This window comes from Apteryx mantelli, chromosome 3 (assembly GCF_036417845.1).
Source record: "Apteryx mantelli isolate bAptMan1 chromosome 3, bAptMan1.hap1, whole genome shotgun sequence".
Taxonomy (NCBI): domain Eukaryota; kingdom Metazoa; phylum Chordata; class Aves; order Apterygiformes; family Apterygidae; genus Apteryx; species Apteryx mantelli.
In genome coordinates, this window is record NC_089980.1 from 33,335,503 (window position 1) to 33,479,681 (window position 144,179).

The following is a 144,179-nucleotide window of genomic DNA, read 5'->3' on the forward strand; positions in this document are numbered from 1 at the left end:
TCCTTTAAAACCCACAGAGATACAAATGTTATACAAGCGGATCTGATAAAATCAGGCTACTTTCGTGGTCTATTTCTAATGCACAACACAGCATACTATTGGTGCACCAAGCACAAACTCAATAATATTAAATTGTTCTTGAAAGATATAGCTTATCGCTTATGCTCTGTCTATCAGCAATTTCATTAAGAGAGGCCAGGTACTGATGAAATGTCTTTGCTTTGCATTGCTTTCTGAAGGCTCTTTCTCACAGACTCCAGCCTGTAAAGCCAGAGGAGTAAGTGGCAGTAGAATGCCCTGCAAAGTGCTGTGATTTCTAGTACAAGCAGGATATATGTATATAAGGAATTCATATTGAGATAACATTTGGGGTGCCAAATACTCTCCTGTCTTGTTGATGACACAAAATAAATCAATATGAGGCAAATTTGTTGTGAATTTTTCAACACAGACAATATACAGAAAACATGAGACTTAACATGTGAGACTTTGGAAAGAATAGGGCTTTCCAAAGGATAAGACTTCATCCTCCAGGCTGGTTCTCCTCCTATTTAGATTTGTTTTTTTACTGGCAGAATTATGCTTGCTCCAATGGAGTCACCCTTTATTTACTCAACTGTGAGAACAAAGCAATCTAATTCCTCCATCTCTTCAAAATCAGCATTGTTGGGATTCAACACTTTTATGATTTTCAAAAAAACACGCTAGTCTTCCAAAAATTAGTCTTTCTTAAGTTGTTTTATCTTGGTCGAGTTCCGAGCTTCATGTAATTTGTGTTGCTAATATTATCTCATTTTAAAACAAGGCTTAGTACATTTTTTCAACTCATGACCTTCCTTAATATAATCACTGTAGCTGTACTTCAGCAAGAGCACTTGAATGCTTGAGAAAAATATCTTATTAAATCCATGATAAAGTAGGGACTGAGCAATTAATATTGGAAGGGGAAAAAATCACCAGCGACTGCACATTACAAAGGTTGCAAAGTGCCTAGATGAGCTGACTGTGGCTCTCTGGTTGATGAACAACAGTAGATATCTTTAGTGCGAATGCCTCCAGCATGTCTCTGCCTTCAGTGAAGACAGAGAAAAGGGAAACCAAAGTGCTTTACAGGAACCCGCTCTCTTGTCTGCCCTGACAGGCTTGCAAAATAAATAATATACATTAAACATAAGCAACTGGAATGCAGAAAATATATGTCATCATAAACTATGTTTCGGCATATTCATCCAAATTCATCTTATATGCAATTTCTGTGGACCTATTTACAGGGGACAAATGTGACTCTTTAATAAATTATATTCTACTCTGAACAAAATCAGCCACAATAGATCTGTGAAAACCTGGAACTGAAATCCAGTCCCTTAATCACACATGTAAAAGCAGTAAAGCTTCATTTGAAAGGTATCCAAGCCACCCTGTCAGAAGTGAGCAGGGGGGAGTACTACAAGTAGTAGAAAAGATGTAGTTCCAGTGACAGAAGACACCAAGACTGATATGCACTCTCTCTGCAACTATACTATGTTTGCAGAGGCAAGTACTCCACCTGTTTCCCAGAGTCCACTGGACAACTAGAAGTCTATCCCACACAATGTCTTTCCTTCCTCAGTCATCAGAGGTTTGGAAAAACATTAATTATAAGAATTCCACAGGGAAGGAGAGCAGTGAGAAGTTGCAGAACAGAAGAATCATCCTAAAGTATTTCTTTCTCTTTGTAGTATTTGTACACACTAGTGTCCACACTGCAAAACACTTCTGAAGAGCATTCCCCTAGAACATGGCATTAGCATCAGCACAGTTTCTAGCAGAGCACCCCAGTATTTGCAATTGGTCTTTTCTAAGGGCTACATGGCAAATACGAATACAATCTTTGCCCAGTATAAAAAGGAGATGCCAGAAATGACAGGATTTCCAGCACAGAAGAATGAATTTTGAAGGCTTAAGTAAATAAGATATTATATTTAGAATTCTGGAGGGTAATGGGTTTTTGTTTGTTTGAGAATGCATAAAATGAGATGATGGAGAATTTATATTTGAACTCTTTCATCTAAACTTCCTTTCAATGTACCCACTGATTTCTTACCTACATTCTGCTATGTTTCATACAAATCCCACATCAGCATTATTCAGCTATAACAAGAATATATTGTGGGCTAAATTTTACCCACTACTATAGCAACCAGACCCCAAACTCCCCCCCCCCCAATAACTCCTGCAAGAAGGAATTGTAATTTTTAGCAGTTGTTCCCTAGAGTTTGTCCAGTTGTTCCCTAGAGTTACAACTTATGGGTCATGACTCATTATATGCTGCAACAATGGCAAAACTCCACTGACTGGAAATAAAAAAGTAGTAATATTGGAGAAAATCCACATTTCTGTTGGTAAAGACATAAACAAGTCCACTGTCTGCACACTAGGCAATATTACTTCTTGCTCCAATATCTCAAAGAAATTCCTATTAAATTATTCCTGTAGCTCAAAAGTTAAACTCTCTGGTGACTCAAGAATATGGAGGATAAAATTATCACACCTGTTACATGTCAGCAATGGAAGACCCCTTCCTGCTAGCTGTAAGCATCTTTGTGCTACTGTCTTCTCTTCAAATGATGAATAATTCCTGTGAAAAATCACATTGTATACTGGGTCCTTTATGATTTTATTGTTTGCAAAGCTTTATACCAGATTCATTTCTTTTTAGTTCAAGTTGTTTCAGTATTTATTTGTGATCTGACCCAGCTCTCCCAAAACCTAAGAATAACTGCTTTTATCAATGCATGGCCATTAAGAAGTATCACACCAAAATAAACAGTTACCATGCTTTTAATTGTGTGCTGCTGTAAAACCCAAGAACCCAAACAACTTCTAGACCCTGACAACTCAGTGGACAACTATTATTCCCTGTCATTCTCCACTCCTTTTTTCCCTTCATATGATTTAAGTCAAACTTGCAAGGTCTACTTACCTTGCAGATGTTCTCACAGACAGTTTTCCTAAAACAAGCCAATTATCATCTGGGATTTTATAGCTGGAACATGACCCTTTTGTGCATGGATATGGTTCAAGGAGGAGATCAGCAATCTATAGTGTAGCCCAGTAATCTAAGTTGTTCTTCCCTTTGCTATGAGATCAAAGGTATCTTGGCTTTGGCATTTAGAAATCTAGATACTGTTTAAAAATCTGGAATACTCTGACAGCAGCTGTTTTAAACAGAAGTTACCAGATGGTAATATTTGTGTGGGTATCACTTAGTCTGGCAAGGAACAAACTAATGATGCACAAAATGCTTTGACGCACAGTCTTCAAGCAGTAAACTTAGAGTGATATGAGACTTCACTGAAGTACTCATCCATCCTGCTTTGCAATTATGTGTGCTACAAATAATTGTTAACAATGTAAGTGTACAGATAAAGAGACAAAGTTATTTGGCAAGTAAATGTTGTTGGGATTAAAATGAGTACCATCCCTTAAGATGATGAATATTTGTGAACTTGTGTGTAAATTCTGTTGAAAGTTATAGACCACATTTTAGATGCATTGCACTAAGATTTCCTGGTGGGCGTTTGGAATATAAAAATCCAGTAGTCATATGGAGATTAGAATACCAGCCTCTTTCAATCATACTTTGGAAATGGAAAAAAACGACAGTCTAAAACCAAAATTTAACTTAGCCTGTCAAGTTTAACACCACAGGAAAGCTCAGGAAATACTGTTCATATGGGTATATCTCCAACAAAACCAGACTAGAATAGTTCCTTGCAAAGATTTTAAAGCAATTGGTATGAACGATGTGACTGATACCAGAAAAAAACAGACACAATAAAAGGATGTCTTGCAAGGATATGTGAAGACTCAGAAGGTTCTAGGCACCACCTATATCCTGTTTTTTTTTTAAATTTATTTACTGAAGAAATCCACAGAGCTTGGTACATGCAGAAATAAGAGAAGCAGCAGTATCTATTAAACTGTGTGCTGTTTGCAGAAATATGTGTTTGTGGTCTACCTTTCCACTCTTCCTCTAGAGTTGATGCACTACATTTATGACCAAACTGGCCAAGCAAAATGCAAAGCTAAAAACAGGCACTCAGATGCACCTTGATTTCACTTTTTCACTCCACTCTTGAGGACCTGCACCATAAAAATAGAAACCTATTTTAAGTATATCTTTTTACAGGTCAAGGCTCAGTTGGAAACTCCCTGAAAATAGCATTGTACAGGTACCCTCCTGATTTGAATTGCAATGTTGAAACCTTTATCAAAGAACACAAAATAACGTTGAGTGATTAGTTCAACATTTTTGTGTGCTGGAAAGCTCACTGAAATAGCACTGTGTAGAATCTGTTTTTTACTGAAAAGTAAGTATAGCAGGCTTGTTTTCCCTTAAAAACTCTGCTTCTCATAGAATAATTTTTTCATAAATAAGCACAAGTCTGTTGACAAATAACAGACAATCAAAGTCTAACCACGATCAGATATATTATGTTCATGAATATATACATCTGTAAAGCACAAATATATTACTCATTAGTATTATTTGTGCTCTTAGGATAGAGTCCCTTAAGTATGCATATGCTAAACACCAGACTGTTTAAGATAAAGTGGAATGGAATTCACCATAGATGGTATAAGTTAAAGTAACTGGTCTGTGACTCCAGTGATGACCCTTTGTTCCTCTATCTTGCTATATAGGACTTCTGAGAAAGAAATTATGGTGATAATTGTCCCTAGAAATTCAAGACAGAATAATCACATCAAATCATATCAACTTATTTACGTATTTTTTTATTTGTTCTGTTGGATCATTTCTCCAGGACAACTATTATATTCAATATCCTCAGTATATTAGCATCCTGCAGTAATGTATTTAAGTTGGGCATGTTTATTATATTTATTAACCAAAGGACACAAATAATACAATGAGATGTAATAGAACACATACATCTTTTGTGTAGTTAGCAAGCAATATATTTAATTGTTTCTCCTACATGTTTATTGATTTAAATGTGAGTCAACAACAGGTTCCAAATTCAATGCAATTTACCTAGCACAGACCAAATTCTGTGCCAGGGGTCTGAGCAACCCTGAACTTTAAATGCTGCTGAGGTCCTAGAAGTTTCTGCAGCAACAGTCATAAGTGCTCACTTAAGAGCATCTGTATGTCTGCACTGGGGAAGGGAGACATCTCCTACACTGCCCTGTGTCCATCAGCAAGAATATAGTCACATAATGGCCTGTTTACTTGTTGTATGCGGCAGTGACATATGAAAAAACCTGGCCAATGTACTCCCTTCGCTTTCCCAGCACCTGAAATGTGAAAACTTCTCTTGTTCAAGAGTGAAAAGTTCTTGTTCAAGAGTGCTCTTATGTCATCTAGAATGAGTTGGGGGGCTTAAAGTAAGTAAAAGCTACAAACAACCCATAGTGCCTGTGGTAGAAGGCCAAACCTCATCCTCTACCAGGGGCTTCACAAGGTTAACAGCAGCTGACGCAACAAGTGTCTGAGACCACTATCACTGGCCACTGCTCCTGATGTGAAGCCATTAGGTCAAGGACATGAAATAGTGGGATACAGTGTGGCCTATACACAGAGGGGAAAGGAAGCAGCTCCTGAGCACCTCCACATCAGTCCAGACTAAAGGACCAATTAGCTCAGTATCTACCTTTGATGTCAGACAGAAGTATGCACATAGAACAGAGTACAAGATCAGGGCAGGCACAAAATTATCTCTCTTGACAGATCCTTCAGTTTCTCTACAATACAGTTACCTTGTTTTAAATGGACGAGTCATTACTGTTTTACCTTGACCTATTCCCATCAACACTTCTGCTTTCCCCAGAGACAGATTTGAGCCACAAATTTCACATGCACCTCTAAACTCCCCTGAATTTTCAAATAAAGAGATACACCAGGAGTTTTAAATTTATTTCCCTGTAGCTGGGAAATTGTTCTTACAAAGCAATAGTTCTCTCCTGTCCAAAACCAGTAAGTGAGTACAAGTTTTATTCTCCTAAATTGTGCACAATTGTACAAAACTAAGCTGGTCCTATGCTGTTTATTTATCATGACTTCACTCTGATCACATATGCATACTGAACTATCGAGCTGGCAGGACAACTGGCTTTCTTTTTAAATAGCAGATGAAGAGCAAACAAAGGAGAAGAAAATCCAACATAATGCTCAAATTTAGATACAGGATAAAACACTTAAAATGCTGAAGGATCTTAGAGTCTAAGGGGCTCTTTTGTTTCTTGAATTATCATAGGATTTTTTTCAAAGTTACATGGAGCTGGGGTTTGAGACAACACAAAAAGTCATTTAGACCAGGCCTTTCAGTCTTCAAATAAAATTGTAAAAACTCTGGGGCTTGTCCTACCCTCATTAAAACAAATTGCAAAATTGTTGCAAGTCATAGGGAGCAGAAGCCAGCTATCTGATAAGCTAATAAATACTGAGCGCTACTTAAAACTTTGCAATTTCTTCTATACTCAATCTTCAAAGTAATTTGTTTTACACTATCTAGTTAATCTTTGGAACATAAGCACTGCTTCTACATTTTGAAAATAGGGTAACTACAGGTAATTTAGTAATCCTTTAGCAAAAATGGGGTAACTAAGTCTTGGAGCCATCTCATTCTTTCTGGCTCTGTGTAAATGTCAGTATCAGGATTTAAAAACAGTATTTGGCTCCTCTTCCCAAGACAATATCCAAAATACTATCTTACTTTCTAAGCAGCATGAAAACAGAACTAAAATAATACCAGTATCTTCCATCTTGTACTATGTATATCCCTTTATTTTAAAAATATTCCATGCAATTATATCCAAGCTAAAACAAAAGCATGTACAATCTGAATCAGAAAGTGCCAAGTATAGCAATCCCCAAGGTCACACCCTCATTAGCTTTATTATGTATGCACTACACCACTTGCTAAAATAGTTACCCTGTAAGTTAACTTTTGGAGAAGTTTCTGCTTTTGCAGATCTATTGTTATTAGCATGCAACAATATCAAAGTCATGTAAGGCTTGCCAACCTTTTGATCATCACTTTACACCTTGCAGCCAGACAAGTACAACCAATACAATTCAATCCCTTAAGTCAAAACTGCTGAGATCCAAGAATTTCATATTTTTCTAATAGTGAATCCATCCTTAACTCACAGTACTGGAACATGAATTGAATATAGAGTGGGCATAATGCCTTAGCAAATACTCTAGATTAACATTTCAATTACTTTTACTACCTTAATAACAAAGAAATATTAATAAAATAACTGCAGGATTAAGTAGTTATTGTCTAATGTTTCTAGTCCTATTATAATTTCATCAAATCCATTACAGGTACTTACATACCCCAGTTCTTACAGAAAGAAAATGTAATGCACTTTTGTTCAAACATAACATTATAACAGGAAGCATTTCTAGTAATACATAGGTCCTAACAAAACCAGCATTTGGACAGGAACACAGGCAGTATGTTTCTTAAAAACATTTAGCAAATGGGATTTTCATGTCAAGCTGAACCTGTCATTTTTAAGTGACCCTTCCTGTCCCTCCGCAAGAATTGGCAAGTGTGGTTAGCTATTTTCCTAGGTTTATTGACACCAAAGTCTACAGATAAAACAAACATGCTTAGGATTGTTACATTTAACAGACCAATGTAAAAATATGATCCTCATTTATTTTCTAAAGATGCTCATAGGGGTTTCCATTTTGCACATCTCTGTTACCAAGATCGAGTTCAATATCAAAAGGAAGCCACCACAACCATTAAGACAATTACACTAGCCTCCTCTAAATTACTTGTTTCCCTCTCCGTTTACAGTAGTAAACTGCATTAAAATGTGTTTTTCTGAGTTGGAGTAATCCATGTTTTGTTAAACAGTTTGGACTCTAATATTTATTTTCACTTCAGGATCACTTTATACTTTCCTGTATAGGTAAACAAGGTTTAGCACAAATGAAAGCCCAGCTCCAAATATAGACAGCTGTGTTTAACATTGTGTTTGTTACCACACTAATTTCCTGCATTCCTGTTCCAACATGAATGCCATTTCCCAGTGCACAGGAGCCTTGGTTGTAAACAGTTCGTGGGGATGAGCACCAGGCCACTAGTACTCTGGAAAAAAAAAAATGGAACTCTTTCCTTGGAAACCATAACATCTCTGGATGAAGGATGATTTGTTATCAGGTAGGCAAGGATGCTAAGCGTACTTCTTGCAGCAGGCATTCCTGAAATTTTCCCAGAGATGGGAAAGATTACTCTTTCTGTGGTATGAGTACTGGTATTATGTATCTTCATAAGCAAAGAAATGACTCTGGGGAATATCAATTCCTTTCCTTTACTTCCCACTACCACCAATGGTTCCAGACCCTTTCCACTGTTCTTGGCAGGTTGATCCCTGTTTCTATTTCCCTGTTTAAAATTGTGAAGGAGGAAAGAGTGTTTTATGGCTGCCAGCCATAGGAGGAGACATTGCACAAGGGCTGGGGAAAGAGACAAGAAGGAAGGAAAAAGGTCTGTGGCAGGTTCATTTTTGGTTCCCTACTCTATGCAATAGTCTGTAAAGATCCATGGCACAGCAGCATCTCACAGCACATATTGCCTCATGTACAGTTAAATCATTTTTTAATTTGGAAACTTAACAATCAACAAGAATGCTAGCTGGCAGTACACAGCACCTCCTTCATCCAAAGAAGGATTCACATCTCCAAGATGGGCATATTCTTTCTGCTGTCAGTGGGCCATTTTGTATACTGTGTCAAGGAGTCTGCAAAAGGTCTGCCAGTCAAAATATGTAGATTCAAAAATATGGTGTACGCTTGGCCACGCCATCCCCCCAGACAGCTGCAAAACTGAGGGAAAAACACATAGCAGCTGTGGAGGATGTGTGAGAGAAAAGGTGATCTCCAGTTCACTCGTGTGTGTGAACATGGAGGAAAAATATGCTGCTTATCCTACCCTGAATGCATCTCACCCTCACATCCATGTTCACACATGCCTATACCAGCCAGTGCTGAAACCCACAACGCAAAATGCTGCACTGCACTGCAGCATTGCATGCAGCCCAATCTGATCCTGGCTCCATCCTTCCCATGTTCATTCGGGAAGTGCCTAGAATGGACCCTATCCTTCCTCCCTGTTTGGCATCACACATGGGACTGTCCCCCTCTCACACTGTCATCACTACAGTTCTGGGATTTCCTAAAGTCTCCAGTTTTTCTCAGGTCCTCCATGGAGGAGAGGTCACCATTGTACCGTTGCAACTGTGCTGTGGCAGACATTCTTACCTTCGTATCTTGGATCAGGGGCTTCCCCAGCAGCAGGTGACATTGGGGCTCATGTGACTCATGAGCATAAATCACATGTATCATATGTAGCTCTGGTTTGGTTAAGGAGAAGCTTTACTTGGAAACAGAAGAGTAAAAAGACAAAGACGCTCATCCCTCAGATATGTCTGGAGGTAATTGTTGATGCAACGGATTTACAAGTAAACCAAGATTTTTTTTTCAAATTATTTTCAGTGTTCAGGGTTATTTTTGGCCAAGAATGTTATTCTTTCAGTGTCTGAGCTCCTCTGGAGGCTTCTTCTTCCTGTGAACCATGGACTGGTTCACTGAGCAGCCTCCAAGTCCTGTGTGGTAAGCTATCAGTTCCAAGAAGAATGAGTCAAGTGTTTGCCCACATGAAGTTCACTCCCTGTTATTTTAGGAAGAAGCACAGAGGCTCATAACTCATTCTCATCATTGCTGGGAAGCAATCACCAGGTCTCTTGCACAGTGCGATGAAGAGGGCTTTCATAGTAATTTAGGCAGCATAAAGTTACAGCAAAGGTAACACATAACACAGCAATGCCATGGAATGTGCTCTCATAATAAGAGCCAAATACTTTAATGGATATACCTGCACATCACTTTGACAGGGATCGCCCATCTGAATGCAGGTAGTGATTTGTTGAAAACATTATAAGCCAGTTATTGCTTTTAATTTTGCTAATTATTTTTAAACTAGTTAACAAAATAGTTAATTGCATTACTACACACAATGACAGGAATAATGTGAATTGCTGTCAGTGAATTAAATCCCACAGATATCTATCAGCATTTATGCTGGTCATTTTTCCTTTGAATGAGAAACACTTAGAACTCAACCAGCCCTGGGTTTCATTTTGGAAAGGTGAAACTCAACCTGCAAAACCAGATTTGATCTTGTCTTTCTCTACAAAAGACCTAATCTATGTCAAACCTTTGTTTAGCTGCACAGATGTGTATTCTGCAATGAACACAGAAAAGTGATACTCAGCAGGCAACAGAGTCCCAGGCTAAAGATGTTAAATCCTCCACTCCAGGCCCTCACAGCCCAACTCGACATGGGGCCTAGAGCTAATCTCTATCAGATTGCAAATGGGGATCTTGAGTGTCACTGCAGAGCCTAAATTACTGCAGTGCTCCACCTGGCAGGTGGATGGGCTGATCCAGCCTGAGGTATTTAATAACTGTAATGCCTGATTAGTTTCAACACTTCAGGACCTATGGAATCCACCAGGCCTGCTTCCAAACTCTACAATATGAGTAAAGCTACAGAGTCCCTAAACGAGGCTTAGAGTACAAACTTCTTTCACCAACTCCCAAATCCTGCCTTCCCTTACAGGGTAGGATTCAGTCCTATGTAGTTTCCTATGAAGAATGCAGGGATAGGGCCTGTTCTACAGGCTGCTGCTCTGCTGACATAGCAAACAACAAGGAGTACAATGCCATAGAGAAAGAGAGTGGCAAGGGGTCGCTGTAGCTGAGACTGAGGTTAAACTTATTTCTAAAGCTTCTCTGTCAACATGCTATTTAAGGCTTGTCTTTGTATTTTTATCTTTCCTGCCAGTTTGAGTTTCTGGATCATTACTGCAAATTAATGATAAAGATACTAGTAAGATAGACTTCCTTCCAGTGGTTGGAAGCATGTATTTTAGAAACTTGTTCCTCTACCAGTTTATTGCAGCCAGAAATTAAAGGTTTCCAAGAATCACACCAGGCTATTTATATATTAGATGAGAAACACAAAGGACAGATTTCTTTTTAAAATTTCAGCAAGAGTAACTTGTAATTTTGCCATTAAGACTTACTCTTGAGACAAATGAGCAGATGTAAGTACATTTATAATTATCAGTCAGTTTAGATTGGTTATGAGTGAGAATGCAGATTTTGTACATTATGTAGTTTGTACAAAATAAAAAAGATGATGAAAAAAAATCTCACCAGCAGCTTAATTCTGCAGTCTTTATGATGCGCTTGAACTTGCAAGGTTCACAATCTCCACTAATGTTCGCAGTAAGTATTGGCAGTTGGCTTGTTCTCTCAAGAAGTAATGCTTTTTCATTAGAGAGCACCCTAAGAGAATGGTCTCCTTTCTAAGGCATAGATTTGTACGTGGCAACAACAGACAATAGCATTTTTAAATTCCTGCACTACAAGTAACCTTCACCTAATAGCTTGGATGTCACACTGGTTCAAATTGGATCCTTCACTAATATGGCTACTTCACAATGTAAGAGGTATGCTGGTTAAACTCATGCCATTGCGGTTTCCTGGAAGGAAAATTTAGAATAGTAAAGCTACAGAAAACTGCGCAGAAAACTTCAAACACATGTCAGTATGACTAACTTATGATAATATCCACAGAAAGATACACCAAGGGAAAGAAAGCCTAACACTGAAGAACAACATGAATTCTTATGAAAATCCCACAGGTACATTAAGATTTCCAAAGGTTTGGAATCTCTACTTATTTTTGATAGTTATATTTCTGAAAATTAAGCCCGAAACCCAACTACATTTAAAGTCTTAGTCCTAATGTTTGTTTTACTCCAGTATTACCTGCCATGGTTAGAGTAGCCCCATACACCAAGAAGGTGACCTAAGAGCATAGTCAAACAGCTAAAGAAGCTCTTTAGATGTCTTTCTCTCCAGTGACTGAGCAGGAGGGAAACTTTCATAGATCGGTTTAGGTTTTAAGAAGGAATGGCATTTACTTTTGCCTCCCTAACCAATTTTGAATGTGACATATGCAAGTAGAGGAAAATAAACATAATGAAACTAAATGTATATGAAGTGTTCAAAGCTGCCTGTTCTGCTTGAAGACATTCCTTGGTGTTGATCTGCTTGCGCTTTTAAGATATTAAGAGAGAGAGAGAAAAAAAAGGGCAAGCTGCTTAATGTTTTTCTTTTGGCTTGTTTTTATGAGTCACTCCAATAAGTATTTGCATTAGCAGGTCTCCTGCTGTTGCTAGATCATTCAACTGTTTGTTTAGTTGCTGTGCCTCTTGAAAAGTCCAACAACACAGACTTATACATCTTCTTTATATTTTACTAAATGTTTAAGCTCTTTAGAACCAAATAAGTTCCCATCATTGTGATCCCTATAGGAGTATCAGTCCCCCCAAACTCAGTGGTATTACTCACTTGAGTAAAGGCTACAGAACCAGACTGATATTTATTGTTGCTTCTTCATACGTTGTCTACTGATCAAGTTGTATTAGAAAAAAGGCAAATAACAACATAGCTGAAATGTCGCAATAATCAAGTTTAAAGTTCAAAGTTTTTTATTCCCACTTGTGAACCAAAATAAAAAGTTGCTTAATGTTGAGCTACATCTGCAAAACCAAACACTGACTGTAACTTTGATCAAATCATTTTGAAAGGGTTGTATTTCTCTCTTCAGATAAGAGACTAATATTGCTCAGAAACATACCAAATTAGAAACGACATATGCACTAAGACTGACATTGCCTTATTTTTGCCAAATAGGGTCATCAAAATACCTTGTTACTGAATAAAGTAAGAACAGGGCTATAAGCAAAGCTCTATCATGGCTAGCATCAAAAGAAGCAGCTAAATCCAAGGAAAGCAAGCAAGAAAGAGCGACACCCAGCTTTTTCTTTCTTTCTGAGGATAACCAGCAAATCTCTGTTTGACCTCCTTAATCTCTTTTGCTTATTCCTCAACATTCTGAATTTATGAGTTTGCTTTCAAAAGCCTTTTGTTCCTTTTCAAGATTGCCAGCACGAGAGGAAAATATGTTAATTAAATACAAGCTAGAAACCTGTCCATTAGATTAAAAGGAAATAAAAGCATCAGAACTTACCTGTTCACAGAGAAGGATGGCTCAGACCAGAGATCTGCTCTAAGTGAGAGACTGGGTCTCAAGAGAAGCATTTGTAAAAGAAGCTCTTCAAAATAGCTCTATATCTTCTCATGAGGTGTGAGTTTTGTCTTCCTTCCCTTCAATCAAAAGAATGACCGATAAGAGAAAAGTGAGTGTTTAAAAGCTCAGCCCCGGCTCTAAATAATCAGCACATTTAAGAACAATTTTTCTTGATTGCAGATTTATGAGCTACGCAACTTTCTCTTAAGCATAGTTCAACCCCAAATAGCGAGTGCGTACAAACGGTATCTTCTTACTTACCACATCTGTCCCGTGTGAATTCAGAGATGCATGTGCTGACTTCAGAAACAAAAATACTTTTTTTTAAGGTTACTTGTTATTCTTGCTACGCCAGCATAACTAAGGGAATACGAACTACAGCTCTTGTCCATCATCAACACAACTATGGGATAATTAAAGGACTAATCAGTTATATAGATGCAAATTAACTGGCTAGGTCAAATTTAAAACATAGCTTGTCCTTCAGAACATTTCTCACCTGTAGTGATCTGTCAGAAGACAAGAAACTAGAAGATAAAAAATGTTTAGTTCTCTGATTTAGTTTGAAGACTTTTAGGAAGAATAATTATCTTTTCCACTTGCCACCTGGGCATATTTTATTTTAAAGTTGCTGGAAAAATTAAAGAAAATTTTCTAAAGCTGCAAGTTTAAGCTTCTTCCTGTATAACTGTTGCTTTCTTTTATATACATTCTTGTCCTATATGACACTTAGGCTCAAGACAGACTTTAGAGAGGGGGTGTCACTCAGATGACTGGAACAGCAGTGTTACCCTTTATTTAAAACTTATAGCAAGATACTGCTTTAAATTGTGTTCTGCAATTTATGCTGTTTTTCCGGGGCATGCTAGAGGTATTTAAGTGCCTTTAAGTGTACACAAGTAACATCAATGATCAGTATGTTCTACTCAGAGTGCCTTCCTCATCTCTTATTTAACAGCAAGTCTAACATACTAGCTAAAACTGAGATGTTCCTGTACAGTGGCTAGAACACAGTGGATAAGAGTGTATAACCAGCAGCAAATTAAAATATTCCTTTAGGTTAAGTGGTTAGAAACTATCTGGTCTCTCAAAAAGATAGATTTAATCTCTGCTAATAATCTAAGGAAGGATTTGTTTCAAAATTACATGAACCTATGCATTTGCTTGGCCTGTGGTACCTGAACCTTTCTCCTTAATACTGCTGACTGTAATTCTTCCACTGCAGCTTCTTTGGTTTTAGTTCAGTTCTATGAAATAGCTTATTAACAGCTTCTTTTGGAGCTACATAATCTGAAAGGCAGGAGACACAGCAATATGGATGAACACATTTTTAAAAGAACTGCAGAAAACACTGCAGAGTTTGAGTGCACAAGAAACCTAATTTACCCTTTGGTCACTTTTTCTGAGATGCACATAATGGGCCCCAGTGATGGAACGTGCCTGCCCTGGGCTCTATGCTGGTTCATTACGCGCAGGCAGCTCCCTTTATGTTTAATGTGAATTTAAGGGACCAGAGAAGGGGAGGGCATATCCTTCGGAGCGCATACACATCCTCAAAAAAAGCTAATGAACTTCTACAATAATGTCCACTTCTAAAATAACATTAAAGATTGGATATTGACCACTACACATTTTTGTGACTGACATACCCTCTTCCACTGTTCATACCCTAATCAATAACATACTATTCTAATGGCACAGAAATATGCTTTTCTACTATTTCCTTACCCATCCAATCTCATCCTTGACACATGTGGAGTGCATGACTGTTTTCCGAATCTTGTAACACCTTTAAAGAGAAGCACAGTTAGGAAACATTAAAACACACATTTCTAGGTACGTTGCGCTGACCTGACCATTAATACTGCTGTCGCTGGTTGTTTTATCTCTCTTCTATACTAAACCTTTCAATGAGGTTTCTGCCTGCAGCTTGCTGAAGCCCGAGCCGCAGACGGCAGGAACACGACGTTTGCTGGCAGCCCCACAGCCACTCTGACGCTCTAAATTTTTAATCTGATGAACTGACACATTTTATGGCCCATTCCTTACTAATCGTATGTGTAAGAGCACTCGGAGCCCTCTCCGCGAAGGGGCGCGCTCGGGAGCGGCAGGCGGGCGGCTCCCGGCCGGCCACTCCTCCACGCTCCGCCGGCCCTTGTTGCCGAAACCCCGGCTCCGCGCTAAAAATAAAGAGGGCGATCTATAAATAGGAGTCGCTCAAAAGGCTTTCGAAATGCCCTAATAAACGCCACCCGTTTTGAAAAGCGGCAGCGTATTGACGAGGCGCCGGGCGGAGACGCGCAGCCCGCGGCAGGGCGCCGGGCCGCGACAGGCCCGGACATGCCCGCGGGGCCGGGCGGCGGGAGGCGGGCGGTTGCCAGGCGGAGCCCCGCGGGCCCCGGGCTCACACCGCGGGCCCCGGCGCGCTCCCTGCCTCTGCCTGCAAGGTAACCGCCGCCCCGGGGGAGCGGGAGGCCCCCGCGGCCTCCTCTGTCACCTGGGCATCAAAACAAGGCCCGGGGGGCAGGGGGGAGGGAGGTGAGACGCGATATGTGCGGTGAGTTATGGTTTAATGAGGCCTGAAGGGGACTGGGAGAGCCCGGTGGGGAATTTGGCTGTGGCAGAGCCGCACAGAGGCTCGCCCGGGGGTACCGGGCTGGGGTTGTGGGGATCCTCCCCTACAAGGGCTTCCAGGGTCGCGCCTAAATGCAGCGAGCGCTTTATGGTTCGCTGCTGCTGCTGCTTATCGTCCTGTGCCGGCAAAGGTCTCTGAGGGCAAACTTTGATTGCAACTAGCAGACCTCCAGTGGAGAGCTGCCTGTGCCTGAAGAGAGCGAGCGGCAGGGAACCGCATTTAATACGTCCTTCTTTCAGCTCCTGCCTTCTTTCAGCAAGTATCAGCAGGGCTCCCCTCCTTTGCTGCGCGATCTCGCTCCGCTAGCTAATTTCTCCTCCTAACAGAAATGTGTTTGCTCTTGCAATGAAACAAAATTGAGTGCTTGCAAAGCCTGTCAGTTTAACAGTGCTGTAGTTTCAAACAATGTTGTTTTGTCCCGCTGTGTGCTCTGCTTGGGTTTTGATCTAACCTGTGTCTTGTGTCATCTAAAAAAGAAGAAAAAGCGAGGAAACAAGACATATCAGGGAACTTTCCTACTTCACCATAAGTCTTTTCTTTGCTAGGAAGAGTAGCTGAGTATCCATGATGAAGACAGCATTCTTCACCCAGCAATAGTTTCCTGGCAAAGAAGTTTGAGAACAGGCTTCCTAAATAAATAAATAAATAACCCCAAAACCTAGAGCTGAAAAGTAGTAGCATAGCCAATAGTACACTCTAAATGCTCATGCATGTGAAGTTTCTCAGTCCCTCTTCAGAGAGATTCATTAGAATTAGGTACATTTTTTTTTGTTGAACTGCTAGCAAAAATTACTTTTTTCAGAAGATGGAAATTTTATTTGAAATAGTCTAGTTTTGCTATACACTTTGGAGGCTTTATTTTGTAACGTCTTTATTTATCAGTAAAGTCTTTTGCAACTAAGCCCTGATAGAATTTGAAGAAACTGTGTGTACACAGTATGTGGAGTACATAGTTTCTCAGTGCAAGAGGGAGGCATGGCCTCTGTCATGCAAACACATACATACCTGCCCTCATTTCTGCATGCCTCTTGCTTGAAAAACACCTATAGGCTTCTAGAGGCAATGTGTACAAAGAGGATCAAATTGTGGCCTTATTGAAGTCAATGTCAAAATCATTGACTTCACTGGGGGCTGGAACTGCGAGCAAACCACAACAGTGATTGAAAACCAAGATTAAAATATTGTTCCTTATTACAGTAGTCATTAATGTGTTAATTATTTTACTGGGCCAATATTTCTTCCTAGAAATTTTGTAAAGGATAGAAATGATAACAGATTTTAATCTTTTTCCTACCTTTCTTCTTCTAATGAATTGCCAAGAATGAAAATATATAGAAAGGTGCCCTGATGATTTCTTGACTAGTGTAATATGAGAAATATGAAGAAATCATAATAAAATTAAAATGTTCCTGGCCAAATAAAAGAAGTGTTTGCTTATGTTGGGTTATGGAAACATGTTCATTCATGTAAGAATAGCTATCAGTTGCCCCAATATGTCTCAGGAGGCCTGAGACCTTTTCAGAGAAGCGCCAAGGAAGGTGATCCTCCCCCTCTACTCAGCCCTGGTGAGGCCACATCTGGAGTACTGCGTCCAGTTCTGGGCTCCCCAGTACAAGAGGGATGTGGCACTACTGGAGCAAGTCCAGCGAAGGGCTACTAAGATGATTAGGGGATTGGAGCATCTCTCTTATGAGGAAAGGCTGAGAGAGCTGGGCCTGTTTAGCTTGGAGAAGAGAAGGCTGAGAGGAGATCTTATCAACGTGTGCAAGTATCTTAAGGGAGGGTGTCAAGAGGATGGAGCCAGACTCTTTTCAGTGGTGCCCAGCGACAGGACGTGAGGCAACGGGCACAAACTGAAACACAGGAAGTTCCATCTGAACATGAGGAAGAACTTCTTCACTGTGAGGGTGACGGAGCACTGGAACAGGTTGCCCAGAGAGGTTGTAGAGTCTCTTTCTCTGGAGATATTCAAAACCCACCTGGACACGATCCTGTGCAACGTGCTCTAGGTGACCCTGCTTGAGCAGGGGGGTTGGACTAGATGATCTCCAGAGGTCCCTTCCAACTTCAACCATTCTGTGATTCTGTAATTTAAAGATGCAGGTATGTGAATAAACACTTACAAAATCTGGCCTGAGCTGGCAATCTGATCCTTCAATATACTGAGAACTCTTAACTCTCTTTTAGTTATTTACAGTTTTTATGTACAGTTTTACAGTACTTATGTTTAGCCCCATTCTGCATGTGAAATAAATCCCACTGAAAGTTTTTATGCCTGTCACTCAAGAAAGAAGCATTATAGTATCATTTTTTTCATCCTGCAGTGTCTGATTAGTCAAGCCAAAAATATACAAACATGTCATACTAACTTAACAACTAATAATTTTCATTGATCTCAGTCTTGGCTGAGGGCATCATTAATATCTGAGAGCATATTTTTCCCTGTCTCTCAATACCACAATAAGTTTGTTGACAGTATAACTTTAGATAAATTGACTATAAATCATGGATTTCATTTTATCTCAATAGATTTAGATATCAATAGCTGTCTTTAATTATTTAATTTAAAATTTGGAAGTTATTAATTTGGCTTCATTAGTTGGAGTATCACAGTATGCAGCTAGTAGAAGGATTATTTGGAATATTTGCAAATGTTAAGTTACTATTACTTGGTGATTTAAGGCAATTGAAATGCTTTCAAGGCAACTGCTGAAGTGATTGCTAATACTACAGAGTATTGATAAATACCAGGATCTTGTTACTCATCCTTTTAATTGTATGTAGACAAGACACAAACAGTCATGCTCTGTAATGAATTATAATAGATTTATTGGGAAGAATAATCAATGTCTTCCTTCACTCCAAAGGCAACTTCTGCATTTGAGACAGAAGACCCAATGTGAGGACAAGGTTAGATTATTTTATATATATCCAATGAAGGGCTCTTTCAGCTTCCTGTGAAGCAGTGGCGGCCATAAATGGAGGCTGCATGCTGAACTAGATGGACTGCAGTTCTGATACAAAAGAGCAATCATTTTAGTGCCATATGTCACCAAAAAGCTACAGAAAGCTCAGTCTGTTGAACTAGTGATGTTCATACCATCAATGATCTGTGTTGTCTCTGTAGTTATTCACTGTGTTGGGCTCAGTACTTCATCCTTGGATTGTTTCTCATTTAGGAACAGACAAGTCACTGTTCCTGCTGTCCTTATGCTAGAACCTTTATGAATGGCTAGAGCAGAGCTGTTTTACAGACTTCTGCCCACTCGGAGCTTTTCGCCTGCTCTGGAGGAATTTCCAGTTTGCTAGCACCCAGTGCTTCATGGTCCCTTTTCACTTGTTATAGTGTAGGATTAGGCACAGTTAGGGCAGATTGTGGGTTTGCTTTGGGACATTACATTGATTATTCCTCCCCAGTAGAGAATGTACTGTAGTAAGCTTCCTGGCAGCCCAGCTAAGTGCACAGCATGCCACTGAAGAAACATAAAAAAAGAAAAGTTCTCATAATTTTCTCCTCCCCTTCAACCATCTATCTGTTATTTCTATCTGTGCTGCAGCTGCCACAAGAAGAGACTGTATTACCTTTGTGAACTGTTGAAACTTATAACTAACTGCTGTGAACCAGCAGGTTTCAAATGTGAACTGCAGTTTCTTGTGAAGATCTTATGCTCAAGATGGTCCCCTTTGACCTACCACATGGCACATCAGTGGTGATTCACAGTCCTGTGGGTTTAAAAATGGAAAATAGAAATAATAGAATAATAAGAAATAGTATAATAATTTAATGGAATGAAATTATTATCTTACTGAAGTCTTAAAAAAAAATAGAAATGATAGACTTATTCATGTAGCTCATTCATGTAACATTGTAGTTCAACAACTGTACTGAACATTCATTCACTGGGCAACACATTATACCTGACAAAAAGGGTGAAAAACTCAGTAATTCCTGACTGTGTAGAACAGAAATTGGCTTTAAAATTTCTTGCTTTGTTAAGCAATAACACATTGTTGTTGTGTTGTATTACAAGAAGTAGAAGCATACTTGTTACCTACCAGTGTAAAACTGTGAAGCATAAGCAGAGGAAACCCAGTCAAGTAGAGGAAAAACTGTCTCAAATTCAGGAGAGAAGAGACAGAGAGCTATTAGCAGATCCTTAGGTTAAATATTCTTTTCTGTACTCTGTCTTATCCTTTTGATTTCATTTCTTTTTTAATGTACATTGTTATTTTTAAATGAATATAGTTAAGTTCAAAGTGAACATGTACTGCCATTCCTTGGCAGCTAGATCCTAGGAGAAAATTAACAGTAAATATTACTATATAAAGTAGTTAGCTATTGGTGCGTTTGCTTTGGCCTTTTTTCTTTTCTTTTTTTTTTTTCACTAGGCATTAGTTTCAATTTCAAGCCTTATAGACAGGAGGAGCCCAAGTGGTAAATAAAACGTGGAACACCAGTAGAGTTTGTGGTGCTTCTGGGTGGAGGTAGGGAGCCCTGATGCAGTCTGCAGCTTTGTCTGGCTTAGAGCAAGGGAGATGAGTTACCAGACCAGCTATACTGATAGAATAAACTGAGGCCGAATAGCTTTTTCTGATTTATAACTTCTGAAAGTTATTACTGAAAGTAATGAAGCCTGTAAAGTGGCAGAATATTTTACCAGTGTTGCCCAGCATCTGGCTAGAAGTCCATCTGGTCAAGTATCTTGTCTCCAATAACAGCCATTAGCAGCTGCCTTGGAAAGTGTGAGAACAGGGCAGGAGTACGATACTTTCCCCTAAGACTCTCCCTTCTCTCTTTTTCCTTTCTCAGCCCTTTGGGGAAAAAGTGTCTTCAATCTTTGCCTAACCAGTGAGGTGGATACATAAACCTCGGAGTTTTCTAACCATCCATCTTGTGTTTCAATACCAGTTAGTACTTAGATTATTTCTCATGATTTGCTGTTTGACAGTGTTATGTTAGTGTTTAAATCTTCAGCTCAGATCAAGTCTCACTGTGTAAGGCACATATCTACATAGAGTAACAGACAACCACTGCCCTGAGAACCTTTAAACCTCTAGTTTAATTAAACAAGACAGATGGAGGTGAAAGAGAAGGTATGCATCCTGGTCTTCATTGCTCAAAGATATACACTAATTGTAAACATATTTCTGAAGTCATTTCCAGTCTGGTAGAAGAACATTGCTGCAGAGTCAGGGCAGCTGAACCCTTCATTCCGGTTTGAAGTCAAGGAAATGTTCACTGTCACAACGCTAGACCCTCCTCACGGGGAACAGACTTCTGAGAAGACCTCTGCTTGCTCTGGGGGAGAGCTGAGCATGCTGGTTGAATAGGCTGCACATCCTTGGCTGGATGATGCTACAAACCTCCCAGCCGGTAGAGAAAGGAGATGTTTCCAATCTGTAGACTGTGCCTAAGGTTCCTCTTGAGCACTGGGAGAAGGGAGAGACTGTATTGCAACTCCTGCCAAAGTCAGCCATCTCCTCACTGTAGAGAGGAGGAAAAGGATTTTTGAAGGGGATGGGGGAGAAGTGATTTTAGGGCTTGAATTTTCAAAGGAGTCTAAAATAAGTAATGTGCCAGCAGCAGGATCCTGTCCATCAGAGGAGACAGCATAAACTTATTTATATCTTGCTTTTACTTGCCCAGGATGGGGCCCTATTTTGTGTTGATAAATGCAATGTGAAGTGCTTCACTTACAATGTGCTTGTTTTAAAAAGTCAGAAAAGAGTCCCTGCTTTTATTGAAATAGGTTCTTGACTATGTTGCCCACAGAAATCCTTTGAGCTTCCACAGCATGGCTGCATACTTGAGAGGTAGTTCGGTTACTCTCTCAGGCAATCAAGTCATTTGTTCTTCACCAATTAGGGTTTATATATTAATGAATAGGCTCCCTACTGGTAAGAAGGTCTCTCATCTGGATACTGTGTAAAGGATCACAATTTTCAGATGAGCTTTGGTCCATGTTCCACAGAAAGCCTGACAAGAGTGTTTCTCTATCCTGCAGGGCATGAGTAAAGGCTAATCAGTACTTGAGCAACCCTCAGCTATTTAATTGGGATAAAAAGACTGATATAATTATGGAGTTCTTTCTATTTATTTAAGATGCTTGAAAGTGGTATTAGGAAGTTAGGAATCTGTCCTGGACAGAGAAGAAATAATTGATATAAATGCAGCTACGCAGAGCTGACATGCAGAAGTGAGTGAAAAATGGTTAAGCTCTTGTAAAGAGAAAGATAACCTTCTAAAATATATTGCCAGTTAAATGGTGTTCTTTTAATGAAAAGAGATAAAGAATAAAGATCAGTCAGCCTCTACAGTTAATTTTCCCCCATACTTTCATGGTTTCCTTGTTATTTGTCTTCTGTTCTTATTTTTCTGCCTATACAGATATCCAAACTATAACATCTCCCTTTTACATCAAAGGAATTGGATAAAGGACTGCCCTGATCTTTCTTCCTTTCATCTGTGTCTCCTTGCTTCTCCATGTTTTCTCTGTAGCTACAAGTGGATACCACCCAGTGATAGCAAACGCATTTGAAAAGAAATACCTTTGCTCCACTGAGGGGCCTTACAACTGACAAGCACACTGCTAAAATTGGATCCTGCTGATCAGTGGGAGTATGGCCTGGGTATGGGTTCATACATATCTTCATATGGGCTCTCCAGGGTATCACTTATGTAACTGGAACAGTTGCTTATTTTGCCTCAAGTTCTTAATAGTTAATTGTACAGTCAAAGATACCAGATAATTAAATACCACAAAGTACAAGCATCTGACTGTTCGTGTAATACAAGTATGGCAGGTTTTAGTAGAGTTAGTCCAATAACAGAATTTCTGTTCCATAGTAAGGTCCAAAATTAAGGAAAAGAAATAATGCCACATTAGAATGCGTGTTAGAACCCTTCATGTATAGGGAAAGAAATGGTAAAAGGTTTTTAAATCATCAAAATGGTGCTTTTTTCCCCCTTTTCTAATAAGTTGAATCTGGAGGATCTGTGTCTTAGGTTCTTAAATCCCAGAGCTTTCACATTTTTTAGCCATTCTTATCGGAGTAAATCCCAGGAAACCCCAAGCTGAGCAGGGTCCCCCAGGGTTTCTAGGCTTTGAGTTTCAGGGCACCTAGGGCTAAGCCAACTTCAGAGGTTTTATGTTATCTGCTGCTCAACTGGGAGGCAAAATGTGACTTTTAGCTTCCAGGTTCTCAACAGAGAGAGGATGGCCCTGCTATTTTCATGAAGCAGGCTGGCCTGGAAGCGACAGGCCCTGGCGTTGCTGCAGTCCCATGCGGAAGGGCGGGCTACACTATGGGACTGCTTTGGAGCCGGGTGTCCTGGGAGCCTATGCTCTCCAGCAGCCTGCCAGGTGAACTGGCAGGATTGTTTGCCTGTGCTTTGTCTGCATTTTGATGAAACACATCTGTTTGAGAAATGTTCCTATTTTGACAAACTGACAAAACATGCCCCAAAAGTCCTCTTGTGCTGGGAAATTTCCAACCAGTTTGAAAGTGCTGCACAAGCAACAGTAGAGTTTGGTTAGCTTTAATGTTTTGGATTATGTCTGTGTATGCTGCCTCTGTATCTGGTACTTGACTAGGGACTTAGGCTCTTGCAGTTATTCACATATCGACCCAGAGTGATTCCAGTCCACCAGGAAATTAATGTGGATTTTAGTATGCTGACAAATACTGTATATCTAATAATCAGTCCTGAGTGCCAAATACTGCATGTACATCTCAGGTGCTATAGTTCTGTATTCCTGTAAATGAAGATCCACTCTTTTCTACCCAAGCTTATTCTATCAATAGAAAAAATATAAATTCCATTGCTAAATATGTATTATTGGATCTGTTTCTGTTTCAGAGCTATATTAAACTTTGCACATTTCCAGCAATAGGAACAGCCTAGTATGAGGCTAATTTGTAACCACAGTGTAGTATGCACTGATAAATCTTTTAAGTGTGAATATGTGAAACAGGATACTCTGTCACTAGTGAATAGTACAAGAGACTAGGCTGATGGTGAAACCAGATTAAAAATTACATTTGTCACTATCTTTTGCATTGAAAGCTAAATACTGCAACACACATGGTACTGTAAGTTCCTGCTGATGCTAATATATATCCTGCTGATGTTTGAGAGCTGATGCTGCTCTGCAGCTTAAGGGAGGCAAGGACCAAGCTACAGAATCAAACCCCTTATCCTTGGAGAATGATCTTCTCACAGCAGCAGCTGCTTAGACGTATGTTTTTTTCTATTTCATTGTACATCATTCAAAATATTCAGAAAGAGTCTGTCTCATCTCTTCTGTGAATGCCATTAGCAATGTCATGTTGTACCTGTGCATTATTATTATATAGAATGTTAAAAGAGTGCATCTTCTTTCTGTAACTTCTGTTCGGCACTTTTTCTGTCACCTTTTTAGGTTTGCTGTGTTTTATATTTAACAGAAACAATTCCCTGTGTAGCATTTCAGTATCTACCTGTCAGCTATAAAAAAGACCCTATTTTTCTTCCATGTAATTTATAGGCTGAATTTCCAGTTAAAAGAACTGTGCATTGATGTGAAATAGCAAAGTATCACAATTATTGATTGAATTGTTTTGTTATAATCCAGTAAAATTGAGGAAGTTTGGCATAGATGTGAGCAATTGCTACGGAATTTGTGTAGGGAGAGAGGTTCAGGTATTATAGAAATGCAGAAAACACAAAGAAACCAGAGTATGTTGACAACAAACCACATCATCAAATAAAAATGAGCCTCTGCTAGATCTGGGACACGTTATCCCCTTATCTAACGACTGCAAAGATCAAGGCTTCGTAGTTTGGTTTCCAGATGGGTAGGTTAGTTATTGAGTATGCGATATAGATTCTCTAGTGTGCCTTATGCAGGTACACTAATTAAGAGAGGTAGTCATTAACTGTAGCAGATTCAGGGAAGTCCTCCTTTCTGAAATTATCACAAAACACAGCAACTTCTGTTACCACACTTGAGTTTAAGTCAAGACAAGGCAGAAGCTCTGCTCTTTCACAGTTTGTTACAGTTCAAATGAAAAGCTTCAGAAAAATTAACAGCATTCCTTCAAAAGCTATATATTATTTGTTTTCATTCTAACAAAAGACAAGAACAGTAGCATCTGAATAGCTGCTGAATTATTTAGCAATGGTATGAAAATATGGTTTTACAATGTGTGTGTAAAGTCAACAGGATATAAGCTTATGCTAAGGAGCATTGTCAAATTATTGCTTTTAAGAGACTACCATTCTGATTTAGAGACTGTACATCAGACACTGTTGTTTCACTGTCAGAAACTGTTATGGAAAAGGATGTTCTAATATCATTCGAGGCCTGATCTTGAAGTTAATTGGAGTATTGCTAGTGGCATCACCTTGGATAGGCTCTGACTCTGTTTGGTGTTGTATCCCCACAATGAATCATTGAAACTAGAATACAAAAGGTTTTATTAATATCTATCTCACTGGTTTTCAAGAGTGCCTCTTGCCAAAATCATTTCCTTTTTGTATGGCTTTCTAAGGGAAACATACCATTCCTAAAAGCTCTTAGGACTTGTTAAGTCACAAATGATTGCAACTACTGAAACTAGACAGTGTTTCTTCTCATGAGAAAGAAAATATTGCATATTAGATTTTTAAAATAAAGATATATGAAGGAAAAATGTCCTGTGGTTTTAAGCATTGGTCTGGTACTCAGGAAATCTAGTATTCATTTCTCTGCCACTAACTTTCTTGATCTTGTTACAATGAACAATTTGCTTAATTCTTTTTCAACCTCTAAAATGAAGATAATGCTTTTTCCCCGCCTACTGTTTATCTGGGTTGCCTACTTAAACTGTAAACTCTTTGACTGACTGTTTATTTATACAGAGCCTGGGACAGTGAGCTGATTGAGACCTCAGGAAGTCACCAGAGTTCAAACAGCAACAGCAACATGATTGCATGAGTAAGTATATTAAATGCACACACAGATGACTAGTTACTTAAAGGTCTGCTGTTATTGTGACTGTATTTAATCATAACAATTGTTTATTGCCTAAGTCATGTATTACACATTGCATGCAGATACTAAATTAAATATATTAGGGTCAAACAATTACAATTTTTGATATATGTTTGTTCCATTTTCATCTAGTCCTCACTCAGAGCAGTTTCCCATGATGTGTTTCCACTTGAAATCATGGTGTAGTAATTGTTGAGCAAAGACGGTAGGATTGGACACAAGAAGATTCAGAATTTCCCTCCGTTCCAAAATTGCACATTATTAAGAGTTTTCTTCGGTATGATATCCTTATATGTCATGTCTTTCACAGATAGTTGACATAAAAAATACAAGGCAAAAGAAGTGAAGATTTAGCCAGAGATATTGTATTTCAAAAGAAATTAAAAAGTCCAAATGATTATTAGTAATATACAGTGACATGCAACTAAAATTTTAGGTTTTTAAGCCTTAAGCCAGTATATGAAGGTATGGTCTGGTTGTTCTACTAATTTCCAAAAAAAGGAATAAAAATATATAAGGAATATATCTAAATTAAAAAATCAAATGTTTTGGTGTGTTACCTTGGAGCTGAGAGAGGTAACTTCCTGTGTCTATATCCTGTTGTGACTACAAAGGGATGTTTTCGTAAGATAAAAAAAAAAAAGCTGACCTTTTGATGATTCTATTAACTTAGGGACACATGACAATTAGAAATATGAGCACAGAGGAAAAGCAATAAAATTTGCTCATTTATTTCAAAGTGTGTTTGTTTTAAGCCTGTGGTTTAAGGTGGCAGAATTTGATCTAAAAAAGTACTTCTCATAGCCTTTCTAGCTTTTGTTTTCTGAGAACACTATTATGATATTCTCTGCATCTTTTATCCTTAAGAAGGCTGTCCAAGACAGGTGATTTTGCCTAAAACTAAGTTACCAATGGTGGGGCCTGAACTTCAGAAAAGATTGAGAATGCACCCACTGAAAAAACGGTTCTTTTTCAGTTGTCACCAAATCGAGATCTGAAACCCATAGTCACTTTCTAAAGTTTTGCCCTGTAAGTTTTGGTTATAGCTGTATAACACAAGGTTAGTGAAGTTGCGGCAATGCCTCTGAAAGCCAAGAGTTGCCTTCAAATGTGTGTGTGAGAACAAAAGTAAGGATTACAAGAGTCAAGACTCTTCTGTACTCTCCACAGAGCCAGCAGATAGATTAATCATACTTCCTAATACTTCCTTAATATGTAACCAAGACATTTTCTTTCCCTACCAAGGGTAGCCATGATAGCCATGGTGCCTACATATTCCATGATGGGGCCTTTCAGAGGACACTTGAGTCTCAAAAGTAGCCGTAAGTATTCAGATTATTACTTGAGAGGTGCCTGCATGCTCCAGTGTTGGAATCACAGCTTAAATTTTACGCATTTATTACAGATACAAATTTTATCATTGAAACAATATAAAGCAGATAAGTGCTTATAATACCTGTTACTGCAAAAAATCTCATCTGCTTAATTCAGGCAACCAGCTTTCCTGTTCAGGATCTTTGCCAAGCAGCTGTAGAAGAACCACTAAGAAGTTGTTCTGCTGCCTGAAACTTCCCTTCTCAGAAATGCTGTTCCACCATGCCTTCTCCAGTTCCATATAGTTTCAGTCCTTGCTTAGAAGCAGGCAGAAAAACTCCCTCATTTTTGTCCTTTTTGTACAAAGTCCAGGCACAGTCAGAGGCATTTCACTCTCTGAGTGTAAAGTGCTGCATTTCAAGACCCACAGGGTGTTATCCTACCTTCCTCCTCTCCTCACCATGTCAGAGGATCTCAGAAGGACAGAGACAAGGACAGCTACTGTGTTCCCACCACAGCAGTCTTTTGTGCTGGTTACCTGTATAAAGTGATATATATGTATTCTCTGAAGGCAACAGGAACAGAGACACACCTCTGTTAGATGCTCAAAGCAGAAGCCAAAGCTCAATGCCTGCCAGTGCTTCCTCTAGCTGAAAATATGGAGAAATACTTACCCGTAGGAGAGCAGCTTGGGATAATTATGCAGCTGAACGAACCAAAAAAGAGGATCTACAACACATTTGTCAGGCATTGACTAGGCCACTCCACTAAGAGATTGTCTCATTGGTTCTGTTTATTATCTGTACTGAAGCGAGCACCTGGGACCATAGCCATGGGCAAATGTTGTACCTTACTAAGCATGAAACACACAGAGTGAAGAGGTGGTCCCTCTCCCCTCCAAATTTAGACTCTAAACACAAGATGGATACAAACAAACAGATGCAGGACCATAACTGTGAACTACTGCTTACAATACTAGATAGCTGTTTCCTTGCTTTGCTAGAGGATATTTCCCTTCTATCAATTTACAAAAGGCAAAGCCAAGCACATTGCAGAGCTGGTTTCCATTTACTAGTAATGTGACAGGTGGATAAGAATTTCATATTTTCAAGCTTCTGAGGCTCACAGTAGATGAGGTGTTGATTATCACTAAACATAATTTTTATATGTTGATTATATAAACATGTAATTTTGTCCACCATGTTGTGAAATTTCCACTTCTAGGAATAAGCAGTTGGTAATGGTATGAAGATAAGCTATTTGCAGTATAGCAACACTGCAGTTACAGTTGTCTTTTAAAAAGTAAACTAGTTGACATGTTCTTGACTTGTATAAGAAGCCAGAAGTAGTGGCTTTCAAGTAACAGTCTGGTGAGGAGCAAAGTCACCTCTTGTGTTTTTCAAAGCATATTCTTGTTTTTCAGCTACATGGAAAAGACATGTTTTATCACTGTTGTTGTGTATCAGTCAAACTTTAATACTGCTACTACTGGATTTATGATATGAGATTATATCTCTGGACATGATATATCCTCCAGACATGATTTTCAGAAATAATCTGTTGCAATTCAATCAGTGGAAACTAGGTAAATTAGTTGTCACACAACTATACATTCAAGACTATAATAAATTACTGGGAAGTCATTACAAAATAGGAAATAAAAAGAGTCAGTGTTGAGAGAGTTGTCATTGTTCTTTATAGCTCATTCGTGGATCTGTGTTTCCTGGAGATATCTCCTGGTGTGTAAAAGCAAGATGTAGAAGCAAGATGTAAACAACATCTTGAAGATACAATAGTACTCAAAGTTATAGAAAGATTTAGCAGAGCAGGAAGCTTTCTATTAGAATTCCTGTAGGTAAATCTGCACTCACACAGAAAATGTTGAAATTCTTAAATGTTGAAAGCCTTGAGTAAAGCAACTAGCTGAATGTTACATATAAGTCAGTCCTATATTGGACACCAGAAAATTTAGAAGTTTGATTCTGTTCAAACGTGAGCTTGAGAAATCTGCTTATCTGTATAGCACACAAAAGGGCTGTTTCAATTTGAACTGACATATCTTTGACCCATATGGTTTCAGCAAAGCCTCATACAGGGCTAGTAAAATTCCTAGGGTATTTCTACGAGTTTCCCTCATTTTAACATGTTATGCAAAGATGTAAAATAAAATGAACATCTGTTAAAAAGTGGGAACTTGTCAGTGAGCTCAAATAAGACCACTCTCTCTACAGTCTTTTTTGTGGTATTTAGATGACCCCCTTATTTTAATGTTTTTTATCCTCACAACATCTCCTTTGAGATACAGATGTGTTCTTATGTCCTGTTTTCAGAGGAGAGATTGAGACTCAGAAAGAGGCTAAATAACTTGCCAAGGATCAACAGAAAGTCTCTGGCAAAGAAAAGAGCTTGTTTTTTCTTTCTTACATAGGAATAACTACAATGTAGTCTATTGCACAATGTTAGTAATTTTCTGGACCCAAGATAGAGTTATATTTTATGAAAGACAAAAAATTAAATTAAACTACTACTGCCTTGTATATCTTCAGCATTTCAAATTCAGGGCTGTAATTCATTTTGAGAAGAATGTTCTTTTTATAAATGGATTTTCCATCCAGTTTTAATCCTCTGACGTTGTTTGGATTATCACATTGTTCTGTCATGCTCTCTTTTTCACTGCATATATTGAAATCAGCCTGTCATTGCAGATCAGGGAAGGATTTGGGGCATTTCCCAAAATATTATTTTCTTCTTCTGAGAGACAAGACTCTCTAATTGTTGTGATTTAGGGCATTGCTGTTATTTGAACTCAGCAGAGCTGCCACACTTTGCACCAACTAGGGATGTTGCTGGATATTTACTAAAGAGCTTGGTCCGGTTACTTCTGCCAGCTGGAGTTTACAGAAGAATTGGCAAAACTCATGAAAAAAAAGTTTTTGAAGTTTTGGGAGATAAATAACTACCCCTGGTCTCAAGCACATAAAATCTTTTAAACAGAATAGAACTATTTTAACTATTTGATTTCTTTTGTATGGTACTGACATTTGTGAGTGGTTTTACTGATTGAAATTGGACTCATCATAAATGCTCATAATTATAAAGTTTATGAGCTTTATATTTGTCTGCTTCAAATATCAGATCCCATTATCGTACCTGTACTACTCATGCTAAATTTCATAGTGACAAAAGAGAAATGCAGTTTGGTCAGAATTTTGCACTTTCTCCATTGTTTTATAACAAACAGTCATTATTTCTGTTGATGACTCTGCACGTGTTTGCATGGTGGTGTAAGCGCTCTGGCTGTGCTTACATGTTCCATGAACAGTCAGAACTGATGGTCCAGGAGGTGAGTTAACACCATCTTTCTGCAGCTGATCATGCAGGGATGTGATGTTGCACCTGGACAGCCTGTTGAAAGCCGGTCTTCATGCTGATGCCCTTCCAGGAGACCTTTAGCTACTTGCAGGAACACGTTGCTACCTAATACTAAACAAAGCAAAGCAATGTGGCATTAGGTCTTTTGTGCCACTCCTTCTTACTGTGCTTGTCCAAAGGATGACACAATAAATTGAATGCAGTCACACTCTCTGGCAGTGAAAAATAGTTTGTAGCACTTTCCCACTTGGTAGGCAAGAGATTTAGACAAGAAAAAACAACACAGCAAGAAAGCAGCCGAACCAAGGTTAGAAGTAATAATTCCCAGCCTCTCAGTCCAATGCCTCCTCTTCTTTCAAAATTCAATATAGAGTTTGAAACTAAGGCATTAACTAAAATTGTATGTTGGGGACATGAAGGATGAAACAATCAGTCATTTACTTCATTCTGTCACAAAGCCAAATCTTAATAAGATGGACTGACTTTCTCAGTGTAAGGACTGTCCTACCTGTGAGGATGAAAGGCCAAAAGCAAGTTAGATTCTAGTCTCCATTATTCTGTTTATTTTTTAATATTATTTGCTAACTTTCCATCTACAAATCCTGTCTGATGATTCAAGAAGGAATCCAGAAATGATATTTTTGTTCAGAAACAGGTTGAAATAGAATGATGTATCTCAGCCTCACTACCAGTTTAAATTTTAAAAGAAATAAATGCCTATGTTTTTCTTGATTTATTTGCTGGATTAATGAGCTCTCTGAACTCATATAAAGACAATTCAGTCAGATATAGAGACAAATTTCTCGCAATTTTCAAAGACTTGTAGGTCACAGATTTAGAGGAGTGTTATATTCAGCTTGTGCGTAATACATTTCTGTTCTACATTCTAGCTTCTTTTCTGGACCCAGTTCCGTCTTTGTTTATATTCAGTCCATTTTTTTTCATGATAGAGTGGTAGAAATAGGTCTGGTGTTACTAAGCTGTAAGATATTCATATACAGTTTTTACCTAGTTCTATCATACTTTTTGAAAGAAATGAAAGAACACTGACTTCATTTTACTGCAAGCAGGAGAGGATAAATATTAGATGTTTTTAGAGCCATTATTGCCTGTGACATTTCTTGTCCATTGAATGAAATAAGTTTTTTCCCCTCTTGCAGCTTTTTCTCCTGGATCTTCCTGCAAACTCTCAAATCAATACATCATTCAAGATCACATGGCTGCTCATTACAAGCAACTGATGTCTGCCAAAGGTATGTAAAATCTTTAATGATGACAATATCCATGTAGCTGGTAGATGAAATCATAGTCCAAGGTACATTGGTTGCCCTCACTTTTGGCTGGCTGCTGAATTTCTTCTCCTTTCTTTCCCCGCTCTCCTGCTCATTAACTCAACAGGTGTAGCAGAATTTAAAATTGAAGCATAATATAGTATGTTCTAAAAGAGGAAGTATGTAGAACACTTGATTGGAACTGTAACCTTGTCTTGGGAAAAGCAATCCTAGCTGTTGAGAGACATAAAGCCTACAGGGTCAAACTGTTCCACAGAATGATATATTCCTGTCAGGAAGGGAAATACTAATTAATTCCTTGCCTTATTTTATTAATGGTTTCCTGGTGTTTAGATGTGTATGACATTTGACTAATAAGAAAGGTAAAATTAGAGCTAGCCCAGGCGTGTGTTTAATAGGGAGAACCCTGTGGAAGAATAGAAGTGAGGGTACTGCTTTAGAAATCTGGAATGTTAAAGGAATGGTACTAAATAACCTAGAGGAAAATTCCCTTAGCATGCAAACTCAAAGTGATTTTTGAAAGACATCTTCAAACACTGTCTCTTCTGTAAATAGCTGCAAACTGCTAGGAAGAGAACTTGTGATTAAGAAATTTCCTCTACCCATTCTCCAGTCTTGTCTGGAGCTATGTAAAGTTCCTGATGCTTCGGGTGCAGATGGAAAAAACTGGAGTGAATGGCCATAGCCATAGTTACGTTACAGCAAGTCCTTGGGCTCCCAGGCTTCCTAAACAAACAATTCACTGATAACATGCAGTGAGCCTTATAATAGCACATACCTGTTGAACAATAGATCAAGTTGCTGCTGCTACCATCTTTTCCCAGGAGCCCAATCCTTTCAGCACTTTCTAGTGCCAAGTGCTCTATCTTAAACTACCTGGCTCAAATCCAGTGCATCATTTTATCATGGTATCAGAATCACCATTTAAAAGTTGCATGCTGCTTGCTGTAGTTCATTACCATCCCACTCATTTTGGGGCTTGTGGCTGGATTGCTGGTGTATACAGTTGTACTTAAGTGACTTCTGCTCTTGCATGACTAATGTCCCAGAAACAGTGAACACTTAGGACTGTAGAACTCAAATCCTAGTGCTTTGCTCTTAAATATACAGATACAATATATAAATATAGTCGATATAAATATAATTGAAGCTTGTTTTATTATCAACTGGTGAAGCCAGGCATCTTGGTTTAGCGATGTCTGAGAGTGACTTCCAAAAGTAAAAGGAAGAAAAAAACTCAAAGATGTTTTTTAATCTTTTTATCTATTATATTTTAAAGATCAAAAGAAAATATACAGAAGAAATTCTTGGCATAAAAGGAGCCAAGTGCTTTGTTTCTGAGAAGGTTTCAATTTTCTTTTTTCAAATGTCAGTCTTTCTTGTCTGTAGCAGAATTCAGTCAAGCTGGAAAGATTTTCTCAGAGTGGTTGTTAATGAAAATTTCCAATAGCTAAAATTTCTAATTCTCAGGTGTTTCACTGTCTGAAGTAATAGTTCTCAAAAATTAGATTTGGAGTATATTAGAGCAGGAACTTGTAATATTAGAACACATACTCTACTTATTATAATGCTTCATCATTCCTTACAGGTTTTCCTTGCGGGGCTAAACTTTCAGTGAAATGTTAAAAGCTGTAATACTGCAAGGATATCCTCTTGTAAAGTGAAAGTTTAACACAGATGTTCTACTCATCATATAAAATACTCACACAGATATTTTTGTGATACCAGTTCTCAAGGGCCCACTTCCAAGGGATGATAAAATGTCCAGGTTCTCTTCTGTATGTCTTGATGCTCAGAAGAGTGGAGTTGCCACATGCTCCAAAAATCCTTGGAGGAGATAATAGGATTTTGTGCCTCTGAAAAATCTAATCAGGCTTGTCTAAAGGCCTTCTCCAGTAGCCTTCTAAACATTCTCAAATCTTTTTGAAATACAATCTATTCGGCCTCACTCCAGTCAGCAGCTAGAAGGCAAATACCCCTGCAAGTCTGAAACATCATTTGGAGCACTTGCACAAGCTCAGATTTGCTGTGACATCTAGCAGTAGTCACCCAATGTCTTGGATGAATATGTAGCCAGGGCCCTTCAAATGGAACTGGAATATTGAACTTCCCCTAAGTGATTACTTTTTCCTCAACAGTCAAAAATAGTATTTCCCCACATACTGCAGCTATACTCAGGTATACTGAATCACGCATACAGCTCCATCAAGGTCCATACCATCTTCTGTATGGACTTACTGAAGGGTGTGCAGCAGTAGAGTGATGGGGCTTGGTTCCTTGAAGCTCATCTGATTTAACCTTTTAAAATGAAAAATGAATTACCAAATAGCAGAAAATGCAGTGTGCAAAACTGCCTATGTAATCATATAATCAAAAAACTTGTATTGCTAGAAAGGTGATAAAGAACTGATGACCTTGAGCTTAGGGACAACCTGAATCTCCCAGTTACAGCACATCTTTACTGTTTCCCCTGACTGATAGCTGCTGTACCATTCAGCCCTGAAATACAAACTTTCTGGGTAGCAATAGATGTGGATACAAAATATATACAGCTCTCCTTAACTTGAAAATTAAAGTTAGTAAAGCTAGCTTTATTGGCTCTTATTTCCATACCTAAGTAAAGAAGGGCTAAAGTCACAAAATTAATGTCCAGATTTGCGACTGAAACAGCAACAGCACAGCAGAGGCACTTATCCTAAGCTTTTACCTGGCTGAAGACAGGCTGTCAAATCCTCAGTTGGTGTAATACAGTGTAACTCAACTGACTTCATCACACTTCGCTACAATTAAGCTAAGGTAGCTTATGAGAGCTGATTGTTTGCCAAGATAATGGCATGGAGAAAATAGTATAGATCAGTAGGGAAAAAATAGGAGTTGGTTGTTTGCATTATGAATAACACCGACATTATGCAGAATGGTACCACATTTTCACAGTGAATCCAACACTGAGATGGCCAGTTTTCATCCTTATCCATTTTAGTAAAATTATTTGTGATGTCACTGTTTCACTGGACTGAACCTTTTTTTTTTGTTGTTAATACAGCTGCTGTTGATTCATCTGCACCAAAGAGTTTGCATACCAGTGTTAAATGTGAGTATAGTTTTATTTTGTTTTCAAAACATGTCTGGCTTCATTTGTTTGGTTTGGAAATATTTGTCTTCTTTTTTGATTAAAGGTGTTTTGAAGTGACATATGTGTGTCAAAAATATGCATCATTCTAAGTGTGGTTAAGATAATAGTATACGTGTAACTAACAGTTGATTCATGTCAGCACAAATACATGCTAGCTACCAGACCTTGGGACTCTTTGATATATATATATAACCTTATATCTTTAATATATATAACCTTAAGCAGCATGGTGGATTGAAAAATAAATTGCTTGTTTAGTTTTCCGGTCTAAACTCAGAATTATTGTCTATGTGTATACTCCAGAACCCCCTGGACCTTTGAATTCCTTGATAATCTGCATTGTATTTTTCATTTCCTTCAGTGCTTCTTGTATCCCTGGGCACCAGGCATACCACAGCTGAAATAGTTTTTGATAAATTAATAATTTTTTTGTAAGAGAACATTGCACTGCACCTTAACGCCACCTGTTGGCTGAAGCCCGCAATATCCAACATGTAGGCAGATTCTTTCCTTCCTCTCCTTTCTTGAAAGGAAGAAATGTTGATGAAAAGTAATAAATTCATCCTTTTCCTTGGAAACAGAGTATTTGCTATGGAATGAACGTAGATTTCTTCATTCACCAGGTTGAGGGGCATATTCAACTTCTCTGTTTTATAGTTACCTACATGGGAGCAAACACACTTTCTATACAGAAGACTTATATTTTAAATCAAATTTTACAGGCTGGAAAAAGAAAGCTTCTATTTTTCCACAGTGAATGCATAGAAGTATATTATATATTAGACTTCTGCAGTAGGATATCACTCTAAGTGCAGTATAAAGTGGTTGGAAGCCAGGATAGTCAGAACTGATAACCATGGTGAGACACAAGTGTCTGAGCAAGACACACCCAAGAAGGAAAACATAACTCATGTCTGTAGAGTTCAGAATACTGAATCATAAGAGATTTTCACTACAGAACAGCAAGAGAAAAGTTCAGGATCATAACATGTTGAAGTACAAATTCAATTTTTTTTGTTTTTTAACTCCTCATTTTGAATAGGATGTTATATTTTTTTCAGTGCTGCCTTTTATATTATCATTTTAAGCTTAGTATTTTTGATTAATCATTTTATGAAAATAGTGCTACAGTAACAGAATGAAATACTGCAGAAAGCTTTCTTAGAATTTTAATGTTTGCCAGAGATGATACCAACACAGAAGTGCACGAAGAGTAGAATCTCATTTATTTGAGAAGATCAAGAGGACATAGAATTTGTTCAACTACCTGTGATAGCTATAATAGCAAGTTTTCCTAGAAGATGATGTTTCAGAAGGAAAAATCTATGTTTCTTATAATGGTTTCTTATGAAAGTATTATACTGCTTTTATACTGCTAGTAGTGACCGTATTGTTGTGTTTGGATTTTGCTACATTTAGAAGCCTACATGAGTACAAGGCTTCTGGTACAAACAGAAGCCATAATGTAGGATTCTCAGTTGGAGGAAGCGAGGACTGAAAATGGGACCTGTTATCATTTTTGTCCTTTAACTTTTACTATGTCACTAGGGAAATGCCAATCACCTTTGTAATTTAATATTTATCTTTGCTGAAAGATACTGTGTATCAGCTAAGCCCTTTTTCTGACAGGTTAGCTTCTGTTTAGCATTTGCATATTCAAAGATACAAAATAAATTAAGGATGTTTTGCCAGCCTAGTAGAATAATACAAGGACAAAACTAATTTTCTGCTTAGTAGAAGATTACAGTGTTTTCTCCTTTTCATGTAAAATTTTCTCCCATGACCATCTCCCACTATTGGTACTACTAGTTAGTAAGTATGGTGTGCTTTTAAAAACTTGATATTTATCAGAATACACAAGAACTTTGACAAATGCACATTCTGATACAATTTCTTGTCAGTTCTCATGCATGTACTCTTGTAAGTATATTCTTGCTTTCCAAATGTATGATCTATGTTGGATACCACCTGTTTCACCAGTGGGCTGCAAGAAGAAAATTTAGGTCATTCGATAATGATGCAGGCATGTGCAAATTTATTAAAGATAAAAATTCAAACAGCTGCTCAGATTAATTCTGAAAAGACAGAAATAATACAGTATACAGTGCTATGTTTCATTTTCAGAATAAGTGCACTGCAGATAAAGCACTGTGTAAGTAATTAGACAATCTGAAAATTTATAAGATATCTGTATTGTTGCACTTTAGATTAAGAACTGTATAGACGGTGGAAAACCTGCAATGTATAAGACTTCCTCCTGAATGTCGTCAAGTATATCTTGCTGCAAAATTGCATGATCTTGTAACAAAAGTTAAACAACTGACACAAGGCCTCCTGAGCAATCCTCTCTCTCCATCATATAAGTGGCTTTGCTGTAACAGTAAGACTGCGTCTCTGGTGCTCTCACACTAATACTAGCTCCCCATTTTTCAGTTCTTATCAAAGGATGGAAACATGTTATATCTGTCCTGTGCCTTAAGACTGGAAGTATTAGCTGGAGATACATCAGAGATCAGGAATATGGGAGATACAGATCATCATCATAAGCATTCTTGTGAAGTTAAGCAGAGCTGTTTAAAAGTCATGAAAGTGGCATGACTTAAAAACTGCTGTGAAAACAGTGATTCAGTGACCAGCCCAGTACTGAAAATGTCTGACGAGGAGGACATTTACTCTACTTGCTCTCAGCAGAAGCTACATTTGCTACAAAAAGCATCCGATGTATGGAAAGAACATAAACTGTGCCACTGAACCCACCAGTGATCAGGTTTCATAAGAGTGTCTGAGCAATGAAAAATAAGAATTTTTGTTGCAAAGGAAATGCAAAAGTCCTGAAAAAAATTTAATTCCATTATGAGGCATTTGTTTTATTCCAATGAAAGAGAAAATCTAAAATCGTTTTGTTTGAAATCAAATATTTTATTTCAAAACAAAATTGAATTTGAGAGTTAAACTTATCTGTGACTCCTAGGAAGTCCTACCGATTCCTCAGTTATAAGGAATTAAGAGCTACAGCTGAATTACATTCTTGGAGCTTGGAAGCATGAGACAGAGTTCCCATGGCTTATAAACTCCAGAAGTCTCTTCCAAACAATATTTCTATGATATTATACTTCTGTGTCCCAGAACCTAAAATCCACAGATCTCAAGGTTGAGTCAGATCTCCTGAGGCTGATCAGCTCAGTAAGAAGGGCAGAAACCTTAGCTGACCTACACGTGAAGCTGTCCCACATGAGCTGGCAGGAAACTAGCAAAAACTTAACACTTTGTGAAAGATTGATCAAAACCATTCCTAAACTGGGGAATCCATAAAGGTAAACCCACTGTTCATACAAGACAATGAGCCACCCAAATCATTAGCTGATTAGTCCTGCAGTTCCAAAAATCCCTTACCGAAGCTCAGCTCTTTGGTTCTATCACAGACTCAGTTCACCTGTCGCAGGAAGTGTGGCTGTCCGGGGCACCCTGCCCTAATTCTCTTCCTACTCTTTCATTCCAGGACAGGAATGAGAGCGGCTCCACCAAGGCCTGCTCTGATGTATGGTTTCTGTCCGTTTTGCAGTATCTGCTGTGCTTCCATCAGCCATATTGGATGGCAGTCCAGCAAAATAAGATCACCAGCACTGTCAGTGGTGGGAAGCCTTGGTGTGAAGTGGTCAGATGCTTCAGGCTCACTCTGCACAACTTAAAGAACCTCCTGATGGAAAACCTAGAGTAAATCTGGCTCTCTGGGCACACTCTCGGGTCACCAAGTCCTTGGTATTAGGATAAAGCCATTCCCTCTCCTCTCTGTTGAGCTAGGATTTCATTGCCAAGCCAAGGTCCACTACTTATAATGTGAAGATGAGCTACTCACACCATTGTGTGTTCTGCACTGTTCACTTGGCCTTCTAGGAGTACAGTGTATACATTTCACCCAAAATTAATTATGAACAATATTATATGTAAGTAAATGAAGCTAGATATGACACACTTTCTCCTTCACACATTTAATGGGTGTTGATTATATAATCACACTATATGCTGTGACTCATTTTTATAAATATGAAACCCAAACATACATATAAGTGTGTGCAGATATACATACATGCTTTAGTAACTGGAAAAAGAAATGTTAGATTTCTTGAAGATGTCTTATTTTTCTGTCTCCCAATAGAGTACTTTAGTTTTTAGATATGGCACACAGTGTTCTTTTTATAAACTGTGTTTTTCCATTTCTAATTTTCTGCATGAGACAGACATTAGTCAAAATAATAATTTCCATTGGGGTTTTTAAATAGTTTAAAACTAAGTTTCTGTGTGACTTCTGAGACAATAACACGTGTAAAAAAGAACAAGTTGTTTCTCCAGACAGTTCAAAAAAATATGAAATTGCGGCATTTTATCTCAGGAAAGTTACAGTTTGTGTGAATAATCTATACAGTCAATTATATAAACATAATTTTGTCCTTATAGGATGTGCAAACTTTAGTTGTCACTAATCTTGGGCAATTGAACGGATCATTTAGCAATCAGTGAAAATTAATGTGTTTATATATGCAAACATCACTTTTCTATCATCACAAGTTTAAGGAGCATTAGTGAGATGGTTTTTAATAATAAATTTTGCAGACTGTAAAAAAAGAAATGTGTATCAGTGTTAAAAGGGAGCTGCAATGAAGAGAATGAGATTTGGTCAAATGTATGACTCCACTGCATCATTCAGCTATCAATGATTAACCAACTTGTCTGGTTCATAAATTATTCTTCTCCCATTTCAAATTCTATGCTAGTGCTAGAGGCTCCATTTGGGATCTGAGTTCCTTTGTGGTAGCCACTGCACAGTCTAAAGACTGTCTTTGGGGGATTTCTGCCTAAAGTTATGCACCAGATAGAACAGAAGTAAACATGTGTTATTATACTCTTTTACAGAGAGGAAATTGAGGCACAAGAGATTAATTACCGTACCTGTGATCACACTGGAGCCTGTTATAGAGCGGGGAGTTAAACCATGGTTTTCTGAGTCCTACTTCAGTGCTTTAAACACAAAACCATCCTTCCCATCTGTAACCGCAAGGCAGGAAAGGGAGGGTCGGATGCTGGTGTAGAGAAACACTCAAGGTTCATGAGAGGTTAAACAGGATAGATTTAATAAAGGACTTACTTACACTCCAAGCTGCACGGGGAGCCCCGGGAACCATGCAGAGGGGTCGCTGATGGGAGGCTGCTGGACGCCCAGGTCAGACGTCCAGGCGGGACTCAACTTGCTGTATCCTAGGGGCCCCTTAAATCTACTATAACTATTTCCTTATCTCAGCTGTGCTAACCTTGGGTAGTTACTGGCTGCAAAGCAGCCAGACATTGTTGAGAAAACAGAATATGTATGTCCAGCCTTCACGGGTTTCGGTCAGCATGTAGAGAGCCCACTCTGGGGCTGCTATCACATACTCTGCCAGGCACCTGAATCCTCACCAGATCTTCCACACATCTTCTCACTACACCATCAATTTCAGAGTCAGTGATGTTGAAAGAAGTATTTGTAACTGGGGAGGAAAAAGGTATTGGGAACTACTGGAGTATGCAAAGAGCAGGAGCCTTGTCATAACCATTGTGCATCGATGCTATTTTAACTGCATTCTTACTTTGCTGCCAAAGGGGAAAGCAGCATACTTCAGCAAACAGTCGGTAGTTTAAACAGGGATGAAGGAATCCTGGTATTTCTCTGGTACTCCAGCTTTTAGAATTCCATTCCTCCTTGCACACCCTAGCTACAATGTTGGTATAAAGTCACTGCCAACCTATAAAGAACTGCCCTTATCTCTCTAGTAGCTGTAAGGTTCCTGTCAGCAATCTGCAGATAAAAATAAGACTTCTACTTCCAGTCTTACCAGCTATGAGGAATGTTTTTTAATCCCAAGATATATAGAATTAGTTCAATTAACAAGTGACTTAGCTATATGAAATTTTGTTTGCCAAAATAATAAAAATTCTAGAATAAATTCTTCATTGTTCCTTGGCATACAGCAGAATTGACAACTGAGTACCCTTTCACCCACTCTCTTTTGGCCTCAAGTAAGTGATGAAAATCTGTATCTTAGTTAAAAGATATTTTACCAATTTTTAGTTACTTAGGAGATCAGAATCTTGAAAAATCAAAAGCAGTGATGCTCAATTTATTATTCTGTTGGACGAGCTTTTCACAGGTGTACATTACCATTGTAAATGTGTGCTCATACATGAGGAAGGGAGATTTGGCTTCTCATATCAGAAATACACTGAGGTATGCTTCAGATGAGAAATAGGCTGAAAAAATGGGAGGTGCTCCGTGTGTCAGAGTTTGCTCTTATTTGCTTACATGGGAAGTTGTAAATACTTACAGGTTAAGAGGAGGTGGTAGTAACAGAGTAGTAAACCTCATATTTTGAATATGTCTAATTTATATTGGTTGAAAGGTTAAGAAAAATGAACTACTTTCCCTGCAAAAGTAAAACAAATGCCAAATCAAGTCATCATGTGCTAGAATGAGAGAAGAGAGTGTGTTCTTCCTTTATTTTGGTACAGTCTGTGAAGGAATTGTGTCAAGTGCTGTCAGCTCCATTGATGTCCATGAATTTGCTAGTAAGGCAGAACCAGTTGCAGCAGACATGGGTTATGGCCAAAGATTGCAAGGAGTTCAGAATTCATGGATTGAATGGTTTGTTACTGAGAGCTGCTTCCTTCTTCCCTTCCCCCCAGGGAAATTCCTGCTAATGTCCCTGTGAACACTTATATTAGTAAAATGAGCAGAATTTGGCATGGGATTAGAAAACAACATGGTGAACAACAACATTCAGTGTCTCTTCAGAGCATTTACTGAGTATATCTGGCATTTTAGAGGCTTTTCTTCCCCTATAAAATCATTGTTTCTACTCACTTTATAGTATTGCAGCATTTAAATATTGATGAAAACAAGTAATGCTGAACCAGAGCTTTGGGCTTAAAAAACACCTACGCACTGTAGATTAATGTGCCAACACAGGCTTTTCACAATGATAGCTACCATGGCAAAGAGCATCTGAAATCAAATCTAAGCATTACAGCCTAACTTGCCACTGCTTCCTGCTGAAGGAAATGGTCTTGTTTGCCCTGAAATGTGAAATTATGCAATCTCTACACCAGACAAACTACTACTAGTGCAGAACTGCAGCATTTGGCCCATAGTTATGAACATGAGTAACCGTCCTTGTATGCCTTTGTATTGCACTACCCTAAAATCAGAGATGATATCAGTTAACAATAGCAGTAAAAACTGAGAAAAACAAAATTTCAGGTAAGTTGATAGGTATTCCATAACAACTTATGTATACTTCAGAGTTTCGTAGATACAGTAAGAATGTACTGTTGCAGTTATCTAGCCTGATTTTTACCCTAAGTCTTCCCTGGATTCATTCCTGTTTTACAGAGTTTTGGAGGTTTTTAGAAATGTATCCGAGCCTCATTTATTTTCATCCCACTTCTCATTAAACTGTTCCAAAGGCTAATTCACCTCACTATGAGGAATGTACGCCTTACTTTTAATATGAATTTGTCCAGCCTCATTAAATCTTTGCTTGACAGACTGTATAGTTAAATTTCTGTTCTGTCTATAGGTGCTGATAAGGAATCAAGTTACTTCTTAACCATCTTTTTGGGGAACTGAAAATATTAAGCTCCTTAAATCTTTCCCCATGAAGCATGTTTTCCAGACTTTGTCATGCTTATGGATCTTCTCTGCATCTTTCCCAATTTATAAATGCTTCTTAAATAGTAGAGTTTTAGGGGAGGACATACAATTCTAGCAGTAATCATCCACCTGTCAAATGAAACAGCAGTATAGGCTCACTGTACTTACACTTGAGATTTTCACTGTTTATAGGCAATGATACTGTAATAGGTTTGACTATAGCAGCACTGTGGGAGATCACAGGCAGCCATTCATCTACTAGAACATACAGGTGTTTTTCAGCAACATGACACTGATTCCCAGGTTAGACTCACCTCCTATAAATAATAGTCTGGATTCTCTGAACTGAGGTGTTCAGTTATCTATGCTGAAACACATCCTGCTTCCCTGTATCTACCTCGTTTAGTGATACAAATCACTTTGTTACAGTAAATCATTCCTTTGTTATTCACAAATTCCCCAGTTGTAATTGTTCAAACTTTATCAGAAATGATCTTATGTTTTCTTTCTGATAACTGAAGGAAATAATTTAATGAAGTAATATCAAAAATGATCCTTGCATTAGCAACACTTGCCTTGCAAGGAGTCCTCATTTCTAATTACATTGTCATATCTGCCAATCAGGCATTTTTTAAACATGTCTAATTTTCTAGTGTTCTGATTTTTTAGTCCAAATGTCATGCAGAATAAAGCCAAATGGCTTACAGAAGGCTTTTAAGTCAATACTTTATCTCACTCAACCTCAACTAAAATCTGATTTTTTTATCAAGTTAGCATGATGATTATTCATTGTTTATATTATTTACCTTAGCTGAGTCTTACAACAGTCATTCAGTTGTTATGCTCAGGACAGATGTTGGTCTGACACACCTAGAATGCATTTGCCACTTTTGCTATTATTTTTCCCTGCAGTTGTTCGAAACTTCCCTTTTGTTTCAGAACTCATTAAAAGTTAAACATCAGCCAGCTCTTTTATAACACTTGGTAGGAAGTTAACCAGAAGGCCTACCGCAAGCCAAAAATGAAGACATGAGCCAAGGTGTGGATACTGTTTCTAACTATAATCACTGAGTTTTGTAACATCTGGTAAACAACTTAGGGAAAGCCTGTTCTGGCATTATTATCCCAGATTCATACTTGGGCCGTAATGTTCTGACTTAGACCTGAATATGACTTCGACCTTTTTTTGGAAGGCGGCTGTGGAATCACTCTAAGGTGTTTGCTTGCTCTTCTTACAATTTAAAATGAAGATAAGTAGAACTGAAAAAGGCTAGATTAAAAAGAAGTGGTTTAGTTCATTTTGCTCTGATAGAACTTTATTGTCTGCTAAACTGTTTCTGCTACTAGAGTAAATTAGTGTTGGCTTATTTTGTACATGGGCCTGTCACACAGAAGTAAAGGAGAGACAAGACTTTTTGTTAAATGTAAAGCAACAAGAGTTGCCAGGAAAACAGAGTGGGAGCTACAGCACCTGAATCTTACTGTGCTTTTAAAAGAACCAGATTTCAACTAAATCCCTTATATTTTCTTTATTTCTTGTTGCATTGACAAGTACCAGATACCAGCACAAGTATCAGTGAAATTGTACAATAACACTGATAAATTAATGGCTGCCACAGTAGGAAGGATGAATTAGCAAATAAATGAGTTCACCAGGAAGGCTCTTGAATGCATTTGCCTAAATAACTGCTGCACTGGCCATACCACGCGATTGTATTCACTGAGAGGCAGCAAATAGGTAGCCAAGAGATCCTTGCTATTGCTGGGTTAAAAACAGTCACATCCTGGGATTTCGGAAAAACGCTGAATCATGATACTCTTCTGCAAGTGAACTTCTTCCCCTCCCCTCAAATTAACGTTTCCAGGTTTGATCTTAGCCATATACTGCAGCCAGTCCTTAAACACTTCAGCTAGGACATCGGATCAGAAAGCAAGGGATGTCTAATTTTTGCTCTTCCCAAAGAAGAAAAAAGACAGCTATATTTTGAGGTACAGATTTTGCATGTTAGTCTCTTTTTCGTTCTTGGGCATTGCTAGTTGTAAGAAAGTATTTGGTGAAAGGAAAAATGGGGAGGTGATCCTTTTGTCCTTAGGTAATTTGTGTTTATGAGCAATACATAAAACTGGCCCAAGCTGCTCAGTGTGACATGGTAACAACCAACTTTCACGCAGAACTTTAAGGAGTATATGTGAAAAGAAAAAAACGTGTCCTGGAAAAATAATCAGCTAAAAGCAAACCTGGATATGCTGTAGGACACCTCAGTCTGCTTCATGTGGCTGAGGCACATATAAAACCTGACAGTCTGGGAGACAAAACTTGTTGTCTATTAGGGAAGGGGAGTGAGAGTTGCTAAGAGACAGTCTGACCCAGGAGTTTTCGCTAATTTCCAAAAAAATAAAACTATAATGCAGTGGAACGGTAGTTGTTTGAATAGGCTTAATGCCAGGTGGCATATTTATAACATGTATTTATAGTAAAAATATCAGTGAAATACTAAATGAAGTCTGTTTAAAAGTTGTGGCTCTTTGACCTGGAACATTTGATTTTTCTTGTCCTTGGTAAGGCTTGGTGAAGGCTCAGCCATGCCTAGGATAGACAGTTGTTGTCCTGCCTCACCTGCACGCAAACCAGACACCCCATGCAGAAGAATGGAGAGGCATTGAAGTGAGTTTTTCCCAGGGCCTCACAACAAATCATCGGCACAGCCATGAAGTAAGCCAGGTCTCCTTGTTGTCAGTACTGTTGCTTAGACACAGAAGCAAGCTGCTTTGTCTGTTATTTTTTTATGGCAACAGAATGCAAAGTCTTTAATCAGAATTGGGGTCCACTTTGATTGGGCACTGTACAAACATAGATAAAAGGTGAAGGTATTAATCTCTGCATGAAAGCTACTGAGTAAGTACATTTTGTTATTTGTTCCAGTGAGTTGTGTAATCCTGCTTCCCAGTCATCCAAATAGGATTTAGCATTGTCAACATGTTTTTCTTAATAGGATGATGCTATGAACTCATGTCCATGCAAGCCTGGAAAGCCAGATTATATGCCTAGGAGACTGTCTTTCCCCTGTTTTAGCTATTACTGAAATGTCTGTTTTCTCAATGACCAGGCCACAGCTTTGAGGCCACCTTACAGGGAAATTGTCAAGAGATGGTGTGCCCCATCCAAAAGCTATCACAGACTTCTGAGGCAAACTCTCTAGTGCAGTATCTAGGTGCCTTTATTTTATTATTATTTTTTTTTTAAAGGTATATTTCCTTGCCACGGGGCAAGGAAATACTGAAGGAACTGCATTTTCAACACAAAAGAGCCATATGCAGCTTGCAGGACCTCAGGTGTCAACAGAGGTCAACACCCCTCTATGTATACTTTGTGCGTGGATTGTTAGTTTTAGCTAGAACTGCTGTGGCAATTATAATTTAAACAACACTTACAAAAAGACAGGTTTTATTACACATCACAAAGAATTCATATCCGTTTTCTCTAGATCTATGCATGGAAGGAACATGGAGGGTGAAAAGGGTTGAAAGTTTTGGTCACGCACCATTCTTGTTTGCATTGCTAAAAGTAAGGTCCTAACACAGGATGGAGAGTCGTGAGGCCTGTCATTATCCGTGAGAATGCCTCCCTGAACCTCTGTGGTCTTGGGTAGCTCATATCCTCTTCTTATTCCTATGTTTCTTCTTGGCATGCATATTTTTCGTTTAGATTATAGGATCCAAAGAACTGGGTCTGTTTCTTTCCTTTTTGTGTGTGAAGTGCTAGCAAAAGTGTTGTCCTTTTCTTTTCAGCCTGCGTTTGACTAATACAGAAAACACATTTTCTTGGCGTTACCGTCTGCACAGACCACAGTGGCAGCCTGACTTTGGTCACTCAACTCTTAATACTTAGACTTGAATCCTTATTGGATTACCTCTGCTTTTCTTTTGTTTTGACCTGCGTCAGCTCCTGTCCTCCTGTCTATGTCCTATGATCTTTTTGGATAGGGGAAAGAGAGTGGAGAGGAGGCAGGAGCAAAATGTCATATTCTGTTATCCTCCAGTGACTCATTACTTACTGTTTGAATGACTTAGGGGAGTCCTGGATTGAATTTCATTTCAAATAAGGATGTGTACTTCTGAGAAGCAGGAAGGACTTGCTCATGCCAACCATAAAAAGCAGAATAATTGTCATCTTTGTATGCTACTTGGTATTAAGAGGAGACAGCAGAGTCTTTAGAGAGCAAAAGAAGAATGAAAAGTAATACTCTACGACTTGACCATTGTTTTAATCTTGTAAGGGTTGTGTTTACATTTTTACATGCACAGACAATGATCAGCAGAAAAGAGACAGACCAATTCAAGCCTTTGAAAACTATAAGAAGGATCATGTACGTAGTCTTTCTGCTTCACCATTCAAGTCTAGAAGTGTTTTTCCAGGTCAGCAGAAGGTAAGTGATATTCTGAAAGTGAGGAACCCGTGACATAGGTAGCACGGAGTCACATGAAAGACACCCATTTCCCCTTAGCTGTAGTCTGAAGCACTGGGGAATGCTTCTAACACAGCAGTAAGCTCAGGTTTATTCAGCGTGGCTTTTTATGTTCTAGTCAAATGGAGATAGTATTTGACTCACAGTTTTGCCACCAATATAGGGTGGAAAGACACCAAAAAAACACTTTGTTCCTCTCACTGTCTTAAAACTAATCAATGTATGTATCCTGAATGACCCACTGAGCTTGAAGGTTTTACCTAAACTGCCATGACTTAATCATGCTTGTTGCTAGATATGGTAGCTATCCTCTCATCTAACTGTTGTTATCCCTACATGGCTTCTCCACTGACAGCATGCATGTACACATACACTCACAAAACCACACGCATCCTCTTTGTTCCTTTGACAAATGGAGATTGAACTTTAAGTTGAACTAATATTACTAATATGTTAATACTTAATTAGTATTACATTACATGGAGTATTACCTCATTACATGGATCCCTAGAAAACAAAAATTGAGTGATTTCATATTAAATAATTTATTGAAACAATTTCATTATGTATATGATGTGTATTTTATGACATTTTTATTAGGGATATTTCTTGAAACAGCATGTGCAAAAGAACCAAATCCCAAAGATTTTCTTAGTATTCCCACTCAAATAACACAATGCAATAACTTTACATTGTTTTACAGTATCCTCTAAATTTCATAATTGTATTTATTGAAAAAACAAAACAGTAAAATAATTAATCCTAATTCTGTATATTCTGCCAGATATGCTCCATAACCTCATGCTCATGTGAGTAGGCCTGTTCTTCACCAAATTCTGCCAGTGGACTTCAGTTTGCAAAGGCCTGCAAAATATTTCTGTTCTGTCATAGTCCAGATTCTCTTTGGGGCAAAATTTCTTCACCATTTTAGGTTTAGATCATTTGGGGGTTTTTTTGTTTTTGTTTTGGGGGTTGTTTTTTACATTTAGATCTCTGGGGGAGGGGTTTAACGGCATTTTATTTTGTTTTGTTTACTAGGAACTGAATGAGGCTAGGTAACTTTACAGAAGCTATGCATTAGTATCAGTTACTGGACTGGATACAGAAGGGCTCAATTAGATTTCTTTATTCTCTGGGACACAAAAGGTCAGACAAGATGACCATGAGTCTTTTCCAAAATTAAATCTATGATCACACAGATTTTTCAGAAAGAGGAGGAAGATTAGTATAAGCTACTGTACCAACATTCCCACAGCCCTCCTTTAATTTAAAAGAGTATTTATTGACTGTAAAACTTTGTATTTTTTGAGAATTATACTGGGTTTACTGCTAGATTACCATTGACATGGTTTATAAAGTAGATCATCCAATTCAAACATCTGCATTATTTTGATTTATAAAATCTTGTTCCTGGTGAGATAAACAGCAAAATGATAAGCAAGGATTTTACCTACCTTATTTATAACTGTAAGGATAACAGTGTTTCCCTGTTTGAAGTCAAATGCTTGAGATGTAGTTATGCTCTTACCTGCATGGGTATACAAGGAAGAGAATTGAAGATGCCATCCCAGTGCTTTTGAAGAGGGCTGTAAGGTTGCCGTTGAGAGATAAGTTCCATAAATGAGAATGCGTAAAGTCCAAGGAAGGAGAAATCTTCTGTTCTCCCTCCTTGAGCCCTCCAAAACATAATGGAATTTCTATAATTCCCCAAGACTACTTGTCATTAGCAAACTCAACCTTGTAAAGAGAGTGAAGGAAAAAGAAACTAGACAAGGGACAGGGTAGCTTTACTCCTGTTGCAGTTCCTAAAGCTCTGGGAGTCATTTAGACTGCTTGAGACAATGACACTTGCAGGGTTCCTGCTAAGGCAGTGAGTTTGATGGCAGGTTCTTAAACTTCTTCCTGAGTGAATCAATTTTTAGAAGACGCTCTCCTCACCGAATTGCTTTTGTGATTTTGCTGTAAGTTATTTTTTTCTTTATCTTACAGGGAAGTAGGTCATTGTTGGAAAAGAGTCATCTGTATTTGCAATCTGGTCAGAACAACTGCTCCCTGACAAAGACAGAGCTGCCTCCTTTTGTGCCTTTTCAGAAGCTCCCTTCAAGAACTCTGTCACCAGCTTTTACTGCAAGAAAGACTATCCAAAATCCTGCTCAGGATACTTTGTCTCAAACTCACGTTCATGAAGCTAATACAGGGAGATTATCTGCTTCACCACTCCTGCAGTCTCATATGCATATGAGCAGTTGCAGCAGGAAGAAGACATTTCAAAACTCTTTTAATAAAACCTACTCTAGAGACCTCCTTGACAAACATTCAGTTTGCTTCACAGAAAAAAAGCAACGTTTTACCCCTCGAATCTTAAAGACATCACACCAATCTGCTCTTGTAAAACATAGATACTATAATCCTCCTCACAAAAAAAAGAACTTGTCACCTGGCAGACCACCACTGAAATCAGTGGATGTCGACAATGAAAAGAAAGGAGATTTACGCAGGTACTTACTCAGTTTGTTTATACATCAATGCTGAAAGTTAGGTAATACAACTTTAGTGATTTCACTTTCAAAAACATCATTTTAAACTGAAATAATTGGTTTTCATTTTGATTTTAATCTTTCAGTTTTTTAGAAGATGCACTTGTGAGACCACATTCAGATCACTTTTGTGAGAAGCCAGTTGAGGTTGGTGTACCCAGTTTGCTATAAAGAAAAAGAATGGGCACAATTATTCATGTACAAAAGTTGTCCTGGTTCTGTGGATAAGAGAAGGATAATCTAATAGGCTTTGGGGAATATAGGTAAAGAGCAAAAACAAAAACTTAAATCATGTTGTGAGAAGTCACTAAAATTGCAATAGCGAAATCTAGTATGTGTGTCTAGTTAGGGTCAACAGCCTTCAATGAATAAAATAGGAAGTAAAGTAACTGGTCTCCCTGAAAAACACAAATAGGCATTATGATATATGAAAAAAAGTATATTCCAACACAAATCTATTCCTCTGAAAGCAGAGTTTTTTCCTACATGACTAACATCTTGCTGCACTTCAAGCAATCATATAAGCTTGTGGCTGATTTACTGACTTTCCACTCCATCCAAATAATAACTTAGAGCCCAGAAACTTCCAGGCAAAGTGGTAAGCAATCAGCGTACAGTCAATACAGTAGTATGCCATACATGACTTGCCTGAAAGTTGCACTCCATTAGTTATGTGGATATTTAAAATGGAGGGGAGATTCATTTAGTGAATTTTAGTGCTCTTGAAAATAAGATGGGTAGCAGTAGCCGAAGCCATGCATGACGAAGGTTCTGTGTGATTTTTTTGGCCTGCAAAACCCCTTACAGGGCCTATGTTGGGTCTCTACACAGCTCGACCAAGGCACGGTAGGCCTGATTTGTGCTAGCCCTATGCTACCTGGCTCTATTCCATGCATTAATCCAACCACCAAAATCTTCATTTTACAACATTAATAACAGAAGCTCCTAAATTCAGTCCTATTCCCATCTGCTAATCCTCATGTACCTTGCATTGAAGTGCTACTTCAATATCAATGTTTTGTATCTTTGTATCTGCCTTTACAAAGATAAAAATATATTTTGCATATCCTTTGAAAGAAAAAATTCTTATTAATGAGCTCTGCAAATATTTCTCTCAGAATTTCTCGTTTCCTTTATAAAGTTTGCGGGATTTTTCTGAGATTATATATCTTGCTTCTGTTCCTGCTAATGTGAATCCACCTAATAATAATGCTTTTTCTTTGTTCATACAAGTGATTGACACTCGAGACATTCATTTCAAATGAGCTGGCCTGTCACTTCAGTATGATGTTGTTATGATTTTCATATGTTATGGAATCAGATCATTTGCCCCTAGAGCTATGAGTGGAAATATAAAATACTAATACAAATATAATCAAGGATCTACTTTTCCTCTTTACTTATTTGTAGCAGAACCATGAATTATGGTTTACTGATTCTGACATGCCACTTTCTCCGAGATCACAGCTTCAAGAAAAGTAAGTTAAATATTTGTTTTTCCCTTTTAACTATTTCTAAGTTTTATATCAAAATATTAAAGTAGGAACCTGACAGAAAATTGGAAACATGGCGCAAGAGCCGATTAATTACAAACAGACTGTATAAGGTGGGCAAAAGTGACACTGTTAAGGATATAGGTTCAGCTACTTGCTTGAGAAGTGTGGGATCAGAAAACTAGAAGAGATTTCTGAGTCATGCCATCCAGGCCCCTATTACTGTAGGCAAACTAATAAGGTGTCGTTTCTTTCATAAACCAAAAAGTTTGTAACGATTTGTCTCATGATACCTATGCTTTCTGTCCATTGCAACTATTTTTCTTGAACTGATTATTCATAAAAGACACAGATATTCTTAATTAATAAAATTAATTGATTAGTAAGTAATTATTAAGCTGACCAATAGGGCTGGGAAAATCAGTTGTTTAAAAGAGTATAATCCTGGATAGTAAAAAATGCAGACTAGTAAAGAGATTCATCACTGTTGAATATATTGACAAAATTCTTTATTTGAAGTAGTTTAATTACTATAAAACTGCATTCCAGTGAAAATCCTCCTGGGATGGTTTTAGATATTTAAACCTTATTTGTATTCTGTGAATATTAAAGAAAGATGCTGACAGCTGTTGTGTATTTCTATAGAGCAGACTATCTTTGTTTTCTTGAAGATCTTACAAATGATATTTTGATTAGAAGTTGTTATCACAAAGCGTAAGTACTTGGCATTTCTTATCCATTTAAGTAGAGAATTTTTGGCCAGTCATTCCATTAGTGTAAAGAACTGGTGGTTTTAATAAGATTAAAATGAAACTTGAAATCAGTCTCATTTGATGCATACTTTTGTGATTGCACTTCATAGTAGTCATGATTTAAGCTGTGTAGCTGAACAGAAAATATTTTCAGTGAACCTTATATTTCCCAATAACTTCTAGGAGAAGCATAGAAACATTGTGTTCTCTTACTCTCTTCTTAAGCTCATTCCCTTATGGTGATATATATGATTGTTGCAGTAGTCTGATTCCAATTCTTATCTGAATCAGTCCTGAGCTCACATACCATGGAGCAGCAATGAGTCTTCCTTAGCAAAGTGCATCACAGCAAAAGATTTTGTCTTGAGAGTTCTTTTTCCCTCATGTAAGAGCAAAATAAAAAATATAATAATTCTTTTTTGTAAGATATAGGCATAAAGACTAGAGTCAAATATACCCAATAGTGCTGGTGTCTAACTGCAGCATCCTTTAATGTTTTCGTGTTCTATATGTGAAATCTTATCTCACACACACCCACATACCACCATGCACTCTCAATATGTCTGTCACATTTCTAATAGGTAATATTTAGAGGGCTGTGATAAACCACAGGTCTGTTTGTAGGCCCACTAAAAGTTACAATATTGCATCTTCTCTTTCTATAGCATTTCCTGGCCTGCATCTTAAGTGGGAGATGCTTTTCCTTTAAGAGATAATACCCCAGTGTATAAGACTTAGTCTTCATCAAGTGCTATGCTTTGAGGCTGCAGAGTGCTAAACCCTGAAATCAATCATCAGACTCATTCTGACATCAGATTGAGATATTTCCCTTTCAATCTAGAGAACTTCAGTTAAAATCCTTAAGGCTCTCTTAAATTTTTTGTTAAGAGTTGCAAACATGAGTGGGTTTTTTTTTCTGATCAGTGAAAGATACTGATTTTATTTCTTCCTTCTAGGTATAGCAAATTTCAGACTAATTTAAAGTTTCATATTAGAAGTAGATATATCAGGTTTCATTTTAATTTTCTGGTTACACTGGGAGGAACATTACTGGCTTTTAAAAATACTGACTTACTACACATTTAAGAGGTTGCTAAGTATCATGCATGCCCATACATACAATTATAAATAAGATAACATTAAAATAAAATCTCAAAAAGCTTCAGAAAATAATTTTTTTTCTCTATACCTAGTGAAAACGAAATGAGAGGAAAAGAACACAAACTTTTACCTTTATGATGTGATGGCAGCAGGGATAGTGTGTGTGCTCCCATATTACGCCCAACTCAGAACACTGCTGGGAATTAGGGTGTCCAGGCTGCAGGCTTGTCAGATGAGAGGACCTCTCAGCTGATTTTAGGTGGAGGTTGTTTAGATACTCTAAACTCTTAACCCAAAAAATAAAGATTACTAAAAATACATAAATAACAATCCATTGTTTTCTTGGGCAGGCTCTAATAAAAGAACTTAGTTTCTCTGCAGAAAAAAAAAAAGAAGAAATAGTGGTCTTTTATTTTAAAGCCAGAGTTGAATTTCTAAATAGATTTTAGTGACACCTGTCACTATAAAAGGCACAACTGGTAGCTTTAGCTTATGTGCTGCAGGATTAAGACCTCCATTTATTTAGACCAGCTTCTCTACAGATAAAGCCTGAAATAGCCTCCCAATTCAAATATGCTGTATACAGCTGAAACAGTCCTGCTGAGACCTCCAGTTCATTGCAGACTGTCTGAAAACACAATCACTGGGTTAGATATGACTAAATTATGGTTGTTGAACATGGAGAACTAATTTCCGTAGTCAGTTAGGTCTTTATTTTTTTACAGATGCTCATCACAGCGCATCTTTTGCTTGCAGCTTATGCAACCATCATGAAAAATATTCTGAGAGCACTTTTTGAAGGCATCTGTCTTTCTCTAGTACACCTAGTTAACAAAAATATGACCATGAAAGTTCAACCTTCAGTGTTTCCCTCAAAAGTTACTGAAAAGTAGGCCTGAGTACAAAGAGACCGTGCAAATGACCTTTAGAGATCTAAAGGTGTTGGCTAGAGGCAATTTCAAAAGTTCTTTTTGAGTAATGAATTATAATGGACAAAGGAACTACAGCTGTAAATGAGTCTTGGAAGCTACGTACAGTACTGCCCAGTACCCTCAGCAGTTTCACCCAGTTAACAGATGGTGGAACAGTACTCACAGACACATGTGGCAACGGAGGGACTTGGCCCCACCAAAATACAGAGGGGGACTACTGCACTGTGATGGAGAGCACCAACATGCTTATATTTGGAGGAAAGCACACTGTACTAAATGTGAAAGAGTAGTTTGGAATACCATACATGAGAGACTGTCCCCATCACAGTTCCTGCTCAACAGCATGCACTTGGAATGAGGCTATTCAACAACTTTACAAATATTTAAGACTTTATTTTTTAAATCCATTTATAGCTAGGGTAGGGAAGTGGGGAGATGGAGCAAAAGTAAAGAATTGGGGTGTATTTTAAGTGATCTGAAAGACAGACTGAGTGGTATTTTTCATTTGGAAGTAAATGGGCTTTGAATAGTCTCTTTTTGCACTGATGTTCCTTTTTATTCTTTTTAAGGGCATTAGAAGATGTATTTCAAATGCACATTAAAAGTAAGAGGCATAACCTTGATGAGGTGAGCAAAAAAATGTCTATTATTAAATTCTCTGTCACCTACAGGAGAAATGTTGTATATCAATGCTGAGCAACAATTTATGGCAGATGATTAACTGCTACACAATTTAAATACAAGGTGAGAAGAAACTGCTTCTATAAAAGCAGCAGGTAGAGTGTTTTCTATGGAGAATTGCTAAAGAGAGATTTTTCTATATGTTTATATATATTTTTCTAATAGGGCTTCCAAAAGATGAATAGTGTACTTAGTGTGCAGAATGGCTTAATTATATAAAACCTATTTATGAAGAATATTTGTTGCTGAACTTTTTTGCTGTGACTGCTCTTTTCTGGAGTAGAACAACAAGAGAGATTTGTAGTCTGTGGCTAGATCTTGCTTTGTAATAACTTGCTTTTAGGAATTTGGTCCCCAGAGCAGAATATAAAACTCCAGAGTTCAACATTAAAGCTCCCCATGTGGTGCCTGCCAAGAGTTATACACCTTGCAACACTTATCTAAAATTTCATGTGCTGAGAAGGGAGCAGTCTTGGGAAAGACAGTAGGAAATGCCAGGCACGAATGTGTCCACATTCCTGTCTCTCCTCTGCAGATTTGGCATCATATTTAGGATGAACAAAAGCACCTCTGCCTGTTTTAATCCAGATCTTAGAGCCTTCTCCTGGGAGTAGGGCTTATAACTGCTCTTTGAAAGATCTCTGTAGGACACAATGTTTTCCTTTTAAAAGTCATTCACAGAGAAAATGGTGTTAGCAGTGTGTCTTTGCTCTCATCTTTTCTTTTAGCCCAGTGTGGTTGAAGCATTTGCCCATGAAATGTGGGAGTCAGATTCAAATGCCTCCCCCAGACTGGGGAGGCCCAAATCCAATCCCACACCTTATGAGCAAATACCCCAAATGGGCATTTTGCTTTCCAGCTTTTGAAATTGTTCCACTGGTTAAGATAATATGATAAAAAAGGGAGACACTAGCTTTGTAAGCTGGGGTTGCAGAACTCATTTTAAAGGTACTGGTTTTTCCTCCTCCCCCATGACTATCAAATATAAATTTATTTTTCTTTGCAGTCTCTTTATTAAAAAAAAAAGAAAGAAAGACAAGAGAATCCCAAGAGCCTGGAGCAGAACTGTGAGCTCCGCAGAGGGCACAGGCCTTTAGTCACGTTCTTCCATTTTGCTCTGCCTGCCAGCTGCTGGTAGCGGGGTTTCTCCTTAGCGCGCAGGGTTTGGGGTTTGGTGCCGTTTCATCCCACAGTTCTGCTGTGTCCTGTAGGGAGTGAGATCGCTAATTCTAGCCTTTAGAGGGATTTGGCACTTGAGTCCTTCTTCTGGTTGTGTCTCTTAGTGCCTCCATACAAGGCAGTTTCATTAGGTTTAATGAACAAGAGGAATTAATGGCCAGAGGTTTGGATTGCTTTCTAAAGCTCATACTGCTGCAGCACAGTCAGAGGGGAACATTTCTGAGGAACTGAGAGTGTGGCATTTGAACAGGCTACCTTTGCTTATTTGTTTCTGAAAGGTAACGCTGTTATTTGGTATTGTACTTTCTTCAACAGTAGGCACGTGGGAGTTATGCATATGCTTTGCACAATGAATAAATAACAATCAAAGGAATTATAAATTAACTAGAATGCAGAAGGTTGTCTTTCAAAGTGCCTCAATTAGGATAGAAATGGTGTTTTGGTATCTGTTTAGATGCTAGTCTGACTGACAGTCAGTAGGTAGCAAAAGTTTCTGAGGAACAATTCGAGCTGAAATTAGTGAATTTTAAGTCAGTTTCATGGAAGAAAAGTATTCAGAAGCAGTACCTCAACTTGAGAGGATTTATAATTTACATCTGTCTAGAGAATGTTGAGCATATATCTAAGGCCGACTCCTGCCGGATGCTGAGTGCCTTACAGATGCAGCTGAGAATCCTTTAATAGGAGATTGAAGGTACCTGATTCTTCCCAGAAGGATCCCAGCACTTCTAAAAGATGAGTCCTTAAGCAGCAGTGGATTTTGAGTATATCCTGTTGCAATATATTTGATATCTAGCTATGTGTTGTTCTGCAATTGTGTAGATTTAAACCTGGAATCTCCGTCTTCAAAAATACCAAATAAAGACATTGGAGAAATTTAGAAAAGAGGAGTAAGATAATTAGTGGAGAATGAATTGATTTGTAGGATTTTTAGTCACATATTTAGTTGTACAGCAATGAAAGGGAAAAGACCAAAGCTGCCTTTATATGTTAGAAGGATGCAGCATGCAAAGGAGAACAAGGGATTCTTATATGTATTATAAGTAAAGATTAAATGAGAAGGGTAAGCATAATGTACATCAGGAGAAGCTTGCTGGTAGTGAGATTTACAGATGGAAGCTGAACTGCTGGGTTCCATAGTGGGTGGACTCAAATGTCCTGCAAAATATTTTTCTTTTTTAGTTTCTGTTTCTCTTCAAACCAAAGCCTTTTTGTTCATTATCACTGTTTTTTGGACCAGGTAGACAAAATAGTAAGATGGAAACATTTTCCAATGTCGTTGCAGTGCTTTTTTTTACCCACGCTAGATGTCTGCCAACTTGTTATTTGTCTAGTTGGGCACTTGCTTCCCTGGGCTGTGCTCTTCTGTGTACTCGCTCTCCAAAGCCAGTGCGCTCTCCAAGTCCCTGTTGGCACTTTTTTATGCAGAATAGTGTCTGAGATCTGTTCACAAAAACAACCTCCGCTCTGGCCTACTGCTAATTTGTGCTCCGTTGGGGTGCTTAAACCCAACTGGCTGCACTGCCTGACCCAGTGTCTCTTCCTTGTGCTGGTGCTTGGCCATGTGCCAGCCAGCAGCCCCCAGCAATCCCCAGTGCTTGCCAGGAAACATGCCTCGGTTGTACTTGTAGCCTCTTCTCCAGCTCTCAGGAAAAGAGAATAGCACCTTCTCTCTTTCAGGGAGAATACACACTGAAAGGGATTTTACATTGGGGCCTGAGGGGGAGAAGGAAGAGATTGATTGTGTAATTAGGTTAGAAAAGAAAGATGGTAACTGCATGGCTAGGAAGGAGGTGTGAAGAAAGAGTATAGGAAAATACATGCGAGGAGGAAAGGAAGACAGTGTCTCAAAAACAAGAAGCTATACTTTTAAAACAAAAAATATTTAACACCCCCCCCGTTATATTATTCTCGAGGTACCTAGATTGTGTAGTTATTGGTGGAAAGTGAGGGCATAGATGGCAGTTCTTTCACTAGACTCCAGCCCAAGGCAACTTTCAATCTAGTTCATCAAGATATATCTGAGGAGCAATTTTCTTTGCTTTAGAACATGTAATTTCAAACTTTGCCCAGGAGAAGGCATGCACCGCTCCTCCCTGACAAGATTTATTTTTGCCTTTCATGCTGTTTTACTGCCTCTGAAGATTGCATTTTGTGGTCTGCTAGGAAATCTTCAGCTGAGGATGCTTTTTACCTACCCAGCTCTGGAGGTTCATACATATTTCTTTATGTTTTAAAACTATATTTTTTCTCGAACATTTATTAAGAAACTGGAGAATTGTTCTAACAAATTTTTACAGAGAGAAAAAATTTCCCCATTTTTATACTAATGAAATGGTCTCTAATCAGGAACATTTGTAAGAGCTTTTTATCAGGCCATTTGCTCAAAAACAGCATTAAGCAGTTTTTCACCTCTGGAAATACAGGGATGATATTTCATCTGCAGAGTATTGGTCTCAAAAATCTCTTCTATACTCAGATTCAATTCAAGAAGCCATAAATTCTATGAAAAATATTTTAACAGCAAAAAAAATTACTGGTTCTTGCTAGCAGGTACAGGTAAAAGAGTAGTTCTTAGAATCCAGGAGAGTGGAAAATGTCACTCTTGGGCTTGAAATAGCCCCTGAAATGGGTCTGTAAGTGTAGCCTTTCAGGGAATCGGTGAGCAACTAACATGGCACCTGCAGGGGTTGGGGGCAACACTGCTGGTCTGTCTTCCACAAAACTGTGCAAAGTAACTTATTTCCTGGAATTTTACCATATAAAGCCTAAAGCTGCTGTAGACATGAAGTAGTACCTGACACTTGTTTTATGCCTTTACTTTTAGGGGGATCGTAAAGTATTCTCTCTCAAAAAAATGTATTGTAAAGGCACCACAGGAGTTACTTCAGAGGAGGGGGAGGTGGAAGACAGCTGTTAAACAGCATCTAGCAGTGTTACCAAACATTTTAGGGCAAGATATGTAGAACAGCATAGGCAGCTGCCTGCCACGTTGGTGTGAAAGTTGAGGAGCCGCCTCACTAGACCAGATAGAATGATTTACTTTGATTACTGCAAGAATACAACATGGATAGTAAGAGCTGGCAGGAAGTGGCATAGGCTCTTTGATAGCCACTAGTGGAAAGGATCTATTTTTACATTTCTTATGCAAAAAATCCTTTAGATGTACCAGAGCCCAGCACTATCCTGGGTCACACCCAGAAGCTGAAGAAAGCAACCTCCGTTTAATCCCTGACACCATCTCCTACATGTTCTTTGCGCTTCCCTTCTTCAAGTGCTGTACTCTTTCTATATAGCCCATCACATCTCTTGGGATTGCCTTAAAAGGAGATGTATCGGCTGATGAGTGTGGTTTGGGATGCTAATGCAATAATTACAGGCTTAATCATCAGAGTGGATAAGCAGTTTACCAACACAGTCACTTTCAGCATTGTTGCACTGTTACCATTTAAATCCAGATTTTTGTAATATACCATAATTAGATACTGCACATGGGAAAGTTTTAAATGTGAACCAGTAAAATCACTGCTCTGAGATTAGCCCAGGACCTGAGTTTATCATTCTCACAACAGCAAATGTCAGTCATCCGGTAAGTGGAAACTTCCCTCCAAACCAATGCTGACCTGGTGGCCCAATCACAACCAGAAGGGAAATGTTCTGTGAGACTTGTTATCTTCTGCATAGGACTTAAAGTAGGAATCTTGTACTTTGGCAAAGTGGCATGGCTAATATTTTTAGAAATTCTAACATGAATAGTTTCATTTCAATTTCTTAAATTTCTTCTGAAGTTTCAATTGGACGTAGTTATTTCACTGCCTGCTGTGGCACTATATACTGCATAGCTGGGTATGATAAAATGTTGCTCCGGTTCTTCAGCTTTCGTATGCGCATGCAACTGTGACTCTGCAGTGGCAAATACTGATTTCTTCAAGTACACAGATACCTGTCTGTATAAATCAGGGTTTCTGTATGTTGAGACAATTGAAAAATATGTGAAAATATAAACAGTTAAGAATATCACTGAACTTTGTCTATCTCACAGCCACAGGATACATATGTACAATAAGATCTTCACACCTGAGTGGCTAACAGCTTTGATTACTTTAGCCTCTAAAACTAAACATAACATGTTCTCTGGATCATACTTTATTTATATGTCATCAAGCTTCAAAATTAGATTTAGAGGGGAAAAGAGAGGACAAAGTCACATTCACATAGTTAAAACACAGGATCAAATCTGTCTGAAACAGAACTGATGAGATCTGCACCATGCAGGATCTGGGCCCGAGCTCTCACAGTCCTCAGGCTTCCATAGCTTTCGCCACCTGACTGGATTTTTTCCTTTTGTTGAAATTTCCCATTAGCAATCAGCTCAGCAAAATAAAATATGTAAGATATAAAATTACCTTTTAATATCTACAAAGAGCAGTTTGCAGGATAGTTTTTAATAACTTCTAGATTAATTCAAAAATTATGATAAAAGTAGCTTCAGAGCCAAGGAGGAGGTTTTAAAGTTACTCTTTTCACTGTTCTTAATGCCTATCAAAGCCATAAACCTCTCAAAAGGAAAACAAATCTCTTGACATTAAAGACTGCAAATGAAAAAGCATGGGCATAGAGAGATCCATTGGATTTCTTTCACTGGAGTTTGGATCGCTCCATACTTTCTTAAGCCAACATGCTAAGCTAGAAGTGTGAGTTACTTTTGAAGCCCTGGATATTTTCCAGTGTTTCCATCTCAGGGAGAGTGGATTATCCATCATCCTTAATATGTTTCAACATGAAGAATTAGTTTTCTGTTAAAGTGCTTATGATTCAATGCCCACCACAATGACCTTCGATTTGAACTCTAATCTTACAATGTTCCCAGTAAATTCCTTGGGATCTGCTGAACAGCTTCTAATTCCCCCCATCTTTTTTCCCTTTCTACGTGACATTTTCTAGACTCCATTTTTTGTCACAAATACCCAGAGATCTATTTCCACAGACCAAAAAGAGACGATGTGACAGGGCAATCATAGATATTATCTCTTATTAAAGGAAAATTCTTGGGGGATGCTCTAGTAGTCCTAATTGATTAACCCATAATCCATTTTCCACTTGACTCATTCTTACTGTAATATTAATAATTTTTTCAGTCTTCAGCAAGTCAGACCTCATTGGACAGGGCCTCTCAGACCATTCTGCAATTATGTGCCATTCACAATTTAGTCTTGTATTTTTCAAGACAGTTAGCAGTCAAAAAGTTCACCTAGCTGGCTGGATTCCAAACTGTGGATCACATATTTCATCACTTAATCTGTTTTCCCTTCTTCTCCTATTACCATTATACCAGATCACAGATGTATTTAGCTCAACCCTCTTGCTTCTTTGTAAAGCTGAACTAGATAAGCACATGGGTCACAGAAAAAAATGTGGAAAAAAACCTGTTTTTCCCCAGTGAATTTTAGAATTTCAAGGCTGTATCTTACCTCTGAGGAACCTGTGCGCTTGCCAGAAATAACCTTGGACTATGTGGAGTCCTAAGCTGTGATTTAGTAGCAATGTGCCACATTATTCTTAAAAAGGGTAAAATTTGCCTGTCCCTCTGCTCAGCCCATCCCATGAGCTCCTTTTAACTTCCATCTCTGACCCTCTGTTCACCTCCCTGAAACAGGAGAGCACCCATTTCCCCAGCTTTACTGTGACTAGCACAGATTGCTGAATATGAGCTGCAAGCTGCTACTTCATGCGATATGTTTCCTGGAGCTGCTGCTCCTCAACAGCTTACTGTATGCAAGCTCTTATCTTCCCATGGGCACTTACCACAGATAAGCTCACATAGAGGGCGGGGGGAGGGGGGAGAGAAAGGTGTGAGTCAATAGGTTTCAAGCAGTTACTTGCATTATAGGTGCCTAAAGACATTTCTGTACATATGCAGAAGTACCCCAATGTTGCTCAAGCATTGCTGTAAGTGTCACATTTGCAAGCCTGTAGGGCAGTGCTTGTTTCTAATGTTGTCTCATGTGTGGCGTAGATTCAAACTGCACTTGCAATGGTAAAACCAGCCTCTTTGCTGCAGTTACAAGAATATTCCTGTAATATGTTGTGACTCCTGACTAACTGAAGTCTCGTGCTGAGTTACTGCAGCTTCTGTATTTCAGGGACGTGGCTTTTTGCCATGGTCCATTGAACAGTCTTCTCACATGACCAGCTGCGTTTTGCTTACTTACTTACACTCACTGGTTTTGGTTTGATACTGGGTCGCTTTTCACCACCTCTTCAGCAGTCTTGCCTTTCTGCTTCACCAGAGCACTGGATGCAATTTGTTGGGGGCTTAGTTATAAAGAGAGAATCTGGACTGCAAAATTTCTTGCAAATGAAAGATAAAATCTCTGAGACTCCTTTAGTGAGCTAAAGGAAATAAATGAATGAGATAGATAGTGGGGACAAAAGTGAAACACCCACTTAACTGAAACCTCATTTCAGTCTATTTTTCTGCAGTTAATTAAGTATTGAGGAAAATGGATGTAGAAAGCACATTTTAAAGCAATCAAGTACTGCCAGAAATCAGACCAACAATTTGAAAAGAGAACAACACTGCTCTCTGGCATCTGATAAAATAAGATATTTGACAGGGAACAATATGTGCAGCACTGGCTAATTGAGAGGCAAGGGGAAGAACAATCATAGCTGTATTACTGACTTTATAGAAACATCTCCTGTGTCCCGCAGGGACAGGAAGAATTTTTGGACTCCTTCTGCCTTGCTACAGCAAGCCAGCAGTTGCTTACTTTCCCATCGACATTTTTAGAACGTACCCTAGGCAGCAATACAGAAATAGCAGCTGTAGTGACTGAAATTGGGAGAATTTGCCTTTAAACTGAGTTTAATCACATCCTTTCCTCTGCTGGTGAAGAGATGTGGGATAAGAAACAAACAGGGAAGAAATCTTCATTAAAGTTTGCTCTGTTCCCAGCATCCTTTGTTATAGCTCAATCAATGCATCTTACAACCCTTTACCAATTTACATGGAATGGAATAGGTCTATTCCAGTGTCAGTGTTGCTACAGATTAGGCTGACTGTGTGTTTTTTCAAAGTGTCAGTATTAAAGCAAGGGCAAGACTTCAGTTTTACTGCCTCCTAGTTTTGAGCTGTAGCCAAATACAGTGTCAACTCCACCCATGAACATGTTTACATTTTAGAAGCTCTGGCAGAAGTTTTATGGCTATAGTCTATTCAGGGTAGGTGATTCACTATCATTTTTTCATGTAATTTTAGCAAATTAAAATGATTCTTACAACACAGGCAGCATGCTGCTTTGTCAGGTACCCAGACAATTCCAACACAGAAAAAATGTTCCTCCACCCTAACGTGCAACATTTCTATTGTCTGTTTTATAAATATTCTATAGGCAAAATCAGGCATTTGTATCGAAGTGAAGGAGACAATTCCCTTTTTTTCCATGATGAATCTGTGATTCCAAAGGTTAGAAGAATTGAGAAAGAAGTTTTGTATTTGTGTGGATAATAAGAATATCCAGTCATAACAAGCCAAAGTAGTAAAAACTAAATATTTTAAAACTCCAGTGTTTCCCATTTTTGCCAACATTCATTAGGACAGGAAGACAACTTCCTTGTGAATAGTCTACAACTGCTTAAGTTTCTTGCACTTTTCTTTGAAGAATCTGGTACTGTGCACTCTTGAAAGCAAGGAACGAAGCTATGGCGGGGTGGGCTGCCTCAGCATGCCAATTCCTGCCTTCCTGGCTGTGGCATGGCTTCTTGCTTGCTGGTACTCCCGACATTTGCACTGTTCACATTTTCCAGTGAAGACTGAGACACCTGAACAAACTTCCCATTCCTACAAAAAAGGCTATGTAGGGGATGTGCAGTTAATTGGAGATGGTTACTTAAATGCTTTGATACTAGCCAGTCCTTCCAGTTGTAACAGCCTAACTCAGTAGATTTGTTGATCTGAAGATAATACCAGTACCAGACAGCCAACACTTAAAAATCATTAAAAGAGCAGGTAACAAAGTTAAACAAGGAGTTAAGCAAGCAGGAGATATGAAGAGCTGGGAGTCACAAAACCAATTCTTTCCTGCTGTAATTGCTCACAAGAAATTGGCAAGAAAAAAATCCAAAAGGATGGAGCATCAGTCTTCCTCATTACTGCCTTAAGCCTCCATGATTTGAATCTCAGTTAATTAAAAGGATGCAAACTACGCTTCTTAGGAGTTCTAATATCTTCAAATCGCTCAATGCCAGGCAATGACTAAAGCCACATATATCTTTAAAAATCAACAATAAAAGTGAAAACTGAGTATTCTTCCACGGGGAGTCAAAAGAATATAGAACATTTATCTTTTTGTATGTGAAAAATCAAAGCATTCCCCAGCCACAGTTAAGTTTCCCACTCCCCCATTTTGCCCCTAAAAGAAAGCAGTAATCTGATGGGGATCTTTCCTCACAATTCATGTGGTACTCGGCAGGGTTTCTAATAAAGGAACTCCAAAACACTACCCAGTACCGGGAACACATTCTCACTAAGCTTTCATCTACTTAATTTATGAAGCATGATAGCAGAAAAGGAAAATATTGAAAGGTGATTTTTCTGTGCACCCATCAATCATCAGTCCATTCACCTAAGTGTTTGAATAGCTGAATTGTGAATACAGATCATGATTTTTCTGTTGTTAAAAAAGCTTCCAGGAAGACAAACAAAGCAATGCAAAAACCTGAACAGATGTAGCTATTTTACAGCCACATCCTGTTTTTCTAAGTTCTATAATAGTTTCTGAACTATATACATTGAAATAAGCACTTGGGTGTGCATATATGCATATGAGAATATGCACATGCATACATACAGAGACGATACACATATCTCCTATCACTTGGAATTACAGATTTAACAGTCCATATTTTATGCAAATCCACAACATTGCTTAGATTTTACGAAGATTTTAAAATATTAAAATATTGCTATTGGAATCCACTTTCATAGTAGTCTACTAAGTATTCATTTGTCAACATCTTTAGAAAGTTTAGACAGCTGTTTTGAAACTACTGTTTTTTGCAGAAAATTATTGGTAGTCATAATGTAATTTGTGGCTATTTAGGACAAGGTGTTAAAAGCAGAGGGAAGTGGAGCCATTTTAAAGATTAGACAGCTGAAGTCCCAAACAGCAGGAGCAAAGATCAGGCAGCTGAAACCACTTCTGGGACAAATGTGGAGTGTTCCCACCAAAAAGAGGTGGCATCTGCACTATGGAGTGATACTACTTTCTCTGTTGTACGGAGTGTTTCTGTTGTTCAGCTTTGTTTCCATGCGTAAAAGGAACTCATTTGCAATGTATAGTACAAAAAAAACCCTGTTAGATGTACGTAGCACTTCTCTCTGGCATTACCATCTAGGTTTTAGGGTAGTATAAGATTACATGCATGTCTGAGACTAGACAGATTTGGATTTGCAACAGCTGCACCTGGTATTTTTATTCTTCTATTTAAAGTATATTAATTAACATCAATTGTAGGGCACATCAGTATATTAAGCAGGATAGTGAGAACGTGTTTCTTCTTTCAGCTCCATCCTTCCCTGTCGCCAGTCATTCCTGGACTGGCAAGCTCCTCAGAGCGAGCTTGCCGGGAGCCAACAAGCATTAGTGACAGCAGTGCTGGACCCAACAGTGCAAGTACAGTGCAATGTAGGGCCCCCTCTGAGCGCTCACTCCTCAGAAAGCAGCACAGACTGAGGTCCAGTAAATGGCATTTAGTCCTACTGAGGGACTTTTTTTTTTTTGAAAAAAATTTGTATACACTCTGCCCAAATAGTAGTTGATTAGACTGTAGCTACGCCATGGGAAGTGCAGGGCTGACTCAGGCCTGCCACTGCCATATTGCTCCTGCGCAGCCCATTTGAGGCCTGGGGAATCCTATTCATTGCAGCGGTTGAGTGAGCTGCAGAAGTCAGGGCAGGATCTGACCTGGGAACATTTTAAATTCTGAAGTATAAGAGATCAATTTAAACCTTTGTTCTTAATAATAATCCCAGAAGAGCAGCAGCCAAAAAAATTTCATTTTATGTTTTTCTTTCATTACTAGGTAAAAATGAGAAGGATAGTTCAAAGCCTGAAGAAAGAGCTGAACATCACAAATCAACTAGACCTTCCCATCAGCTGTAACAGCATGTGACAAAATGATACCAGCATTGCTGCAACATGCTTTTAGCCTACCATTTTTCGCATTTCAGAGAGCATTCAAAATTAGTTAGGACAGCAAACTAGATTATATAAACACCAATTACAATGTAAAACTTGGGCAAACGGGCAAATGAGGAAGAAATGCATCTTCCTGTGCCATAACATAGTATCACTATGGCAACAAGCAGGTTAACATGCTAAGGACAATACCAGAGCACCAAAAATGGCATTTTTACAGGGATTTTCACACATTAAAATAAAAAGCCAGATGCAAGTATCCTCTCATTTGCTACTGATAGCTGACACTGACGAAACGCTTTCTTTGCAATCTTCCTACTGTGAATTCTGATTAGACATTTTTATGTTATCCTGCCACACACTTGATTTACTGATAGGTTGGAAATTAAGTTTTAGATACAGTTTTCAGAAACCTAAATGAATTGTAACCCCAAGTCTCACTGGTTTGCAAAGTCCCATTTTCAAGTCATTTAGGTATTAACCTATGTAATTTAAGATTTCTTGAATATCTTATCTTTATTAACTGGTATACCAGAAACTAAGATTAGATAGTACTACAGTACATACGAGTAACTGAAAATAATAAATAGGTATTTTGATCTTTCAAAATTTATGTTTCACTTACCAAAATCTAAATCCTTATGAAATACAAACATGGCAAAGTAGGAAAATATATAATTACTGTAGTCTCAATCATTTCTTGTAGTGGTGATATTTATTTACTTTATTACAATACAGTTGTTTCAGTTTTTTCTGGTTAAGATCAGATGGATTTCTAAAGATACTTTTTCAGACTTTTCTCCAAGTGGGACACTTTTCAAGGCATCATATTAAAAAAGAAAAACAAAGTTTGGGGATAAATAAAACACTTCTGTATTATTTCTATCATCTATTACCAATATGCTTTCACATTCATACTTCCATCAAAAGAGTTGCTTTAAAATTATTTTTTTTAAATTGCTACAATTTCACACAGGATCCCCAAATAATTTGAAGACACAAAACCCTATCTGAAATATTTAACTTCTGTGAGCAGATTTGTTGGTATACTGGCAGAAGACAGGGCAATCAAGATGCAATATTTAAGATGGGTCTCCTTCAGTTTTCCTGGAAGATGTCTCCAGGCATAGTGCCACAAGGATTGTTTTAATTACCTAATACTTTAGTGAGCAAACAACTAGAGAAGCATTAGAAAAAGTCACAAGATCTATTGACCTGACCCCAACCATAGACACATGTAGTCCTGAAACACAGCTTGTGTACAAGGTTTTTGTTCATTTTAACTATATGAAATACTTTAGTTTGTGTTATTCTGTTAGACTCATTTGGGACAAAAGCTGAATGTCTTTAAAGATCTGACCAATGAGCAGATTAATTTGCTGTTCTCATAAACTGTGTTCAAATGGAATGGGCAAGGTGTGCATATATGTAACAGAGAAAACCACTCTACTGAGTGTAAAACTGACTGAATTTTGACTATAATATTATCTTTGTGTCATTAGGGAGATACTTGTTGGACTTTAAAAGCTTAACTTAGAATAAAATCATTTTCTTTCACTTAAACTAAGAAATCTCTTTCGAGGAGTAAAAAATGTTATCCACTTCTGTTGAAAGGGGAAACTAGATCTTCTGACACAAAAGTAACATGAAAATGCCTCTCTCTGCAGTGCAACTTGAAGTCTTAGGGCACTGCTGCTCATGTACAGGAGCTTGATTTTTCTAATACCTGGCTGGGGTAGGAGAGCATGAGCCATATGAGTTATTGGAAAAGTAGTTTCTGTTTAGTTGGATAACAGCTAATTTAGTTGACGTAACCCTTTTCTCTCACGTAGAATATCTCTGGGCCACTGAGCAAGCCCAGTTAGACCTTTTAAATGAACACGCACAAGCTTGTCATGGTGAGCTTATTTGTAATGAATCATCCTAAATTCAAGTGCACAACCACGAACAAGACAGAGTTATTTATTTATACTGATGATACCATAATTTTAGATGCCATTTCCAGGTGAGTCACTCTTACCTCTACTTTCTTTTGGGATCTCAAATAGGATTTTTTTTGGATGAAAAGGGGCTAACTCAAGACTTCATACCCAGAATTTTCTTGACACCTGACCATTTCTCTAACATATTTACTCTTGTTATAGCAGTTGTAAATCAGTTATCTGCAATGAATTTCATATAAAGTGACAAGTTTGAGGCCAAGAATTGTCAGGGTGAAGGAGAAGACTTCCTGTAGACACTCAGCAAAGAGCCATTACTGGTATAGCTAGCACTGTTTGTTATGGTGTAGTTTCCAGCCAGGTATCCTGGTTGCCAGCCCCAGTTTGCTGGAGATTACTAGTTCACCAAGGGCCATTTTGAAGAGGTAAAGATTAAAGCTGTAAGACCTTAAGCTATGCCCAAAGGGAGTGCATACCAAGAAGTACCAAGAGATGGATTGATAGATGCTTAGTTTCAGGGAAAAACAATGGTCCTCTCTGGATTAGTGTGGACCAGGTCTCCTCCCTCTTTGCACAATGTTATTCCATCTGGAAAGAAAGGACACCAAGACAGAGTGCACTATACCTGTACACTGGATGCAATTTATATCTGGTTATATATTTGTTTTTACAGTTACAGATAAAGTTGGTGCCTAGTTTTTCTATCATCCAATAGTGTTTGCCTAATATTTTTACAGATACACAGGTAAATTTCATTTTCCATCTGTAGATCATCTTTTGTGCAGCAAATTGAGAATCATTTATTTTGGAAATGTAATGCAATATCTGTACACAGAAGGGATGGCAACAATGCAATGTGTAGTTTACTTTTTCTCCTGGTTCAATTTTTCAACACATTTTTGAAGAATTATTTAGAGACAATTCTACAGAAAATTAATTATATTACCTATCTGTTCCTTAATTATCATTCCACAAGTTTTAGTGATTAGTAAATATTCAAGAAGATTTGCAGAACCAATATACTGTTAATCATTTGATAAGAGAAAATGGTGCCCACTATATTGTTTTGATATTTATTTGAGAAGCCAGTTTTTGACCGTCAGTTATTTTGAGTTGAGATTAAGTCCGCATGTATTTACTGCACCTTACAGTTTTCTTGTTCATGTTGCTCAGGTAGTGTTTCTGCATTTAGGGAATTTTTGGCTTTGTGCACCATTTGACTCTCACTAGTATTATCAGAAACAGTTTTTGTGCATTGCTTATATGTGCAAAGTGGTGATCTTGAAGTAGACTTCTTTACTGGAAGAGCTGTTCCTCCTTGGGACTGCTGCTCATCATTTACCTGTAACACAAACACAAACATCTTGTTGGTTAGCTGGTAATGGAAAACCTTGTTAGCTTTCTGCAGTAGGTCAAAAGACTTGCTGCAAAAGACCTAGTGTTGTGAATTTGCAAAAACCTATACATAAAAATTAAAAACAAAGTATTTTGAAGACATTTATCACTTTGATTATACAATACAGTGAGACTTTAAATCAGTGTTTTGGGCACAGAATAAGATTGAATATATGCTACACATTTGGCAAGCTATTTGCTAGGAGCAGGAAAAAGCTAAACCAGGAACAGACAGTACTCTTAGTCTTCTTACTAACATATTAGGTATTGCATATTGAGATTTTCATTTAATTTTGCTACTTCATTATGAAATGCCCTGTACATATTTTGCAAACATAAAACATAGTTGTCACTTTTTTGCTGACAACTGGGCAGAAACCACTGCTTTCCCATTTTAACTGATGTGCAGTCAAAGCACTCAATTTTAATTCTACAGATCACATACAAAAGAGAATAAATTTGCATAAGAAAATGATGGAGGGCACATTTTAAACATCTTGAAAATTTTTCAACAATTTGAAACTGGCTGTCTTAAATGAAGTACATATAAGTAGCTGTCAGGGAAGAGAAGGAAACAAGGCTTATTTTACTTTTAAAATAAGACACACAATATACTGTTTTAATATAAAGCATGAAACAACATGTTTTGATGGTTTCAACAAACGATGAAACAATACTATAAACAGTTCCTCTGAAGATTCTCAGATGTACGTCTTCTTGAAATAAAACAAACAGCCATATTCAGTAATGTCCAAAAGAGAAGAAGGGCCCAAATTCCTGGAACTGAAGACTTCTGCATATTTACAGTTGGGGGAAAAAACAGCCCTGAAACCTTTATTTCTACTATATTCTCCTTTAGTGAATATAGTTTATAGTTGAAGGTAAGGAGCAGCCTGTTCTTAGGCCTAGACAATACCAGCTTAGGCAAAGAGAAAAACTATTTGGGAAATCCCTCCCCCAGTTGTATTAAAAACAATTTATTACCGACTACTTGTTATTTGCTGTAACCTTGATTATGGTCATTGAGAGCCTACAATAAGCCTGTAGCATGCTGACAGATGATTACTTAGTAACTTTTTGTGGCTAAGGCTTCCTTTTTCCACTGCTGAGTTTCTTTACAAGTAACATGCTCCATTTGTTTCTAAAGTTACAGCAAAACATATATAAATGAGTGTAAATAAAATTTATAGGCACCACTTAATGAAACAGTAATAAAACACAGATCTCCAATCACTGTCTGTAAGAAGCAGCAAATTTTGACAAGTTGGGATAATTAACCCTTGAAACAACATGCATGGATGTAGTGGATTCAGTATCACTTTAAAATATGGATTTCCTAGTGCTATATCTCAAAAATTATGGGCTGTGATCCAACTGGTCATTAAATTGTGCTCTCTGGCCTCCAAATCTATAAATCCATGAAACTATGTGGATCTTGTTGACAATCAAGAGCATACTTCGTGTGCTGACCCCAAATATTTCATTAAAAACAACCAAAATGACAAAAGTAGTACTCTGTTACTTTATGGCTTCTCTTTTGGCTCTGTGGTAGACTCCACTGATCACCAAAGGAATGCTTTTGTGGAACCTGGCAAACGGGCAACCCCTGGCAACCCTCCTGTAAAGAAGTATCAGTATATAATAAGCACTCTCAAAATCTTATTGCTCAACTTTAAACAATGTGGATAACAACTTTGGAAAAGATATCAGACAACAAAAGGTTTATTTCTATCCTGAAGTTGGAGAAGCTTTGTATAGTCTGGGAAGTATTTGCATTAGCTTAGAAAGAGTGTCTTGTTCTGAAGTACTGTGAAATATTCAGCAGTGTGTCCTGTGACTGAAGACACTTGCAAAGTTAACACAAGCTTCATTAACCAACCTTTTTTAATAAAAATCAGCCTTCAAAACCTTCAAAATTCAGCAGTATTTATTTTATTTATTTATAATTATATTATTTATTTGTTTGATATATTATTTTATTTTAGCCTCAAAATCTGGTAAACACCAACATTAAAGTCTAGTCCTTCACCATCTAAATGTTCCCAATTTAGATGTTCAATGGCCTCTCAAATATCTGTAAATGTAAACATTTAGAATCTGGAATTCCATGAAAAGTTGTTAGTAGAAAAATTTTGGCCTCAACTTTGATTTCCAGAGGTTTCTTTCTTGCTTTTTACAGTTTCTAAAACCTAAGAAACTGCAGTATAAAGAATATTTGCTCTTTAATATCAATTACATCAATTTTAAAATCTACCTGTATTTCATTTACATTTCCAAATGGGTTACACTGTGAAGTCACAGATTACATCACAGGAACAATTTTTAGGTTCCTAGTGTAGTCCAGACCTCTGCTATTTTTAGTTATTCAGTATTTATGATCTCACCTTCACTGTATTTCTGAGAAATTTAAAGAACGATGATATATCCTCAAACCTACTTGGCAAGATGAATCATATAGTACATTTCCTTATGGTTTTCATACACAGATAATTTTTTTAAAAGTCACCTTTTGTGATTTGCTGCCACCAGCTGTTGGATGAGAGAGCTCACCAAGATAATCTGATCTGCTTTCTTTTACATCTTGTGTAGGCAAAAACAATTTCTCGCTTTGGGAAGCCAGACGAGGATCTGTCCTTAGATTTAGGGTTGTTCTACGTAAAATATAAGGGCTAACCTTTTCAGCAGGAATATCAGCAAACCCTGAAAAATAAACAGCTTCTATTAAAAAGAGCTCACTAAATTACACTGTTTCTCAAATAAGCATATCTCTTCTTTTGTTTTCAAGACAGGGATTAAAAATAGCTCATTAAAATAAATAATTTACTCTATTGAAGAAAATGGATCAAAAAGATTATTGTGCAGATCTTGTGTATTTCAAAATTCATATGCATACTCAAAGACAATAGAGACAGAGTACAACAGTAATTCTATACCAAAGTTTTTCAAGTAAAAGTTTTTGTTTGTTTTTTTTTTCTTTAAAGGTACACAATTATCTGGAGAATAATTTCCATTTTAAAATATATCTACTTTTTTACTACAATTCAATCAGAGCACAATTCCGTGACATGATATTTTTGATTTTCATATTTTTCTCTGTGTAGAAGTATACTAACTGGTTTAGAATCTACTATCTCTATATTCAGCCTAGATCTCAAACATTAACTAGCAAGTAAGTCCTCAGAATAGATAAATTTCCAGAAAAGAATTAACGGTGATAAGAAAAGGAAATGCAAACAGTGTGTAAGCTAAAAAATCCTGACTTCTGGGAATGATCATTAAAGTTGAGGAGATTCAGCACCTCCACGGCTGGTCCCTGAATAACTGCAGTTTTATTTATTACAAAGGGTCACTTAATGGGCATTTGAACATACAGTATACTGTTCAAGCCCTGATCTGTGCAACCTTCTCGATGACTTTTTGCTTCAGTGAATCCTTCTATGGAATACCAGGCTACCTAATTTCACTGCATTAATAGCAGAATAAAACTGAACTTTCATGAAGATGTGGATATACTATTAACTTCCTCTTTGAACTAGTAAGGAATAATATTGAAGAAACTGCAGGACTAGGAAAGGAACAAATGTGACTCCATCACAGCACAGTACACAGCACAGTATTTTAGTATTCCTATCTTTTGACTTTTTAAGAGTAAATCTGCTCCATAGCTGTTCTCCTTTAAGTTTCGATTACTAGTTCAAAGAATATTTTTAAATGACTAGAGCAAGTCTTGATCTAGCAACCAACTTTGTTGCTGTTACATATCGTGTGCTTTAGTGTCTAATGCATACATCACAAGAAACCACAAAGTTGTGACTGCCAATACCATTTGTATCTTTGCAAAATGATACTGACTAAACCAATGTAAATGTATCACAAAAAACTACCAGCACAGTTCCACAAACACTAAATTGGCCTAAACTGACACTACCGTGGGAAGAGGGGAACGCGCTCACTCCCAGTGCCTGCTCCCATCTTTGTCACCACAAATGTTTGCAGAGTCAAAAATTGACTTAGAGTAAAACTAATCCAGCAAAACAAAGAAATAAAAAAACTCTATGCTCAGAAAACATTCTCCTTTATAAAAAAAATTATAAATACCTTTTTTCACCACTTCTGGAAGTCCAGCTACCTCATAGTCCATGTTCTCCTGTGCAAGCAAATTTTGATAGAGATCATCCTTCCTTTTCTTTTTTGATAAAGCCTCTGGCATAGGGGATCTTGGTTCTCCATTGGCTTTCCTGGTGTCTTCATATCTCTGCCTTTTACTTGAAAGCTTAGTAGTATCTTCATCTGACTTCATCCCCTTGACTGACTGATCATTAACAGGTACCAAGTTATCTGAATTCAGCAAAGGACCGCTCACCGCATCACTTGTTGGCTGTTTCAGCTGACCACTCAACAGAGTGACTTGTGTTTTTAACATCTCATTTGCTTCTTCTAGCTTATAATATTTAACAATTAGAGAGCAGTATTTCTCCAAGTTCTCATCTGCCTCTCTGGTTTTCACTTCTACAGATTCCTGTAATTCTTCCAGTTTTAACCTAGTTTCTTCTGTGATAGCATTCTCATCAGCACCTTTAAAGCAAAGTTATCATTACTGATATAAGTTATTTAAAAGAAGATGTATATACAGGAATTTATAATGCAAGGATCAAACAAGTGTTAATTAATTATATATGTTCTACAACTGTGCAACCATAATAAATAAATAAAAAAGAGGTAATGTCAAAATCAGTAGTATGTTACCTATCACAGAATCACAGAATCGCTGAGGTTGGAAGGGACCTCTGGAGATCAGCTAGTCCAACCCCCCTGCTCAAGCAGGGTCACCTAGAGCACATTGCACAGGATTGCGTCCAGGCGGGTTTTGAATATCTCCAGAGAAGGAGACTCCACAACCTCTCTGGGCAGCCTGTTCCAGTGCTCTGTCACCCTCACAGTGAAAAAGTATTTCCTCATGTTCTATAATAATATATTTATTGAATAGGAAACAATCATACAAAATTTGGAAAGAGCTATTGACCAGTGCACAGGCAAACATTTTCTCTGTCATTTTTTAACTTCTGAATGCTCAGCTTTGTATCCTTAACTTTATTTTACAATATATTAACAGACCTCCTGGACAGTGCATTTTGTCTCATGAGATGACCCACAAAAGAAACAGCAAAGCATGAGAATCACACAGATCTTGAGGGAACATGATAAAAAAAAGTACACAAACCTTTGTTGTTATAAAAAATTCCACTTCTTCCTAAAGTCACTTTTAGCCACAAAAATGTAACATTAAAATATATATATTCATAACCTAGAGCAGCCTCTGATATTTAAGAAGAAGTTGCATTAGATTCTCAAAAGGTCTGACTGACACATATTTGTAGTTGCACTTTTTCATACCAGTTAAGAATCTTTCTCCTCTGTTTTAGAGCTGCATGCTCAAATGTACATTTTAGGAAAAAAATTTTTACAAAATAATGTATTCTTAAGAAAGCATTAAGATTCAGTTACAGTGACAACCACTGTAACTGAATCAAGATTCAATTACATTTTTTCTTATACTTTGACATACTTAGATTTTTCTTCTTTAATAGCTCATCACGTTCCACTATTTGTTTCTGCAACATTTCCTTTTCCTGTTCCATCTGTTTACAGGATTTCATCCACAGCTGCACTTTACTACGAGCAAATTCATTTTCTTTCTTTAGTTCAACTATACTGTTAATATTGTCAGCCTACAAAATAAAAGATGTAGTTATAACACTGGAAACATAATTCTTCCATCTAAGCATTACACTGTCAGATGGAACTGTAACTGTTATGCAATATTAATTGTAGACCACAATTGTAATGTATACTTATTTGCTTGTTTCTGTTCGACTTAATTTTAGCAGCCTCTTACCTGGAGAAACATTAAAGTCATCTTTCTAGAAAGGTATATACATGTAGATTAACTTAGCAGAGAAAAACAAGAATTCAAATACCAATAGAGAGACTTTTATTCTCTACAGCAAATTATGAATATTCAGATTACTGATGTCAAAACTAGCATCCTACCCTTGAGAGAGCTCTGTGAGGTCTGACACAGCAGTCCCTTTTCTACCTGTTACCACTTCGTGGACATGGCACAGGAAAGCACTGCTTTCCAGGTAACAAATTTCAAAGCAATACTCTAAATTTTAAAGTATTCTCTCCTAGTCTGAGACTCACTAGTCCTTATGTCCCTAATGCATCTTAGTACTGCAGAGGCAAGATAACCCAGGCCTGCTCTGAACTCTAAATAGCAGCATAAAAATACTCTTCTGAGCAGCAGCAGATCATTCCTTTCTATCCACTACCACTATTGGGGGCTGCTCCCTGCTTGCCAGGTCTGGTGCCAACCTGTGTGCAAATACCACAGGGCGAGCACAGCTGGAAGCCCTGCCTTCTGTGTCTGCAGTACTGTGGGTACTGTGTTCTGTCCCTGGCACACATCATTGGACTGTTGATATTACAGAGAATAATATAACACCACAATGTAGAGCACGATGGAATAAAGAACTTCGGATGTGCCAGGTGAATGTATTGCAATTCAAAGTTTACTTGACAGTATATTGAAACTATTATGTTTCTTCAAGAGTGCTTTTAGAGAGGCACTTATTCCCAAAGTGAGAGCACAGAATTGGAGCTAGCAATCAATCACAGACAGAAGCAGGACAAAAAACATAGATGAGAAAAATGTACAGAAAATTAATAAACAGAAATCCAGTTATATGAACAGTTAAGCTTCACCTCTGCTACTAGAGCACACGTCAGTTGTTCTGAGCTATCAGTTGTTCACAGTATGCAAAGCTCATATTCTATCATCAATGAGAAAACTTTTGACAAATAGAGAATTGCACTAGTTAATAATTTTGATGAGAATTCTATATAAGATGGAATTGATAAACTCTCGAGACTCAGAAGTCAAGTATCAAGACTAATGCTAGAGACAGAACATGGTATCTTTCATCTTCAAAGTAATTTACAAAAAGAAAACACAGGCACTGCAAAGTCATTTTGAGTGCATTCTAACGACATTATAATGAAGTTGCAATATTCAGTGTAGACACTAGACTACTGTGTTTAGTATCACATAAACCAATTATAGGTGATCTTGGTCATGGTATGCATAACAGAATTTTTCTAATGTAGATCAATAGTAACGGTGTTTTCTGCATGCTCTACATTTTCACTAGTGAAACAAAGGCCAATGCAAAGTCAAACAAAAGCTTTGGAGCACTGGTTCCCAATCCTGCATTTATTTTGCTGCACTGTACCTTGTATCTGATATAATTAGCAATAATTGTATGAATTTTTCTTACCTTAATTTTTTGGAGTTCTCCTAAGGTCTGATTAGCTTCTTTAAGAAAATTATTTAATTCCTCTTTATTTGACTTCAAATGCTCAATTTCCACTTTTTGTGAACTGATAAAGTGCTCCAATGAATTCATTTTATCTTGACAAGCCTGAATTTCTACTTCATTCTAGAGAAAGAAAACGTGCCTAATTACTGTGATACTAAAAAAGGACAAAGAATTAAATTTTGAAGATATACTTAAGATCATATTACAGCCTACAGGAATTCCATAGCAAATTTGCTTCATATGCTTTGAGGAGTAACTGCCTTAAGTAACTGCCTTACAACTGCCTGGTACATTTAGTGTACCAGAATCTTGCCTCTAAGAATTCTACCATTAGAAAGGCCTTATGTTTTACTGTAACTTGCTTTTAAATCACAGAATCACAAAATGGTTGAGGTTGGAAGACACCTCTGGAGATTGTCTAAGTCCAACCCCCCTGCTCAAGCAGGGTCACCTAGAGCACATTGCACAGGATTGCATCCAGGCGTGTTTTGAATATCTCCAGAGAAGGAGACTCCACAACCTCTCTGGGCAACCTGTTCCAGTGCTCTGTCACCCTCACAGTAAAGAAGTTTTTCCTCATATTCAGATGGAACTTCCTGTGTTTCAGTTTGTGCCCGTTGCCTCACGTCCTGTCGCTGGGCACCACTGAAAAGTCTGGCCCCATCCTCTTGACACCCTCCCTTCAGATATTTGTAGACATTGATAAGATCCCCCCTCAGCCTTCTCTTCTCCAGGCTAAACAGGCCCAGCTCTCTCAGCCCTTCCTCATAGGGGAGATGCTCCAGTCCCTAATCATCTTCATAGTCCTCTGCTGGACTTGCTCCAGCAGTGCCATGTCTCTCTTGTACTGGGGAGCCCAGAACTGGACGCAGTACTCCAGATGTGGCCTCACCAGGGCTGAGTAGAGGGGGAGAATCACCTCCCTCGACCTGCTGGCAACACTGTTCCTAATGCACCCCAGGATACCATCAGCCTTCTTGGCCACAAGGGCACATTGCCTATATACTTTAATATATACTTATATATTATAATATATATTATATATTATTATATATTATTTTATACTTTAATATATACTTTAAATTCATAGGAATGAAAATTATTAAGATATAATTATAGCAAATTGCTTATCTATGTCCTCCTGGTCCCAGTACATATTCATAGAGACATACAACTTTTCTGTAGAAGATTATGGCTGAAGTAAATGCATTTCAAACATATTTGACCTTATATTCTTTAGTGGTTAATCTTTCCTCACCATTCCCACTTAACTAGCCTTTTCCTTGACTAGGAACTGCTTATTGAAATATACTGTTGCTCTTTCTTCTTCATGTGTATAGTCCTAGTAAAACTATATGTACTTAACACTGACTGAGTTCTGAAGTAAATTCACCTTTTCCATATAGCTAATAGTAAAAGATGAATTTATTTCAGAACTCAGTCAGTCTTTATATTTTAGAAATATTGATACCAAAGATAGTTTCCCTTGCAATTTTATCTGCAAAAGTTTTATAAAATACATAAACATTAAAAATTGAGATAGAGATGCACAGCACCATCTGTCCCATTGTCTGATTTACCTTTCGGTTTACCTCCGTCAGAGCAGCCTGGTGATCTTTCTCTGCTTGATGAAGTTTGTCTTGATATTCTGATATTTCTCTTACTATTTCACTCTCTTTTTCTTGTAACTCTTTCTGAATCATGCCCAAACTCTTACTCAGTTCATTTTTTTCTGACATAGTCAGATGCAGCTGAATCTATAAACAGAAATAGCACATTCTTTGGTATTTAGAATTTTATAAATGGAGAATTAGTTTACCTATTAAACTGTTTGACTCTACATCTGAAACATCTTTGAATGCAAAAAACCAGCTCGGTAAGAAAAATGCATTTAACAGTGGATAAATAGACCATAATCACAGCTGAACACAAAAAAGCAGGGCAGGATACAAAGATGGGTCTCCTAAAAATAAACATTTTAATGTGAGGGATATGCTGAGTGTAAGCTTGCCAACACTGTTAAACCATACCACACTGCTAAACCCAAAATTTATCTTTCTGAATGTATGTTTGTTTCCTCTGAAAGTGATTTCAGAGATTAAGAGCCACTTCTCTTACAAACTTAAAGATGATGAAACCTTCTAAGCATTTTTGTTTCTATCCACTTTTATGACTGTACATTTTGAACAGCTGGGCAAAAAAAATATATATATTTCTGTATAGAATTTCTGAACGTTGCAGAAATCTTGTTTCTTTTCCCACTCAAAATCCTCAATGCTGCAACAGAAACAAGGACATGGTTAGAAATTTTTGTAAGTAACATTAGCAGGTAAGAAGCTCACTTAAACTTATTTAAACACGTAGTATTTTACACAAATAAACAAGACATCTAGATGGTAAGACAACAGAGAGAGAACTAAATATAAACAACTTAAAAAGTCATAATTTTTTCTTGACTTTTTCATGAAAGTTTACTTTTTAAAAAGAACTTGAGAAATATTACATTTTTATCCAGTATCCTCAGCATGAGGATGGAATGCCTGCAGTAGAGAAGAATTCTTGTCACTAAAAGCTTTCTAGAGGACCTGCGGCCTCTACTCCTCAAGAAATCAGCATTTCAGTAGAAGCTAAGAGGAAAAAAGGATTTACTAATCATCATTCTATCTCAGACAGAATATTAAATTTTCTGAAACTCGGAAGTGAGAACCTCAGATATTGTACATTAGTACAGCTCTGTTGATCTCCACACATTTACAATAGTTGAGAATCTGGCCTTGAACACAGAAATATCAATTACTCATGCAGTAACTAACTTTGTTGTTTTCTGACTGTTCTTGAAGAAGTTGTATTTGTTCAGCCAGCTTGTTCCTTTCCATGGTAAATTCTTCCTGTAATTCAGAAATCTTCTGTTCAGTGTTACTTAGTTTGACTTCCAACTCGGTACAACTTTCAGTCAGTTCATTTACCTGAAATTAAATTTTCCATAATTATTTTTTTTAAAAAGAAGGTGTGACCTCTAAATATTTTTATATGCAACATGCAGATTTTAAGAAGGGTTATCTTATTCTGATAACTGGTCCAAGCCCAAGCAAGGGCCACAACAGATTAATGCTATTTTCTCATGGCAAGTGTTCAATTGATATTTCACTTCCTGATGAGCTCCCTAACTGCTTCTTCTTAGTATAAAAACTCATTCACTTGTTACTAATTTGTCTTTCCTCTTTTTCTTCTACAGGAAAGAGGAAGGTATCCTGCACTATACTCTGTTACTTAAAGTTCTGTCCCCACTTTCAAGCAACCTTTCCATTCATCCTACACAAAACATCCTTGTGAGTGCTTTCCAGCTCTGTAACTTTGAAACAAACTCCTAATTGCATTGAAAATAGCATTTTAAAAATAGGATACTTACTGTAAAGATCTCAGATTAAAGTTATTTTAAGATATAATTTATTAAGGAAGTGGTAAGCCCAGAGGACATTTTATCCTCACTCCTAAAAAGGGAACATTACAACAACGGAAATGGTATTACCTTTTTATACAAAGTGGATTTTTCAGAAAGTGTAGATTCCAGTTCCTTCTCAAGGTCCTTATAAGATATTTTTAGAGAATTCAGGATATCCTGAAAAGTTTCATTATTAGAAAAATGTTGCACCTTCAGCTTCAATTCAGTGATCAAATTCTGCAGCCCTTGTTTTTCCTGGTGCCAACATTCATGCTCACATTCCATATGTGTCAACTGCAAAGAGAGCTGCTCTGTATCTTTCACTTGCTTTTGAAGAGCACCGTTTTCTTGAATCTTTTCATCCAGTTTTTGCTTACAATCCATAAACTGTGCAACAAGTATTTCTTTTGCATGATCCAATTTGATATTTTCACTTTTTATTTCCTGGCATTGTTGTAATAATATTGTTCTATCTTGTTCGAGATGAGCTACCTGATTAATTAAGTCTTTTTCTTTTGCTCTAGCAATGGCTTGCTCCTTGCAGGAAAATTCTAATTTTTCATTTATATCTTTGAGTTCAGACTTCAGCAATATTACAGCATTTTCAAACTCACCCTTGATTTGCACCTTTTCTTCTAATATTTTTACTGTAGCCAAATTTGAAGACTCTAGTTCAAGGATTCTTTCTTGCTTTTCCTTTAAATCTTTAGCCAAACACTCTTTTTGTGAGCTGAGGACATCAATTTCTAATTCTAAACATTTCAACTTGTCAGCCATCTCTTCCATCTCAATTTTTAATGTTTCTGCTTCTGCTTTAGCAGTCTCTGATTGAACAAATGCATCTTCTAGATTTTCTTCTGACATCTGCAATTCTCTTTCAAGCTTCTCAATTTTGTCCAGAAGAGAATCAGCTTTCCTTTCACTTTCTTTCAGCTTTTCAGCAATGTGATGTTTTTTCTTCTCATCAGATTCAATTTTTACTTTCAGCTTCTCAATTCCGTATCTCATTTGATGTACTTCTTGTTGTGCTGAGTTTAATTTGGCAGCAAGTTCGCCTTTTTCAATTAACAAGCCTTCCAAAGATTCGGAGAGCTTGGAATTTTCCATTTCTAAAGCACTTAATTTACTCTGCATCATTTCAGATTCTCTTACAACCAGCTCTTTTTCCTTGTTCAAATCTGCTGCTTGGTTTTGGAACTTTTCTCTTTCTAAGGTGAAAGACTCTACATCCTTTTCCAAATTTTGCAACTTTTGCAGAAGAAGATCTTTTTCTTTTGATAACTGATTTACATCAGATTTTACAATCTCAAACAGATTTGTTTTCGTCATCACTTCATCCTCTAACCTTTTAATGAATTCAGTAGAATTCATTTTATTTGACTCTAGGTCTTTTAATTCCTCTTGTAGTTTCTGATACATTTTATCCAATTCTTTTTTATTTTCAGACAAAATATTTAGTTCTTGACCAATATGATTTCTCTCAGTTGTGACTGCAACAAGATGTTCTTGAAGGCTACAAATAGTTTTCAGTTTAACTTCTCTGTCCCTTTCTAACTGCTGATATTTTGTCTGAAGCATTTCAAAATCATTCTCTATGGACAAGGCATGGTTCTCAATATTTACTTTCTCAGATTTTGTCCTCCTCAGTTCATTTTCAGCTTCAATAAATCGTTCATGCCAGTCTTTGTTGGTCATTTCTACATCATCCAGTGTCTCTGTTTCTGTTACATTAGACAATCTAACTTTATATATTTCCAGCTCAGACTTTACACTGTCAAGTTCTTTTTCTAAAGACATTACTCTAAGAGATAATTGCTGCTTATTGACAGAAGCTGGTTCCAGTTTTTCTTTTATGTCACAGTTTATTTTTTTAAGCACTACAGCAGTTTCTTCTAGTTCTGCAAAAGCTGAACTCTTAGGAGTTAACTGTGTATGCTGAAAGTCCAACTGCAAGTTTAATTCCTTGACTTTCATTGATAAATCAACATTTTTACTGCTTTCCTCTGTCTCATAGATTAAATTCAGATTTTCAGCAGTTTGCTGTTTTGTTTCTTCCTGAAGACTTTCAGTGCTTATTTGATTTTCAAAAAAATCCCCTGCACTCAAAAAACTACTACTGTTGGAAAACGACAATACACTGACACAGTCCGAACAGTCAGCAATTTCTTCCAACACATTTCTACATTCTTGTTCTCCACACAACTTCTCAGTACAGTCTTCCAGAAATCTTCCTTCAATGGTCTCAGTTACATTTTCACTCACAGATTTCACTCCTATAGCCATTTTCTCAAAGGGGCTTAGTTCAGGTTTGTCATTTTTCTGTGCTGTGTTTTCATTAGGCACTCTCAACTCATAAAAGCTGTTGTTTTCTTGTTGAGTGTTCTGCAACAGTTAAGAATCAGTAAATAACAAAACACACAAACAAAAAAACTTAGAATGAATTTTAAAAGATATTTTCAAAGTAGTAAAGCTCCTCTTTTTATGCAAAATAAATGGACAGTATCCTTCTCAACTTTGTAATCTGCTTTCCCATGGAAATAATTTACAGTTATTTATGCATGTATGCATCCTTGCCCCAAAAGTTTTAAAGATACTGGGGAGAAATTTCAGCCAAATTTACTGAAAGACTAAGTGCAAAGATATCACATGCCTCCAAATTTGGGAAAAATAGCTGTCCCTGTGACAAAGTGACAAACTGTTATTACCACTAATGAGGGAAATGTTTATTGCTCACCTCTTATTAGACAGCAGAGAATCTTCAAGGGAGACAAGCCCAAATCCTCAAAGAATCCCTTTTTCAATTACCACTGTTTGTAAGAGCTGGACTTACACTGAGTGCTGCCTCATGCTGTCATTTGAGACAATAAAAATGAATGACTCAGAAATCTAAGTCTCCAAAAAAGAACTGGGACTGAAGGCAGGAACTGAATGATCTGTATTGGATACTTAATCTTAAAAGAGCTACAGCTATGTAGTATAAGAAGCTATTTCCTTTTCTTCTTTTTTTTTTTTTTTTAAGTGTCCTATGTATCAGTGTGGATATTGTAAGTGAATTCTGAGCAACACATATGCATGAAAGATTTTCTTCTCTGCAAGGAGCAGTTTCTCAGTGTTGCACAGTCAGCCAAAATGGACAGCTTCGGTTGCTATGACTCAGAGCCAGGTTAAATTATCATTTCTGAGTCTCTGTTAACATTGCACTGGAAGCCACTTGCAGAAGATCTAATGGCCAAAACTAGAATTCATACAAGCAGAAAAGAGCATTACATGACTCCGGTAGGCCACGCCTGTTATTTTTTTCATCATTTGCTATTTCCAGTGCTCCCTATGATGCATAGGACAGATATCAAGGATGGGATTTTTTTCTTTCTCTAAAGAACTGCACTGCTTATCTGTGACAAAGTTTAAAAAAAAATTCATTTCAAATGGGTAATATCCATGTTTGGCTTTACTACAGAGCAAAGAATTAACGTAAAACTGATTTGCATGAGAGCAATTACTTACAGTTTCAATATCAGCACACAGCAGTGAACGAGAACTCAAATCAAGGACTTGTAGTTGGAATCTTGCTGCTTCTAGCTCCAAAGACAGATTTTCAGTTTGTTTCCTCTCTGCTGCCAGTTTGCACTCCATTTCCATACTCAGGTTACTCAGTTTCTGCTGCCATTCTTCCTTGTCAGATATATTTTGCTGCTTGAGATGATCTATTTCTTTTCTTTCAGAAAGTATAATTTGTTTCAGCTCTTGTATTTCTTCCTTTTTCCTGTCTTCCTGAAGGTGAAATTGGTCTTCAAGCACCTTGATGGACTTCTCATATGTCTGACACAGCATTTGAAGTTCTTCAACTCTGCTCTCGAGGTTAGATTTTCTAGGGGTAATGGTCTTTTGCTCTTTAGCAGAGTCCAGGGTGGGATCATTATGAGAATTTTCCACTAAAACTTTTCCTGTACCTTCTGGAATTACTTCTTCTGAACTACTCAGCCGAATAATTTCCTCTGGCCATTTGTATGTACCATTGTTAAAAGAATTATCAGCTTGACTTAATTCTATAAAAGAGGGGCTTTCACAAAGATCTGAAAAAGAAATAGTAGACTTAGTTTCGACTAATTCCAACTGTCCATCCTTTTGTCTAGAAGAGAGTGGCACTCTCACTGAATCTATATTAACATTGCTCAGACTTGTTGACAATGAAGAATTTTCTGCCTTCAGTGTTTCAATACAGGACTGTAGCTCAGATATTTTTGAGCTCATAGTGCAGTGTTGTTCATATAATACTTTATGCTCATTCTGTAAAGAGAAAAACTTCTCTTTTATTTCAGCAAAGTGCATTTTAACTTCTTTGCTGGACAATTTTAGGTCTTCATAATCAGAACTGTGTCCAGTACTGCATTCTTTAAATATGAAGGGTACTTGCTTATTATTGAAATATATTCCCCTATCACTATTATCACTCTGATCCATAAGTTCATCAGGAAAAATAGCTTTTTCATCTTTTAAATTTTTATCTGCATTCATTATTTTCTCTTCCTCTTCAGCCATTTTATTAATAACTGTGATGCCATCAGTTTTTGAGTCATTAAATGCAGAGGTTAATACTAGGTTTTCAGTCTGCAATCTTTCACACATTTTCTCCAGCTCATTCAGTTTGCTTATTGTCACCTGCAAAGATGATGCCAGTTGGTCATGATAATTTTCTCCTGAGGTCAGCTCAGGGAAGACCAATGAATAACTTTCATTCATCCCTCTTCTATCACAATTCTGGGTAACAGTACCATAATTATACTCCAATGAGTGGCCATCTTCATCTAACCCTGTAAGCTGAGAATCTGAAGTTTTCAAATCTTTAACAGACAAGAGTTCTCGCTGCATTCTCTCTTTTTCCCTCTTACTTTTCTCAAGTTCTACTTCCATTATTTTTAAAGCAGTCTCCAATTGCAGCACTTGTAACCTGTAGTTTTCTACAGAGAGTTCTCTGTCCTCAAAATCCATTTGAAGAAGCTCGAGTTTAAGTTGGCATTTATTTAGCTGAGTGTCCTTTTCTTCCATGGGCTTCCTCAATTGTTCAGAATTGAGTCTCCTTTCATAACTGAAGTCACACATTACAGGTTCACTTTTCCCTTCTAGTCTCGTGACCAATTGCTCCTTCTCTTGAAATAAGGTATCATATTGCTTTTGCATTTCATTCTGTGTTGCCCTGACATTTAACATTTCCTGTCTTAAACAGTCAAGTTCAACAGAAGGTACATTTTGGATATGGGAAAATTCTGACTGTAGTTGCTGAAGTTCTTGAATCAAATTCTTTTTTTTTTCTTCCGAGGCTATTAGTTTACATAAGATATCTTTATTCTCACTAAATACCTGTTTCCCTTGTTCTAATTCTGCTTTCTTCTCCTCAAATTCATTTGTCTGCTCTCTTATAATGCACATCATGTTCACATTTTTTTCTTCCATCAATTTGTACTTTGCTTGCAGAACAGTAAGCTCCTTTTCAGTTTCTTCAGATCTTGCTTCAATATGTTCTCTTTCCTCTCTCTGTTTTCTAGACATTTCAGAAATGATTTCTTCTCTTTCCTTTAAACTATTAGAAATATTTTTATTTGCTTCAAGTAAAGTTATTTGTTCTTGCTCTAAAGCTCTGCTTAAATCCCTGAGGGCTGCATTTTCTTCAGTAAGTTCCTCAATTTCTTTGTTATATGTGCAAATCATTGAAGACATGTCTTTTTTCTCTGAACTCCATGTTTCAGACATGAGCTTTAGCTGTCTTACTGAATCCTCAAGCAATTTATTATTGATCTTTAAATCCTGAATCTCTGCTTGCCCATTTTCTAATTTTTCATTCAATGTTTGCAGTTGCATGTCCTTTTCCTCAAGAATAGCTAATGTTTTTTCGACAAAATCCTGACGTGCTGAAACATCCACCTGCAAATTACTAATATGCTGTTTAGTTTCTGTCACAAAGCTTTCATGCATCTTTTCTACGTTAACTAACCTTTTTTCTGTTTCATCCTTGATTTGCAGTAAGTCTTCATACTGCTTCTTTTGTTCTGAATTCAGCTGCTTTTGAGCCACCAATGAAATCTCAAGAGAAGAGACCTGATCTTGTAAGATGGTCAGATCCTTGTTTTTTTCTGTTCCTAGAACAGCTTTTGCACATCTGTGATCCTCAGTGATGGAGTTATTCACTGTGAGTTGTTTATCACCTAAAACAGTTTTATCCCGATTGTTTTGTAAAACTTCTCCATCTTCTGTCATTTCTGAAGTACCCTTTGCTTTTACATGACAACAGATTTTCTCATGTTCACCAAGCAGACCATGGTAACATTGATCCCTTTGCAGTCCTTCACTTGCTGCTAATTGTAACTTTTCTTCTAGTTCACCTAATTGGTTGGTGAGCTGCAGTATTTTACAGGACATAATTTCTATTTCTTTCAAGTAATTTTTATCAGAAAATTCTGCTTTCTTTTGAAGTTCATCATAAGCGTTTTCCTGTGCTTCTAATTGTGCACTTTTACGTTCTAGCATGTCTCTAAGTTCTTTAATCTCTACACTATTACTTTCTTTTTCAGTATCCATTATTCTGAGTTTCTGACTATGTTCATTATTTTTGATCTGTTCACTTTGGAGGGAACTCTCCAAGTCATTAATATGAGTCAGCATGCCTTCTTTTTCAGATTTAAGTTTATTTATAAGATGATCACTTTCATTTTTCCATTGAGAAAAAGCAGTAGCCTCTTTTTTTAATTCTTCACATTCTCTCTCCTTGAATCCAAGGATCCTCTGAAAAGCTCTTGATTCTTCCTCCATTTTACTTATTTTAAACTTTTGTTCTTTAATATAATTTTCTTTTTCCTTGAGCAGGTCTTGAGTAGAAGCTTGCTGATTTTCCATGTCAGCTAAAGATAATTTCAGCTTCTCCAAATAAAGGGAGTTATCCTGCTTTTTAAATTTCTCTTCTAGTAATTTTAATTCTGCTTCCTGAAATATATTCTTATCTGTAACAGAAAACATCATAAAATGTTTGATTTATTCAAATAAATGATGCAGCTAAATATAAAATATTTAGTTTTAGGGACACTGCAGTAAAGACAGTCAATCTTGGCAATTCTACTGACAATTTTCTAGATGAAATTTTACTATTTACTTTTACTATTTTGAACTTTCATTATATTTCAAAGCATTATCCTCAAGTTATTACACTGGATAAAGGGTTTTTTTAAGATCACCTGAGGCTGTCAGAAACCATGTACTCATAGACATTGTTAACTTTCAGTTCTGCAGTCTCATATAAACCTGCACTTCAAGCCAGTTCGTCCAACAAGAGTTCTTTCTGTAAATTCAAATACGCAACTCACTTTTCATCTCTTCAGCAAAATTCTGGCTCTGCTTTAGAGACTGCTTGATGATTTTTAGCTCTTCTTCAAGTTGGTGGATCTTTCGCAATTTTTTTTCAAATTGACAATTAAGAAGGTTTTTCTCCTTCTTCAATTCCTAAAAAAGTCCAAACAAGACCATATTTCAAATGAATTTCCAAGGAGATCAAAGAATTCAGTTCATTTAATCAAAAGAAAGATATTCCACTATGTCTCACTATGTCTTTGGGAAACTGGGCTTGATTCCTAAACACTGCTTGAGAGCACAAGCTGAACTATTCTTAACTAGCTGACAGTGTCTGTGAGATACTGCCAGTTGACATAGTTAGGGTGTCCCTTGGATGTCCCAAGGAAAGCAGCTCCACATGACCTGACCCAGCCAGATCAAGACAGGACAGAACGTAGCCTAGGATGTCTGAGTTGACGAAGTTATGCTACCTTCTCAAAGCCACAAAGGAAAAGAATCTCTGAAATGGCATCAAAATTCAAAGAAACATAGATCAAATTTTGCCTCTCTACTGGTGCAGAGATAACTTTTCTTCCCACAGAATAACATCCTTGTGGCAATACTGGTCAAATTTTATTTAGAAATGCTTACTATTTCAGAGGGTTATTTCACCATTAAGAGTATTTTTTCCAAATAATTTGAGTTAAAAAAAAAAACAACTATGCAACTACATTGCATCTAGGAAGCCAAATAAAAGTTCTTTTAAGGAAACTAATCCTTTTTCTCCAAACTCCTGTGCTGGACGACAGATGGCATGGCACTGGCATGGCCCAATTGGAAACAGGCCGTCAATTATTCATCCGTTTACTACTAGCAGATGGGCAGCAGTTCACAGAAGCCAAGTTCAAGAAAAGGAAAGGTCTGGATGAAAAAAAAATTAAAAGCTTGCTGGCAGGGCAGGCTTGTTTTTGCAACAACATAAATAAATCACCCTGAGAACAGAATTAAAATTGTCACTGTCACTAACAGTTACCTTTCCTTCTACTCATAGTCTCCCCTACACACAGTTTCAAAAATCCATTCACTCCATAATGCATAAGTTTCAAGGAACAAAGTTTTCTAGTAATCTTGATATATAATAATTTTTCAAAGAAGTACAAGTGGCTGAACTTCCTGTATTTAAAGCATCATATGCAGATGCAATACAAGTACATGAACCAAACAAGCCTGTTCATCAGAAAATCTGTGATGATCTATGGACAGAAAAACAATTTAAGGAATTAAATAACTGAAAGGTACAAAGATTCAAAGATTACAAACAAGCAGCATTCAGCAAAAATGAACCCATAATTTAATAAACTAAGTATCTGGTAACAACTAGCTATCTGCACATTTCCAAAGCATGAATAGAATCTCTTTGTTTTAAATCCACTTACAGATTCTGCTTGGTATATTGTTTTACTTAATTTAGGCATTCTACGATTGTCCCTTAAAAAAGCAAAAACCAAACCAAGGCAAACCCCAGAACCTATGCACACAGTTAGTACTATTATCCAGGAGAAAATCTGCAGGGAGCAGACCCATGAGCCATACGTTTATGAGCAGTTTGGGGCCAGACTGACCATTTTTCCAGAAGCAGTATTGGACTTACTTGCACCACCAAAATGAATTAGCATATACTAAGATGTCAGAATTGCTAAGCTACTGAGATGTCACCATTGGAAATCTTAGAAGTCCTTGGACTAAACATATCCAGTATGTCTCATAAGTGTATCTGTTTTCTGACTTTTTTAGGACACCAACTGTATCATACTGTAATGACTGAAGGCAACAGTGAATTAACCATTGCAAAGCAACTTTATGCTCCACTGGGTAGTTAGACCATTATTATAAGACTACAACAATTTTCCTTCAGTAAAGGAAATGTCCAATGTCACTATCCTTTTCTTTCACTATAAACAAAATTTACTGTGAACAAAATCTGCAAGACTTCTAAGCAAAAGATGCAGTTTTTTGCAACATATACATTTACTATAGAGGGGAAGGCAAGCCAGGGTCTACGCTCTGCTAACATACACTACATTTTATCACATGTGAGACAAAATATATAGAGAAAACTGTAATGGTAGCAATCTCTTCAAATATTACAATTTCCCCCAGATTCATCTTCTTTATAAATTTATTGCTCATGTTCTAACACAACATCACTGTCACCAGCTGTCCAACTCTCTGGCCAAGACAAACAAATACGAAGAAAAAAACTGGCTATAATTACAGCTTAGTAAGATGGCAACAATTTTGATAGATAAAATAAAGAAAATAAAGCACTTCCAACTATTTACAGCAAAAAAGGTATCTCCACCAATCAGACACTCTCTGACAGTGGGATCTCACAAAACTATAACAAATCAAATCTCACTCTGTAATTACACAGCCAGAAAGGCATGAGCCCACACTATTTGATAATATCTTACTCTTTTTGCCTAAAAATATGAAAGATTACATTGACAATGAGCAGAAGCTGGACAGATTACACCTGGCAAGTAACACATAAGAAAATGTAGATTAGCTAAAACTTTTTTTATATTACATATAAATTGTTAAAAATATGGCTCTCGTCCTTTGGGATACATTTAAAAAAACAAAAATTATCTGGATTAGCCTTATCGTTGGAAGGCATTGGTGACATTTATTTAGTAAATTAAATGTACCAAGGACCATTAACTGGCATTGAGGCCAAGTGGCATGGAACAGCCCGTATCTGTACCATCAAAATCTTCTGCCTTCCAAAACAGGTGGTTTTAACCAAACTGCTTGCTGGGAATGGTCCCAGGCTCAGGCTAACTCCCAAACTGTGCTGGGAATTGTTTGAAAGAGTGCTAGTCAGCTGGGCCAAAGCCCAGTACTATTCTAACAATTTAACAGTATAAATGGTCACATTAAAATACCTGCAAATGTCCCCTGACACTGCAATTTACCAGTATAAAAGTAGCTGCTGAGGCTAAAGTTTCATATATTAAAGTATATGAAAGCTGTATCATGGGCTTCTAGCTCTGAATCAAAATTGTTGTGGTCAGATAATACACATGAGTTGATCTGGTCAAAAACCACTATGTTGGTTTAAATTTGTTCATAAAATTTTGACAGGTAAATTTTGTACTGGCAGAAATTATACCACATTATTTTATATCCACCCATGACAACAGGCAACAAGTAAAATAAGAGCATTTTAAGTGAAAAAAATCTGTGACATGGCTTCCATATCTATGGAGCCCTCTTTCTTTTCTACCCTTGCTTCTAAATAAAGGAAAAAAGTTTCATTGAGAGAGGTTTTCTAGTGACATAACTGTAATGATTTCAAGTGTGTCTGATTTGATTGCAACCAAAGCAAAATGAATATAACTGAGAAGACAAAGGAGACATTAAAGTGGTAAAGATTTATCCATGAGTGAATATGAGGTAGTATATCAGTATCCAAAGACATCTCTGATTTTTTCTTCATTTTGTGGGAAGCTTTTATAGTGGTACATATGTATTGGACTGTGTTTCATCTGAGAAAAATGCAAAGTTTTCAAAACCAGGATATGGTAAGCCTCTGAATAAAATCTTTGAGTTTAGCAGTGTGCACTGAAAAAGCAGTCAATGGTTCTAGAATTTTCTTTTAAGACCAGACAAGTACTTATGTATTTTTATTTTAGGACTAAAAGCAAAAATCTCTTGAAACAAAAATCTAAATTTGATAAAGGTAAGTCCAACATGAACTAGAACTGTATCAGTAGCATTACAACAATGAATCCTAATCCTGTAGCCAATTCTGCAAATTGTGTTAGCCTACATGAAGTCAGTGAAAACCTTATTTCATGTGACAACTAAGATATATTATTAAGATAGTCCCTAAAAGTGTTTAAAAACAGCTTGTGGGGGAGATGCATTATTTGAGTAATTGGATTGGTACTAGTGTTTACAGATTGCCAGTATAGGTTATTAATTATACCAGTTAGGCCTCTAAATTGTATACCTCGAAGCTTCTTGTCAAATCAGTATCCTTAGCCTGGGTTGCTAATAAAGCCTGCTCTGCTCTGCACAGGTTCTGGGTGAGATCACTGGTATCATGTTCCAAGCGTTGTTTCACTGCCATTAGCTGTAAGTATATTGAAAATTCACATTTTATTTACAGTCATATATAACTCTTTTTGGTTTTTAAACTCCTGTGCATGAACTCCAAAATGCTATTACAAAATAAAAGAAAACCGAATTATTTTATCCGATCATGAACCTAAAATTGCTTTACTGTCATTTAGAAAATAGCTTATTATTGCCTATCCTCTCTTCTATCTCTGAAGAGAAAAGCAGTATTTCTAACAATACATACATTTCTAGACTAACAGTCTGAAATTTTGGACTAATGTATCCAACTTTTAGCTACATCACCACAGTAATATCTGTAGGTTATAAATGAGATTTGCAGTATAATATCCTTTTTGTTAAGATATGTGAATCCAAAAGTAAAGATCATAACTGTAACTATCACTCCATTGACATACTCTTTTAGCTCTGTCAAACTAGTCCTATAGTGCCCCAGATTAAAAAGGAAGAAAATCCCATTATCAACCTGAAAGAGAAAAAATATATACACATTTAGTCTGCTGTCATTAGGTAATAGACCTAAAACACCTGTTTTCTATATAAAATCAATTTCTTCAAGTGAGCATATGCAAAAGAATGTGCATGTAAAGAAACCTCCACTGAAAACATTTGATTGAATGTATTCACACAGCTGAACTGTTAAAATAAAACAAGCTTGCAAGAAAGCTGTTGTCAGTTTTAGAAATTCTGTTTTATTTCAGCAGACCCAGTATTCCTAATCATTAGAATAAAAAGCAATTTCTCAATGGAAAATGCTGTGTAGAGAAACAATGCTTTAATTGGAACAATGGTTAAAGAGCACTCTGATGAGGCTAATTATCCAGCCTGTTTTCAGGTTCTTCCACTACCTGCTTACTTTTCTTCTTTCATCAAACTATACAATTTGGTATTTTCATACTAATGCTCCCCTGCTAATGGGGCTTCTTAATACAATGTTCAAAACCTTGTGGCTCTGTTTATGAATTCAATTAGCTCTGCTGCTTTATAATAGCTTTCAGATTTTTTGAGACTTTTTCACATTCCTCTTTTCTGGTCATCTTCTCTTTAGGCTTGTGCTGCTTTGCAACTTCCCCCAAAACATGGTTGATGCAACTAATCTGATCTAACGGCTAGCTGCTGCCAAAACAGGGGAAGACCTCCCTCATACACGTCCTCCATTATACAATCCCTGATGCTCTTCTCATTTTGTGGAAAGCCAGTTTAGGCAGTTAGACTGATGGAAAACTCTTGTGCCTGTGCATACATAATATTTTATATATACATACATATATATATATATGTGTGTGTGTGTGTGTGTGTGTGTGTGTATAAATAACTCTGTATTTTTTTCTGTTTTAGCTCCTTTACCAGATCTCTGCAGGGTCGTATGAGTGGTAGTGTTGCTACAAAGGAAGTAAGAGGAATGCATGGCCACAGGCTATGGAGTGGGGCTGTCCTTCCCACAGGCAGTTATTTGTTGGATCAGCTTAGCTCTACCATCAAACCGCACCTCTGCTAGCAGAGTCAGCCCTACTGTAAGGGCTCTGAGATGGAGTTTCTTCCTCAGCTGCCTTTACTCCTTGAAGTACGATTTTCCAGAGCTGTCTGTGAAAGACACTTTCAACCCTCCTAACAATTACCTGCCTCAAACTATAGCCTGCTACTTGCTAGCTGTCCTGCCACCCCTGGCTCCCAGCCTCTCCAGGCTTTCTGTATAAAGTGTCTCCTGTGGTCAGCCATAGCTACTCCTCACTCTTTTAACAGATTTATTTTAGTTACACTGTTCTGCATGTGTATTTCCTCCCCTGTGAGAAGTGGACTAGTCCCAATACTTTTACACCCTGCAATTCATACTTAAATACATAGTAATTCAGTGAGAAATGGTAAAAACAAAACAGTTAATACAAACTGTACAAAACATTAATGTAAGCCCCCACATTGATTTTACATAAAGCAGATAATAATTAAATTAAGGCAGTACTGATCAAACCACTAAATCACAAACCTAGAAAGGATTTTAATACAAAAAGCCTACTTTGTCAAATTCTGCCTGCAGAGTGCTGAAGTCATTTTTGGCTTGCTGGAGCTCCTGATTCAGTTTGTTTTTTATCTGGTTGCACTGTTGATCCAATGTTTGTAACGAATGTTGCTGACAAGATATTTCCTAGAAAACGGCAGTATGTTAGAATAGAAATAAACATATAACTGCAACAATTATCTATTTTCAATACTGTAGCTATAACAAATGATATTCATTAGCTAATACTGACTACCCAGAGAAACCTCTCTTGTATAATTAAGTTTAAAACAACACTGATGCACCCTGCAAATTCGATGCAGGTAAGAATGGTCCTAACCCAATTTAAGTCATCTGCTTAAAAACTCCATCACAGCAGCACTCCTATCACAGAAAGGGGAAAAAAATCTAAAGCTAGTAAATAATGAAATTAACATTTTTCAGCTCAAGGATAAATTTTCATATAAGAATTACAATGAAAAAATTGACAAATTCATCTCTTCTTTGCTGTTCCTTACCATACTTCAGAGTTGATTTTTTCAAGAAAAAAAAAAACTTAAATTAATATGCAGCATGGGACTGAGCAACAAGAGAATCTTAAAACGGCATTCATGAAATCTGCATGAAAAAAATAGCATCCCCAAAGCACACTTGAAATCTGTAGAAGGATGTGTATCTTACGACATGCCATATAAGCAAACCAGCTGTACTTGGCATTTCTCATGAGGCTTGTTCCTATGCCTTTGGATCTTACAGTTGTGATTCTGTACGGACTGAAGAAGAGGTTTATGATAGAATGTAGAACAGTAAGAGTCATGAGGATACTTAAGAGCAATAAATGAAAAAAAGGGATATCTATCAGCAATAATTTCTTTGCAAAGGCTGAAGGATGCCCTACTAACAAATTCTATGACGCTTGTGAAGGAGGAAAGGCCATAAAGTGCTAGTGCTTCTCTTTGGTATTTTCCTTCTAGTAACATCACATTCTTCAGAACACGCACTCACTTCTGTACCCATCATCTCCTCCAGTGAGAGGTTGGTTCCAAGAAGCACCAAGAGATCCATTTGTATGAATATTAGTATTCCCTTATATAACCATGTTCGTTGTCTCTTTCTAGAGATCTATGTGGTCTGCTGGAAAATGAAATCTGCGTAGGAACAAAAGCTCTCAGAAGCAGCTGAAACAGTCAGTATCAGTTTCTGCACCCCTGCCTTCCTAATCTCACTTGATAAATTTCTAGGGACCAAGCTAGCAACCTCAATCCCCTGTTGCGACGCATGTAACACATCAGCCTCCTTTTCACCAGTCACCGACTGCCACAACAACATTACAGCAGTTAAAGAATATAAACTATAGCCATAGTCACTTCAACTCAGGGAATACAGGCAAATTGCTTCACTAAAGAAACAGAACCATACTGCCACCAGTCAAATTGAAAAAAAGAAGAGAGAAAAAAATACAAATGGAAGAAAAGGTTCAGAGTGAAAGGAAGCAGAACTGACATTTTTTGCAATGTGGATCTGGCCGCCAGGTGCATGCACCCTCTGCACTTAAGTCCAGTGTATTTTAGTCAGTCATATGTGTGAAATGATGCCAGCACCATCTACATTCTAGTATGTTCTGCGCAAGAACAAAAACAGCAGAAGAGGCCTGAGCATTTCCTATTTCCTACACCAGTAAGACATCTTCTCCAGAGTGAAGAGCAATATCTAAGATATCTGGAATAATCTGCCTTTCAAAGGAGCCTATCTCTCTCCACAGACTAAAGTAGAGTCCTAAGTAACCAACTTTGGCTGACACCTACATTTCAAATGTCTGAAGTAAGGTAAGAAGAATCCCGCCTTCTGAATTTGAAGTTCGTATGGAGAAATTTAAACAAATATTTGATACAACAGCAGAGCAATCCCCTACCCAACCCCCAAAACAAAGTACTTAAAATACCCCTCTGAAATGGCATTATCACTTCCAAATCTGAGCAATGTCTCATATTTCCTAAACACTGATATTTTATATAGCTTAAGAAAAAAAATATGAAGTGATCATATGATCTAGCTTTGACTAGTATGAATGCTAAACCTAATTCCACTAGAGAAAAGTACCTGAGATGCTGCTTTGTCTCTGCTACAGCTGACAAGAAGGAACAAAAATACACATATGCTATTCCCAAATTTTATGATCTTCTGTGCATGATCCAGAATGAGAAGAATAGAGATATAATCCAGAAGAAATTAGTTTTTCATGAGAGATACATGCAAACTCAATTCAGACTCCACATGAACAAATAACTGAGTAGAGCCAGAAAGTTTAAAACCATGTATAAGTAATTCTGTTAACAATGAAGCCAATGAAACCTGGTTTCTTATGGATTTGTATCTCAACTGCTTTCTCACATGGATTCTGCGATGTCTAATAAGTACTAAAATAATTCTACACCTCCCTGACAGCCTCTCTCCTCTATTGGGATGTTTATTTTCAGTTTTTCAGTTACCTCTGAGATCTTAACTGCTCTGTCCAATTTGGTTGCAATTAACTGAAAAGCAGATACACAACATAGGCCATGCAATTTTACCTCCTCAGGAAATCAAAATAAAAAAATGTTGTTCTTGCCTTACCTCTTGGTATTCCTTTTCCTTTGCTTTTATTTTCTGTTCTAAACAGCAACGAGTACTTTCAGCATTTTGTCTCTGACAATTCAGTTCTTCTGACAATTTTTTCACCTTTTGCTCCATCATTTTGACCTATAATAATTTAGTTATCAGTCTCAAGTGTTAAAAATGCAAGTCTTGTTTTATTTATATTTGTATGCATTCATATAAAAAGCACTGATTTTACTTATTACAATTGCTTTGGCATTCAAATAACCTACACTATAACTTTGCCTGGCAACACATAAATTTTTAGCAATCCAAGGTAATACACACATACTTGCTTATCATTTTAATGTTAATCATCTTCATAAAATCAGTGTCTTTGATGACAGCAGTTTGGGGACAAAGACAGTACCTTCTTAAAGATCATACTATATATAACTTTTTTGCCCCAGAATTACTCGATCTGCTTGACAGTCTACAGAAATGTACTGTATCTAACACTAAAACTAAATTATGTTTTCAGTACCTCAGGTTGTTAAGAACTAAAGAATGTCCCCTAACTGCTAAACAACTAAATATTTAGACTTGGAATATAACTGCATATTACATGGAATCTCAGAATGATTCAGCACATTGATTCTGATAGGAAAAAAATATGCAGCTATCTTAGTCTACTTGAACAACAAGGCAGGAGTATTTTTCATAATTTAAACTTTAATTAAAAAATGAGTAGCCCATGTTCTGGTTTAACCTCTATGTTAAAAGTATGTCAGTTTGTTATCTAATTCAGTTTATTAAATTAGTATTAGGCTAACTAAGAGAGTGAAGCAATGTTCAATTAATTCCATGAAGATAAGAATGTATTTCTGTTCCAAAAACAATCTCTGAATGCAAAGTATTCTCTATAAAGTTGCACAAAAATATTTAAAATATTTTTTTCCAGAGGGTGAGAAAAACTGGCCAAGGGTGAACAGGGCTGTTTTTTTCATGGTGGCAAAGGCAGCTCATGAACTTAATGAAACAATAACCCATCCACGTAATAAGAAAATAAGAAGCAGGTAGTAGTAACGGGTACATAGTAGATAGCAGGGTTTGTGAGGTCCTACAAGGCCACATGGAAACTTACTTGCCAATCAGAAGGGTAGTAATCTCAAATGATGTTAAACAGAATACTTAATAACACAGAGGAAATGCTGTGGCCATGGGTCCATGATCATGCCATTGACACAGCAAGAAGTGCAGAAAGGAGGCACTAATTAAATTTAAATTTAGGCTGCTAGGTAGGAAAATAAAGTCCAGAAACCCAATGCAGTTCTATATACAAAGAATGAGGGGCAGGCAGACGATCCTGTTTCAGTGCAAGAATGAGAAAATCAAATAGAAAGGAGCATCTTTTAGATGTTAGGAGCAAAGGAACCTTCTGGGACAAGGCGATGCTGTGCTGTACCTTAGGGATGGAGTGCATCTTAATTAAAATGGAGCCAGTCAATCTCACTTGTCCTTGTCTTTCCCCATTTATATTCTTAGCTATACAATCTTGCCCCTTCCTTTGTCCTGGATTTAATGCCCATTTGATTCCCCAGTAAGACAATAAGGCTCTCTTAAACTGGTAGAAAATTAACCAGGCAAAATTAAGCAAATAATATTCAATGGATTTAGGAAGTTGAATCAGGTCAGGAGATCAAATAAATGAAAAGAAACAGACATTTTCAGAGCAAGTGAGCTTTCAACTTGGGTCAGCTGTCTTCCCACAAACTCACCATGATCAGAGTGCCGTTATATATTCAATGGATTATGTCAATAACATGATTTTACCTTACTCCCAGTCATAACCTCCCTAAACCAGCTCCTGACAGACAGCAAAGACAGAATGTTACTGTCTCTTTCAAAAGGCACACGGATTAACCCTCAACATGCAAAAGGGTATTTTTAATGACCAATACAGAACTTGTAGGAAATAGCACAATTTTCCAATATATGTAGGTAGCAGGTAGAAACTTGCTGGCAAAGTCAGATAACAATTATTACACTTGGAGAAGATACACACAGAAACATGTTTTTTCCTTTCTTGTAGATGACAAAGTAAATAAAGAGCAACATGGAAATATGAAGATTGAAGGAATTATGACTTCTGTGCACTATTTTCAAGTTTGCGAAATGCTGTGAAAAAGGACTCTAGAAAGGTATTGCAACTGGACTAACTAGGAAAAAAAATTATTAATGGTTATGCCATGCAGTTTGAATTCAGTGATTATGACCACTGGCACTCTCTTTTTCATTGCATAGTTATAAGCAAAAATCAGAACCATTTCATATATATATACATATATATATACACACACATATATATACTATATATAACACACTTAAAATTCTTGGCTAAGCAAACTGTACTACCCTTTTGTTCCTTATTAGTTAGTATATCTATGTATGCAAACCACTTAGGATTAGGTCATGAAATCCCATTAAAAACTACATAAATTCTCCATCTTTAATGGCATTTTAACTTATATTTTATTTTACAGAAGTAATCTAAAATCAAAAGGCTATCTCCATGAAATACTATAGTTTAAGAAACAGATACTGATTTTCGGCCCAAGTTACATGGCAGAATCTATTTAAGGTCAGAATTTGCCACCAGATGTCATTGTTGCTCTATGCAACTTTATCAGAAAATGTTTTTCAGAATTCCAGTAAATCTAGCCTGAAGGCTAGACCTGGAAGATGAAAAATACTTCTTCAGAGGTAGTAAGAACATTCCAGAAAATGGGCAACTGCTTAGGAGTATCTACAATTGTGCAAGTAATACACATCAAACTAACATATGCTTATCAAAACTCAATGCTCAGCAAATGCTCAAGAAACTTATCTGAGTACCTTGGTTCTTATTACAATGGCTGAAAATGAAGCACATTAGTAGTACTGGGAATGAATTGTAACAACAACCAGAAGATGCGTGATGCAACATTTTACCTGTGCAGTAGCTTGGTCAAGTTGTGTTCTCAGTTTAGTCAATTCATCTTTATTTTTGTTCAGAACGTTATCCTTCTCTACTAATTCCAACTTCATTCTGTCCAGCTGGAGCTGAATCTCTTGATGTTTATTCATATGGCTTTTCTTCTCTTTTTCTAGAACTTGCAGGTGTTGTTCTAGGTCTTTAATTTTGGAATTTAGCTCTGAATTTTAGAAACAGTTAAGATCAATGATACTTTCTGCTTTGAAAGGCATTTCTTCCAGGTGCTGAAATTTCAAGGGGTCTACACATTCTAATATATTTAGTATGTTTGATAAGAACACAAGCCTCTGACAAGGCAGATACATTGTAAATTGTTCAGCAAGATAAAACCAAAATTTTTCATTTTTTCTTCCACTACTACTACCTTAATGACTGAAATTATCAAGACTGAAAGATAGTTAACTCTAAATCAATCAGGTTCACTCTGTAATATATGAGAACACAGAAAAAGTGGAATTCAAACACAAATGCTGCGAAGGTGAAGACAATTTGCTCCTAGAAAAACTGGGGTTTTAAGAAAATATGCAGAAACATAATTCACTCAATATATAAAAATTTTAAAGTAAAGAACATCACTACAAACATATATTTGGAGCAAAAGTGAGCCTCTGCATGGAAGAGGCTTTTCAGCTGTTGGGTATCTGCAAATACAGTATTTTAATCTTTTTCCTGTCCCTAAAGCAGCATACACACAAAGCAAAATCAAGTGATGCTGTCATAATATACATCAGTAACAGTTTGCTTTCCAAAATCACAACAAAATTTTACAGTAGAAAACAGTAGTCATTTATAGGAGTGTTATCAAGAAATTACTATTATCTGGTAATTGTTTTCATAAAACACTATTCCATTGGTGCTGAATTTATATGGCTATATACAAACTACAAAGATGTAAATCAGTCTTCCAAATTGAAAACTCAGCTGAGATTTAAATTTTGCATGTAGAGAGTACAGGGACTGGTAAAACAATCCTACAAGAAACAGTTAGTGGAAAAGCTTGTCCAATGCTAGGTTTGAGTAAATGTTCACTAAATCCATAACAGACAAACTATTTTTTCTCCTTTGACTATCAAATCTCAGGCAAAAATATTTCTGAATGTCAATATGCATGAAATAAGAAGGTATTTTGCTTTATCATTGTATTTTTAATATCATACTTCATCCTGGGCCTTCCTGTAACATCCTTTATGGACAGAACTCAGTTATGCATTAAGCGAGTTTCAATCAAGTAATATTTAACAAATATATTGCTCAGCCATAAATCTCCAGAGTCGTACAAAATTAAGGAAGCAATATAGTACAATTTAACAGTGAGATGTAAGGAAATCCTAAAGATTTTTAATGCATTTTTAAGGGAATTGTTCCATGAGCACTGGAATTAATGAAGCTTGTTTACCTAAAATTTGTTTATATGATGACCAATTATCCCACCCCAAAAATACAAACTCCCCCTATTCTCTCTCTCATACCCTTATATAAATGATAGTGGATAGTCTCCATGTACTGGCTGGTCATTGAGAATACACACACTAGCAGCCAGCTGGGCTAGCTGCCAAAGGAAACAACAGATATCTTTCTCGTTTCCTCACTAAAGCACTAATTTTGATACCTCTTTTCTGTCCAGACACCAATTTTCATGAAACTATATAGGAGATCGTCTTTGAGTTTTAAAGAAATATGTAAAATACCTTGATTCTGTGCTCTTAGCTGGTTGATGAGTGAAGAACTATTACAATTCTCAGCAAAACTGTTGTTGAGCTCTTTCTTCTCTGATGCTATATTAGAATTTGTTTCTTTTTCCCATGGAAAACAGGATGTTGCAGAACTTCTCCTTGCAGGGGTTTCTTGATTTCTAGATGGTGTCTTTTCTTGTTGCCATGAAAACACAGATGAGGAAGCCTGATGCCGAGCAATCTCCCTGTGACTCAAATTGCTTTGAGGATAAGGCTGATTAATTTTCTGTGACCAAGAAAAGAAAAGTATCTACCTTTACACAGCTCTGTGTCTGACAAATAACAAAATAATTCATTTATTAATAAGTAGAAAATAGGTCATGTGGTCAATTCACATTTTTATGTCAACACACATCATCCATCAGTGCAATTTACTAATTCATACCATTGCTTTTTATACAGCATAAATTAATTAACTTTAATGTAAACCTAGGCATCCAAGAATAATTGGTAAAGCTAAATTTATCCACAATGGTCAGAATCTCAAAGACAAGAGGCTTTATCTGTTTCTTTATACTTAGCATACCCAGATTTTTGTCTTTTTTGAGAGTTCTGCCATCATTTACTCCTGCTATCCTCTTTCTACAGTTTTAAAAATCAAAACCTAAGTTTTTACAGGCAATTTCTGACACAAACAAACTGCAAGAGATACACAGTTCTAGACTAATGTATCTGGCCCAGTTGTTTTGGATAAGTACAGGTAAGTTGAGAAAATGAACCCATTTATTTAAATTTCCAAATATATAGTACCTAAAAATTCCAACAATAAAATATGCCAGGTATCAGTTTTCACCCTCTTCCTAGAGAAAAATTAAGTAGAACCAAAACACTAAGTATTTTTTACAGTATCAAACCTTTTTTAAATGAAAAAAATCAAGCACTTGAAGGTTCTATTATATTCTTATACCTGATTTCCAAATGCCTACCATTTGAATTGATTTTTTTTTTTTTTAACTAAAGCCCTAAACCAGGTAGTACCCAGCCTGACTTCTCAGTCCAATCTGAGAATATGCTGTCATGTAGGAATGGCTGTGCTAGGACCAGACGTCTGTCTAGCCCAGGACATTCTCTCCAGTCCTGTGAAGCAACACATTTAGAGAAAGAGCATAAAAATCCACCATGCATATAGTAATCATTCCTCTAATATGCCATTTAAATTTAGAGTTCCTGAGCCAAACGTCCAAAATTCAAAAGTTTGAATCCAGAAAATTAAGGGAGTTCATCATTTTTACTGAAACATTTTACATGAACTTTGTATCTGTTTATGTTTTTGTTTTCCACAGTATTCTGTGACAAAGAGTTCCACCATTTAATAAAGTACATTGTGAAAAACTAGGTTTTGTTCTAAGCCTGCTGCCTGGTAATGTAATTGTGCCTTATGAAAAATTGGAAAACGACCATTCCATGTTTCTTCTCTCCATCCTCAATCATCTTTGTACCATCCAGTTCAACAAACCTGTTTCGAGATGAGATGACCAGAATTGCAAGCAATATTCAAGAGGTGAGTGCCATATGGTTTTATACAGGCAGGGAAAAGTATTTTCTCAACTAGTTCTTAATTCTTTTCCTAAAAATTTCTTTTTGACCATTGTTGAACATGAAACTGAAGTTTTCAGAGAAATAGACACAATAATTCCAGAACTGCTTTCTGGAATAGTTTCACCAAATTAGGAGCCTGGATGTATTGAGTATGCATTGTTAGGATTATGTTTTCCAGGTGTGTTACTTCACATTTTTTGACACTGAATTTTATTTGCTGTCTTATTGCAATTATTCAGTATTGTGCAATCCTGCAAAGTCTTCAACCATGTCGTTCATCTGTCTTTCAGATCATTAATGAATATGCTGAATAGCACAGTTCTCTGCACAGATCCTTTCAGGACTCCACTGTTGAATTCTCCAACTGTAAAAACTGAACATTTATTCCTAACCCTCAATCTTTACTTTTCAATTATTGAGAAGACCTCTCCCTTATCAAAATAGTTTAGTTTTCTTTGAGCTTTTTGGAAATCCACTGACATTATATTGTCTGAAGCACACCGAATCATATGTTCTCTGACTTCTTAAAAATAAAACCTCTGAAATATGTGGCGCATGGTGTCCTTTTACAAATAAAAATTGCTGACATTTTCTCAATATATTATATCTATGCATGTATCAACAAATGTAATGCATGTATCAACAAATGTATTAATTTATTTCCATTTCTAACAATTTGCCCAGTACAAAAAAGCCTTACTAAACTACAGTTCCAGGAAATAGCACTGTAAGCCTTTTTAAAAACTGGCACCATCCTTGTCATCTAGTGCCAAGAGGAGACTGAAATAAGTTAGACATCACAGTGATTCAGCAATGCCACATTGGAGTACCTTATAAATTCATGGATAAATACTATCTGTATCTGGTGATTTATTATTACTCATTTTATCAAGCTATTTTAAGACTTCTACTGAGTTTTCAAATTTGAGGCTGTGCCAGAGATTCAACTCCCATAAAGAAAGGCTCTGATATAGAAAATTTTTAAAGCTTTCAAATAGTAAACACCAAGTAAAAACTGATTTCAGCTTTTCTTCTACAGCCTTTGTTTCTTGAGGGCTCCTTTCACATTTTAATCATCTACTGGCCTCTGAGATCCTCTAATAAAGTTCCTACTCCAGATGCATTTGAAAAATTTACTAGTTTTTATTTGCTTGGTAAGTTATTCCTCATCTTTTCAAGGCTATTTGATCATCCTTTTACATTTAATTTCCCCAGACTGGCACTCTGTTCTATTGTCCTTGCTGGGACAAGATTTCCAGTTTTTGGAAGATGGGTTTTCATCCTTAATGTCCTTCTTTACTTTGCTATTCAATTAGGCTGGCTTTTTTTGGATTCTCTAAGATTATTTTTGAATGGTGGCATACATTGATTAATTCACTTCTTTTTAATTATAATTTAAAGTGATGTGAAATATATTTTACTAGGTTTCTCTATAAAATTGTATGGTAAATTCTTAACAACTGTATCCTTCTCCCTTTTCCAAATTTGGTCAGTATTTATTTTCTTGGCTATCCCACACACCATTTCAAAAAACACTTACTGTAACCTGGATGGTTCTCAGTTCCACTTCTAGCTTTTTTCTTTCTTCTACTTCTTTATTGTATTTTTCTTCTAATTCTTCAAATTTAGCATCTACAAAAACATAATGAATATTTTATCATAATCTAGCTTAGTACATAGGTAAACTTTTCTAGCCTATTCCTCCTTACAGAAAGATAGCAGTGATAAAAACAAACAGCTGTCAGAAGTGTCAGATAATAAATAGGAAAAAAATGTGTATGAATTATTTTCAGTAATTTAGGAACTCAGGTACACTGATGGGAGATCTGGAACTTGACATTAGACTGAAAATACAACTGTTAAAATTAAGGAGCCAATACCAGAATTTATATATTTAAATAAATACATTCACACACACACGTATATATAAAAAATATTTTCCCATCAGTAATCCACTAGCATTAATATGACTAAGAAACTTCCAAACATTAAGACTGAGACTTTTCCTTGAGTTCTTTTCAAATGCAATAGAAATTGGACATGAACTCATTTAGGATTCTTCTGCTGGAATTTTAAGAGGAACATACTACTCCAAAAAAAGTCTTGCTTCCCTTTTCTTGAATTTGTATATAATCATACAACTCTCAAATAATTCTAGAGCTAGAATGTTTTGTACCATCTGAAAGTATTTAACAATCCAGCTTTTAATGAAAAGAACTCAGCAACAAAACTATTTTAAATATAGTTATTTTAATCGAATCTTTATTTCAGGAGGACCACACTTACAAATTCTGAATTCTTGACAATGTGAGTACTGCACCTCTTTTCACACATATATAAGGAAATAAAAAGGAACAAGAGTGCAATAAAGTATCTCAGATTTCCCATCAGAGTAAGATTTAGATGCCAAAACACATAGAATATTTAATCACATCAAAGAAATAACAGCTTGCTCAATACTGAACCCATGAAAGTTCTTCAATGTAGACAGCATAAGAATGTCTGGCTACAGAATAGTTTTCCAGTTAAGGAATAATCCTCTCACTTTTCTAGTTCATTCAAATGTAAATCTATTTGATGTCTAAATAAAGATAGAAGAGATGCTATGAAATAGCTAGAGAGGGTTTGCTTTAATCATGTAGATTATTATTCAGAATAATAGTCTAATTCACAAACAATCTTCTAGAGAAATAACATAAACAATTGTTTACTGAACTTTAACTAAAGCACTTGTAGGTGAAACAGAAGGAAATTTGCTCTTCCCTATGTGAAGACAGCAACTGACACTTGGAACAGGCATTTTATTTCAAAAAATTATCATCTCGATTAATATTCCTATTACTATTCCATGCCCATCAATGTAGTGCTAAAAAGATGAAATATTTGTCATAAATGTTAAATCTTTGCTAATAATTTTTAAACTTAGAACCTATGGTGTTATGAACCAGGCACTGATAATAAACTACATAGTAGGGACTAGGCAACATAGTGAAAGGGTAATGTTCAAAATTCCCCTACCATCTTCCAAGAAAACTGACATTTTAGTTAACTACCTGTGCTAGAAGAAGAAAAATTAATTTACCTTTATGACTTTGAATTGGTGTAAAAGGAGCGGTAAAACTCTTCTGCGGAGTACCACTGAATGATAAGTCTCCTGTAATCAGTGTTTGCTGACTTTTCTCAAGCTCACATTTGTATCTGTTTAGGTAAAGAAGTAATGGCAGAAATTAGCTATGGAAACTAAGAGTTCAATTATCTGTTTTAAGAACCTGAACCACACCACTACAGGAAATCTAAGAACTTGATTTAAAGATCAGTTTGGAATTAGACCTTCATACCTACAGGAAGTAAAGACATTTCCACGGGTAATTTTTAGTTACTATAAAACAGAAATATGAATAAAGAAAAGATATTTGTGTTTATAATTTCAACATATTTAATCAGTTACATAGGACTCAAAACTAAAACAAATCATGTAAATGAACATTTAGAACTGTATATGATCTCGCTATATGAAGTCATAGTCCAATTAAATACACTGAAATCTCTGTAAAAAGTTGTAAGACTCTTACTTCTTCAGAAAATGTCATTTGCAGAAAACATACTACACATTGTTAGTATTGATACTATGCATTGTGAAAAACATAAGCATATCTCATGAAAATGGAAGAGCACACCCTCCATCCAGAAGTATATTTTTCTTGCATACCACTTACAATGTTACTACCAAAAACACCACAGTCTATGCTGCTATATGGATAGAGTAGCTGTTCCATGGAAAGTTACATGCTCATCCGAGGAATCCACATAAGTTGTTTGAAAATTATACAATAACTGCAGTCAATGGCAAGGCCACTGTGGTTTATGCCAAGCGAGCACTGGTTGACAAGACTGTTATAGGCTGAAGCCCACTGTTAGTGACTGCACAACTTTCCATTCCATTCTCCCTCCCTTTTACAGATCAAAACCCATGAGATCATCTCATATGGTGAATGGTTAATTGCTATAAAGTGGGAGATAATTAGTTATTGTTATGAAACCAAAACAGACCAAAACATAAAAGCAAAGTGAATGTCATAATCAAGTTATATGTAATAACTGATGTTCTTTGGTACAGGGTAGCTATGCAAAGTAATATAAATAAGAGAATTCAGTAAGTCAGACTTCCTACACAGTTTTGGGATTGATAAACACATAGCCCTAGCCTGCAACCTCTCTGACCCAGCCTTTGAGAGCAGGAATAGAAAAGGTCATTTGGTTGCATCAACCTTGTTGAATCACACTGGATACTTCATTAATGGATCTCAGTAATTCCTTGCACAAAGTTGGTGTTTCTAAATGTCATGAACTTATGCGTTGCTGTTAAGAATCTTTTCATAGCAGCCAAATACCTGGTCTAATCATGATTCTCAGACACTCAACTATCATTAGATGGATAATGAATAGGGGGTACAGAACAGCACACACAATAGAGCTCCCTCTTTGTTTGCTTCCATTAGTATGTATATGAGGTATAACTTCCAAAGGTTAAAGGAAATGGACACATCTGAGGCCACAACAAAGAAACATAGAGAAATTTGATACCTAGGACACGTCTCTGTCTCTATAATTACTAGCATAACAGTTAATTGCAGGAGCAGGACACAACTTTATTGAAACTTTATTTCAGGAATGGAAGGCTTCTTGCGTATGAAAGTAATTAATATTCACTTTATTATGGACAATTGTTTCAGTAGCATTTTCAGGTGTCTCCAGTATGGAAGTTTTAGTGTATGAGTTACATTCTACATCTATAAACAGCACAGAGACTGTTATTAGTGTTGTAACACTGAGGCAATGAATGACATCTCAACCTTTAGACATGGACTTAAATAAAATGTATCATGCATCAAGAAATAGCAACTCACAAAACTGTAACTAACCAAAACAATATATGAATACAGTTGCATAGACCATATATCCATGCAAAGGTGATGTTTTATAAAATCAAAGATATCTTTATTTCCCACCAACTTTTGTCCACTAGAAGAGTTCAGCAGAACTACTGAAGTATGGAGTAGCAGAAGTGTCCTATTCTTCCTGAAATCTGTGTTTCAGTATTTGGGAAGCAGGAAGAACTGTCATGGAAGCTAAAATTTTTCTGCTACCACATCACTTCTTTACCTAAGCAACTGGATGCAGTAATTCAGTCACAGCACTATTTGTTTTGACCCCTTCATCTTCCACTCTAATAGATGTTCACATCTCCTTCTTCCAGTTGCCATATTGTATTGGCAGACTTGATCTTAAAGATGGAATCAAAAAAAAAAAAAAAAAAGTGCACAAAGAATTCTAAATACTTCGCAGGTATCAACAAGGCTCCCAAAGATCTATCCTCCTGAGGTCATCTTTAATGAAAGGCAGTATATTTTTTCAAAGGAAGAGAGGGAGAGCAGGGCAGCAGAGAGGAATGTGTTAAAGAAAAATTTCCATATTGAAGAATGATGCTATGAAAACATGGTGGCCCAGTCAGTTCCCAATTTAAAAAAAAAAAGTTATTCTGTATGGTCTCACTACAAGAAGATAGATAAAGATCTAGTACTGCAACTAAAGAGATGACATGCAAAAAAAGAGCGTGCCACACCTGTTTAAGACAGTCAGTCTTTGATGACTTAGGCATCAGTTGGATCTTAAAATGACAACCAAAGGAATCTTCTCAGAGGTTAAGGATGCTAAGGGATGCAGTCATACAGCCAAGCTATTTTCTATGATGAACCAGTCCTTGCCCTGGTGTGTCTTGTCTCATCAGCCCTTTCAGATAGCATCCAGGAAACTAGTGTGCAAACAGCACCACCAAACAGGTCAGAAGTACTTCTTCATTCCTAACATCAACTTGCACTGACAGAGAAGGGGATTTTTCTTCCTTCCTCCCTTCTGACATGGGATTTTTTCCCTTCCAATAGGGTGCATAATTTTTACAATGAGGATGGTGAGATATTGTAAGAAACAAAGAAGTGAATGAAACTGTGTTTAGGCTCTTCAATTTCTTGGCACTAAGCTCCTCCGGTAAATTTAAGTTTTCACTTCACCAACATGATCCTAGCTATATCTGTCTTTCATCAATAGGGTAAGAATATCTTTTCTTTACATCTTACACTGCTGCTTGATCCAAGCACGCAGCCAGACTATCAACACAGATAAAGTGTATTCTACTCAACTGTAACAACCATGTTGTTAATCAAAAGGCATGATAAGCCTTCCATCAAGGTGGCCAGGATTTGGTGGTGGGGGGGAACAGAGAGACTGATTCAACAATACTGTCAAGTAAGCCATTCTTGAAGAGATATTAGAGTCTTACAGACATTAGGAGTCTTAGCTACATCTTGCAATACACAAATGTGTATTCTATATCATGTTGATAAAGTTATACTGATGGGGAGGCTTATATGACACTGCAAGAGAGAAAAATACACTATAAGCAGCAGAAAATTTTGTGAAGAGAAAACAAAACTAAAGTATGACCATAAGCTATGTTAAAACTAAAAGTTTTACCGGCAAAACATCCTCCACTTAAAATCAGATTCTGTTAAGGCAACTGAATAAAGGCTCTGATTTCACGAATAGAAAAGCTCTATTTTTCAGTTATAGCAAAGTAATTCAGTTGTGCTAACTCATTTTTTGTAAGGATGAGTGGATCCCTTTTCAGATGGCACAGCAAATTTTCCCCAAATTAAGCAGGAACTATAGGTGCTTACTACTTCAGATGATACACAGGTTTTATGTAGAGGACCATATATGCATGTGTGTATCTAAAAACAGGCCAGTGTTTTGACATTTTTGTCACAAAATTTGTATGAAATGTGGAAAGAAGAAAAACGAAAAAAAACAATAAAAATAGAAGATGAGCAAAATATGAGAAAGAAAAACCGTAACATATAAGTTAGAGACATACAGGTGCAAGTCCTCACCTTTTAAGTTCTTGTTCTAGTCTTTCAATTTGCTTCTTGCTTGAATTCAGCTGCCCTGATTGAAAGTTGACTTGAGATTCTTTTACTTGAAGATCATGTGAAATCTTCTGCTTTGCCTTCTCAAGACTATCACACAACTCCATCAAGCTCTGGTTCTCTCGTTTTAGTGTTGCACCTTCATTTTTTTCATTTTCAACCTAGTTGAAACATAGACCATTTTGGAAGTGTCTTTAGTCCTCTCAACTTCTATGTAGTTTTTAAAATAACACAGAGAAAGTTTACTTACTGTTATTTTCTTCCCAGCATTTCAAAAGCCTAACAGCACTGAACATCTCAGATATACATAAAATTATTTAAATATCCTTGGGTGTGAAAAATGATGAAGGTAAGTATTATAGAAATACAAACTGCTTATCAGGTCAGTCAGTGAAGGGAAGCAAAAAAAAAAAATTAAAAAAAAAATCACATAATAAAGCTTTATTACAATCATATTTGGCTTGGATAATGGCATTCCAGGGAAAGAAGACTGTGGTACCTACATTACCTTCTGTTTCTGCTTTTGCAGAGCTGCCTCCAAAGACTCTAACTGGAACTGTCTTTGCTGTCGCTCCTTTTTAAGCTTGTCTACTTGACTTTCAAGCTCTTCAATCTTCTGAAGGACTCTGGTAGAGAGGCCTTCTTTCCACTCCTCCACAGCCCAGCTCATAGTGACAATTTTATTCTTTAATACAAAATGGATAGTACTAAGCCTGAAATACAAAGACAAATAAAAATAGACTCTTAAAGAGGTTAAATAAGCCTCCCTTCTAGAATCATTGTCTTTTAAAGCTTAATAGTGTTTAGAGTATCTTACAACCTTGAGTTGAAAGCCTCCTGATCCAAGCACCAACTTTTAATATTAGGTCCTATTTTAACATTCTTCTGCTTGATTGAATTGGGGGGGGGGGGGAAAGGAAGAATTAATCTCATTTTAACCTAACAAGAATACTTTTACATATTGTTATAATTGCATTTTACAGATGTTTCAGAAACAGAATCTTTTTCATTTTGATGCTCATGTTGAAGAAGTCCATTAACACTTATGATCGCACTATAAGCCTCGTCATCTTGTTTTTATGATGTTTACCCTAAAAGACTTGCCTTGTGTTGTGGAAAAAACAATGGCTTTTAGGCGGCAGCTGTGCTTTCTTTACAGAAGTTTTTGAAAATGCTACCGCAGAGCTGTAGGCACTAAGAATTGCTCTATACTGGCAGAAACAAGCATAGAGAATTTAGTTTTTAAACATAAGTTCAGCACACCTGCAAGATCACTTTTTTCTTTGTAATGACTCCACGCTGTGAGGAACTGGCGTTGCCTTATTTCCTTGAGACACCTAAATAGGGATAGTTTCTTACAACAAAGCTCAGTTACCGATAGACAGAGCCCATCCAAGCCCGGATGCATTGCAGCGCAAACCTCGCCGGGCCTCCCTCCGTCCGGGGAAGGGCTGCTGCCGGGCTCTGACACAGGGCACCGCACGGCCGCGCCGGGGGGCACCGGCACGGACCGGCCCCGCTGCGCGCCCCGCCCCGCCCCCCCCACCCGCGATTACTCGCCCGGCGCAGGCCCCGCACCGCGGCAAGCACGGCACACCTCCCCCCGGCCCGCCGCGCCGCGCACTCACCGCAGCCCGCGGCCGCCACCGCCGTTCAAAGCGGCCGCTGCCACTCCCCACGCGCCCGTTGCTTCGCTCACAAACAGCGGAGCGCACGCGGATTGGCCGCCCAGCGCCGCCGCTCGCCACGCGGGACTCGCCGCGCGAGCAATGAGCGCGCGGCGCCGAGCCGGCGGCCCCCGCGATTGGCTGGTTCGGAACCATTCAAACTCCAGTGGTAGGCGGCGGGGTGAGTGTGAGGGGAGATGGCTCGCCATTGGCCCCGGGCTGCGGCGGGCCCGGCGGCGGTTGGGCGGGGGGTAGGTGGCCGGGCACCGCCTGCCGCCGCGGGCACCGCGGGGAGGGCGAAGCCTGGCGAGTGGCGCCCTCGCCCAGAGCAGGCCCGGTGGCTGCTCGCCGGCTCCCTGGCGGCATCGCGGAGCAGCCCCGTGACGCGGAGGCGCGGGGAGGGGCCGGGGAGTGAGGCGGTGGGGGGCGCGACGGGAAACGGTGGCGCAGGCCGGGCAGCCGGGCTGTAACGGATGCCCGAGCGAAGGGTCCGCCAAACCGGGCCTTTTGTCAAGAATCCCTTTCCCTCTCCTCCAGCGAACCTGAGTTTTGAAAGAGAAAAAAAGTACCCCAGTAGTATTCTGAGGAAAGCCAATTAAAAGAAATCTACAGAAGCATTACCGAATGGCTTAGTATTCAGTTTTATCCAAATTGCTCCTGGCTTTCTTTTGTTTGTGCTGGGGGGGGGGGGGGCAGTCAATATTTTCTACCCTAAAACAGCAACACAAAGGAAAATCAGAACATTTGTCCTAGCAGGAGACAACACAGATCCTTGAATGCAAATGCAGCAGTGAAAGCTTAAAGATTGCAAAGCAAAAGATTGAGCAATGCAGATTGCAAACTTTTCTGGGTGCCAGTGATTGGGAATACTAAATACTTCCTTTGGTATTTATCCCCCTGCCCTTTCCTTGAGCACCACTGTGAGGGTTTGGGTGGGTTTTTTTGGTTTTTTTTTTGAGTTTGAGTTTGAAACAAAATGATACATTTTTCATCAGAATATGGAAAGTTACTGTCTTGCCTGTGACACTTATTCTGAACCACTGTTTTTAACCACATCTAGGAAATTGACTTAAACAAGTCGTCTTTGATAAGTTAAATAAGGTAGCCAGTTGGCTCACATGAGATATAATTACATATAAATACAACTGGCATGTAAACTTACACAACTATAACATTTTTCTCTTGTGGCAACACTGACTCCCAGACTATCATTTGCAGAGCAAATGGCTCTGTTTTCAGTGGTAGAAACAATTCTAATAGCCTATATCCCTAATGATCGCCCATGCTTTAGTTTCTCTCAAAACAATGTAGTTTTCTGATCCTTCTTGCAAATATCATGGAATCCTGTTATGTCTTAAAAGATCTCCATGATCCAAATCCAAATCCATGAACTTGAGATCTGACCACAAGAAAAGAAAATTCTTCTAAGCAGGCACTTGAATGCCAGGACCAATTATATGTAACTTGACTGACCTGTCTCAACCGGCTCACCCACAAGGTGCAGCTTTTTTTTTAATCTACAGCCAAATGGCACTCTGAAAGGTGTGAAATTCTTTTCTCCATTTCAAAACACCAAAGAATTGACTTTCTGTCTGATCCTTATAAATAAATGTCTTTGCTAATCAGTATCATAAGTAAATAAGTGCAACAAATTCACTAGCACACTGTTATAAAATCTGTAAACTAGCCCCAGAATAAAACAACAAACCACTGAACTGATGGAACTGATCCATTTTAAATAAATCTTAACAAATAATAATTAAAAAATCAAAGCTAGCCAGTTCTGTGATCAGCTTCATGCACTGTCAGAGATAATTGCACAGGCATTATTGAGGGGGTAGCACAACACAGCAGAGAAGCAGGAACTAGTGGAAGAGCGGGAATTCCCTAATGCAGTACTGGCAAATGCTTTGATTCATGAAACAGAGGATCAGTATAAATTGAAGGTGATCCCTCACTTGGTGGACAAGGAACAAATCTTCTATAAGAAGTAAATATTCATGATATGTTATACTCAGTGTTTCTCACTTGACAGTGACAGTTTAATCAATTGTAAAAGTCTAAAGAGTTTTCAGTTACTGCAGATGCAACAGTGGGAACGCTGATGGACAGGGAACACTAGCATTTAAACTAGTGCATCATGACAAATCCCCCAGGGGTGGCTTATGTGAAACAGTTTAAAATACTAAGTCCAGTGGCATATTTTTTCAGAAGGGGAGAAAAAGAACAACCAGAGACAGCCTTAAGGGTTCTTATGAGAATGGGGGGGGGGGGGCGGGGGGGGCGGTGGAAATTAGATGATGTATGCAGAGCTTGCAAGATACTCTCTGGAGAATGCCTATTCATCTGAGGCTAAAAAAGAAACCTAACTGCTGTTGTAAACTTAAACATGAGAGAAGAGTTTTTCTGAAGCCTGTTTCTAAGAATGGTGAGAATCATTCTATGCTTCTGTCCATGATTACAAATGAATTCTTTCATATTTGGTATCCTGTACTTGACTATTGATACAATTGTGCTAATTATTATGAAAGATAAGAGGACTCATGGAAAGTACAGAAACTTGCTTTCCTTTTGCCATATCAAGCTTATTTTGCACAATATCTTCCTCACTGATGTATAATATATATTGGTAGGCATATAGACATAGACAACAAAAATATTACTAAATATAGGACAGAAATATAAGATACAAAAATAAGGTCAAATAATATCGACATGTAATAACGAGTTATGAAAGGTGTAAATAGTAACCATCAGTCTGCCTAACACTTTCAATTACTTTTATTACTCTATATTAGCTAGAATTCTTGAGACCTTTCTTTCTAAGAGGGTCTCAAAATTCCATGATGCCAAGCACCCCATGATTTTGAGCAGAGAGAACTACCTTTGCTTCGTGAAGTGGCTTTTCTTTGTCCTTGAAATTCCATTCAGTTCTTACCAAATGTTTAAAATCACCATTTACTTTTTCTCACCTGCATTCCTTACTGTAATATTGGTAAAAGGCCAAAACAATAAGTAAAATACACAAACATTAAAGGCTGGATTCATATCACAGCACCATATGTCAGAGTACACGAGGATCAAAAATGGAAAGGAAAGAAAGGGAAAGATTTTTCATGAGAAAATCCTACCCTGTTTGGGCACTGCAAGGAGCAAAAAACAGAGCTTTTCCCCCCTATTCTACCTTCCCAGACTCAGAATCTGTCAGCTAAAGCCTATTTCATATAAATATACATCAAAAAGCACCTGTGGAGCTGGAGCAATCCCATTCATCCCGAAACACGGAGAAAGAGAGAAATGGGCCAGGCCCTCTGCACCTGACATGGTTCTCGCTTCCCAATTTCTCCGCTGTGGCACTAGAGGGGCAGAAGCTCTGCCAAGTTTGGGGGTGAAAGCAAAAAGCTGGATCCTTTCCTTCAGCTACACCCAAAATCCACTCTGTACTAACTGATCCATCCTGCCTCTGGAAAACAGAATTCTCCATCTCTGCCAGGGTGATTAGACCTGACACTGAAGTGGCAGCAGTCTAGGTGATAGGGATTCTTACATCTCCTAAGCGTCTAGTCTTGCATTCTTAAAAAAAAGGCTGATCTGCATGAGCTTTTTAGAGTTCAGGAACAAAATCAGAGATCACATCATATCCTGAGTGATAAGCTATAACTTTGTTCATAAAGAAAACGATGTTTCTCTACTTGAGTCTTACAGTATTTCTTACCTACCGAGGGAAATTGCTACGGCAGGACTCACACTGATACCAGTGCGAGGGCAGACTAGATGAACATATTAGTGGATAAAATACCTGCAACTGTTGTACTGTAGTACACAGTCTGGTGATCACGTCATCTAGCATAGCCTACTAAACACCAGCGTGTAGGTCTCCTTTTACTGAAGAGGTTACTGGGGTTAGCTGGTTCGTCTAAGGTGACACAGTGAATCACGTGCAGATGCTGGACAGCAATACCGGGCTGCGGCGCCGTGGCCGTTTAAAGCACCCCAAGCCAATGCTGCCACACTGCCACTCTCTGCCTGTGCCCCAGCTGTGTCCTGCCACCCACTCCCTTACAGTGACTTGGTGCTCCTCTGAATTGCAAGGTGAGATGGCTAACACCGAGAAGGAGTGTTACGCTAGCCAAAAGCCTTTCAGGTAGCATCAGTCTGTATGCAGCTTAGGTCCCCGAACTGCTACGCTGTGGGGTCGGGTAAGTGTCTCTGATCCAGCTCAGCAGATGGAACAAGGATACGCAGCTGAGAGCAGACAGCACTGTGGTGACACCAACCTGTATCAGTCAAAACGCCACCCTAAATCCTCATGCTCTAATCCCTAACACCAATCCGTCATAAATGGTAGTATGGAACTATACCATAAGGAACTATAACCACAGTAGATGTGTTCTTGAGATTTAGAACTTACTTGTTTTACAGGGATAAAAATATCTTACAGCTCTGCTTTTGTTTATATTTTTCTTTTATATATTAAGTGCAATGACTGGATAATTATGATCAGAGGAAAATATTCTCTGATCTTTGTATAAAGTGTAATATTATTGTCACTTTTTTAAAATCTACATATCTGCAGAAGCGTTGAACTTTGAATTTACAGCTGCTGAGCAGTTACACAGATAAACTCAGTAGCACAAATGACAGTAAAATTATTTAGCAAAACAAACAATTAAAAAGAAGGGAGGTTTTTTGGTTAGTTGTTTAACATTTGTAAATATATTGGAGGTGTGGAGGAAGAAAGTAAACAAATAGAAATGCTTGTTATTTAAGGGCACGCATACTGTCTTTATCTGAAGAACTTTGCAAGATTTGCAACCATAGCAATGCTGCTACAGCAGCGAGGAGGTATTATATTTATGCTTTTCATTCCTATTCTAAGTAAATTATTTGTAAAAGACTGTGAATATACCCATTAGCATAACATTCACAGAACTAACATGCAAGTATGTGAAGAAAATGATAAATAATTATGGTGATTACATTATGATATGACACATTAAGTCCTTATTGTCTAGGCCTCAAATTAACCAGTTACTGAGCTGTAAATAAAATTGGAACACTTTTTTTTTTTTTTTAATGGTGAATTGCCTCCTTTAGCTGCCAGCTAAAAATGGCAATACCAAGTGAATCTTTCATAGTACAGATACCAACACCAAATGCTGCTGTATCTTATAAGCAAGAAGTAGTCAGGTTTCAGGGTGCATTTGGTAAGGCAGTAATCTATTTCCTCTGTGGCCCACTCCTCACTGACTTTGATGGTTCTATAGTTTGCATCTCCTGTGCCCACCCCAAAGGTTTGTATTCTTAACTGCAGATGGACATGTCTGGTCTGAGTATCTCTCTGCTCAAGAGAGACAGAAAAGTGGTTCGGAGTGAGTGTACTGTATATAAACTAACTACTTTTCATAGCTATCTCTGCCTCTCCAGTCTTTACCACTAAGCTTTTTTTTATGGGGGCATATTGAAAGTGCCCACTAGTAAGCACATTTTCTTTCTCATATTGTGATTCTCTAGATCTAGTTTTTCTTGGTTTATCTTCAATAATTTATTCCCTGCATCACCTTTTACTCTTTTATTCTTTTTTTTTTTAAACCATCTTTTAATCTCCCTTTTCCTCTAGGTCCCACCCTCCCAGCGGTTTGTAGCTGTCATGTGCACAATTGTCTTCAAAAGTTTGAGTTTTGCTTCTTCACTGACTTCTCTGTTCTTCTAAGTTATTGATCATTTATCATGGCTGTCCTTGCTGTGCCAAATCTCCATTTAAACATCCCATTCCCATGAGCTACCTAAATTAAAGCCTGAACCTATATATTGTTTCTCTTTTGTTATGGCTTATATAAATTTGTATTAGGTATTATCTGAGAATCTATACTTGCTTCCTATTGTGTTCACCTACTAGTCAAATCTATTGTTTCATCCATCAGTGAAATAATGTCACCTACACAGCCCATGACAAACTAATGAAATGACTTACTAACTTTTACCTATCTTAATGCTGTCTCTAAAGTCTTCCGGTGTTTTCCTGCTAAAAGCTTGAATAGGTAAGACAAAAGTATGCATCCTTATCTTACACACATCTTAACCACCTCAACATTACTTCTGCCACTTTTACACTCAAGTTCTAGAGTGAGAGTTTTCAGTCACCCAACTAAATGCAGTGGGAAACCCATCTCATAGTTTATGTACCACTAACTGAAATGATCCAATAAAACAAATAAATATGCAAGGAGAAAACGACTGCTCCAAATTCTACATCTTTATGACTTTGATTATTACTTGAGCTCCCTGCCTCTCCCAGGTCTGAATTCCAACAGTTTGATTGCTATTTCTAATACTATTTTTCTTTTAACACTTTCCAGAAAAATGTTTGCATTTTCAATCTTTCCAGGGTATCTAGTGTATCATGAAAATTAAAGTCAGCACAGAAAATAAAAATCAATTTTTAAATGTCTCTCAGCATTCCAAAATTAACAGAAAACTATATGATGTTTTTCTGAGTTAATTCTACAAAAAAGTATATGTACAATTCTTTATATACAACAGATAAAGAAACTCTAGCAAGAATAACAACTCTGTTAGAAACAATATGCACACTTCAAAAAATTGACGTACATATAGCTAAGGCTTTATTCATTTACAGAGGCCTTCATTTGTTGATTTCAGAAAGTATTAAAATTATGGTGTTTTACAGTACTCATCTATCCAAGTACGGTATTATGCCCATTTCACAGATAAGCAAACTTTAAACACTCTGTTCAAATTACACAAGTTTGTGACAGTCACAAAAACAATTTTTAAACACTCTGTTCAAATTACACAAGTTTGTGACAGTCACAAAAACAATTTTTAAACACTCTGTTCAAATTACACAAGTTTGTGACAGTCACAAAAACAATTTTTAGATTATGACACTAGCTCTTCGCTTTCTCAAGAAACCATTTATATCTGAGTGGCAATGAAATATTTTCAAACCTGGGTGCCCAAAGTCAGACACCTAAATCCATGCTGAGACACATAAATAAAGATGATGATTATCAGAAGTGAGGAGCAGCTAAAATGTCTACAAATCAGTAGTGTATGCTGACTTGCAGGCATGCTGTTAAGTCACATTGGCTCAAGAAGAATTGAAGCACAAGCTAAAAGCTAAACCTATAATAAATTACTTTGATGAACTGGGTCCTTAAAGCTATAGCTTGAGAATTTTTGAAACTGAAGTTGCTTTTATTTATATCTGCTGTAGACTTGCTACCCTGTCATTCAGGCAGATGGTGTACACAGATACACAATGTACCTATATCACAGGACAGCAAATTATGAACCTAGGTCTTCAGATTTCTCAAAACAGTGATCTCTTGAACAAAAAATTCACTAGCTTTTAACAGAAGTTAATTTAGCTAATCTAGGATTAAGGTAATAAACCTAGTAACTGTGCTAAATGATACATTTAAAAATACTCTAATTGTTAATCTAAGAAAATGGCAAAATATGATTCCATTTTGTCCTAAAATTTTGACTAGTCTAACTTGAATAGTAGTAACAGTTACATACAGAGGTATATTGCTATTAAAAGCACACTTTGGGCGCTTACAACTGTGGAATCAAAAGTTCACCATTATACTCACAAATAATAAAAAGTTTGTAATTTTATGACTCTTACAGGAGACAAGAGACTCATCTACTCAGTAAGTCCTCAGGCAGAATATAAGTCTAAGCAAACTAGAATATTCAACACAGCAGAGTTTATTTGCACAGATAATCACCCAAGACTTTTTCTGGTCTACAAGACTGGGTGCTGGTTTACTTATGATAAGCTGTAGAGTACTATAACATGTTAGCTCATGCTTGGTGGCAACAGGTTTGTTTTCCAAGATTGTGTAATCCAAATTCCTTTTCTAAGAGATGATTTTGAAAAGCACTATTAAATGAAATAATTAATGAGAACACAGAAACTACAGAAGTAAACTTTTTCTCGCTAGTGGTAAGCTTCAACCATTAGAAGTACCAATTTATAAAGAACAAATTGATTTTAAAAATGGGAATTTCTGCTACTGCACCAAGTTTTTGCTTACATTACAATCAGGTCAGTGTACCCAGCTGTAGCACATGACAGAGATTTTAGGAACACAGTTAGGGTCACATTTACAATACAAATCGGGAACGTGTTGCAACTGCATTCTTTGATTTGATTGTAATGTAGATGACTGTAAGGCTAATTAAACATCATCTACTGTTCACAGAAGAAACCACCAGCTGTTGTTTAAGCACAGTTTAAAGACAGTTTTATTCAAAACAGGTTATGACATGGTTTTACCAACCAACAAGAACTGAGATTTTTCCATGTTATGACAAGACCCTAGAATTGTAGTTGCCTAGGTTTAAACACACTCAAAATATGTTTAATACAGGTCTTTCTAGCAAGGTCCCAAGACACTTCAAAGTTTATTGCATATGGCTCTTCAGATAACGCATTAAAAATCTACTCTATTTTCACCCAGATAAAATCAATATTCCTCTACTAATATTAAGCATTTGGTCAACCTGAATGGTGTTGGGCTTTTATTTTCACAAGTTTTTTAAGACAGTATTCAGGCCTGTCTAATCCATGATTTGGGAAATTTTTGTAAATAACATCTAGCTCCTATGCAGTGCTTTCATCTTTAAATCAAAAAGCACCTTACTAAGATCACTATCATTATCTCAGTTTTCAGAGAAGAAAACTAAGGCACAGAGATGTGCTGCTACTTGCCCAAGATATACCAAAGACCAGCAGCTAAGGTAACTGAGGTACAGTCCTATGTCAATCATTTAATTCTGGTCTATGCTACTATTCCATAGAGCATCTTAATGTAATAATCCTGATGGAATTGCAGAAGGAACCAATATAAAAAAATAATTCATACCAGTGCAGAGGGAATAATTCTAGAGTTAAATTCCACAAATCATTATAGCAAGTCATTAAAGTCTCTAAATAATATTTAGAATTGCCACTTTTCAGCAAAAAAAAATGTTGTAACATGACTCATTAGTGGAATAGAAAGATAATGTATAAATCCAGCCTACATATTACTGAAAGAATATTAAAGTTTTCTGGACAAATTTGAACCAGCACAGAGGTTTGGAATCTGACCAATGATTTGTATCATTTTAACACCACATTTTTGAAACAGCCTTAGGAACCTCTAGTCTAGCTTTAGTATGTTATGAAATCACACCCCAAGAAGTAGGTAGGAACGCTTGGTTTTAATCTCAGGGTCCTATACTCCTAGCAGCTCTCTGGGAACAAAGAGATAGGTAAAGGTTCAAGATTTCAACAGTCTTATAAAGTGGAAGTACCACCAACACAATAGATTTCCTCATGGAAGACATTGTAGTAACTGGCTATGATCTCTGTGAAGCTCTATATTTCTAAAGCATCTACTGCTACAGTTTCTAAGAGTCTAATACGGATATTAATCATTGCAATAAGTAATCTTCTTCACCATTCCCAATTTCAGAAGCGTCCCCTGTTTGGATTAGTTTGAAATATACTTCATTTTGCAGATTTTGTTAAGCTTATCTTTTTGCAAAAGCTCTTGCTGACAAGTAGTCTGTTTTTATTTCTTCTAGGGAATGGTGCTGGGGGTAGCAAATATATAGAATCTCCCCTCTAAAAGCTTTATCTGTCAGCATGTTTATGCTTCTTCTTGCAGCATTATTTCACCTGCAGTTAAGGTCATTGAAAACATTTTCCTCAAACGCAGAGAGACCTAGGAAAGTAAAAGTGACCAGCTACAAACTAGGGATTCAACTGAAAGACTTAGGTTACCAACGCACCACACTGAAACATATATGTGAAAGTCAATCTTCATTGTGTTAAAAAGCAAGTCTTTACACCTCCCCCAGCGTGGGGAAAATTTGACAGAAACCTAAAAACTTAAACCATAGTTTAAATGCATATTATCCTCTCACGTATCTTTGCACTTGCTACAGGGAAACTGTTTTTTTTTGGCACAAAGCTGAACTGTATAAATTCAGGGCACAGGACCTCTATGCTCCCTTTTATCATCTCATTCTGACACCTTATGTCACTTCCAGATTGTGATAAAAAGCTCTGATCTATATGTGGTCAAGTATAATACAAGTTAAAATCTTAAATGTTGTCACTTCTTAATGCCTCAGTGTAGCCATATGTAAAATGGGGATAATTACTTACTTCATTAAGGTGTGGTGTTTGTAAAATGTTTGAGAGTCTCAGATGAAAAGGACTTTCCTTGCAAAACGTAATTATAATAATATTATGCCAGAGGTAAGGCATAGGCCTGTGATTCCATATACAGTATTTAAATACAATTACTTATCTATCAAAATCAAGAATCTGTGCTGTTTCTCCCTCTCTCAGCACCTGATCCTCTTACTATTATTAATCTGAGTAATCCTCACAGACTCCAATGCATCTGCTCACGTAGTCCTTCACTAAGGTTTGCAAGTGTACAAGTAGCAAAAAATGCACTGCAACTCAAAAACTAGTATCAGTTCTTATCATTTTTTTCTTAATTCCCCCATTTGTAAGATTCTTTAAGTTCTGGTGTCACAGTTTTAGAGGGATACCTCCTCTTGACTTTTCTGCAGGTGCCCACTGGCACCAGAAGTACTTGCATATGCTTTTTGGAATACTCATAATTTTAAATAAACTTAGTCTAGGGCAAAAATAGTTTTGCAAATCGACCATCAGCTGTAATACTCAAGAACATCTACAAATCATTTCTAAGACTCGCATGACCTTAAATCCACTGGTCTTCTCTGATTATCTTCTCTAAGTAGTTCCGGCCTTTCTGATGGTTCTCCTTACTTCTTACAGCATGGGGTGCCCCATGTCCCTTCTCTTTCTTAAAGCAGCCATCAGAAGGGCCTTTCCATATCTACTAAGCACCACGTGTCCTGGAAATTTCATACACTTGCCAACCACCACGTTTCAAAGCAACTTCAGGTTTTCTCCTGCTTGTTCTCCAGCGAGGCACCTGTGATGCTACAACTGCAGCACCCGGGGCCTTTCTCCTGCACATCTCCCGCAGCAGGCCACCACGCAGCTGGACAAGGAGGGATGTCCACCTTTTAAGAAACAAAGATGACACCATGGGTGAGAGGCCAAAACAGCTGAAATGCCAAAAGCAGGAGAAAAGGGGGCTGGAGAAAGGGAAGGCGGGAGCAGAAAAGATGTTCTAATGTAAGACGGAGAGAGATGAACAGGGGACTTCTGGAGGGGCAGGAGAGGGGCAGCGGGGAAGCAGGTGGCTCGATCCAGCAGGGGCCGGCTGGGGGAGGGAAAGCAGGAGCCCGAGGGCCTGCTTCAGCCCCACCGCCCGCATTTCTGGGGGTGCTTCCCCTCCGCTCTGGGGCTGCCCGCGCGGCGCCGGGCTCGCCCCGCGGACCCCCCCGCGGGCCGGTCCGGGGGTGGGGAAGGGGAGGGCTCGCCGGCGGCCTCCCACCAGCGGGAAGGGGGGGGTCGGGACAGGACGGGAAGGGAAGGGAAGGGAAGGCGCCCCAGCTCTGCCCCAAACTTGGCAGCTCTGCCCTCCTTGTGAGAGTTGCACCAGGCACCCGTCCGGATTGGCAGGAGCCTGTGCCCTCCTCTTCCTCCCTCCTTTTCCCTCCTCCTTTGGGTGGGTTTCATCCCTCCTCTTTCGCGAGCGGGGGGGGGGGAAGGAATAGTAAAAGAAAAAAAAAAGAAAAAAAAAAAGAAGAAGAAATCCCAAGTCAAGTCCCCGACGTCTCCGGGCCCGCGGCCGCAGCGGCCGCCCCACATTCCTGGCATTCCTGGGCCGTGACTCCCCGCGCCGCCCCGGCCCCAGCCCGGCCCCGGCCCCGCCGCCGCCTCCGGCTCGCCCGCCGCCGGCCCCGCTCGCCCCCGCGGGCCGCCAGTCCCCTCCTCCCGCCCTGCCTCCCTCCTGCCCGCACCCGCGGGCGGCAGCAGGAGTCCCGCCGCCGGCCCCAGCCCCCGGCCGCCCGCCGAAGCTCCCTGCCGTGGCCGGGCCGGGGCGGCGGCAGCGGCTCCCGCCACCGGGACCGGCCCGCTCCGCCGCGCCGCCTCGGTGCCGTCGGCGGCCGCCTGCCGGGCCCAGAGCCGCCTCCTGCGGGCCCGCGCGGAGCCGCGGCCGGGACCGGAGCCGGAGCCGGGACCGGCGCCGGCCGCGCTCCCCGGCCCGGCGGCCGCGCAGCAGGTAAGCACCGGCCGCCGCCGCGGAGTTTGCTCGAGTTTGCCCGGCTCGTCCCGTCTCGGACGTGTCCCGGCGACCGCGGGCTCGCGCTGACTTTGCAGCAATCTTAGTAATGTCTTTTACGGTGTGTGTGTGAGTGTGAGGCAGGGAGAGAGACAGGCAACTTTTGCGTAAGGCTTGCTGTGCATTATAATGTGCAATTACAGCTCCGCGACGTATACATGACTGTTTGCAAATTATGAAAGTAGCTAAGCTTGGGTTATGCATACCAATCAGTGAGCTGCGATAAACACAGTTTGAACAGTCCTTCCAGTTTATAAATTTAATCTAATAGGTATCTAGATAACAGAGCATCTCCATGATCAGTAGGTATTTGTAAGTAGGTAGAAGCAAGCTGGCCTCCGGGCTGAGCTGCCCTTATTTACACTGCGGCGTGACTGTGTTTAGCTTTCAGCCCCCCCCAGTTTTACCTTGTTCTTTGTTAGTTACAGTGAAGCCTGCTCTGGCCATTTGTCTTCAGCAAACACCATAACACCGAGCTGTGCAGAAGGAATTGCACCAAGGCAGGGAACGATGGCATCTGCTCTCATTTCTGATGTGGCAAAGTCAATGAATTTTTAAGATCCCAAACTGGCGCTCTTTATTGGAGTGTATTTGGGACAGGTCTTACATAATGTATGTGTGGCATGTGTGTATAATGGGTGCTGGAGCTTTCCTATCGAGAGCACTTTATCTATGATTTACATAAAATAATCATATGTTTCCATTAGAAGCTATTTGCAACTTTCACAAGGTGGAAACAAACGGTGACTGGTAAAGGCTCTAATTCAGTATGTTGTTGTCCAAAAAGTTTTCTGTTTTTTTTGGCATGTGGCCTGAAACCCTAGTTGAAAGAACTACTTTTACCAGAAACCGTTTTTTTTTCTTTAAACTCTATGTAGATGCTCACTATTAGTTTTGCTTTTTCTAAAACCACTGTTATATGCTGAAATTATTTAGAGTTTGGAAGATCTATGTATAAAATGGCTCCCCCAACTCAGAAGTCAAAGCCACCTGCCAACCTCCATATTATGGGTGAAGTTGGTGAAGACAGCTCTTTTGGGGGAGAAATAGGAGGGAAGGCAACCCCAGCAGGGGCTAGTGTCTAGTTATCTAGTCGAGAATGTCCTACCAAATATGAGGGACAAAATACAGATTATACAGCTTTTGCCCTTGCCCTCTGGGGGGTCTGTAGCTGACATCTAGTACTTGTTACATGGTGTAAAATAAAGCATGCATTGATGTTATAGTTATGCAAATAAGCTTTAGGCCCTGATCTATTATTGGCAGTGCTTTCTTGAACTGCTCTTGGTTTCGTTAGGAGCCTGTGCCAGAGTTGCTCACAGGCAGAGGGCACTTGTGTGCATCTAATGGGTCATGATACAAAAGTTGGGGAGTTTTTCAAACTTCTGCTTTGAAGCCCAGTCCATCAGCCAGAGGACAGTCCCCTAAATCTGCAGGAGAGCTTGTGGCCATCAGTTCTTCCATTGCATTTGCGTGGGAAAAGCTTTGAAGCGCCGTGGACTCAATACGATCTCGGAGGATCCTAGTAGTGCAAATCAAGGCCTGAGTAAAGACTGCATGCAGCATTGATCACATCAGGATCTGCTGGGACTGAGCAAGCTGAGCTTTTGTATGTATATTATACTATAGTTTTAAACATGTCTTTTAAATGTTTCTGTAATTGTTGTAGAATTAACTTTTGTATGGTGTTGTTCATGAGGGTTAATTAGCAGCCAATGTTGTTACTATTAATGACTGATTAAGTACTCCTTTACTGGTCGTTCTTGTCCAGCAGATGCCTGGGAGTCAGTTATCATAGTTTAGGTATGGACCAGCTTTCTATGAAATGAATCTGCTGTGTGTACTCATGCAAATTGTCTAGGCTACCAGTGGCTGCTTCAGTCTTGGAGAAAGCCCTCAATCTAAAAAGAGTTTCCTACGTGCTTTTCAAAACTGTACTGTTTCCTTTTTCTATGTTTTTTTTCTGGTGCCACTACAGCCAAAGAGTCAGAGAAGACTACTCTTCCTTCTATTTCTCTTCATAACCAGTGAGGCTGCATTTGATTACATGCTCTCTAAGTGAAGTATATCACTTTAATCTGGATTTAAATTTAGCATACATATAATATATGCAGTGTGAAAGGTGCATTTTAACTCCAGCTCCTGATTTGGAAGCAAGTCCTTGTTTGTTGCAAGGTTTAGTTAGCTGAGGGTTTTTTATAAACTGCTGGTAATATGCAAATTGTAAAAAGTTTTCAGCAGACATTGCTCCCACTAGAGTATGTATAGATCATAGTCCTGCAAGGATTTACTCACATGCTTAAGTTCTTGTTCATGAGTAGTGCTTGTGAAGCCATGGAATTTCTTATATATACATAATATTAAACACATATACAAATCTTTGCAGGAGCCAGGCTATAACATTTAGTATGCAATATATTAGCGCATATGTATCCAACTCAATTACAAGAAGTCTTAGATAAATGGACAAATTTTATGCTGAACAGCTGTCATAAATGTCTCTTTTTAATGTTTAAGTTCATAATGAAGTGCCGCATGCCTTAGCATATTATCCTCTAGGGAATTCCACAGAAGCTATGTAAGAGCAACTTTTGATATCTGAAAACAAACCGTTACACTGTAGATTTTGTTCCTCCTCTGAGGAATCTGCCCATGCCTAAGAGTCTGAAATTTGATGTGAAAAGATCCAGGTCTGTTTTTTAAGTCTATTGGTGTATTTTAAGAATCTTAATTCCTGTTGGCTGTATATTCAGAAAATCCCTGGAAATTACTGGCTCCGTTTCTTAAATTTTTGTTAAAAAAAAAAAAAAAGACTGCATCCTAAAGGAGCTGGGGTAGAGCTGATTCAAGTCCAAGCTGGTGATAAAAGCGTGCCCGTGGTTCCACGTTCACCCCCCCCGTGCCTTGCGGCAGAGGCCTCCATGCTCACAGGGCGCTTCTTGTGCCCAAGACTCTGCCTCGGTGCGTGTCCAGGGCAGCTGTAGCGCCCTGCTATAGTATCCTGCTGGCTGGATGTCCGTCTTCTGCTTCAGGCAGAGGCCGTTTGGTTTGCAGAGTGCTCTGAGCTGAAAAGGTGAGGTGTAAGAGGGCGTCTTGCATATCTGATGGGTTAGGAAGTGTGGAAGTAGCCCTAGGTGCAGGAATTGCAATCAGTGACTTTTCCCTGTCCTCCTCCTTTTGGGCTGGATGAGGGAGTGAGAACAACTCTGGGGTCCAACAGGGTTAATGAGTTGAATATGCAGGTGTCCAGAAGCTGATGTTTAGATGCTTTGCCAGGTCGTGGGGTTTTTGCTGACTTGATCTTCATCTGTTTGTGAAATTGTGTGACATGATTTTGAGGGGAGATAATCTTTATTTTCTCTTTTCCTAACTCTTGATTGTATTTGGTTTGATTATCCATCCTTTGGGTTATATTTTTTTCTCTCTCTGTAGCTGCCTGATAAAATGGAGCTTATAGCTGGCATGTCCAGGTAGTTTGGTAATGATAAACAACAAGAACAAAACACTGGAGCTCGCGGAAGTTTTTTTAAACTAAACGATGTAACAAGGTGCAGCTTCCGTAAATATACAGGGAATTTATCAAGCTTGTTATGGGAATTATTATTTGTAGATGTAAATCAGATTTGGCTTTCCTTGTTAAATATATATTCACCATTCTTTTAGTCTGCATGTGCCTCTTCTGTTTAAATACCTTTAGGTAATTTCAATCTGTTTATTCACAGTTGATGCTTTGGTAAGCAAGAAATATTAGTATTGATTTCACTGATTCCTCTAAGATAGCACATTTGAGCTATCTTTCTTTTGAAATAATGAGAACAGTTTTCACTGACTAAATCTGGTGTTATTTTTACTTGATAACTTGATGGATTTTTTTTTTTTTAAGCATACTCATTGAGTTCAAGGCTGGCTTTATGTGAAGGACTGAGGGTTTCAGAGCATTATAATTTCATTTCCTTCAACTTTCCATGTCAGTGGATAATATAATAAAACTTGGCCTACTGTTAGTGAATTAGTAAGATTAGACTGTGGCGAAATAAAGCTAATGTAACTCTGTAAATCAATGGCCTGCCTTCTAAACAATGTTGATTGGTATTTCTGGCCTTCGATGCAGAGGCAAGTGAAGGAGACATCAAGATTCTTGCTCTCTGAAGTAATTTGCAGGGTCAGTTTGATCAATTATAAAAGCGTCATCCGGAATTGAGGGCACGAGACCATGACACAGCACAAAAGCATATGAAAGAAACACATATATTTAAAATATATTTTCTCCCCATCATTGCTGTCCTAACAAGCAGTTGCACATGTTATAATCAACCATATAAACAGCTTATGAAAATACTTAAGAGGCAATAAATTTAGGCATTGCTAATGTTAAGAGGGATCTCTAAACAAACAAAGGTGTCTGCAATGCTGAACTGGTGATATCCTAAGAAAAAGAGAACACCATCATATAACCCCTCTTTGATGTCCTGTAACATCTAGGACGTTCTTGTGTTTGGCTAATGTGAAGGGTTTAGATAGCAAACTTTGTTCAACACCACACAAGTCTTTCAGAAACTGCATACTGCAGCTCTTCTTCCTAATTTTTGGAAGAATGAACTTTTGCTGTTTATTTCACTAGTACCTAGTGACTGCTGAAATGGTCCCCTTTAAGAATGCCTCTTTTTTTTAATAATTTGGTAACAATGTAAGCTTTAAATTACCATGTGATGTAGAAAGAACTCTGAAAAGAGGGCGGTGAAAATGTATGTTGGTGATCTAATAAACTAGATGAATGATGGTGTGCCAAAACTTGCTAATGATGCAAAAGTATTTGCATTAGGCAAGATTGAAGTAGACTGAGAAATTGTAAAGGGAATCCAAGAAAGCTGGGTAAAAGGGAAGCATAGCAGATGATGTTGATAAATTCAAGAATATGCACGTTAGAAGGAATAATCAAATTGCTCATTCATGTTACTGGATCGTAAATTAACTGTATTTGGTAAGATGGGGGGAAGACTTTGGCAATGTTTTATTAGAACTTGTGTATCTCCTTAATGTTTAGCATCAGGCAGAAAAAACTGCCACAGCTGTGAAATGTTATGTTAATAACACAAAGGAGATTCTTAAATTGGTGCTTAAATTCACCTGGAATGCTTGATTTGTGATATCCTATCAGAGAAGATGGATTGGAAAATTTTCATATGAAGTTGAACTGAAAATGTTAACGTAGTTTTGTTCTGAGAAGATCAACTAGAGAAGGTAGAATACATATATGCAGAATAATGATTAGTCATTATTAAGTAATCAATATGTTACCCTTTGGTATAATACATTGACTATGTATAGGGAATAAATTGAAAGACATTTAAAACTCCTAAATCACTTTTTTTTTTTTTTTTGATACAAGTAATCATAATACTTATTGCCAAAGGAGATCACATCATCCAAGAGCCTACTAGGATGAAAAAGAAAAGTGAGCCATTTCTATGAATAGCAGGAACATTCACAGTTATATTTGAAGAGATCTTAACCATTATGCTCCAGGGCATAAATCAACCACTATCTGACAGAGGTTAAGAAATTTCCCTTAGGACAGATTATGCCATAACTATCTGCTGTGACATTCCCTGTGCTTTCTTCTGGAGGATGTAGGGTAAGTTGCCGTTAGAGGGCTGCTGATTTGACCCAGTGTAACAATTTCTGTATTCTACTGTGTATGAGAGTGATTTTAATTAAATATTAATGGAGGTTGAATTGAAAGATTGTATTTTTATATATGTTTAGGCTTTATAGGACATATATTTGGGACTTGCAGCTCTTAAATGTAGCAAAGTATGATAATGTTTTAATTTACTGAGGCATGCTGTGTTGGGGTATGGACTGGCTTAGAGAAGAACAGAAATGGCATTTAGGTTTCATTTAAAAGACAGTTAGCATTGGTATCTGTTGTTAATCTGTTTAGTTACGATGATCAATAATTTCTAGTATGTGTTTTAATGAACGAAGAATATTTAATAATTTCTCCGCAGTTAAATATTTCTGAAATCTTTAACAGAATGATAATTGTCTGTATGACTATGACAAATATAAGGACCAATTTCTAGAGGTAAGAACTAGATCTTCTGTAACTTAGGGGGTCTTTCAAAGAAACTACAGTCAAAGCAATAGTGTAGCAACTACCATAGAATTCTTGCACATCTACAGACTATAAACATTAATCTGTCCCAGAAGAGAAAATGGAAAAAATGTTTTTATTAGCACACAGTGTGACTGATTTAATAATAAAGACCTCGTGCTAACATGTTCGTGTCTATATAGTAAAAGATGATTAAGTTTTGTCTGTAGAAGTATCATAAAACCATAGTGTAACTGTAACCCAAAGTATTAAAAGCAGTTTTTTGCAACTTTTAGGAGATCCGACCAACCACAATGAGTTGTCATAAAGGCTGTCTGACAGCTCTCTACAAAATAAAAGGTGAATTGGTTTTCTGACTTCCTCTTCAAAAGGCTGAAGTTATTTTGAAGGCAGCCTCGCACTGCTTTTCAGAACTCAGGAAATAAAGTTAATGGGAAGGCCCACGTTTGTGAAGATACGTAAAAGTGATGTTGTCTTTTGAGACTCCAGCCTTTGAAAGCTGGGGTTCTTCCAAAGCATAGCTACTCAGTGCATATTGAGTAGGATCTTAGCCCAGGATAAGCTGGCTATGTAGAAGAGTGAGGTTAGCAGTAGTTGTTTTAACTTGTGTTTGTGCAATTCTTTCTTGTTTTTACAACTGAGAAAATAGTTTACATTCCTCAGGTTTTTTTAGATTAGCTCTTATCATGGAACTCCCTCTTTTGAGAAAAGGCATTCACTACCTTGTAGATAAAGTGTCTTTAGCCTTTATTGATGATGATAATTAAGCTAGGGTTTGAACAAGCCTGGGCAAAATCAGGGGACTTTGCCAATCAGAGTTTCAACTAATAGAAGCCAGATCCCATGTTTGATGTCTGCTACCACATGGCATTTTCCTATAGATCCCTTCCCTCAGCAGTCTCATTTATTCTTTCAAAGCAAAACTATATCTTGCTCGTAGTGGAAACTCTGCGTTTTCTGAGTATGTGATATGCGGTGCTTATCTCAGATGCTTTAAAGGCAAGACAATGCTTAATGGGATTTCTACACAAAACTTTGGTCCTATTTTTTTGCCAGGATGGAGGGAGAGGAGAGAAAAAAACAACATACCAGCGGCCTTCGATCTGCAGGTTGAAGTTGAGTAAAACTTCTGATGCCTTCAGTGGGAGCAGGCCTTGAAAGTCCCACCCCAAGTATAGACAAGATAGATTTCTTAGAAAATCTGACGCCTGCCTTAAGAGCTTTCTGAGATGCTCAATGTGGACAGAACTGCCTCAGGAGGAAGAATCCTGAGGAGCTTTGGGGGTGATGGGAAGTTATTTCAAAGGTCCTTAAAAACAGGCATCTGAAATGATCATAACTTTTTTTTCTTGTTTGGCACACTTTGTTTAGGAGGTTGGAGCTGCTGAGTAGGATTGGTGTCTATATATCTTCTTCATAGTGTTTTGAAGATTCATTCTGTTTAGGAAAATATTTTGGTCATCTTGCTTGCACCAGAAAGGAAGTTGACTGCTAACTTAAGGGAATGGCTAATTCCGTCTTTTGCTGATAGATAGAAATACTAACAGAGACTCAGAGCTCTGGTAGTTTCAGATCCTCTAGGAGAGTGGACAGGGCAAGTTTCTGCTTGTAAATAAGAGAACTCACGCTGACATATCTAAGTATAGCTCCTGCGATTCCTTGCACCTTTGCCAGGATGCGTTATGGGAATCTGTGATAGCAGAGGAAGCTAAATCACAGTGTTGGTGCTTATGTCCTACTGCTTGTCCCTTTGTTGTGGTTCTCTCTGAGAACAGAGAAAAGCATTGACAAGGTTATCTTGCAAGTTTTCTTTCATGTCTCCGTGTTTCCCTTGGTAACTTGGTGAATAAAAATCCATTTGCGTATAGTATGAAATCTTGTTCGTAAAAGCAAAAGAACAAAAATGTTGAATGAGAGCATTACTGAGACAGGTTAGCATTTAGCATCCAAATATTAAGTATGTTCATTGCTAATGGTTTCACTTCAAAAATTTCTTTATTAATTTTCTTTCTGACATTCATGAAATAAAAGTTGCCATTTAAAGCTGGGAGTTAAGTCTACCTGTTACATATGTTAACACGTAACATTTTGATATGTAGCTTAATGTTTCGTACTAGATGTTATGCAGAGAAAATGTTTAAATAAATACAGTGCTGTATATGGAGAGTCAGATTTCATTTAATAATTAACATTCTTTAATTCCTTTCTGTGTTGTAGAATATGCTGGGGGCTTTACAAATAGCAAAAGATGCAGTATGTCTTGAAATACAGCCTAAAGAAGAGAGAAAGCAATGCTTTGGTGCAATAGGCAAATGGTGTGTTGGGGGGAGCTGGCATGTATCACTTAAGATATTTGGTTTGTTTGATCATACCGTGCCCTACTTAGCAGCTGGTTCATTTCTTGGCACTTTTCTGGTTTCTGTGTTTAAATGATTAATTGTCCTAAATATGCATTTAAACATGCCCGTTCAGGTATGCACATTTCCTCCAAGTCGAAAGTTCAGTAATTAGTAGACAATTGATTCAGAAGAGAGTTAAAGATCCCACCTCAGGACCTGACCTTAGGAAGTGATGAGCGCTTCCTTGGAACTGAAAGGGAGGGTGTCTGGCATGTTTATGAATATTGTAACTTGGAATATGAGATTTTTTTCTACCTACTACGTGTTGGCTTTGCTTTAGTTCTTCTTCCTGTTCTTTGTTGCTGGTATAGTAGCCTAAAATATATTTGTCTCGCTTACAGAGCGACTCTGTGCTTTTGTAATATATATTTGTATATAACTTGTCACTGCTGAAAAGGTAAGTGGTTAGTCTGGGTAGGATGTGCTCTCAAAAAACATTAAACGTTGCCTAATGATGGCCCCGTTGTTTCTTCCGATGTACAAGCGGGTTTACCCAGAGTGACTGATATATTCTTACAGTTTCCTCTAGAATCTGGTTTAGGAATGAGGATTGTCACCTACGTGCTAATTAATTTGTCAAAACATCTGACAGGGGGTTGGTACACGCTGGAGACAATTAGTCATATTGTTGCATTAGTCAGTAATGTCAGCTTCTGTGGATGTAATATAAAGTTTCTTTCCTACTTTTGTGTTTTCAGCTTGTGTTACAGTAGAAGTTTGTTATCTTGTAGCTTAACTTTCTTGCTAGTCCCATGTGTTTAGTATACTTGACAACTGCCACTAATTCTCTGCGTATTGCTGCAAAATTTTGCACTTCCTTTTCTCCCCCCAGGGTAATACATTGCCATATTCATGAGTGGCAAGACTGTCAGCTTGTGATGGTATAGTAAGCTCCACACAAATAAATCTCTTATACAAACAGGGTATTCAGCTAACTTCAGGAAAGACTGTCCACTGTTAAATTACACTTAATTTTGCTCTCTCTATTCTGCTTAGTAACCTTGATTATAATGTAATTAATTTTTTTTTTTACTTTGGATGGAATCAAAGGATGTCTCAGTGTCTTCATGTTGTGCAGTCAAACAGAGCTATGGAGGATATCAAAATAACGGTGAAGGATAGCCTCAATTATTCTGATATATTCTTAGCATGAAAAAATTACTGTGCTTATGTTTGGGGGAGGGGGAAGTGCAGAGAGAGAGAGACTTATAAAATGAAGTATTATTTTGTCTGTCTACAAGTGTGAGGGTTATTTTGGTGTTAAATGACAATGAAGGATGGAGGCGAATGGTAGACAAGAACAGTGGGCTTGCTGTTCTTCCAGAAGATCAGGAAAGCATTCTTGGGCCTCTTTTCAGTGCTGGAAACTGAAGATTGAGATTGGACTTGTGGATGGTCACCTTAGCAAGGCTGCTCTGCACAGCCCGTGAGGGACTAGGCAGCAGTTTGGAGAACTGAACCCGTGTCCATCTCACGGAGTACCTTCTCCAGAAGTTACAGTATGGGAAAGAAAATGAAACAAAATTTAAAACTGTGGTGTTGAAAAGGACTTTCTGGTAATACAACGAATAAAAGGATTTTATAAGATTAAGACAGAACCCAGGTTGTTTTTTGGGCAGAACTTCTTGATAATGAGCTCTATGATTTATTGCAGTAATTTCTCAAGAATAGTAGCTCTGTGGGAGACACCATAAAATGAGACTAGAGAATCCACTGGAGCATTCAGTGAAGGGACTAAGTCCCTGTTGGCAGAAACACGGGCAAGGTTCTGGCTTTGTAATCAGGTCTCTTTCTTGATAGTGGTTTGAAATAATAAATTATTTTTAAAATCAGACACCTGTGGTCATCAGCTCTGGTAATTTTTACCTTCTTTAACTCTATTAAGGATGAAGAATATTTGTGTTACTAAACTTAGGAAAAAGTCGAGGGTGGGAGGGCAAGGGGTGTTGCTCGTGTGTTTTATACACATTATTTAGCAGAGAATCTAGTAAAATAGTGGTATGGAAACAACCCAGAAGTTCTTTATGTAAACAGTTTTGGCAGGATAGTTTTTTGGGGGCCTTAATGAGGCAAGTGATCTCCTTTGCAACGTTTCATACTTTTGTAGCTACCCTCTGTCGGCATGCACTTCACTATTTGCTTCATGCTGAGGTATTTGCCAGGCCGTATATCCATTCACCCGTTCCTATTCCTGCCCCAGCTATGACTGTCTCATGGTGCGATGCCCAAGCCAGTTTCATGCAAGCTGCCCTGGGGGCTTGTAACATCAGTCTGTCAGTACAGTATGAATTTAGACCTGTTCACCACAGTGTGCTCCAAGCGAGGTGCTGAACTCATCTGATGGAGAACCAGTGCAGACAGGAACAGCTTGTGCAATGGCTTAGATGTAGGTGCTCCTTCACTGCTGTCTCGGTAAGTTGTTTCACTGACCTGTGTGGCTACCTTTGTGCATGGGGGGGTCAAGCTGAACAGAATTGGATCAGTATATCAAACTGATAGCGTGGGCTATCAAGTACTAACTGCAGCATAAGGGATGATGCAAAGTGCCAAGTAATAAAGAATCACTTCCTGAATAATGTTGTCAATGTCAGGTGTTTTATTAAGTGTTTAAGTAGTGTATCCTCCACTGGTTAGGAAAAGACATTATAGGAGAACTTGACATGTTTTTTTTTTAAAAAAATAGTAACACATCTCTTGCTCCCATAATGGTAGAGAAAAATGGGGATGTTTGTAACATGATTTGGAAACTAAAATGCAAATAAGGTTTTAAAAATGTTAATGGTATGTGGCTTAAAAGTAGTTCTGTCAACCAATGAAAACCATTAACCTGTAATCTCCCAATAGTGATGTGTTGTTTTATTATAGTGATGTGTTGTTTTATTACAGACGGTGTCTGATTACATTGTGTGCTGCCCACCACCACATCCATTGTTGCATTTTGCATTGGAAAAAGTGATGTCTAGACTTGGCCATAAAATTCATCTCTGCAGTTTGTATCTCTCAGGAGTTCCAAATGTGTCAAACAATGCAGTGGTCACTTTGTGTATAGGAAACTTTGAAATGCTGAAACCAATTACAATATTTTATTACAGTGTTTGTCCACATATGCCTTCTTTAAAGACTGTGTGTTTAACTTCAGTATTTACATTGTCAGTAATTTCTATACTTTCATCTCTTCTTGGCATAAAAAGTGTGTCAATGAAGGGTAGTTCTAAGAAATTGGTAGAAGTGTGAACAGAAGACATCAAGTATGTGGAAGCAGTTGGTGTACAGAGTTGCTTTAAACATGGATGTGTTAGCTGATGAACAGTGAGAAGTTTACAGGGACAAACTGCAAGGTCAGAGGAAATTAAAAACAAAAAAAGCCCAATTGCCCTGTCTGGTAAGACTGAGCGCTGATTATTCTATCCTTGTTCTGCCATGATCATGATGATGACAACTGGGTTTTATTTCCTCTGAACAGTCAGAGTATAAGGCGTATTTAGTTGAAACTTGGTTAGGTTCAGTTCAGATCTTTTTCCTGAGATAATTATGGAGCTGCCTACCTAGACAGAGGGATTCAAAGTCTTATGCAAGAGAAACCAGTACAGTCCAAATTGATTCTAATATATGAAAGGTTAAGTGTTACAGCTGTTTACATACTGGCATTGCAAGTCACATCATTATATTACATGCTGGGAAAGTGAAAAAATACAATTCAGTTATTTGAAACTGCATTAAATCTTGTTAATGCCTCCAACTTCTGACAATTCTGTGTGTCGTGATTATTTATTTACCTTGGTACGGAAAGTTTCAAGCAGGAAGCCTGGTCCGCATTGCAGCCAAAAGCCTCTTACCAATGCTAACAGGCCCTGCTTCTGCAGGGGTAGCCTGCAGCCCTGTGGACTGAACTACGGTGTTCATATGGGCAAAGGCGTGCAGAATCAGGACATCAACTTGCAGCAGGAAATTGCATTTCCAAAGGTGAGTGCATGAAATGGGTCACTAACTCTTGACAGCTTGTTGCAAAGTAAGTTCTGGTGCGTTAAGCGTGCAGGATTATTACTTACAAAGTAAATTGCTATGATTTGATTTTAAAACAAAAAGTTGTAGCAATAAGATTCATGTACCTAACCTGAGGGCATTTAGCACTCTCTTTAGCCAGGCCTGGGAATGAGTAAACACCTTCAATAATCTAAAATAATCTCTGTTTTTGTCATCTGTTTGGTAGTGTGCTTGTTTCCTGTGCTACAAAAGACATCATTAGATTAGCTGTGTTAAAGCTTCCTGTTTTACCAGGGTTTTTTCCTTTATTTTTACAATAGTTTCAGGAGATACTGATGCCTTATTTCTGTAATAAAGATTTTAATTAAATTATGTTTTTTCTGTTTGGAATCTCTGTTCATTTTTTTCCTCAACTTTCTTTACTTTGTGTAATATAGCTTTCTACCTCTCTGATACTTTCTCAGATTATTTTAAATGGCAGCTGCTATAGTAATAACATGCAGGCTAAGAAAACAGTACTACTTTTCTTTGGAAATTGATGCTCTTTTTGTATAAACAGCTGAACAGCTTGTGCAGCTATATCACTTCTTATTCTTGCTCTGTGAGCTAGCACAGGCTTTCTAAAGCACTTCTGAAGAGGGTGCGTATGCTGTAAAAGCCACGTCCTTCATTATTTCAGGTATTGCTGACTTCAGTTTCCTGAGTCAAAAGAGAGCTGGTCCTCAGCATATGGCACTGTGGTGTGGATGTTTTGGTTTGTTAAGTGTTTGTGTGGCAAGGAGAGGGGTAAACTCACCTGTGTGGTGTCCCAGCTTGGACAATTAAAAATTGCCTGAAATCTGTTGTTTACCTTCTCCAACCCACAATTATGCTTGTTCTCTTGTGGGGAAAGTGCTGTTGTTTAATAGATGACCCTTCATCTGTGAACTTTGGCTGAACAAACTGAGTGTCTGAGATAGACGGGTTCGTGTTTGGCCTAAATCTCAGGTACAACTTTAGAATCTTTCTGTCCTTTTTTAGTAAAGTGATTAGGGGGTTTTGTTAGTTACTGTGAAAGCAGCAAATCTGACTTTAAAAGGTGAGGATTTTTTGATGATATTTTCTTTTTAGAGTGTCTCTCCATGTGAGGGACAAAGTATGAAGCTGGTTTTCCTTTTAATCTTGAAACATGTAGGCTTTAGCATATTCTCTTACCATTAAGCATAGAAATGCTGGGGGCTGAAAATAATAGACATGCTGGATTCCAGATATAGTCATTTACTTATCAGAACAAAAAGTAAATCTAGATATGAGGTTTTAAAGCAAAAAGCAGAGTTTAACTTTCAGCATGCTGGAACTCTTCTGGGTCCTGCTTTATTTAGCCCGTAGGCAAAAGTTTTGCCATTGCTGCATATGCTGCTCAGCCTTTTGCAGGCCCTTTATGGCACAGCCTCGCTTGCCCTGAGCAAGCGCTGTTCCTGCTGGGCTTCCTTGGCTCAGTATCCCTCACCACCAAGGCACATTCTGACTCCAATCTTACAGCATGCTCCAAGTACTTTCTTTTTCTTTTAGGGATAATTTTGGAGATAAGATGATTTTGATTTCTAATGAACCTCTGTTTTTGTGTATAAGCCCATTTCTATTAATAGATGTAATTTGCTTGCCGGGGTGTTTGTATTTGCCTATAATTTTGGTGAGTTTGCAACTTTTTGTGCAAGTAAAGATGGAAGTAACATTTGAATGTGAAGGTCTTTAGGCTTGTCTTTAGGTTTTACACCTCTGATTAAACTTGTTTGATTTGGCAAATACAGTTGTTGCCTTGTCTGTTGATGTTTCTTTGTGGATTTCACATCAGCTCTTGTGTTATTGCCATAGTGAATGAATTAACGCCTTTTGTGTTCTTTTGCTTTCAGAAACAATACTGAATTTGGGAGTTATCAGGGTAATCTTTAGATCTGTTTTTCATAATTTATTTTTGGGATGCTAGGTAGTTTCTTGTTCTTTGCATGCTGACTGTCACTTAAAATTTTCCATGAGATTTATTTCTTATTGTGTGCTGTCATTGATTCTTGTATTGAATCAGTCTATGCTCTCTCTAGATATGAAGCCTGTGGCAGAGTTAAACATGGGAGAGTTCATACCAGTATCCACTAACTCAGTTCTGTGTTTTCTTGAACTGCGCCAACTGCACTGTGGTATAAAACCTTGATCTTATTTTATGATGATGCTTCTCCTTTGTAGTTGCTAAATGTCATTTAATTAATTAATTATATTTATTTGCTGCTTAGAGCTATGCACTTTTTTTAGAAAGTGGCAGCTTTTATATCTTTTCATTTCTAATCTATGGCCACAGTTACAATTACCCTCTTCCTTTCCCTTAAAAGACAACTTCAGGGTCATCCTAGTTGATTGCATTCACTGAGTTGCCTATGTTGTGTTCTTCATTTCAGCATCGTTGTCTTGATAGTAATTAAACAAAAGCCCAATTAAGCAGCAAAAAGTGCTATATCCAGGAAGCAGTTTGCCAGAATTTGACAGTTGGACAAAGGAAGCTTCATTGACAAAGTTCCTCAGAAGAAACATCTGAGTGGAGGTCTGTAAAACAGTGCATATGATTTTAGGCACTTATCAGCTATCAGTTTTAAATGATTTTAAATTTGTGGCTGAGTCTTCTGCTCTGTTCCAAAACTCTGAAGCAGAACACTGCTTGTGCTGGACAGCTAATTTGCATCTACCATCAATGTGAATACCCCCTCCAAATTTAATCTCCCCGAAGTAGGTGAGATGAGAGAGACAGTATACAATCTCCTAGGTTCTTGAAATATTACAGCAGAGTAGTATATGATAAAAAGATAGGATTAGAAATTTTTCTTTTTTACACAAAATACAACTCTGTAAATCCCACCTAACTGAAACCATTATTGTTATTGCTCTTCATATTTTCGTTTTAAAAGCTGTGAATCTGTAAAGAGGAGCTTTAGTAGCAAAAGAGGAGAATGAATTAGACCAATGCGTTTCCAAATTGTGGTTTACATGGCTCTTGGCATTCATCCTGTTGAATAAAATGTTTTGAGGAAGAAGGAGAAGGAACACTTGAGAAGGAAAATGGTCCAGGAAAAGAGCCTGCTTTAACAGAACTCTTTAGAAGAGCTATGGAACCACTGCATTATTGCGTGAAAACTTGTAAAATGTAAGAAGAGAATTGCAGTTTGGTCCCCAGCTTTCTCTCTCTTTTGCCATTAACTTTTTCTAAAGGCCATAGCTCTGTATCACTGTATATCAAAACCAAGTTGATAATTGTCAACAGTTCTAAGTATGTGTGTACATTATTACGTTTGATTTTCACTGAGCCATAAACACTCTTTGTCCTTTGCCTTTTTCTAACTATTAGCTTGGGTATTCCTTGCAGACAGGAAAGCTGTGTTTAATGCTTTGTAAAGTGGCCATCAGTTCCTTGCTTTTATCTCTATTCAGCATAAATTATTTTCAGCAAGGCCGTAGAACTGTTTTGGCCAAGATTTGCAGGTGTCCCTTGTGGAGAGCTATTTCAGGATAAAGGCTTAATCTTACTGTTTTTCTCCTCCCTTTCTCTATTTCATCTCTCCTTGAAGAACACTAATCCTGAATGATAGGAGCCCATGGTTGTTCCCCTCCCTCCTCCATAGCTCAAACAAATTATTTTTTTCTCTGTCGTTTTCTGCATTAACCCTCAACTGGGTAGGCTGAAGCATATTCTTTTACCCTGAAGCTTGGAAACTTGGTGTGGGCTGCCATTTCAATATTTCTAAGGGGAAGTTCAGCCCCTAATTATCAAATTAGATGCACATTCTGGTTCTTTGGCATGGCTTCACTTCTGCCCATCTGTTAGGTTGGCGCTCTGCCTTCTCAAAAAGTAGTCTACCAGTTTTAGCTGAGTAGAGAAGCCAACCAAAGATGGGTTAAGAGAGGCAGCCTGCAGAACGCTTTATGTTCAATTTCTCTTGCCAAAAGCTCTTCCTGTTTGCAAGCAATGTCAACTTAAGCCCATATGCTTCATTACATGGGATGACATCTGTGGAGGCAGATGCAGGCATTACAATACAAATGACATTTGATAGGAAAGGGCATGTGTTATGAAACCAGACACCACTACCAGTTTAACACCCTGTCTATATGGCACGTGTGTACACCGAAACATCGATGGCTTATATATTTTGCTATGTGAGTGTATTCGCTGGTCAGAGTTGGCCCTTTAAACTACATCCATGTTTAAGGTTTGTGTTAGGTGTGACAGCAGTCATATGATTCAGTTGTTGCAAATTATTAGCCTAGATCAGTATTTTGCTTCAATACTCTTTTAATGGTAACCTTCATTAAAGGCCCAGTAGTCAGCATGGTGTACTGAAACATATTTGGATGATGCCAATGGGAGAGGATTCTGTTACAGGTATGGACTGTCTTCATGAAGGATTTCAGTGATTCTTCCAAAAATGTCTTTTAGGAAATCCACTGTCTTCAGTATTTAGAAATACATTATTTGGATGTGAATTTTACATCTCTGGGTGCAGGAGGGGTAAAAAATTGATTTTGAAGCAAACTTTTTGCCCCTTTGCTGCCTTTTCACCACAGGTCAGGTTTCCGTCTAAAGCTAATTTCTCAAGGACCTCTGCTTTTTGGATTTACAGTGTGAAAATACTTTTAAAAAACAGAAGTTAATTTAAGGTATTGGAGACTTTAAAGAGATATCATCAAATTAAGATCTAGTTAGCTCTTTTAAAATGACTTTCACACTCTAAGCATGAGCCTGAGTCATATTCTTCTACTTCAAAAATGTTTTCTGTTGCTGCTGTGTGTATGGTACAGCAAGATATGTACAAACGACAAGGGACTTTAGGTTGTACTTGGAGCCTTCCAGACCAGTGATGTCAAATAAGTGATAGAAAATTATGCTGCAAAATAACCTGTATTGAAATTTCATCTAGTCTGGACAGCCACCAAAATCACATTTTGCAGCTACTAAGTCAGTTTCAAAATGAAATAGGGAAATATTTGTTTGTATCTTTTGGATGGAGACACTTTAACAAAATAGTTAATGAGTGCAACTTGAGTAATACCTAACACTGGCAGATCTTTTTTACCGTGGTGATGGAGCACCTAAAACAAAACAAAACAAAAAAACCCCCACACCCTTGGATATTAATGGTGTATTAAAGATAAAACAACTAAGATTCATAAGAGGTGGAAATGAGTTACTCAAAGTTTCTTAAAAGTAACCCAAACCAAACAGAGAAACTGACCCTCCTCAGTGCTTTGGCGAATTCCTTGGTCTAATCCAAACTGGAAGTGAAACTATCCTTCTGGAAGTACAGAAAAAAGCTCTGTAGAGAAAGTGATTGTGTCAGTATGATTAAGGAAATCCTCTTGTCTCAGATGGCTTCTCTACCACAATGCTGCAAATTTGACAGTCCACATTAAGTTCAAGCATTTAATGGCTATTTGCACTCAGGAGCACTCTTAGTTAGCAAACATGACCTTATGTGACTGAGCAACGAGTGTCATCATTCCAAGAAGTGCTCCAAAAATAAAACTCAATGAATCAAAAATTAGAAATCATCTGCTCTTCAGAATTACCAAACCTGAAGATTAGATTTGGAAAATGCAGGAAGTTCCTCAGAGAAGGCTAAAAGTTTTTGAAGTCTGATTCTGTGAACTGTGAAAACAACAGCTTGTTAGAGAAATGAGGACAATTTCTGCAAATATTCATTATAGTGTGATGTATCTAAATATATAAATACTTATTTCACTTGGATAAATGTTTCTCAGTAGAAAGCCAGACAAAAATCATTCTCAGTTTTGTGAACACCAAATATTAAGCTCATTAAAGTGATAAGGAAAATATATGCCTGCATGAAATATTTTAGTTTTTTAATGGAAGGATTCACTTTTCCAATAACAGTTCATCTTTTTTGAAAGATGTGTCTTCCATTCACCCAAACACTAAAAAAAGTTAGTTTTCAAGTATATCTGGTAATATACCCCAAATACTGCAGATAGCTTTTTGTCTGTGCTGCTGTATACTGGCATTTCTCTTCTCACTATATTAAGCTGCTCAAAATGACACCTATTTCTGAAATCTGCATATTTATTTACAATTTTTTTTTTCAGAAATAGTTTTTCTGATATATTTAATGTCAGTGCTTTGCTTGCAGTTTGCAGAAGTTGGCTTTATTTTGCATGAGGTCAAGGATGTTCTTAATTACATTTGTAATAATTATTATTATTGGTATATAAAGCCTCGTTTAAATCTGCAGTGCTGTCAGTTATCAGTAGATCTCTACGCATATACATACACATGCTTTTTCCTATTGAAGGATCATAAAAGTGGTGGGGGGGTTGTATTTATTTCTTTGGTTACAGAATGAACTGCTTTAAATTGTTGCTTAGGCAAAGTAGCCAGTTGGAGAGGATTTGACTCTGGTTGGTCTGCACAGTATTTTATTTGCAGCATTGCTAGAGGCAACAGCAACTAACTCCTAAAATGAAAGAAACTTGCTCTAACTTTACTAGTTCTTAGCAGGTAACATGTTTGATTGTAGGGAGAATTACCTACCTGTTGTTTTTTCCTCAGTGTACTGGTTTTCATTGTTACTCTGCCTTTTGTATTTACATGTTCTTACAGAGAGATGGTCTGCGTATTGTTGTTTTTAGGTTGGCTTGAGGTGGTGGGACTGGAATGGGACTGCTAATCGTATGAGGCACGGCACAAAGCGTTTTCATAATGGGAGCCGTCTTTTCATTGCTGTTTACTTTTAGAGATTTACTCTTCTTGCCTCCCTGTGTTGCTGTTAAAAGTGTTTTCTGTGTGTTGATTTCCTAAGCAAGCTCTGGGGTTCTGCCAGCTGTTCTATCAGGCCCTCCAGTCCAAGCCAACCATATAGGCTATTTGTTGTGATTTTAAGCATCAGCGCTCGGAGAACTCTGATGAAATCCATTGCCTGGTGCTACCAGGCCAGCAGCTGTATGAAATTTCAGGGCTGTAATCTGACACGCAGGAGAAAGAGTCTTCCTTTACAAAAGCTCTTCTGTCCATGCGTGTTAGTACATTTGGATGTTAGGGGCTTCCATGGGTGTTTCACCTCCAGTAGTGACAGCTTGCTTTGAAAAGCCTGTTTGCTCATTCTTTTTATACAGTAGTGGCAACTGTCTAGAAAGGAGGAGTGGGACAACTCTTAGATAGCATCTGGACCAACCTGGAGATCCAAACAGTTTTCTTCAAGAGAAGCACTGAAAGAAATTCCTATAGTTGGAGGCTGCCATGTCTTAGCTAAATGGATGCTAATATGACTGCTAAATACACTGACTCCTGTGGAAAATAGTGAGGTCTATATGACTTGCTACTTTTCTGAAGCTTCTTAAATTAAAATGATAGATTTACTTTAAATAGGTTGTAAAACGGAATGTATTAAAAAATGAAGACGGGGCCTGCATTGTGCTGACTGAGGAGAACATCAGCATGAAAAAGGGATTTCCAAATGATCTAGGAAATTCCATTCCCTTCATTATTTACTTTTCAGAGGCAACTGCTAGCTTAGCTCATGATTGTTACAAGATTCAGAGTGGCTGTGACATCACAGATTTCTCATCTAACCTAAAGATATTATTCCTCTGACTCAAAAATTTCCCCCACTGTGATCATTTGTGTGTGGTACTTTGGAGATGGGGAGGGACAGGGGGAAATGCCAGCAGCTAGGTGGTTACTTGAGGAACATGTAGAGTTAAACACCCAGCATCTGGTGAGTCATCTTCGAAGTATGGGTGACTGAATGATAGTGAACTGATTACCACAGTTGATTAAGACCAAATGTATCTGAAATTTGGAACACCTTATTTTTGAAGGTAATAAGTACATTGTAAACACCTATAGTCTACAGTCCTTAGTGCAATGTATCTGACTGTGGCTGCAAGAAAATCAGTTATCTGCAAGAAAGGTTTGTGTGTTAAGGATGTGTGTTTATGTTGTTACTTATCAAGTATTTCTAACATATTTTTGGCACACTTTTGAAGTTGTTGTTAATTGTTTTCTAATCATAATGAGACTCAATGAGAATTGCTACATTTGAGTGTCTTCTGGTTGATTCCCTTTAAGTGAAGTGGCCTGCCTCTTCAGAAGTTGCCAGATTATCTTGACTTAAAACTGCATCTGGGCTGTAATTGTCAGAGCAGCACACAAACGCTGAACCAACATTTTGCTTATGATCAAGTTGCCCCCATGTTCAGCAAGTCAAACTAAAGTGCAGTCTACTAGCACAGACACTATGCAGGTAGAATATTAGTGTAAGTCG

General features: G+C 37.8%; 2 protein-coding genes, 2 long non-coding RNA genes and 1 pseudogene across 4 annotated transcripts in view; 4 read left to right on the plus strand and 1 right to left on the minus strand.

Moving 5' to 3' along the window:
* Positions 1-25,737: 25,737 nt before the first annotated feature.
* Positions 25,738-66,617, plus strand: LOC106490436 (spermatogenesis-associated protein 7 homolog; annotated as a pseudogene).
* Positions 66,618-66,672: 55 nt separating this feature from the next.
* Positions 66,673-110,855, minus strand: CENPF (centromere protein F). The gene is made up of 20 exons (XM_013949736.2): positions 110,830-110,855; positions 109,963-110,167; positions 109,419-109,615; positions 105,554-105,669; positions 104,012-104,103; positions 100,888-101,158; positions 99,157-99,359; positions 96,205-96,330; positions 93,610-93,738; positions 91,468-91,590; positions 87,485-87,620; positions 83,637-87,124; positions 80,220-82,514; positions 79,504-79,656; positions 78,271-78,447; positions 76,649-76,810; positions 74,878-75,040; positions 73,410-73,886; positions 71,818-72,011; positions 66,673-69,258 (listed from the first exon to the last, which is right to left on the minus strand). Exons 1-20 carry the CDS (start codon positions 110,844-110,846, stop codon positions 69,052-69,054), a joined length of 8,931 nt encoding a protein of 2,976 aa, XP_013805190.2. The 5' UTR covers positions 110,847-110,855; the 3' UTR covers positions 66,673-69,051.
* LOC136991562 (uncharacterized) lies at positions 80,009-94,791 on the plus strand. The gene is made up of 3 exons (XR_010883678.1): positions 80,009-80,019; positions 91,537-91,592; positions 94,710-94,791. It is a non-coding gene; the product is annotated as an uncharacterized lncRNA (long non-coding RNA).
* LOC136991561 (uncharacterized) lies at positions 98,290-103,036 on the plus strand. The gene is made up of 3 exons (XR_010883677.1): positions 98,290-98,366; positions 102,379-102,433; positions 102,762-103,036. It is a non-coding gene; the product is annotated as an uncharacterized lncRNA (long non-coding RNA).
* Positions 110,856-123,253: 12,398 nt separating the features above from the next.
* The window catches only part of PTPN14 (protein tyrosine phosphatase non-receptor type 14), a 117,180-nt gene continuing 96,254 nt past the window's right edge, over positions 123,254-144,179 (plus strand). The window contains exon 1 of the mRNA XM_067294697.1: positions 123,254-123,318. The gene's annotated coding sequence lies outside the window, so the exon portion shown is untranslated. The remainder of the gene's footprint in view (positions 123,319-144,179) is intronic.

Bases quoted from the DNA above. Each gene is read 5' to 3' on its own strand.
- CENPF (XM_013949736.2), bottom strand. The intron at 109,616-109,962 runs GTAATGTAGGTA...TGTTTCAACTAG, and splicing joins TGCAAAAGCAGAAACAGAAG to GTTGAAAATGAAAAAAATGA. The intron at 93,739-96,204 runs GTAAGGCAAGAA...GCCGTTTTCTAG, and splicing joins AGGAAAAGGAATACCAAGAG to GAAATATCTTGTCAGCAACA.